Here is a 144,179-nt window from a genome sequence, read left to right on the forward strand (position 1 = left end):
TGTGTGCTGCATCCTGAGTGTGTGCGTGGATTGAGAAGGTCATCCTGCAGCTGCCAGTGATCCATTCCCCCCATCTCTGTTGGACGTTGATGTGGCTTGGTCGCCGGATGTAGAAGCTGAGCTGTGCAGATGCACCCTGGATATGGAAAAGTATCATGGGAGTTGTAACGCACATGTCCGTAGAGTGCAGGGTAGGATTAGACACGGATGTTGTATTTGACCTGGGGGATGGTCTCACTTGCCTTGAGGTGGATGCAACTGGGGATCTTCTGCATAATGCAGAGTGTGCTGCAGCATGAGACACAGATGCTGCTGAGCAGCATAGCACATGTGAGCAAGCAATCCATGATGAACACCAGCTCGTGTGCGTGTACACTGGGTGCCCTTGCTGCAGGGCCTGTAGCAGCATGCCCCATGTCAAGAAAACAATGCCACAAGTTGCACACAAAGACAAGGATCACAGGAAGGAACCATGCAAAAGGTGTATGTCAAGGAAGGAATGTCTGTTTCAACATGGCACACAGACACAATGGATGCACATGCAGCACAGTGGCCGTCGTGGAGACTGACATGCCACAATACCTACACAGCCAAGGACATCATGCACAATACAGATCATAATCCCTGACAAACAGCTTGCATCTTGATACTCTACCCATAGACCCATAGGCACTATCCCTGATAAGTATGCCAGACATACCGCATGCACAGTGGCAAGAGACCACCATTGAAAGAGATGAAGCACCTTGGAGGCAGAGGGACACCTTTATTAGTCATGTGTGTCGGAATGCAAATGCAACTCTGTGAACACATACACAGGTCATGTGGATGAACATGTGGGACCGACACTGGCACCCCCCTTTGCCCCACAGATGCTGGAAATCCATAGAACTGGCACACAAGTGACGGGTTACAGCTAAACACCTCCTGCTGCTCACGGAGAGGCTGCAATACACCATTGCGCCTCTAATGGGGAAGTCCCACACCATGTCAACCCGGAGGAACCCGTATGTTTCCGAGGGCAGTGTTACACACATTGATGGCTTCATCACAATCCACTATCCCATTACAGATGACTGTCACCAAGTGTGACTATCAATTCAGGTGAATCCAGCTCCATGTCTTGTGCTCCATGGTGATTCTACATGTATGCAAAGTAACCAAACATGAACAGGAGCAGTGCACACACATTCAAAACAAATACCACACCCAAAAAGCCGTGCTGCATCCCTTACCCTAAGGAGATTTTCAAACGTGTCCGTGCACGTAACGCTGAGTCAGCACATGTTGCTGTGTTCATGAGGAATAGCAGGACCACAACAATGCCACCAGCAGACAGCATGCGCAAGTACCTGGGGATGAGAGACACACAAGAAGTCAGCCAAAAGAAGCACATCCGCATGCATGCGCATGTACTCGACACATATAAGGATGTCAACATGCTAGGTGACAATGATGACTCTGGAAACATATTCATCTATTGCACCATCACTCGAGTGACACATCCAAACACACCTCTGACTCACGTGGCAGACATGCAGATGGACACACACATTGCAACACATGCCACACACGGCCCAATGCGTGCACACTCAGACACTGGAACTCACCACTAAGCAAAGAAGTTGCGTATGAGCCGACTCCGGATGTCCTGTTCTGACTCCTCCTCCTCCACATCACTTGCCTCGTCACAAAGCCCTTCATCCTCCACGGGTTGATGGTCCTGATCATCTGGATCCTGGATGAGTGGAACAGCTTTCTCCACTGCCATGTTGTGCAGCATGCAGCACACGAGGAAGATTTTGCAGACCTTCACCAGTGCATATGGGAGGGCGCCGCCGGTCTTGTGGAGGCAACGGAATCGGCTCTTCAGGAGGCCAAACCTCCTCTCTATCACTCGCCTGGTCCGCCCATGGGCATTGTTGTAGCGGTGCTGGGCAGCCGTGCTGGGGTTGCGGAGAGGCGTTATCAGCCATGGCATGTTGGGATAGCCAGCGTCCCCTACATGGAAACATCATGGACAAAGGTGGGTCAGGAGAAGCAGTAAGACAGGAAGATGATGTTAATTAAAGGACTGACAGAGTATACCCACCAACAATACATGCTCGTTCGTTGCGCAGCTGCAGCATCATTTCAGGCACCCTGCTACGCCTCATGATGTAGGCATCGTGTGCTGATCCTGGAAAACGAGCACAGACATGGGAAATCACCATGTTGGCAAGACACACCACAAGGGCATTAATGGAGTGGTAATGCTTGCGGTTCCTGTACGCTACCTCCTGTGCCTGTGGTGGTACCAAAGCCACATGTGTTCCATCTATGGACCCAATGACATGGGGCATCCCTCCCAGGGCATAGAACTCACGCTTGACACCTGTCAACTGCTCAGGAGTTGGGAATTTAATGAACTCATCCAGGTGATCCAACATGGCCTCTAAAAAATCATGCAGAACACGGCTGAACATTGTCTGTGACATGCCGCCAACATGAGCAATGGTATATTGAAAGGTACCCGTGGCAAAGAAATGTAGGGCTGCCATTACCTTCATCTTGGGCGTCAGTGCCGTAGGATACCTGTGTAGTGGTTGGAGGTGTGGTGCCAGCCTTGCCGTCAACTCCTCAATCAACGGTCGGGGGAAGCGGTAGCGGCGTATACAGTCATTCTCCCTCAGGTCAGCCAAGTCCGGAATTGGTCGGGGGAGAGGCGGGGCCCTGCAGTAATTTGGAAGGGACAACGAAGAGTGAGTTCAGTACAACAACAATGTCAATGTACTGAGCACATGTTCAACAGGCAATACACATATGCTACATACAGAGTCAGGTCTGTGCAATGAGCCCTGGACACGTATGCCAGGCAGGTAACACTCCTACCAAGAACAAGCTACAAAAGTGGATTGTGAAACTCCACATCCCATGCCATTAAACTAGCTGTGGGCCAGTTTAAGTGAACAGGCAGACTCATTACAGGAGTGACAGACATACACATATGTGCAGAAGAAGGATGTCGATCGCACAGACAGGTTGCGGAACACTAGAGGCACAGGTCACATGACATTGAATAAGGACAGACCACACACCTTGCCATGAAGGAGTACATGTCAAGACTGATCACACATACATTGAGAGTACGCAGTTATGTCCTAGTCTTGCAAGTCCGTGTTCAATGCATACATACACACCTTACGTCGGATTACACATGTGGGATGGTGTGCGTAACAGTGTGCCATGCACATCTACACACAGACACATGTTGGTTGCAGCAACTGAAGATGCATGTGAGGGAACACCAACAGCAAGCTTATGGGAACACATGACACACACATGACATAGTCACATTGTGCAACGCGGGTAGTCACATGTCAGCTGTAATAATCCGTGTACCTGGCATCAGGGGACAGTTGTGGGTGTCGGTGACTGTGGCATGCCAGTGGTGCATCGCTCAACAAGTCTGTACTACATGCACACATGTCAAAGGAGTGAAGGGGATGAGTGGCACTTGGTGCAACATCACACATGATATGTGTACACAGCTCATCACACATCTATTGGCTTCACACCTCAGGATTTAAGTGCCAGATCACAGCCTGACACACCTGTGCCCAACACATGTAGTACTGTACAGACAATGCCTTGATGTCCAGCCTTGGCCAAGTATGACAGCTCCATTCCTGTCTGTGTGCCGCCTGTCACCACTGTCAGGTGTGAAACGCACCGTACATACGCTCTGAGGGCGTGTGTACGTTCCCTATCACTATGGGAGTGCTTCCGTAGGCGTACGCCTTAGTAATACGGACCGTACACGCGTGTGTACGGTCCCAATCACTATGGGAGTGCTCACGTATGCGTACGCCTTAGTGATACGGACCGTACACGCGTGTGTACGGTCCCAATCACTATGGGAGTGCTCGCGTATGCGTACGCCATAGTGATACGGACCGTACACGCGTGTGTACGGTCCCAATCACTATGGGAGTGCTCGCGTATGCGTACGCCTTAGTGATACGGACTGTACACGCGTGTGTACGGTCCCAATCACTATGGGAGTACTCGCGTATGTGTACGCCATAGTGATACGGACCGTACACGCGTGTGTATGGTCCCAATCACTATGGGAGTGCTCGCGTATGTATCACTATGGCGTACGCATACGCGAGCACTCCCATAGTGATTGGGACCGTACACACGCGTGTACGGTCCGTATCACTAAGGCGTACGCATACGCGAGCACTCCCATAGTGATTAGGACCGTACACACGCGTGTACGGTCCGTATCACTAAGGCGTACGCATACGCAAGCACTACCATAGTGATTAAGACCGTACACACGCGTGTACGGTCCGTATCACTAAGGCGTACGCACACGCGAGCACTCCCATAGTGATTGGGACCGTACACACGCGTGTACGGTCCGTTTCAATGCATATGGGGTGCCCTAGGGCCGTGGAACGCACAGTACCTGTGTTTAAACATTAAAAAACATAGGGGACACATGAGGGACAAGTATAAGGGCCTAAATGCATGCTGGTTGTCATGGAGACCGAGTTTCAAGTTTGAATTTTTGCATCATGTGGCCAGCAAAAGTCGGTTGGAGACAATATACTTTGTTGCAAAGTGGCTGTTGACTTGACATCATGCTCAATTTTTAAACCATGCAAAGCCACTCACTGGGGTAGGTTTAAAGGGATTGGAGGACACGTAGGATGCAAATGTGACTGACCAATCACTCTGTACTCCTGTAAATGAAACAGGGCAGCGAGGCAGATATAAGGCAGCCAGGTCCCATGAGAGAGCACTTGCCTGCACATCCTTTCATTCCACAACACTGCTGCTGCTCGTGATTCCTCTGGCACCATGTCCAGGTCTGTGGAGAGTGCCCAGCCTTTCACCCAAGAGGAGAATGAGGCGTTGCTGGACGTCATCCTCCCACAGTACACCATGCTGTATGGTCGACCAGGGGAGCAGGTGAGTGCTGAGTCCACTAGCTTACACTGTGCCCCTTTTTAGTGACTGTGACTTCTGGCATTGTGTCCAGGTGTGACAGACATGCAATGTTCTTAATAGTGGGTCCCAGGGGGGGGAAGGGCTCATGTCTCCCATGCAGAGCATGCTGTAGTTCCTGTGTGCACTCCTCACTTGCATAGTGCTTACTGTGACGATCACTGCATGGTGCATGCCACATTCAGCCTGCCTAATCCTCCTGGGAATGTTGTTTCTACAGTCCTGGTGTGATTCTGTGGTCCCCCCAGTGTGACAGGTGGCAGTACCCACAGATGTGTTTGTTTAGTGTACCTGTGGTGAGAGTGTCCAAATGATGTGGTCGTCCCCTGGACATTGGTGTGTGTGTGTAAGTCCCCTGTCATGTGGGTGAGTGCATATGTGGAGTGTTGCACCCCAGCTGCATGAGGGATGGATATACCCTGCCCATCTGATGTGAGCAGGGAGCAGTGCTGTGTGTCTGCCGTGATGAGCCAGCCCCACACCTGTGACACCCCCAGTCTAGTGGCACATGTGCAGAGTGAGGTTTGTAGCCACAGTTGCCAATGGCAGGTGAATGTTCTGTGCCTGTGTGTGTCTGTGTACTCTGCTGAGGTTGCGTCAGTGGGCTGGGGCATGTGACTGGTTAGAGGTACTGTACAGAATCCTGGTGTAGCTTGTGATGCACAGTGTGAGCCTGCATCATTGATTGTGTCGCACCCCTCATGCCACCTGTGTACTTTCAATGCCACCTAGTGCATTTGCCCTTTCCCAGGAGGATAATGTCACTATGAGAAAGGTGCAATGAGTTGGCTGCATACTATGGCCTGTTCAAACATGCCTAATTTGTAATATGTGTGTCTCTAAGACCTTGATAAGGTGGATTAAAGTATTGTCACTTTTGCATCCTCACAGGTAGGCGTCTGTGCCAAGGGGGAGATCTGGAAGCAAGCCGTCAGTGCCGTGAGGAGGACGGAGGGTCGGAAGCGGCACCTAGCCCAGGTGAGGAAACGCTGGCAGGATATCCGGTGCTGGACGAGGAGGATCGCACGGGTCCTGTTGGGGGACTCACCTGAGAGCCATAAGAACCGTGGGCGCCGGCGTCTGACCCACATCCAGAAGCGTGTGCTGGCGGTGGTCTACCCTGACTTGGACAGGCGCGTACTGGAGAAGCAGCAGCAGGAAGGGGGTAGGTACATGTGTGTTTGTTGTGTGTCACCAGCTTTTGGAAGTGCACAGTTGCATGGATACACTGCCAGGGTTTAAATGTGCAGTGCAGATCCTGTTCCCCAAAGTAAAGCGGTGCTGTTCTTCCTCCCTTCCCCTCCTTGCCATGTGTTCCCTGGTCTGTGTGTAGTCACTCTTGCACAAGGTTATCTAGGCTGCCAGTTTATCCAAGTGGCCAATGCTTGCAGCATCATGTGTGGGGGTGGTGTGTAACAGGTTTTGGGACCTTGCCTGTGCCCTGGACAGTTCAGTCATTGTGGGGTCCATGTTAGTTGCCACTGATGCTGAGTCCCGACATAGGAGTGTGTGTTTAAAGTGTACTGCCTTACTGCATGCATGTCCAATGTTGTGCCCTCTGACATGATGTGCTTGAGTGTGAGATATGCATAGTGCAGGGATGGTGGCTTGTGTTCCAGTTATATCCATACAGGACCATGGAGTAGTGTGGCCACTACAGTCCCCTGGGGCACCTTTTCCTAGGTATCATGGGGCAGATTTATGTTTCCTGGCGCATCCTTGCTGATTTGCAGGGATGATGCGTCACGCAAGTTTACCCTTGCGCCACACATGATGCGCCGCATTTACAATGCGGCGCATCATGGCGCAGGAATAAACAGATGCGTGACGCATACGATGGCGTAAGGTTGGCGCAGTGCTTCAGTTGCGTCGCAAGCGCGACGCAACTCCAGCACTGTTCCAACCTACCCTATCCCTAACATGGTGCGTCAAGCCTTACGCCTGCTTCAAGCAGGCGCAGGGTTTTGGCGCATCAGCGTTGGGAAAGTGACTCAGCCAAATCTTATAGATTTGACTGAGTCACTTTTCAACGCCCCCCCCTCTGTTGACACGCCCACGTGAAACCTGACACAGGTTTTACGTGGCGCAGGGCTTTACATCGTGACGCATCTCCATAGATGCGTCACGATGTAAATATGGCGCAACGTGGCGCAGGGTTTACACCGCCGCTGCGTCACAAAAGTGACGCAACGGCGGCTTAAAAGTGGCGCATCTCCAATATAGATCTGCCCCCATGTGTGTCATCCAACAATGTGGACATTCTCTGTGTCTTCAGCATAGGTTGTGCTCTGTGGCATTGTACCCTGGCCTCATTTGTATTTACGTAAACTGTGCTACATGTGTCCACTGTACAGGGTGACCCAATTTTGATTGTGCATACTCACAGTGGCCAGTGCCTGTGTGTGTTGGTACGACTATCTGATGATGGTTGTTTGTCAATGATATATGTGGACAGGTGCACCAGGGGTATTTTGTGTACAATCAGGATTTATTGCAGGCCATGTGTTTTTATCCCAGAGTAAGAGGTGTAAGTACTTCCTCTGTCTCAATCACATTTTCTCAGGTAGGGGGTGGTTGGTGCGGGCAATGCCTACATGTCAAAACCTGAAGTCTCCTTGCTAGGTCTGGCCAGTGTGTGATGTTTGTCTGGACATACACTCAAGGTGCAGTGACCCAGTCATGTTGGGCATGGTTTAAAGTATTACCTTTGCAGCATGTGCCAAAAGTTAATAGACATGGTTCCTGCTCATCCCTTTTTGGCAATGCTGTGTGGTGCAGATGCTGTGCTCGATTGTCCCCAGAGCCTGGCTCCTCTGTCCAATTTGATATCAAGTTATTTGCTGTTGTGTCATGCTCTCCATAGTTTCTCAGTGGCATGGTGGGTCAACCAACTGTGTGTTGCAGGGCCTACATATGTACCTTGTATTGTAGATGTTACTCATGTTGCTTTTCAGGCTATGCACAGTGACCTATGTGGATTTGACTCATGTGACATATGTATACAGGTGTCTGATTATTTCCTGTCTCTTCTCCTTGCCCACAGCATCGTCAGGGGATTCCGAGGGAGACACTGGCACGGACCGTGAGGAGGGAGCGAGCACCAGTGCCAGCAGTGCTGTCTCGTCTGGCACATCGAGTGGCACGGAGGCCGAGGGGAGTGAGGCGGAGGACCTGTCCAGTCCCACGACCGACTATGAAGCTGACGGGTCCGAGGCTGAGCTCTCCGAGGGGGCGGAGGCTGGTCCCAAAGCTGAAAGCAGCACTCCAACTCTACCCGCCCCCTCCATTCCCATCACCGGCCTCCCACTTGCTCGTGTCCCTTCCTGCCGTGCTAGGTCACCACGTGTCTCCTTCTTGCCAGGCACCGCACCCCCTGCCCCTGTCTCCACTGCTGCCGTGAATGCCGAGTCTGTGGACATCCTGCGGCAGTTGCAGGTTGGTCAGACGGCGATGCTTAATGTCCTCCATGGCCACACCCGAGTGCTCACCCAGATGGAGGCATACATGGAGGGCATTTCAGCTGCGCAGTCTGACCAACACAACTTGCTGAGGTCCATAGACTCGACACTGACTGCAGTAGTGGGTCTCCTGCAGCGCTGCGTCCCCCCCTACCCCTGCACCATCCACACTTCCCACTCCCATGCCTGTCCCAAGCACACCCAGACGTCCCCATGCACGCACCCCACCAGACACAGGCACCACACCACCAGGGAAGGCCAAGCGCACACCTCCTGGCACGCAAACACAGGGTGAAGTAGGCACACCCACTGGGTCGGGGGGCAAACGGAAGACACGCAGCCAGAGTGGGAGTCCACATTCCTCACAACCCACACCCTCCAAATCCACTCCCCTCAGCTCTCCTGGCCAAGATTCAAACAAGGATTCCTTCATGGCCGGTCTGTCCCTGAGCCCCAGTGTGACACCACCCTGCAAGCGGTCAAAGGAGTCCCCGGTCAGGGTAGTTGAGTCCCACCTCCTGTCCACACCCTCCCCCAGTAGCGCTGCGACCCATCCCTCCGCCCCCCCCCTCCTTGGGGCCTGTGGTTCCTTCGGGTGCAGGGGAGATGCTGGGGGACCTTGCAACCGTGTGCAGCGCCATTCTCACCACCACCTTTGGCGCTGCCCCACCCCCTGTGGTGGAGTCCTCCGTCCCTGCACCCACAATGCCTACCCTTGCCCCTCCTGTCCCTGCGGTGCCTGGTCCTCCCCCCCACATGATGCCCCCCTCCCCTGTGGAAGACAAGTGTTAGACCCGGAGCTAGGGGACACGCGTCCCAATGTGTCTCCCACCTGGATTTGTACTATGGACTGCCCTATGGGCCTGGTACATATTGAACTTTGAAAAGAAAAAAATATTTTTTAATGCTGAATAAAGCAATGTTTTTTTCCTTAGAACACTACTGCTTTTCTGGTATTGCTGCTGGTGGTGCTGCTCCATAATTTGGGGTGGTGATCATGTGTTAGGTGTCTGGGAAATGTAGTAGTGTGCTGGTCATGGGGTGGACCCTGGTATCTGTGTGCCTTCACAAGGTATTTGCTAACAATCTTTGTTTGTGTAAGCTGTTATTGCATGGTGCCATTGTCCCAAGGTGTGTTTCTTCCTCTGTGGACCCTGACATCTTCCCTGCAGGGTGTTTTCAAAATGTTGTGCTGAGCTGTGTCTACATTTGCTGGGTGTGTGATGGATCCCTTCAACTTTGGCCATGCATGCTCAGCAATGTCTCCACCTGCATCATTTGTGGCATCCTTGGTGGTCACTGTACTTGTGTATAGAGTATATTGACATGACTTCATGTGTACATGTTCCCTTTTCCGCACTATGCATGTGTGTACTCCTGTTAGACGGACCGGGAGGGTCGGCCGAGGTCAGGGGGAGAGGTCTCCGGGGAGAGCCGTCTCCAGCGATCGTACAGACAAATAACTTCCCCCCCACAGACAGATGCCACACAAGGATAAGATTTAGCGTTCTTTATATGCACTTCTTAAGGTACGATGAAATGGTACAAGGAGGTCTGGACTCAGGGGTCCCCTCGATTTAAGTCTCTCAGGATAGGGAAAGGGGTAGCGGGACAGTCTGTTTACCAGTCTGGTAGTTCGGATGATATGATGATTAGCTCACAATCCTCGAGCTTGGTGGTTTAGCTGGTAGGGGCCGCGGCAGCGCCAGCAGGTCCCGGTAGAGATGGTCGGTACACGGTCCGCGGCAGCGCCAGCAGGTCCCGGTGAAGATGGTCGATGTACGGTCCGCGGCAGCGCCAGCAGGTCCCGGTGAGGATGGTCGTTACAACGGGCCGCGGCAGCGCCAGCAGGTCCCGACGAGGATGGATGTTGCAGAAGGCCGCGGCAGCGCCAGCAGGCAGGACGATAGTTCGCAAGATAGGGCTACGGCAGCGCCAGTAGTCCGTCAAGGCTGAGTTCTCTCGGTGTCTCTCGACTCCAGGATACAACTGCCTTCCTGCTCCGGAGCTGCCCCAGTTATAGGGCAGGCGCCCTTTGATGTCCGGACCCTCGCACTTGGAGGTCGGAGGGCCCGGGATGAAGGTGTTCAGACACCCAGCAGGGGGTGGAGCCAGCGCCTGGGGGAGCTGGAGGCGATCGGCACCTGGCGGGGGAGAGCCCTTGACGCTTCGTTCTCCCATTGACCTGCCAAGTGGTCCGCTCACCTCCTGGGTGGATGGTGGTGCCGGGATGTCGGGGCCGGCCAGGCCCAGGGTTAGGGTCGGGTGGAGGCCACGCGGCCTCGTGGTGCAGGGCCCAAGATGGCGGCTTGACCCGGCCGGGGGAGCCGGTGGGGGCTGGGGCCCGTGATACATGGAGGTCCGAGGGCAGGAGTTCCGTCGGGAGATGGGGTGCGGGTGCTTTTCGTGGGTCACGCCTGGCGGGCCGGGGCTTGGGCCCTGTCATGCGGGGAGGGAGCAAGCCCTTCGTGGGGCCTGTCCAACAACTCCCAGCCTCGCACACATGTGTTACGTGTTCTGCAGGGTCTTTGAGCACCTGACTGACAATTGTGGGCATTGTATCTGTGGGTACTCCACCCTTTTCTTTCCATGGGCACTGCTGGGAGTGATAGGCACCCACCCCTCCTATGTCTGGGCACTGCTGGGGGGACTCTGCGCCCACCCCTCCTATGTCTGGGTACTGCTGGGGGGACTCTACACCCACCCCTCCTATGTCTGGGCACTGCCGGGAGAACTCTGAACCCACCCCTCATATGTCTGGGCACTGCTGGGAGTGATAGGCACCCACCCCTCCTATGTCTGGGCACTGCTGGGGGGACTCTGAACCCACCCCTCATATGTCTGGGCACTGCTGGGAGTGATAGGCACCCACCCCTCCTATGTCTGGGCACTGCTGGGGGTACTCTGCACCCACCCCTCCTATGTCTGGGCACTGCTGGGAGTGATAGGCACCCACCCCTCCTATGTCTGGGCACTGCTGGGGGGACTCTGCACCCACCCCTCCAATGTCTGGGCACTGCTGGGAGAACTCTGCACCCACCCCTCATATATCTGGACACTGCTGGGAGTGATAGGCACCCACCCCTCCTATGTCTGGGCACTGCTGGGGGGACTCTGCACCGACCCCTCCTATGTCTGGGCACTGCTGGGAGTGATAGGCACCCACCCCTCCTATGTCTGTGCACTGCTGGGGGGACTCTGCACCCACCCCTCCTATGTCTGGGCACTGCTGGGAGTGATAGGCACCCACCCCTCCTATGTCTGGGCACTGCTGGGAGTGATAGGCACCCACCCCTCCTGTGTCTGGGCACTGCTGGGGGGACGCTGCACCCACCCCTCCTATGTCTGGGCACTGCTGGGGGGACTCTGCACCCACCCCTCCTATGTCTGGGCACTGCTGGGGGGGCTCTGCACCCACCCCTCCTATTTCTGTGCACTGCTGGGAGTGATAGGCACCCACCCCTCCTATGTCTGGGCACTGCTGGAGGGACTCTGAACCCACCCCTCCTATGTCTGGGCACTGCTGGGAGTGATAGGCACCCACCCCTCCTGTGTCTGGGCACTGCTGGGGGGACTCTGCACCCACCCCTCCTATGTCTGGGCACTGCTGGGGGGACTCTGCACCCACCCCTCCTATGTCTGGGCACTGCTGGGTGAACTCTGCACCCACCCCTCCTATGTCTGGGCACTGCTGGGGGGACTCTGCACCCACCCCTCCTATGTCTGGGCACTGCTGGGAGTGATAGGCACCCACCCCTCCTATGTCTGGGCACTGCTGGGGGGACTCTGCACCCACCCCTCCTATGTCTGGGCACTGCTGGGAGAACTCTGCACCCACCCCTCATATGTCTGGGCACTGCTGGGAGTGATAGGCACCCACCCCTCCTATGTCTGGGAACTGCTGGGAGTGATAGGCACCCACCCCTCCTGTGTCTGGGCACTGCTGGAGGGACTCTGCACCCACCCCTCCTATGTCTGGGCACTGCTGGGGGGACTCTGCACCCACCCCTCCTATGTCTGGGCACTGCTGGGAGAGATAGGCACCCACCCCTCCTATGTTTGGGCACTGCTGGGGGGACTCTGAACCCACCCCTCATATGTCTGGGCACTGCTGGGGGTGATAGGCACCCACCCCTCCTATGTCTGGGCACTGCTGGGGGGACTCTGCACCCACCCCTCCTATGTCTGGGCACTGCTGGGAGTGATAGGCACCCACCCCTTCTATGTCTGGGCACTGCTGGGGGGACTCTGCATCCACCCCTCCTATGTCTGGGCACTGCTGGGAGTGATAGGCACCCACCCCTCCTATGTCTGGGCACTGCTGGGGGGACTCTGCACCCACCCCTCCAATGTCTGGGCACTGCTGGGAGAACTCTGCACCAACCCCTCATATGTCTGGGCACTGCTGGGAGTGATAGGCACCCACCCCTCCTATGTCTGGGCACTGCTGGGGGGACTCTGCACCCACCCCTCCTATGTCTGGGCACTGCTGGGAGTGATAGGCACCCACCCCTCCTATGTCTGGGCACTGCTGGGGGGACTCTGTACCCACCCCTCCTATGTCTGGGCACTGCTGGGAGAACTCTGCATCCACCCCTCATATGTCTGGGCACTGCTGGGAGTGATAGGCACCCACCCCTCCTATGTCTGGGCACTGCTAAGAGTGATAGGCACCCACCTCTCCTGTGTCTGGGCACTGCTGGGGGGACTCTGCACCCACCCCTCCTATGTCTGGGCACTGCTGAGGGGACTCTGCACCCACCCCTCCTATGTCTGGGAACTGCTGGGAGTGATAGGCACCCACCCCTCCTATGTCTGGGCACTGCTGGAGGGACTCTGCACCCACCCCTCCTATGTCTGGGCACTGCTGGGAGTGATAGGCACCCACCCCTCCTATGTCTGGGCACTGCTGGGGGGACTCTGCACCCACCCCTCCTATGTCTGGGCACTGCTGGGGGGACTCTGCACCCACCCCTCCTATGTCTGGGCACTGCTGGGAGAACTCTTCACCCACCCCTCCTATGTCTGGGAACTGCTGGGGGGACTCTGCACCCAACCCTCCTATGTCTGGGCACTTCTGGGAGTGATAGGCACCCACCCCTTCTATGTCTGGGCACTGCTGGGGCGACTCTGCACCCACCCCTCCTATGTCTGGGCACTGCTGGGAGTGATAGGCACCCACCCCTCCTATGTCTGGGCACTGCTGGGGGGACTCTGCACCCACCCCTCCTATGTCTGGGTACTGCTGGGAGACGACTGCACCCACCCCTCATATGTCTGGGCACTGCTGGGAGTGATAGGCACCCACCCCTCCTATGTCTGGGCACTGCTGGGGGGACTCTGCACCCACCCCTCCTATGTCTGGGCACTGCTGGGAGTGATAGGCACCCACCCCTCCTATGTCTGGGCACTGCTGGGGGGACTCTGTACCCACCCCTCCTATGTCTGGGCACTGCTGGGAGAACTCTGCATCCACCCCTCATATGTCTGGGCACTGCTGGGAGTTATAGGCACCCACCCCTCCTATGTCTGGGCACTGCTGGGAGTGATAGACACCCACCCCTCCTGTGTCTGGGCACTGCTGGGGGGACTCTGCACCCACCCCTCCTATGTCTGGGCACTGCTGGGGAGACTCTGCACCCACCCCTCCTATGTCTGGGCACTGCTGGGAGTGATAGGCACCCACCCCTCCTATGTCTGGGCACTGCTGGGGGGACTCTGTACCCACCCCTCCTATGTCTGGGCACTGCTGGGAGAACTCTGCATCCACCCCTCATATGTCTGGGCACTGCTGGGAGTTATAGGCACCCACCCCTCCTATGTCTGGACACTGCTGGGAGTGATAGGCACCCACCCCTCCTGTGTCTGGGCACTGCTGGGGGGACTCTGCACCCACCCCTCCTATGTCTGGGCACTGCTGGGGGTGATAGGCACCCACCCCTCCTATGTCTGGGCACTGCTAGGGGGACTCTGCACCCACCCCTCCTATGTCTGGGCACTGCTGGGAGTGATAGGCACCCACCCCTTCTATGTCTGGGCACTGCCGGGGGGACTCTGCACCCACCCCTCCTATGTCTGGGCACTGCTGGGAGTGATAGACACCCACCCCTCCTATGTCTGGGCACTGCTGGGGGGACTCTGCACCCACCCCTCCTATGTATGGGCACTGCTGGGAGAACTCTGCACCCACCCCTCATATGTCTGGGCACTGCTGGGAGTGATAGGCACCCACCCCTCCTATGTCTGGGCACTGCTGGGGGGACTCTGCACCCACCCCTCCTATGTCTGGGCACTGCTGGGAGTGATAGGCACCCACCCCTCCTATGTCTGGGCACTGCTGGGGGGACTCTGTACCCCCCCTCCTATGTCTGGGCACTGCTGGGAGAACTCTGCATCCACCCCTCATATGTCTGGGCACTGCTGGGAGTGATAGGCACCCACCCCTCCTATGTCTGGGCACTGCTAAGAGTGATAGGCACCCACCCCTCCTGTGTCTGGGCACTGCTGGGGGGACTCTGCACCCACCCCTCCTATGTCTGGGCACTGCTGGGGGGACTCTGCACCCACCCCTCCTATGTCTGGGCACTGCTGGGAGTGATAGGCACCCACCCCTCCTATGTCTGGGCACTGCTGAGGGGACTCTGCACCCACCCCTCCTATGTCTGGGAACTGCTGGGAGTGATAGGCACCCACCCCTCCTATGTCTGGGCAATGCTGGAGGGACTCTGCACCCACCCCTCCTATGTCTGGGCACTGCTGGGAGTGATAGGTACCCACCCCTCCTATGCCTGGGCACTGCTGGGGGGACTCTGCACCCACCCCTCCTATGTCTGGGCACTGCTGTGGGGACTCTGCACCCACCCCTTCTATGTCTGGGCACTGCTGGGAGAACTCTTCACCCACCCCTCCTATGTCTGGGCACTGCTGGGGGGACTCTGCACCCACCCCTCCTATGTCTGGGCACTGCTGGGAGTGATAGGCACCCACCCCTTCTATGTCTGGGCACTGCTGGGGGGACTCTGCACCCACCCCTCCGATGTCTGGGCACTGCTGGGAGTGATAGGCACCCACCCCTCCTATGTCTGGGCACTGCTGGGGGGACTCTGCACCCACCCCTCCTATGTCTGGGCACTGCTGGGAGACGACTGCACCCACCCCTCATATGTCTGGGCACTGCTGGGAGTGATAGGCACCCACCCCTCCTATGTCTGGGCACTGCTGGGGGGACTCTGCACCCACCCCTCCTATGTCTGGGCACTGCTGGGAGTGATAGGCACCCACCCCTCCTATGTCTGGGCACTGCTGGGGGGACTCTGTACCCACCCCTCCTATGTCTGGGCACTGCTGGGAGAACTCTGCATCCACCCCTCATATGTCTGGGCACTGCTGGGAGTTATAGGCACCCACCCCTCCTATGTCTGGGCACTGCTGGGAGTGATAGGCACCCACCCCTCCTGTGTCTGGGCACTGCTGGGGTGACTCTGCACCCACCCCTCCTATGTATGGGCTCTGCTGGGGGGACTCTGCACCCACCCCTCCTATGTCTGGGCACTGCTGGGAGTGATAGGCACCCACCCCTCCTATGTCTGGGCACTGCTGGTGGGACTCTGCACCCACCCCTCCTATGTCTGGGAATTGCTGGGAGTGATAGGCACCCACCCCTCCTATGTCTGGGCACTGCTGGAGGGACTCTGCACCCACCCCTCCTATGTCTGGGCACTGCTGGGAGTGATAGGCACCCACCCCTCCTATGTCTGGGCACTGCTGGGGGGACTCTGCACCCACCCCTCCTATGTCTGGGCACTGCTGGGGGGACTCTGCACCCACCCCTCCTATGTCTGGGCACTGCTGGGAGAATTCTTCACCCACCCCTCCTATGTCTGGGCACTGCTGGGGGAACTCTGCACCCACCCCTCATATGTCTGGGCACTGCTGGGGGGACTCTGCACCCACCCCTCCTATGTCTGAGCACTGCTGGGAGTGATAGGCACCCACCCCTCCTATGTCTGGGCACTGCTGGGGGGACTCTGCACCCACCCCTCCTATGTCCGGGCACTGCTGGGAGTGATAGGCACCCACCCCTCCTATGTCTGGGCACTGTTGGGGGGACTCTGCACCCACCCATCCTATGTCTGGGCACTGCTGGGAGTGATAGGCACCCACCCATCCTATGTCTGGGCACTGCTGGGGGTACTCTGCACCCACCCCTCCTATGTCTGGGCACTGCCGGGAGTGATAGGCACCCACCCCTCCTATGTATGGGCACTGCTGGGGGACTCTGCACCCACCCCTCCTATGTCTGGGCACTGCTGGGGGGACACTGCACCCACCCCTCCTATGTCTGGGCACTGCTGGGACAACTCTGCACCCACCCCTCCTATGTCTGGGAACTGCTGAGGGGACTCTGCACCCACCCCTCCTATGTCTGGGCACTGCTGGGAGTGATAGGCACCCACCCCTCCTATGTCTGTGCACTGCTGGGGGGACTCTGTACCCACCCCTCCTATGTCTGGGCACTGCTGGGAGAACTCTGCATCCACCCCTCATATGTCTGGGCACTGCTGGGAGTTATAGGCACCCACCCCTCCTATGTCTGGGCACTGCTGGGAGTGATAGACACCCACCCCTCCTGTGTATGGGCACTGTTGGGGGGACTCTGCACCCACCCCTCCTATGTCTGGGCACTGCTGGGGAGACTCTGCACCCACCCCTCCTATGTCTGGGCACTGCTGGGAGTGATAGGCACCCACCCCTCCTATGTCTGGGCACTGCTGGGGGGACTCTGTACCCACCCCTCCTATGTCTGGGCACTGCTGGGAGAACTCTGCATCCACCCCTCATATGTCTGGGCACTGCTGGGAGTTATAGGCACCCACCCCTCCTATGTCTGGACACTGCTGGGAGTGATAGGCACCCACCCCTCCTGTGTCTGGGCACTGCTGGGGGGACTCTGCACCCACCCCTCCTATGTCTGGGCACTGCTGGGGGTGATAGGCACCCACCCCTCCTATGTCTGGGCACTGCTAGGGGGACTCTGCACCCACCCCTCCTATGTCTGGGCACTGCTGGGAGTGATAGGCACCCACCCCTTCTATGTCTGGGCACTGCCGGGGGGACTCTGCACCCACCCCTCCTATGTCTGGGCACTGCTGGGAGTGATAGACACCCACCCCTCCTATGTCTGGGCACTGCTGGGGGGACTCTGCACCCACCCCTCCTATGTCTGGGCACTGCTGGGAGAACTCTGCACCCACCCCTCATATGTCTGGGCACTGCTGGGAGTGATAGGCACCCACCCCTCCTATGTCTGGGCACTGCTGGGGGGACTCTGCACCCACCCCTCCTATGTCTGGGCACTGCTGGGAGTGATAGGCACCCACCCCTCCTATGTCTGGGCACTGCTGGGGGGGCTCTGTACCCCCCCTCCTATGTCTGGGCACTGCTGGGAGAACTCTGCATCCACCCCTCATATGTCTGGGCACTGCTGGGAGTGATAGGCACCCACCCCTTCTATGTCTGGGCACTGCTAAGAGTGATAGGCACCCACCCCTCCTGTGTCTGGGCACTGCTGGGGGGACTCTGCACCCACCCCTCCTATGTCTGGGCACTGCTGGGGGGACTCTGCACCCACCCCTCCTATGTCTGGGCACTGCTGGGAGTGATAGGCACCCACCCCTCCTATGTCTGGGCACTGCTGGGGGGACTCTGCACCCACCCCTCCTATGTCTGGGAACTGCTGGGAGTGATAGGCACCCACCCCTCCTATGTCTGGGCAATGCTGGAGGGACTCTGCACCCACCCCTCCTATGTCTGGGCACTGCTGGGAGTGATAGGTACCCACCCCTCCTATGCCTGGGCACTGCTGGGGGGACTCTGGACCCACCCCTCCTATGTCTGGGCACTGCTGTGGGGACTCTGCACCCACCCCTTCTATGTCTGGGCACTGCTGGGAGAACTCTTCACCCACCCGTCCTATGTCTGGGCACTGCTGGGGGGAATCTGCACCCACCCCTCCTATGTCTGGGCACTGCTGGGAGTGATAGGCACCCACCCCTTCTATGTCTGGGCACTGCTGGGGGGACTCTGCACCCACCCCTCCGATGTCTGGGCACTGCTGGGAGTGATAGGCACCCACCCCTCCTATGTCTGGGCACTGCTGGGGGGACTCTGCACCCACCCCTCCTATGTCTGGGCACTGCTGGGAGACGACTGCACCCACCCCTCATATGTCTGGGCACTGCTGGGAGTGATAGGCACCCACCCCTCCTATGTCTGGGCACTGCTGGGGGGACTCTGCACCCACCCCTCCTATGTCTGGGCACTGCTGGGAGTGATAGGCACCCACCCCTCCTATGTCTGGGCACTGCTGGGGGGACTCTGTACCCACCCCTCCTATGTCTGGGCACTGCTGGGAGAACTCTGCATCCACCCCTCATATGTCTGGGCACTGCTGAGAGTTATATGCACCCACCCCTCCTATGTCTGGGCACTGCTGGGAGTGATAGTCATCCACCCCTCCTGTGTCTGGGCACTGCTGGTGGGACTCTGCACCCACCCCTCCTATGTCTGGGCACTGCTGGGGGGACTCTGCACCCACCCCTCCTATGTCTGGGCACTGCTGGGAGTGATATGCACCCACCCCTCCTATGTCTGGGCACTGCTGGGGGGACTCTGTACCAACCCCTCCTATGTCTGGGCACTGCTGGGAGAACTCTGCATCCACCCCTCATATGTCTGGGCACTGCTGGGAGTTATAGGCACCCACCCCTCCTATGTCTGGGCACTGCTGGGAGTGATAGGCACCCACCCCTCCTGTGTCTGGGCACTGCTGGGGTGACTCTGCACCCACCCCTCCTATGTATGGGCACTGCTGGGGGGACTCTGCACCCACCCCTCCTATGTCTGGGCACTGCTGGGAGTGATAGGCACCCACCCCTCCTATGTCTGGGCACTGCTGGGGGGACTCTGCACCCACCCCTCCTATGTCTGGGAATTGCTGGGAGTGATAGGCACCCACCCCTCCTATGTCTGGGCACTGCTGGAGGGACTCTGCACCCACCCCTCCTATGTCTGGGCACTGCTGGGAGTGATAGGCACCCACCCCTCCTATGTCTGGGCACTGCTGGGGGGACTCTGCACCCACCCCTCCTATGTCTGGGCACTGCTGGGGGGACTCTGCACCCACCCCTCCTATGTCTGGGCACTGCTGGGAGAACTCTTCACCCACCCCTCCTATGTCTGGGCACTGCTGGGGGAACTCTGCACCCACCCCTCATATGTCTGGGCACTGCTGGGGGGACTCTGCACCCACCCCTCCTATGTCTGAGCACTGCTGGGAGTGATAGGCACCCACCCCTCCTATGTCTGGGCACTGCTGGGGGGACTCTGCACCCACCCCTCCTATGTCCGGGCACTGCTGGGAGTGATAGGCACCCACCCCTCCTATGTCTGGGCACTGTTGGGGGGACTCTGCACCCACCCATCCTATGTCTGGGCACTGCTGGGAGTGATAGGCACCCACCCATCCTATGTCTGGGCACTGCTGGGGGTACTCTGCACCCACCCCTCCTATGTCTGGGCACTGCCGGGAGTGATAGGCACCCACCCCTCCTATGTATGGGCACTGCTGGGGGACTCTGCACCCACCCCTCCTATGTCTGGGCACTGCTGGGGGGACACTGCACCCACCCCTCCTATGTCTGGGCACTGCTGGGACAACTCTGCACCCACCCCTCCTATGTCTGGGAACTGCTGAGGGGACTCTGCACCCACCCCTCCTATGTCTGGGCACTGCTGGGAGTGATAGGCACCCACCCCTCCTATGTCTGGGCACTGCTGGGGGGACTCTGCACCCACCCCTCCTATGTCTGGGCACTGCTGGGAGTGATAGGCACCCACCCCTCCTATGTCTGGGCACTGCTGGGCGTACTCTGCACCCACCCCTCCTATGTCTGGGCACTGCTGGGAGTGATAGGCACCCACCCCTCCTATGTCTGGGCACTGATGGGGGGACTCTGCACCCACCCCTCCTATGTCTGGGCACTGCTGGGGGGACTCTGCACCCACCCCTCCTATGTCTGGGCACTGCTGGGAGAACTCTTCACCCACCACTCCTATGTCTGGGCACTGCTGGGGGGACTCTGCACCCACCCCTCCTATGTCTGGGCACTGCTGGGAGAACTCTGCAACCACCCCTCCTATGTCTGGGCACTGCTGGGAGAGATAGGCACCCACCCCTCATATGTCTGGGCACTGCTGGGAGTGATAGGCACCCACCCCTCCTATGTCTGGGCACTGCTGGGAGTGATAGGCACCCACCCCTCCTATGTTTGGGCACTGCTGGGGGGACTCTGCACCCACCCCTCCTATGTCTGGGCACTGCTGGGGGTGATAGGCACCCACCCCTCCTATGTCTGGGCACTGTTGGGGGGACTCTGCACCCACCCATCCTATGTCTGGGCACTGCTGGGAGTGATAGGCACCCACCCATGCTATGTCTGGGCACTGCTGGGGGTACTCTGCACCCACCCCTCCTATGTCTGGGCACTGCTGGGAGTGATAGGCACCCACCCCTCCTATGTATGGGCACTGCTGGGGGACTCTGCACCCACCCCTCCTATGTCTGGGCACTGCTGGGGGGACTCTGCACCCACCCCTCCTATGTCTGGGCACTGCTGGGACAACTCCGCACCCACCCCTCCTATGTCTGGGAACTGCTGAGGGGACTCTGCACCCACCCCTCCTATGTCTGGGCACTGCTGGGAGTGATAGGCACCCACCCCTCCTATGTCTGGGCACTGCTGGGGGGACTCTGCACGCACCCCTCCTATGTCTGGGCACTGCTGGGAGTGATAGGCACCCACCCCTCCTATGTCTGGGCACTGCTGGGGGGACTCTGCACCCACCCCTCCTATGTCTGGGAACTGCTGGGAGTGATAGGCACCCACCCCTCCTATGTCTGGGCACTGCTGGAGGGACTCTGCACCCACCCCTTCTATGTCTGGGCACTGCTGGGAGTGATAGGCACCCACCCCTCCTATGTCTGGGCACTGCTGGTGGGACTCTGCACCCACCCCTCCTATGTCTGGGCACTGCTGGGGGGACTCTGCACCCACCCCTTCTATGTCTGGGCACTGCTGGGAGAACTCTTCACCCACCGCTCCTATGTCTGGGCACTGCTGGGGGAACTCTGCACCCACCCCTCATATGTCTGGGCACTGCTGGGGGGACTCTGCACCCACCCCTCCTATGTCTGGGCACTGCTGGGAGTGATAGGCACCCGCCCCTCCTATGTCTGGGCACTGCTGGGGGGACTCTGCACCCACCCCTCCTATGTCTGGGCACTGCTGGGAGTGATAGGCACCCACCCCTCCTATGTCTGGGCACTGTTGGGGGGACTCTGCACCCACCCATCCTATGTCTGGGCACTGCTGGGAGTGATAGGCACCCACCCATCCTATGTCTGGGCACTGCTGGGGGGACTCTGCACCCACCCCTCCTATGTCTGGGCACTGCCCGGAGTGATAGGCACCCACCCCTCCTATGAATGGGCACTGCTGGGGGACTCTGCACCCACCCCTCCTATGTCTGGGCACTGCTGGGGGGACACTGCACCCACCCCTCCTATGTCTGGGCACTGCTGGGACAACTCTGCACCCACCCCTCCTATGTCTGGGAACTGCTGAGGGGACTCTGCACCCACCCCTCCTATGTCTGGGCACTGCTGGGAGTGATAGGCACCCACCCCTCCTATGTCTGGGCACTGCTGGGGGGACTCTGTACCCACCCCTCCTATGTCTGGGCACTGCTGGGAGAACTCTGCATCCACCCCTCATATGTCTGGGCACTGCTGGGAGTTATAGGCACCCACCCCTCCTATGTCTGGGCACTGCTGGGAGTGATAGACACCCACCCCTCCTGTGTCTGGGCACTGCTGGGGGGACTCTGCACCCACCCCTCCTATGTCTGGGCACTGCTGGGGAGACTCTGCACCCACCCCTCCTATGTCTGGGCACTGCTGGGAGTGATAGGCACCCACCCCTCCTATGTCTGGGCACTGATGGGGGGACTCTGTACCCACCCCTCCTATGTCTGGGCACTGCTGGGAGAACTCTGCATCCACCCCTCATATGTCTGGGCACTGCTGGGAGTTATAGGCACCCACCCCTCCTATGTCTGGACACTGCTGGGAGTGATAGGCACCCACCCCTCCTGTGTCTGGGCACTGCTGGGGGGACTCTGCACCCACCCCTCCTATGTCTGGGCACTGCTGGGGGTGATAGGCACCCACCCCTCCTATGTCTGGGCACTGCTAGGGGGACTCTGCACCCACCCCTCCTATGTCTGGGCACTGCTGGGAGTGATAGGCACCCACCCCTTCTATGTCTGGGCACTGCCGGGGGGACTCTGCACCCACCCCTCCTATGTCTGGGCACTGCTGGGAGTGATAGACACCCACCCCTCCTATGTCTGGGCACTGCTGGGGGGACTCTGCACCCACCCCTCCTATGTCTGGGCACTGCTGGGAGAACTCTGCACCCACCCCTCATATGTCTGGGCACTGCTGGGAGTGATAGGCACCCACCCCTCCTATGTCTGGGCACTGCTGGGGGGACTCTGCACCCACCCCTCCTATGTCTGGGCACTGCTGGGAGTGATAGGCACCCACCCCTCCTATGTCTGGGCACTGCTGGGGGGACTCTGTACCCCCCCTCCTATGTCTGGGCACTGCTGGGAGAACTCTGCATCCACCCCTCATATGTCTGGGCACTGCTGGGAGTGATAGGCACCCACCCCTCCTATGTCTGGGCACTGCTAAGAGTGATAGGCACCCACCCCTCCTGTGTCTGGGCACTGCTGGGGGGACTCTGCACCCACCCCTCCTATGTCTGGGCACTGCTGGGGGGACTCTGCACCCACCCCTCCTATGTCTGGGCACTGCTGGGAGTGATAGGCACCCACCCCTCCTATGTCTGGGCACTGCTGAGGGGACTCTGCACCCACCCCTCCTATGTCTGGGAACTGCTGGGAGTGATAGGCACCCACCCCTCCTATGTCTGGGCAATGCTGGAGGGACTCTGCACCCACCCCTCCTATGTCTGGGCACTGCTGGGAGTGATAGGTACCCACCCCTCCTATGCATGGGCACTGCTGGGGGGACTCTGCACCCACCCCTCCTATGTCTGGGCACTGCTGTGGGGACTCTGCACCCACCCCTTCTATGTCTGGGCACTGCTGGGAGAACTCTTCACCCACCCCTCCTATGTCTGGGCACTGCTGGGGGGACTCTGCACCCACCCCTCCTATGTCTGGGCACTGCTGGGAGTGATAGGCACCCACCCCTTCTATGTCTGGGCACTGCTGGGGGGACTCTGCACCCACCCCTCCGATGTCTGGGCACTGCTGGGAGTGATAGGCACCCACCCCTCCTATGTCTGGGCACTGCTGGGGGGACTCTGCACCCACCCCTCCTATGTCTGGGCACTGCTGGGAGACGACTGCACCCACCCCTCATATGTCTGGGCACTGCTGGGAGTGATAGGCACCCACCCTTCCTATGTCTGGGCACTGCTGGGGGGACTCTGCACCCACCCCTCCTATGTCTGGGCACTGCTGGGAGTGATAGGCACCCACCCCTCCTATGTCTGGGCACTGCTGGGGGGACTCTGTACCCACCCCTCCTATGTCTGGGCACTGCTGGGAGAACTCTGCATCCACCCCTCATATGTCTGGGCACTGCTGGGAGTTATAGGCACCCACCCCTCCTATGTCTGGACACTGCTGGGAGTGATAGGCACCCACCCCTCCTGTGTCTGGGCACTGCTGGGGTGACTCTGCACCCACCCCTCCTATGTATGGGCACTGCTGGGGGGACTCTGCACCCACCCCTCCTATGTCTGGGCACTGCTGGGAGTGATAGGCACCCACCCCTCCTATGTCTGGGCACTGCTGGGGGGACTCTGCACCCACCCCTCCTATGTCTGGGAATTGCTGGGAGTGATAGGCACCCACCCCTCCTATGTCTGGGCACTGCTGGAGGGACTCTGCACCCACCCCTCCTATGTCTGGGCACTGCTGGGAGTGATAGGCACCCACCCCTCCTATGTCTGGGCACTGCTGGGGGGACTCTGCACCCACCCCTCCTATGTCTGGGCACTGCTGGGGGGACTCTGCACCCACCCCTCCTATGTCTGGGCACTGCTGGGAGAACTCTTCACCCACCCCTCCTATGTCTGGGCACTGCTGGGGGAACTCTGCACCCACCCCTCATATGTCTGGGCACTGCTGGGGGGACTCTGCACCCACCCCTCCTATGTCTGAGCACTGCTGGGAGTGATAGTCACCCACCCCTCCTATGTCTGGGCACTGCTGGGGGGACTCTGCACCCACCCCTCCTATGTCCGGGCACTGCTGGGAGTGATAGGCACCCACCCCTCCTATGTCTGGGCACTGTTGGGGGGACTCTGCACCCACCCATCCTATGTCTGGGCACTGCTGGGAGTGATAGGCACCCACCCATCCTATGTCTGGGCACTGCTGGGGGTACTCTGCACCCACCCCTCCTATGTCTGGGCACTGCCGGGAGTGATAGGCACCCACCCCTCTGTTAGAAAAGGTAGACGGACCGGGAGGGTCGGCCGGGGTCAGGGGGAGAGGTCTCCGGGGAGAGCCGTCTCCAGCGATCGTACAGACAAGTAACTTCCCCCCCCACAGACAAATACCACACACGGATAAGGTTCAATGATCTTTATAGGCACTTATGTAAGGTACGGTCAAATGGTACAAGGAGGTCTGGACTCAGGGGTCCCCTCGATTAGAGTCTCGCAAGGTAGGGAAGGGGGTAGCGGGACAGTCTATTTACCAATCAGGTAATCCGGATGAGATGGTGATGAGCTCACAATCCTCGAGCTTTGGTGGTTAGGTGGTATGGGCCGCGGCAGCGCCAGCAGGTCCCGGTGCGGATGGTCGATACAACGGGCCGCGGCAGCGCCAGCAGGTCCCAGGAAGATGAACGGTCCGCGGCAGCGCCAGCAGGTCCCGGTGAGGATGGTCGTTACAACGGGCCGCGGCAGCGCCAGCAGGTCCCAGGAAGATGCAGGTTGCAGAGGGCCGCGGCAGCGCCAGCAGGTCCCAGTGAGGATGGTCGGTACAACGGGCCGCGGCAGCGCCAGCAGGTCCCAGGAAGATGACTGTTGCAGAAGGCCGCGGCAGCGCCAGCAGGCAGGACGATGGTTCACAAGAGCGGGCTACGGCAGCGCCAGTAGTCCGTCAGGGTTGAGTTCACTCGGTGTCTCTCGACTCCAGGATACAACTGCCTTCCTGCTCCGGAGCTGCCCCAATTATAGGGCTGGTGCCCTTTGATGTCCGGACCCTCGCACTTGGAGGTCGGAGGGTCCGGGATGAAGGTGTCCAGACACCCAGCAGGGGGTGGAGCCAGTGCCCGGGGGGAGCTGGGCGCGATCGGCACCTGGCGGGGGAGAGCCCTTGACACTTCGGTCTCCCATTGACCTGTCAAGTGGTCCGCTCACCTCCTGGGTGGATCGTGGTGCCGGGATGTCGGGACCGGCCAGGCCCGGGGTTAGGGTCGAGGGGAGGCCAGGCGGCCGCGTGGTACAGGGTCCAAGATGGCGGCTTGACTCGGCCGGGAAAGCCGGTGGGGCTGGACCCCGTGATGAGTAGGGGTCCGAGGGCAGAGGGTCCGTCGGGGGACGGGGTCCAGGTGCTTGTTGCGGGGTTATGCCAGGTGGCCCGGAGTCCGGGCCTTGTCGAGCGGGGAGGGCGCGAGCCGTCTGTGAGGCCTGTCCAACATGCGTCCCCCCCAGCTGAAGGCGGGGAGAGTCACCCATCTCCTTGGGGACTCTCTTCGTCGAGGCGGAAAAAGCGGGACAGGCCATCCGCGTTGGCGTGGTCTTGGCCCGGTCGGTGCTCCACGGTGAAGTCCATTCCCTGCAGGGAAATGGACCAGCGCAAGAGTTTTGGGTTCTCCCCCCGCATCTGCATCAGCCATTGCAGGGGTCGATGGTCGGTCTGTACCCGGAAGTGGGTACCGAAGAGATAGGGCCGGAGCTTTTTCAGGGCCCACACTACTGCAAATGCTTCCCTCTCGATGGTGCTCCAACGCTGTTCTCGGGCCAGGAGACGTCGACTGATGAAGGCCACTGGCTGGTCATGACCTTCGGGGTTCAACTGAGAGAGGACGGCTCCGCTGCCGTGGTCGGAGGCGTCGGTCTGCACCACAAACTCCCGACTGTAATCGGGGGCCTGGAGCACCGGGGCGGTGCACAGGGCGGCCTTCAGCTCCTCGAAGGCCGCTTGACAGTCAGGAGTCCAATTGATCCGCTTTGGCTGGTTCTTGGAGGTGAGACCCGTGAGGGGCCCCACGATGCTGCCGTAGTCCTTCACGAACCGCCGGTAGTAGCCGGTGAGCCCCAAGAAGGCTCGGACCTCGGTCTGGGTGACGGGGGGCTGCCAGGACTGGATGGCAGCAATCTTAAGTTGTAGTGGGGCCACCAGCCCGCTCCCCACTTGGTGCCCAAGGTAGGTCACAGACCCTTGGCCAATCTGGCACTTGCCGGCCTTAATGGTGAGGCCGGCCCGCTGGAGGGCTTGTAGGACCTCTTGGAGGTGTCGGAGGTGGTCGGCCCAGTGGCGGCTGTACACAGCGATATCGTCCAGGTAGGCAGCGCTGAATTCTTCAAGCCCCGCCAAGACCTGGTTCACAAGGCGTTGGAACGTGGCGGGGGCATTCTTCATGCCAAAGGGCATGACCTTAAATTGATAGTGGCCATCGGGGGTGGAGAAGGCTGACCGTTCCTGAGCCCTGGGTGTGAGGCCGATTTGCCAGTAGCCCGCCGTTAGGTCGAAGATACTAAGGTAGCGGGCGGCCCCCAGCCGGTCGATCAGCTCGTCTGCTCGGGGGATGGGATGAGCGTCAGTCCGGGTGACAGCGTTCAAGCCCCGGTAGTCGACGCAGAATCTCAGTTCAGGTGCGGTGCCGGGGGCAGCGGCTTTGGGAACCAGTACGACCGGACTGGCCCAGGGACTGTCCGAGGGCTCGATGACCCCGATCGTGAGCATCTTGGCCACCTCCTCCTGTATGCAGGCCCGTACCCGATCTGGTACGCGGTAAGCCCGGTGCCGGACAGGGGGACTGTCCCCGGTGTCTACGTCGTGCAAACACCAGGGGGTGACCCCGGGGGTGAGGGAGAACAGGGCAGCGAACTGCAGCAGGAGGTCCCGGCAGTCCTGTCGTTGCTCCGTAGTGAGGGCGTCAGAGAGCCGGACCCCGTCCACGGAGCCGTCCTTCTCTTGGGTCTTCAGGAGATCCGGGAGGGGCTCGGAGTCTTCTTCTGTGCCACTGTCCGTAGCCATCAGGAGGCTTAGTTCGGAGCGCACAAAGTGCGGTTTGAGCCGGTTGGTGTGGAGGACCCGAAGGGGGTTCCGGGAGGTCCCCATGTCGATGAGGTAAGTGACGGGGCTTTTGCGCTCTACCACTTTGAAGGGCCCTGTCCACTTATCTTGCAGGGCACACGGTTCGGTGGGGGACATCACCCATACTTGCTGCCCCGGCTCGAATTCCACGGAGGAGGCATTGTGGTCATACCACCTCTTCATGTCCTCCTGGCTGGCCTCGAGGTTCGCCTTGGCCATCTCCCTGAAGCGCCGGGTTTGGTTTCGTAAGGCCAGGATGTATTTGAAGACGTCTGGAGGGGTCGTTAGGGGGGCCAACTCCCAGCCCTCCTTCACTAGGCTGAGGGGCCCTCGCACAGGGTGTCCGTACAGGAGTTCAAAGGGGCTAAAGCCGAGGGACTTCTGGGGTACTTCCCGGTAGGCGAAGAGGAGGCACGGGAGCAGTACATCCCACTGGCGACGGAGAGGTTCTTCCAATCCCCCAATCATCCCTTTGAGAGTGCGGTTGAACCGCTCCACTAGTCCGTTCCCTTGGGGGTGATAGGGGGTCGTGAATCTGTAGGTGACACCGCATTGTTGCCAGAGGGACTTCATGTATTTCGATATGAAGTTCGTACCTCGGTCGCTGACGACTTCTCGGGGGAAGCCTACCCGGGAGAAGATCCCCATCAGGGCCCGGCCAACCACTGGAGCGGTCACGGTCCGTAGGGGCACCGCCTCAGGATAGCGGGTGGCATGGTCCACTAGTACCAAGATGAACCTGTGTCCTTGTGCCGTGCGGGGGTCCAGCGGTCCCACAATGTCTATCCCCACCCTCTCGAACGGGGTGGTGACCACCGGGAAGGGTTGTAGAGGGGCCTTAAGCTTCCGGCCACTCTTCCCGCTGGCTTGGCATGTGGGGCACGATCGGCAGTGGTTCAGGACGTCATTCCTCATTTTTGGCCAGAAAAAGTGGGTCACCAGTCGACTGTACGTTTTATCTTGGCCCAGGTGCCCAGCCAGGGGGACATCGTGGGCTAGGTTGAGCAGAAAGTCTCGGAAGCGGAGCGGTACCACCAGAACTCGACTGGCCCCCAGCTCGGCGATTCTTTGCTCGCTGTAGAGCAGGTCGTTATCCCAGTAGACCCAGTGGGTTCCGGTGGTGTCCCCGGCGGCTTGGGTGCTGGCTTGTTGGCGGAGTCCCTCGAGGGAGGGACAGGTCTTTTGCTCCTGGCGGAACTGTTCCTGGGTGGGCCCCCCTTCTTGCCGCCACTGAGCCAGATCCGGAAGGTCCTGGGGTTGCGCGTTTTCTTCGGTGGTCTGGTCTGGGAGGTCGGGCTCGCCGTTGTCCTCTACGGGGGCAACCGGGGGCGGAGGTGCCGGCCATTCGGTTTCTTCTGATCGGGGGGCGGCACGGCCGGCCATGGATCGGGTGGTTATGCAGGCCCAGTCCGGGAGGCCCAGCATCCCCAAGTGCTCTCTTCTCTCGACGGTGGCCCACGGGGAACTCTCGAGGTCATTCCCCAGGAGGCAGTCCACGGGGGCATCGTCCCGGACCGTCACTTTCAGTAGGCCGGAGACCCCTCCCCATTCAAACGGGACGCAGGCCATCTTACACATGCTTTCAGAATTATCTGCCGAGCGGACGGGGCAGAGAATGTTCGGCAGGATCTGCTCGGGCTTCACCAGGTGACAGCGGACGGCCGTCACGCTGGCGCCGGTGTCGCGCAAGGCCTCAGCTCTCTGTCCATTAATGGTCACCCACTGACCGTATTTTCTGGTGTTGGCGGGTAGGGGAGCCCGCGGAACCATGTCTCTTCCCCCTAAGCATGCCAGGACCATGGCGGCCGGTTCCCACCCTTGCTGGTCCGGCTCACACTCCTCGGGTCCTTCCGACGACTGCTCCTCCCCCAGGGCAGCGGCAGCTACCTGGCGGGCCTTGGGCGTTTGGTTCAGCGGGCAGTTCGGATCGTTGGCGTAGTGGCCTAGTCGCTGGCACCGGTGGCACGTGACGTTGGCTCGGTACCCAGGCCGCAACGGGGGGTTGCCCCGGCCGGCCGGCGGCGGGGTGCTGGCCACGGTGGTTGCTGGTAAGGCATCTCTCCCACGCCCCTGGCCTCCTCCTCCTCCCCGAGGACGGTGCTGGCCTTGGTTGCTTCTGTTCTGGTCGTGTGGCCCTTTTCGGCCCACTCGGGTGCTTTCCCACCGGTCAGCTTCGGCGGCGAGCTGCCGGGGGTCAGTCAGCTTACTGTCGAGTAGGTGCTGCCGGAGCTCGACGAAACAGTTGTTTGACAGGTGTTCCCATACCATGAGGTTGAAGAGTTGTTCGTATGTGGTGACCTGACTTCCCTTGATCCAACCCTCGAAGGCCCGGCTGAAATAGTTCACGTATTCCACCCAAGTTGTACCCGGGATCCGGGTGCAATCCCTGAACCTCTGGCGGTACATCTCGGGTGTGAGGCCGTAGCGGGTGAGGAGGGCAGCCTTCATGTGGTCGTAGGACGACATTTGGTGATCGGGGAGCTGCAGCAGGGCATCGCGACCCTCGTTGATAAATCTCCCCCAAAGTCCGGCTCCCCAATCACTCCGGTCGATCCGGTGGGAGGTCATTGCGATCTCATAGGCCTTAAACCACTGTTGTATGTCGTCTTCTCGGACATACTCGCGGACCACATCCTTGGGGATGTGAACCTTTTTTTCAGTTGGTCCCGGGGTGTGTGGTCTTTCAGGCACCCCCAAGTCCTTATGCTGTTTGCGCAGTTCTATTTCTGCCAATTGGCGCTCGTGCTCGAGCGTTATCTTTTTCTCTTCCAGCTCTCTCTGCCTCTGTTTTTCTTCTCGTTCCTCTCGAATCCGCATATGCTCGAGGTTGAGTTTCTGTTCAGCTAACTTGAGCTCCCCATCCATCTTGAGTCGTGCCATCTCTAATTCGTGCAGTCTGACTCTGTCTCTCTCTCGTATCTCCTCCGGTGAGAGGCCCGTTCCCCGCTCCTCGGGAGTCGTGGCGTCCCTCTCTGGTGTAACGCTGTTTTGGTCGGAGGGTCTTGTGACCCCCGTTTCTGTCCACGACTCAAGGGCGCGCTTTAGATCATCCTTGGTACTCAGGCCAGTGGTAGCAATGCCAAGTTCTATGCAAAATTGTCTCAGTTCGCGGTGGTTGTATTCTTCTAGTTTCTCCATTTGGAACTTCTCGGTGGAGCTGCTATCTTTGGTCGACATCGTGCTTTGTCGTGGGGTGAGCTACTCTCTGTACGATTACGCGTTGATTCGGATCGCGCCGCTGGCCACCAATGTTAGAAAAGGTAGACGGACCGGGAGGGTCGGCCGGGGTCAGGGGGAGAGGTCTCCGGGGAGAGCCGTCTCCAGCGATCGTACAGACAAGTAACTTCCCCCCCCACAGACAAATACCACACACGGATAAGGTTCAATGATCTTTATAGGCACTTATGTAAGGTACGGTCAAATGGTACAAGGAGGTCTGGACTCAGGGGTCCCCTCGATTAGAGTCTCGCAAGGTAGGGAAGGGGGTAGCGGGACAGTCTATTTACCAATCAGGTAATCCGGATGAGATGGTGATGAGCTCACAATCCTCGAGCTTTGGTGGTTAGGTGGTATGGGCCGCGGCAGCGCCAGCAGGTCCCGGTGCGGATGGTCGATACAACGGGCCGCGGCAGCGCCAGCAGGTCCCAGGAAGATGAACGGTCCGCGGCAGCGCCAGCAGGTCCCGGTGAGGATGGTCGTTACAACGGGCCGCGGCAGCGCCAGCAGGTCCCAGGAAGATGCAGGTTGCAGAGGGCCGCGGCAGCGCCAGCAGGTCCCAGTGAGGATGGTCGGTACAACGGGCCGCGGCAGCGCCAGCAGGTCCCAGGAAGATGACTGTTGCAGAAGGCCGCGGCAGCGCCAGCAGGCAGGACGATGGTTCACAAGAGCGGGCTACGGCAGCGCCAGTAGTCCGTCAGGGTTGAGTTCACTCGGTGTCTCTCGACTCCAGGATACAACTGCCTTCCTGCTCCGGAGCTGCCCCAATTATAGGGCTGGTGCCCTTTGATGTCCGGACCCTCGCACTTGGAGGTCGGAGGGTCCGGGATGAAGGTGTCCAGACACCCAGCAGGGGGTGGAGCCAGTGCCCGGGGGGAGCTGGGCGCGATCGGCACCTGGCGGGGGAGAGCCCTTGACACTTCGGTCTCCCATTGACCTGTCAAGTGGTCCGCTCACCTCCTGGGTGGATCGTGGTGCCGGGATGTCGGGACCGGCCAGGCCCGGGGTTAGGGTCGAGGGGAGGCCAGGCGGCCGCGTGGTACAGGGTCCAAGATGGCGGCTTGACTCGGCTGGGAAAGCCGGTGGGGCTGGACCCCGTGATGAGTAGGGGTCCGAGGGCAGAGGGTCCGTCGGGGGACGGGGTCCAGGTGCTTGTTGCGGGGTTATGCCAGGTGGCCCGGAGTCCGGGCCTTGTCGAGCGGGGAGGGCGCGAGCCGTCTGTGAGGCCTGTCCAACACCCTCCTATGTATGGGCACTGCTGGGGGACTCTGCACCCACCCCTCCTATGTCTGGGCACTGCTGGGGGGACACTGCACCCACCCCTCCTATGTCTGGGCACTGCTGGGACAACTCTGCACCCACCCCTCCTATGTCTGGGAACTGCTGAGGGGATTCTGCACCCACCCCTCCTATGTCTGGGCACTGCTGGGAGTGATAGGCACCCACCCCTCCTATGTCTGGGCACTGCTGGGGGGACTCTGTACCCACCCCTCCTATGTCTGGGCACTGCTGGGAGAACTCTGCATCCACCCCTCATATGTCTGGGCACTGCTGGGAGTTATAGGCACCCACCCCTCCTATGTCTGGGCACTGCTGGGAGTGATAGACACCCACCCCTCCTGTGTCTGGGCACTGCTGGGGGGACTCTGCACCCACCCCTCCTATGTCTGGGCACTGCTGGGGAGACTCTGCACCCACCCCTCCTATGTCTGGGCACTGCTGGGAGTGATAGGCACCCACCCCTCCTATGTCTGGGCACTGCTGGGGGGACTCTGTACCCACCCCTCCTATGTCTGGGCACTGCTGGGAGAACTCTGCATCCACCCCTCATATGTCTGGGCACTGCTGGGAGTTATAGGCACCCACCCCTCCTATGTCTGGACACTGCTGGGAGTGATAGGCACCCACCCCTCCTGTGTCTGGGCACTGCTGGGGGGACTCTGCACCCACCCCTCCTATGTCTGGGCACTGCTGGGGGTGATAGGCACCCACCCTCCTATGTCTGGGCACTGCTAGGGGGACTCTGCACCCACCCCTCCTATGTCTGGGCACTGCTGGGAGTGATAGGCACCCACCCCTTCTATGTCTGGGCACTGCCGGGGGGACTCTGCACCCACCCCTCCTATGTCTGGGCACTGCTGGGAGTGATAGACACCCACCCCTCCTATGTCTGGGCACTGCTGGGGGGACTCTGCACCCACCCCTCCTATGTCTGGGCACTGCTGGGAGAACTCTGCACCCACCCCTCATATGTCTGGGCACTGCTGGGAGTGATAGGCACCCACCCCTCCTATGTCTGGGCACTGCTGGGGGGACTCTGCACCCACCCCTCCTATGTCTGGGCACTGCTGGGAGTGATAGGCACCCACCCCTCCTATGTCTGGGCACTGCTGGGGGGACTCTGTACCCCCCCTCCTATGTCTGGGCACTGCGGGGAGAACTCTGCATCCACCCCTCATATGTCTGGGCACTGCTGGGAGTGATAGGCACCCACCCCTCCTATGTCTGGGCACTGCTAAGAGTGATAGGCACCCACCCCTCCTGTGTCTGGGCACTGCTGGGGGGACTCTGCACCCACCCCTCCTATGTCTGGGCACTGCTGGGGGGACTCTGCACCCACCCCTCCTATGTCTGGGCACTGCTGGGAGTGATAGGCACCCACCCCTCCTATGTCTGGGCACTGCTGGGGGGACTCTGCACCCACCCCTCCTATGTCTGGGAACTGCTGGGAGTGATAGGCACCCACCCCTCCTATGTCTGGGCAATGCTGGAGGGACTCTGCACCCACCCCTCCTATGTCTGGGCACTGCTGGGAGTGATAGGTACCCACCCCTCCTATGCCTGGGCACTGCTGGGGGGACTCTGCACCCACCCCTCCTATGTCTGGGCACTGCTGTGGGGACTCTGCACCCACCCCTTCTATGTCTGGGCACTGCTGGGAGAACTCTTCACCCACCCCTCCTATGTCTGGGCACTGCTGGGGGGACTCTGCACCCACCCCTCCTATGTCTGGGCACTGCTGGGAGTGATAGGCACCCACCCCTTCTATGTCTGGGCACTGCTGGGGGGACTCTGCACCCACCCCTCCGATGTCTGGGCACTGCTGGGAGTGATAGGCACCCACCCCTCCTATGTCTGGGCACTGCTGGGGGGACTCTGCACCCACCCCTCCTATGTCTGGGCACTGCTGGGAGACGACTGCACCCACCCCTCATATGTCTGGGCACTGCTGGGAGTGATAGGCACCCACCCCTCCTATGTCTGGGCACTGCTGGGGGGACTCTGCACCCACCCCTCCTATGTCTGGGCACTGCTGGGAGTGATAGGCACCCACCCCTCCTATGTCTGGGCACTGCTGGGGGGACTCTGTACCCACCCCTCCTATGTCTGGGCACTGCTGGGAGAACTCTGCATCCACCCCTCATATGTCTGGGCACTGCTGGGAGTTATATGCACCCACCCCTCCTATGTCTGGGCACTGCTGGGAGTGATAGTCATCCACCCCTCCTGTGTCTGGGCACTGCTGGTGGGACTCTGCACCCACCCCTCCTATGTCTGGGCACTGCTGGGGGGACTCTGCACCCACCCCTCCTATGTCTGGGCACTGCTGGGAGTGATATGCACCCACCCCTCCTATGTCTGGGCACTGCTGGGGGGACTCTGTACCAACCCCTCCTATGTCTGGGCACTGCTGGGAGAACTCTGCATCCACCCCTCATATGTCTGGGCACTGCTGGGAGTTATAGGCACCCACCCCTCCTATGTCTGGGCACTGCTGGGAGTGATAGGCACCCACCCCTCCTGTGTCTGGGCACTGCTGGGGTGACTCTGCACCCACCCCTCCTATGTATGGGCACTGCTGGGGGGACTCTGCACCCACCCCTCCTATGTCTGGGCACTGCTGGGAGTGATAGGCACCCACCCCTCCTATGTCTGGGCACTGCTGGGGGGACTCTGCACCCACCCCTCCTATGTCTGGGAATTGCTGGGAGTGATAGGCACCCACCCCTCCTATGTCTGGGCACTGCTGGAGGGACTCTGCACCCACCCCTCCTATGTCTGGGCACTGCTGGGAGTGATAGGCACCCACCCCTCCTATGTCTGGGCACTGCTGGGGGGACTCTGCACCCACCCCTCCTATGTCTGGGCACTGCTGGGGGGACTCTGCACCCACCCCTCCTATGTCTGGGCACTGCTGGGAGAACTCTTCACCCACCTGTTGGACAGGCCACACAGAGGGCGTGCCCCCTCCCCGCACGACAGGGCCCGAGCTCCGGCCCACCGGGCATACCCCCGCGACCAGCACCTGTACGCCGTCTTCCGACGGACCCTCTGCCCTCGGACCTCTACTCATCACGGGGTCCAGCCCCACTGGCTCCCCCGGCCGGGTCAAGCCGCCATCTTGGGCCCTGCACCACGCGGCCGCATGGCCTTCCCTCGACCCTAACCCCGGACCTGGCCGGCCCCGACATCCCGGCACCACCATCCACCCAGGAGGTGAGCGGACCACTTGGCAGATCAATGGGAGAACGAAGTGTCAAGGCCTCTCCCCCGCCAGGTGCCGACCACCCCCAGCTCCCCCAGGCCCTGGCTCCACCCCCTGCTGGGTGTCTGGACACCTTCATCCCGGACCCTCCGACCTCCAAGTGCGAGGGTCCGGACATCAAAGGGCACCAGCCCTATAACTGAGGCAGCCCCGGAGCAGGAAGGCAGTTGTATCCTGGAGTCGAGAGACACCGAGTGAACTCAGCCTTGACGGTCTACTGGCGCTGCCGTAGCCCGCTCTTGTGAACCATCGCCCTGCCTGCTGGCGCTGCCGCGGCCTTCTGCACCCATCATCTTCCGGGGACCTGCTGGCGCTGCCGCGGCCCGTTGTAACGACCATCATCTTCCGGGGACCTGCTGGCGCTGCCGCGGCCCGTTGTAACGACCATCATCTTCCGGGGACCTGCTGGCGCTGCCGCGGCCCGTTGTAACGACCATCATCTTCCGGGGACCTGCTGGCGCTGCCGCGGCCCGTTGTAACGACCTTCATCTTCCGGGGACCTGCTGGCGCTGCCGCGGCCCGTTGTATCGACCATCCACACCGGGACCTGCTGGCGCTGCCGCGGCCCGTATCACCTAACCACCAAGCTCGAGGATTGTGAGCTCATCATCATCTCATCCGAACTACCTGATTGGTAAATAGACTGTCCCGCTACCCCCTTCCCTACCTTGCGAGACTCTAATCGAGGGGACCCCTGAGTCCAGACCTCCTTGTACCATTCCACCGTACCTTAACTGAGTGCTTATAAATAACCTTGAACCTTATCCGTGTGTGATATCTGTCTGTGGGGGGGAAGTTACCTGTCTGTACGATCGCTAGAGACGGCTCTCCCCGGAGACCTCTCCTCTTGACCCCGGCCGACCCTCCCGGTCCGTCTACCTTTTCTAACATTGGTGGCCAGCGGCGCGATCCGAATCAACGCGTAATCGTACAGAAAGTAGCTCACCCCACGACAAAGCACGATGTCGACCAAAGATAGCAGCTCCACCGAGAAGTTCCAAATGGAGAAATTAGAAGAATACAACCACCGCGAACTGAGACAATTTTGCATAGAACTTGGCATTGCTACCACCGGCCTGAGTACCAAGGATGATCTAAAACGCGCTCTTGAGTCATGGACAGAAACTGGGGTCGCAGGACCCTCCGACCAAAGCAGCGTCACACCAGACCAAAACGGCATCACACCAGAGGGGAACACCACGGCTCCCGAGGAGCGGGGAACGGGCCTCTCGCAGGAGGAGATACGAGAAAGAGACAGAGTCAGATTACACGAATTAGAGATGGCACGACTCAAGATGGATGGGGAACTCAAGTTAGCCGAACAGAAACTCAACCTCGAGCATATGCGACTTCGAGAGGAACGAGAAGAAAAGCAGAGACAGAGAGAGCTGGAAGAGAAAAAAATAACGCTTGAGCACGAGCGCCGACTGGCGGAAATAGAACTGCGCAAACAGAATAAGGAACTGGGGGTGCCTGAATGACCACACACCCCGGGGCCGATTGAGAAAAAAGTTCACATCCCCAAAGATGTGGTCCGCGAGTATGTCCGAGAAGACGACATACAACAGTGGTTTAAAGCCTATGAGATCGCAATGACCTCCCACCGGATCGACCGGAGTGATTGGGGAGCCGGGCTTTGGGGGAGATTTATCAACGAGGGTCGCGATGCCCTGTTGCAGCTCCCCGATCACCAAATGTCGTCCTACGACCACATGAAGGCTGCCCTCCTCACCCGCTACGGCCTCACGCCCGAGATGTACCGCCAGAGGTTCCGAGATTGCACCCGGATCCCAGGTACAACTTGGGTGGAATACGTGAACTATTTCAGCCGGGCCTTCGAGGGTTGGATCAAGGGAAGTCAGGTCACCACCTACGAACAACTCTTCAACCTGATGGTATGGGAGCACCTGTCAAACAACTGTTTCGTCGAGCTCAGGCAGCACCTACTCGACAGTAAGCTGACTGACCCCCGGCAGCTCGCCGCCGAAGCTGACAGGTGGGAAAGCACCCGAGTGGGCCGGAAAGGGCCACACGACCAGCACAGGAGCAACCAAGGCCAGCACCGTCCTCGGGGAGGAGGGGGGGGCCAGGGGCGAGGGAGAGACGCCTTACCAGCAACACCCCTGACCAGCACCCCGCCCCCGGCCGGCCGGGGCAACCCCCTGTTGCGGCCTGGGTACCGAGCCAACGTCACGTGCCACCGGTGCCAGCGACTAGGCCACTACGCCAATGATCCGAACTGCCCGCTAAACCAAACGACCAAGCCCCGCCAGGTAGCTGCCGCTGCCCTAGGGGAAGAGCCATCATCAGAGGGACCCGAGGAGTATGAGCCGGCCCAGCAAGGGTGGGAACCGGCCGCCATGGTCCTGGCATGCTTAGGGGGAAGGGACATGGTTCCGCGGGCTCCCCTACCCGCCAACACCAGAAAATACGGTCAGTGGGTGACCATTAATGGACAGAGAGCCGAGGCCTTGCGCGACACCGGCGCCAGCGTGACGGCCGTCCGCTGTCACCTGGTGAAGCCCGAGCAGATCCTACCGAACATTCTCTGCCCCGTCCGCTCGGCAGACAACTCGGAGAGCATGTGTAAGATGGCCTGCGTCCCGTTTGAATGGGGAGGGGTCTCCGGCCTACTGAAGGTGACGGTCCGGGACGATGCCCCCGTGGACTGCCTCCTGGGGAATGACCTCGAGAGTTCCCCGTGGGCCACCGTCGAGAGAAGAGAGCACTTGGGGATGCTGGGCCTCCCAGACTGGGCCTGCATAACCACCCGATCCATGGCCGCCCGTGCCTCCCCCCGATCAGAAGAAACCGAATGGCCAGCACCTCCGCCCCCGGTTGCCCCCGTAGAGGACAACGGCGAATCCGACCTCCCGGACCCGACTACCGAAGGAGACCCGCAACACCAGGACCTGCCGGAGCTGGCTCAGTGGCGGCAAGAAGGGGGGCCCACACAAGAACAGTTCCGCCAGGAACAAAAGACCTGTCCCTCCCTCGAGGGACTCCGCCAACAAGCCAGCACCCAAAACGCCGGGGACACCACCGGAACCCACTGGGTCTACTGGGACAACGACCTACTCTACAGCGAGCAAAGAATCGCCGAGCTGGGGGCCGGTCGAGTTCTGGTGGTACCACTCCGCTTCCGAGAATTTCTGCTCAACCTGGCCCACGATGTCCCCCTGGCTGGACACCTGGGCCAGGACAAAACGTACAGTCGCCTGGTGACCCACTTTTTCTGGCCGAAAATGAGGAATGACGTCCTGAACCACTGCCGATCTTGCCCCACATGCCAAGCCAGCGGGAAGAGTGGCCGGAAGCTGAAGGCCCCTCTACAGCCCTTCCCGGTGGTCACCACCCCGTTCGAGAGGGTGGGGATAGACATTGTGGGACCCCTGGACCCCCGCACGGCACAAGGACACAGGTTCATCTTGGTACTAGTGGACCATGCCACCCGCTACCCCGAGGCGGTGCCCCTACGGACAGTGACCGCTCCGGTGGTTGGCCGGGCCCTGATGGGGATCTTCTCCCGGGTAGGCTTCCCCCGAGAAGTCGTCAGCGACCGAGGCACAAATTTCATATCTAAATACATGAAGTCCCTCTGGCAGCAATGCGGGGTCACCTACAGATTCACGACCCCCTATCACCCCCAAGGGAACGGACTAGTGGAGCGTTTTAACCGCACCCTCAAAGGGATGATTGGGGGATTGGAAGAGCCTCTCCGTCGCCAGTGGGATGTACTGCTCCCGTGCCTCCTCTTCGCCTACCGGGAAGTTCCCCAGAAGTCCCTCGGTTTTAGCCCCTTCGAACTCCTATATGGGCACCCTGTGCGAGGGCCCCTCAGCCTAGTCAAGGAAGGTTGGGAGATGGCCCCCCTAACGACCCCTCCAGACGTCTTCAAATACATCCTGGCCCTGCGAAACCAGACCCGGCGTTTCAGGGAGATGGCCAAGGCGAACCTCGAGGCCAGCCAGGAGGACATGAAGAGGTGGTATGACCACAATGCCTCCTCCGTTGAATTCGAGCCTGGGCAGCAAGTATGGGTGATGTCCCCCACCGAACCATGTGCCCTGCAAGATAAGTGGACAGGGCCCTTCAAGGTGGTCGAGCGCAAAAGCCCCGTCACTTACCTCATCGACATGGGGTCTTCCCGGAACCCCCTTCGGGTCCTCCACACCAACCGGCTCAAACCACACTTTGTGCGTTCCGAACTAAGCCTCTTGATGGCTACAGACAGTGGCACAGAAGAAGACTCCGAGCCCCTCCCGGATCTCCTAAAGACTCAGGAGAAGGACGGCTCCGTGGACGGGGTCCGGCTCTCTGACGCCCTCACTTCGGAGCAACGCCAGGACTGCCGGGACCTCCTTCTGCAGTTCGCTGCCCTGTTCTCCCTCACCCCCGGGGTCACCCCCTGGTGTTTGCACGACGTAGACACCGGGGACAGTCCCCCTGTCCGGCACCGGGCCTACCGCGTACCAGATCGGGTACGGGCCTGCATACAGGAGGAAGTGGCCAAAATGCTCACGATCGGGGTCATCGAGCCCTCAGACAGTCCCTGGGCCAGCCCGGTCGTACTAGTTCCCAAGGCCGCTGCCCCCGGCGCCGCCCCTGAACTGAGATTCTGCGTCGACTACCGGGGCTTGAACGCTGTCACCCGGACCGACGCTCATCCCATTCCCCGGGCAGACGAGCTGATCGACCGGCTGGGGGCCGCCCGCTACCTTAGTATCTTCGACCTAACGGCGGGCTACTGGCAGATCGGCCTCACACCCAGGGCTCGGGAACGGTCAGCCTTCTCCACCCCCGATGGCCACTATCAGTTTAAGGTCATGCCCTTTGGCATGAAGAATGCCCCCGCCACGTTCCAACGCCTTGTGAACCAGGTCTTGCGGGGCTTGAGGAATTCAGCGCTGCCTACCTGGACGATATCGCTGTATACAGCCGCCACTGGTCCGACCACCTCCGACACCTTCAAGAGGTCCTACAAGCCCTCCAGCGGGCCGGCCTCACCATTAAGGCCGGCAAGTGCCAAATTGGCCAAGGGTCTGTGACCTACCTTGGGCACCAAGTGGGGAGCGGGCTGGTGGCCCCACTACAACTTAAGATTGCTGCCATCCAGTCCTGGCAGCCCCCCGTCACCCAGACCGAGGTCCGAGCCTTCATGGGGCTCACCGGCTACTACCGGCGGTTTGTGAAGGACTACGGCAGCATCGTGGGGCCCCTCACGGGTCTCACATCCAAGAATCAACCGAAGCGGGTCAATTGGACTCCTGATTGCCAAGCGGCCTTCGAGGAGCTGAAGGCCGCCCTGTGCACCGCCCCAGTACTCCAGGCCCCCGATTACAGTCGAGAATTTGTGGTGCAGACCGACGCCTCTGACCACGGCATCGGAGCCGTCCTCTCTCAGTTGAACCCCGAAGGTCATGACCAGCCGGTGGCCTTCATCAGTCGACGTCTCCTGGCCCGAGAACAGCGTTGGAGCACCATCGAGAGGGAGGCCTTTGCAGTAGTGTGGGCCCTCAAAAAGCTCCGACCCTATCTCTTCGGTACCCACTTCCGGGTACAAACCGACCATCGACCCCTGCAATGGTTGATGCAGATGCGGGGGGAGAACCCAAAACTCTTGCGCTGGTCCATTTCCCTGCAGGGAATGGACTTCACTGTGGAGCACCGCCCAGGCCCAGACCACGCCAACGCGGATGGCCTGTCCCGCTTTTTCCGCCTCGACGAAGAGAGTCCCCAAGGAGATGGGTGACTCTCCCCGCCTTCAGCTGGGGGGGACGCATGTTGGACAGGCCACACAGAGGGCGTGCCCCCTCCCCGCACGACAGGGCCCGAGCTCCGGCCCACCGGGCATACCCCCGCGACCAGCACCTGTACGCCGTCTTCCGACGGACCCTCTGCCCTCGGACCTCTACTCATCACGGGGTCCAGCCCCACTGGCTCCCCCGGCCGGGTCAAGCCGCCATCTTGGGCCCTGCACCACGCGGCCGCATGGCCTTCCCTCGACCCTAACCCCGGACCTGGCCGGCCCCGACATCCCGGCACCACCATCCACCCAGGAGGTGAGCGGACCACTTGGCAGATCAATGGGAGAACGAAGTGTCAAGGCCTCTCCCCCGCCAGGTGCCGACCACCCCCAGCTCCCCCAGGCCCTGGCTCCACCCCCTGCTGGGTGTCTGGACACCTTCATCCCGGACCCTCTGACCTCCAAGTGCGAGGGTCCGGACATCAAAGGGCACCAGCCCTATAACTGAGGCAGCCCCGGAGCAGGAAGGCAGTTGTATCCTGGAGTCGAGAGACACCGAGTGAACTCAGCCTTGACGGTCTACTGGCGCTGCCGTAGCCCGCTCTTGTGAACCATCGCCCTGCCTGCTGGCGCTGCCGCGGCCTTCTGCACCCATCATCTTCCAGGGACCTGCTGGCGCTGCCGCGGCCCGTTGTAACGACCATCATCTTCCGGGGACCTGCTGGCGCTGCCGCGGCCCGTTGTAACGACCATCATCTTCCGGGGACCTGCTGGCGCTGCCGCGGCCCGTTGTAACGACCATCATCTTCCGGGGACCTGCTGGCGCTGCCGCGGCCCGTTGTAACGACCATCATCTTCCGGGGACCTGCTGGTGCTGCCGCGGCCCGTTGTAACGACCTTCATCTTCCGGGGACCTGCTGGCGCTGCCGCGGCCCGTTGTATCGACCATCCACACCGGGACCTGCTGGCGCTGCCGCGGCCCGTACCACCTAACCACCAAGCTCGAGGATTGTGAGCTCATCATCATCTCATCCGAACTACCTGATTGGTAAATAGACTGTCCCGCTACCCCCTTCCCTACCTTGCGAGACTCTAATCGAGGGGACCCCTGAGTCCAGACCTCCTTGTACCATTCCACCGTACCTTAACTGAGTGCTTATAAATAACCTTGAACCTTATCCGTGTGTGATATCTGTCTGTGGGGGGGAAGTTACCTGTCTGTACGATCGCTAGAGACGGCTCTCCCCGGAGACCTCTCCTCTTGACCCCGGCCGACCCTCCCGGTCCGTCTACCTTTTCTAACACCACCCCTCCTATGTCTGGGCACTGCTGGGGGAACTCTGCACCCACCCCTCATATGTCTGGGCACTGCTGGGGGGACTCTGCACCCACCCCTCCTATGTCTGAGCACTGCTGGGAGTGATAGGCACCCACCCCTCCTATGTCTGGGCACTGCTGGGGGGACTCTGCACCCACCCCTCCTATGTCCGGGCACTGCTGGGAGTGATAGGCACCCACCCCTCCTATGTCTGGGCACTGTTGGGGGGACTCTGCACCCACCCATCCTATGTCTGGGCACTGCTGGGAGTGATAGGCACCCACCCATCCTATGTCTGGGCACTGCTGGGGGTACTCTGCACCCACCCCTCCTATGTCTGGGCACTGCCGGGAGTGATAGGCACCCACCCCTCCTATGTATGGGCACTGCTGGGGGACTCTGCACCCACCCCTCCTATGTCTGGGCACTGCTGGGGGGACACTGCACCCACCCCTCCTATGTCTGGGCACTGCTGGGACAACTCTGCACCCACCCCTCCTATGTCTGGGAACTGCTGAGGGGACTCTGCACCCACCCCTCCTATGTCTGGGCACTGCTGGGAGTGATAGGCACCCACCCCTCCTATGTCTGGGCACTGCTGGGGGGACTCTGCACCCACCCCTCCTATGTCTGGGCACTGCTGGGAGTGATAGGCACCCACCCCTCCTATGTCTGGGCACTGCTGGGCGTACTCTGCACCCACCCCTCCTATGTCTGGGCACTGCTGGGAGTGATAGGCACCCACCCCTCCTATGTCTGGGCACTGATGGGGGGACTCTGCACCCACCCCTCCTATGTCTGGGCACTGCTGGGGGGACTCTGCACCCACCCCTCCTATGTCTGGGCACTGCTGGGAGAACTCTTCACCCACCACTCCTATGTCTGGGCACTGCTGGGGGGACTCTGCACCCACCCCTCCTATGTCTGGGCACTGCTGGGAGAACTCTGCAACCACCCCTCCTATGTCTGGGCACTGCTGGGAGAGATAGGCACCCACCCTTCATATGTCTGGGCACTGCTGGGAGTGATAGGCACCCACCCCTCCTATGTCTGGGCACTGCTGGGAGTGATAGGCACCCACCCCTCCTATGTTTGGGCACTGCTGGGGGGACTCTGCACCCACCCCTCCTATGTCTGGGCACTGCTGGGGGTGATAGGCACCCACCCCTCCTATGTCTGGGCACTGTTGGGGGGACTCTGCACCCACCCATCCTATGTCTGGGCACTGCTGGGAGTGATAGGCACCCACCCATGCTATGTCTGGGCACTGCTGGGGGTACTCTGCACCCACCCCTCCTATGTCTGGGCACTGCTGGGAGTGATAGGCACCCACCCCTCCTATGTATGGGCACTGCTGGGGGACTCTGCACCCACCCCTCCTATGTCTGGGCACTGCTGGGGGGACTCTGCACCCACCCCTCCTATGTCTGGGCACTGCTGGGACAACTCCGCACCCACCCCTCCTATGTCTGGGAACTGCTGAGGGGACTCTGCACCCACCAATCCTATGTCTGGGCACTGCTGGGAGTGATAGGCACCCACCCCTCCTATGTCTGGGCACTGCTGGGGGGACTCTGCACGCACCCCTCCTATGTCTGGGCACTGCTGGGAGTGATAGGCACCCACCCCTCCTATGTCTGGGCACTGCTGGGGGGACTCTGCACCCACCCCTCCTATGTCTGGGAACTGCTGGGAGTGATAGGCACCCACCCCTCCTATGTCTGGGCACTGCTGGAGGGACTCTGCACCCACCCCTTCTATGTCTGGGCACTGCTGGGAGTGATAGGCACCCACCCCTCCTATGTCTGGGCACTGCTGGTGGGACTCTGCACCCACCCCTCCTATGTCTGGGCACTGCTGGGGGGACTCTGCACCCACCCCTTCTATGTCTGGGCACTGCTGGGAGAACTCTTCACCCACCGCTCCTATGTCTGGGCACTGCTGGGGGAACTCTGCACCCACCCCTCATATGTCTGGGCACTGCTGGGGGGACTCTGCACCCACCCCTCCTATGTCTGGGCACTGCTGGGAGTGATAGGCACCCGCCCCTCCTATGTCTGGGCACTGCTGGGGGGACTCTGCACCCACCCATCCTATGTCTGGGCACTGCTGGGAGTGATAGGCACCCACCCATCCTATGTCTGGGCACTGCTGGGGGGACTCTGCACCCACCCCTCCTATGTCTGGGCACTGCCCGGAGTGATAGGCACCCACCCCTCCTATGAATGGGCACTGCTGGGGGACTCTGCACCCACCCCTCCTATGTCTGGGCACTGCTGGGGGGACACTGCACCCACCCCTCCTATGTCTGGGCACTGCTGGGACAACTCTGCACCCACCCCTCCTATGTCTGGGAACTGCTGAGGGGACTCTGCACCCACCCCTCCTATGTCTGGGCACTGCTGGGAGTGATAGGCACCCACCCCTCCTATGTCTGGGCACTGCTGGGGGGACTCTGCACCCACCCCTCCTATGTCTGGGCACTGCTGGGAGTGATAGGCACCCACCCCTCCTATGTCTGGGCACTGCTGGGGGGACTCTGCACCCACCCCTCCTATGTCTGGGCACTGCTGGGAGTGATAGGCACTCACCCCTCCTATGTCTGGGCACTGATGGGGGGACTCTGCACCCACCCCTCCTATGTCTGGGCACTGCTGGGGGGACTCTGCACCCACCCCTCCTATGTCTGGGTACTGCTGGGAGAACTCTTCACCCACCACTCCTATGTCTGGGCACTGCTGGGGGGACTCTGCACCCACCCCTCCTATGTCTGGGCACTGCTGGGAGAACTCTGCAACCACCCCTCCTATGTCTGGGCACTGCTGGGAGAGATAGGCACCCACCCCTCATATGTCTGGGCACTGCTGGGAGTGATAGGCACCCACCCCTCCTATGTCTGGGCACTGCTGGGAGTGATAGGCACCCACCCCTCCTATGTCTGGGCAATGCTGGAGGGACTCTGCACCCACCCCTCCTATGTCTGGGCACTGCTGGGAGTGATAGGTACCCACCCCTCCTATGAATGGGCACTGCTGGGGGACTCTGCACCCACCCCTCCTATGTCTGGGCACTGCTGGGGGGACACTGCACCCACCCCTCCTATGTCTGGGCACTGCTGGGACAACTCTGCACCCACCCCTCCTATGTCTGGGAACTGCTGAGGGGACTCTGCACCCACCCCTCCTATGTCTGGGCACTGCTGGGAGTGATAGGCACCCACCCCTCCTATGTCTGGGCACTGCTGGGGGGACTCTGCACCCACCCCTCCTATGTCTGGGCACTGCTGGGAGTGATAGGCACCCACCCCTCCTATGTCTGGGCACTGCTGGGGGGACTCTGCACCCACCCCTCCTATGTCTGGGCACTGCTGGGAGTGATAGGCACTCACCCCTCCTATGTCTGGGCACTGATGGGGGGACTCTGCACCCACCCCTCCTATGTCTGGGCACTGCTGGGGGGACTCTGCACCCACCCCTCCTATGTCTGGGTACTGCTGGGAGAACTCTTCACCCACCACTCCTATGTCTGGGCACTGCTGGGGGGACTCTGCACCCACCCCTCCTATGTCTGGGCACTGCTGGGAGAACTCTGCAACCACCCCTCCTATGTCTGGGCACTGCTGGGAGAGATAGGCACCCACCCCTCATATGTCTGGGCACTGCTGGGAGTGATAGGCACCCACCCCTCCTATGTCTGGGCACTGCTGGGAGTGATAGGCACCCACCCCTCCTATGTTTGGGCACTGCTGGTGGGACTCTGCACCCACCCCTCCTATGTCTGGGCACTGCTGGGGGTGATATGCACCCACCCCTCCTATGTCTGGGCACTGTTGGGGGGACTCTGCACCCACCCATCCTATGTCTGGGCACTGCTAGGAGTGATAGGCACCCACCCATCCTATGTCTGGGCACTGCTGGGGGTACTCTGCACCCACCCCTCCTATGTCTGGGCACTTCTGGGAGTGATAGGCGCCCACCCCTCCTATGTATGGGCACTGCTGGGGGACTCTGCACCCACCCCTCCTATGTCTGGGCACTGCTGGGGGGACTCTGCACCCACCCCTCCTATGTCTGGGCACTGCTGGGACAACTCCGCACCCACCCCTCCTATGTCTGGGAACTGCTGAGGGGACTCTGCTTCCACCCCTCCTATGTCTGGGCACTGCTGGGAGTGATAGGCACCCACCCCTCCTATGTCTGGGCACTGCTGGGGGGACTCTGCACCCACCCCTCCTATGTCTGGGCACTGCTGGGAGTGATAGGCACCCACCCCTCCTATGTCTGGGCACTGCTGGGGGGACTCTGCACCCACCCCTCCTATGTCTGGGCACTGCTGGGAGTTATAGGCACCCACCCCTCCTATGTCTGGGCACTGATGGGGGGACTCTGCACCCACCCCTCCTATGTCTGGGCACTGCTGGGGGGACTCTGCACCCACCCCTCCTATGTCTGGGCACTGCTGGGAGAACTCTTCACCCACCACTCCTATGTCTGGGCACTGCTGGGGGGACTCTGCACCCACCCCTCCTATGTCTGGGCACTGCTGGGAGAGATAGGCACCCACCAAACATATGTCTGGGCACTGCTGGGAGTGATAGGCACCCACCCCTCGTATGTCTGGGCACTGCTGGGAGTGATAGGCACCCACCCCTCCTGTGTCTCGGCACTGCTGGGGGGACTCTGCATCCACCCCTCCTATGTCTGGGCACTGCTGGGGGGACTCTGCACCCACCCCTCCTATGTCTGGGCACTGCTGGGAGTGATAGGCACCCACCCCTCCTATGTCTGGGCACTGCTGGGGGACTCTGCACCCACCCCTCCTATGTCTTGGCACTGCTGGGAGTGATAGGCACCCACCCATCCTGTCTGGGCACTGCAGGGGGGACTCTGCACCCACCCCTCCTATGTCTGGGCACTGCTGGGAGTGATAGGCACCCACCCCTCCTATGTCTGGGCACTGCTGGGGAGACTCTGCACCCATCCCTCCTATGTCTGGGCACTGCTGGGGGGACTCTGCAACCACCCCTCCTATGTCTGGGCACTGCTGGGACAACTCTGCACCCACCCCTCCTATGTCTGGGAACTGCTGAGGGGACTCTGCACCCACCCCTCCTATGTCTGGGCACTGCTGGGGGGACTCTGCACCCACTCCTCCTATGTCTGGGTACTGCTGGGAGTGATAGGCACCCACCCCTCCAATGTCTGGGCACTGATGGGGGGACTCTGCACCCACCCCTCCTATGTCTGGGCACTGCTGGGGGGACTCTGCACCCACCCCTCCTATGTCTGTGCACTGCTGGGAGAACTCTTCACCCACCACTCCTATGTCTGGGCACTGCTGGGGGGACTCTGCACCCACCCCTCCTATGTCTGGGCACTGCTGGGAGAACTCTGCAACCACCCCTCCTATGTCTGGGCACTGCTGGGAGAGATAGGCACCCACCAATCATATGTCTGGGCACTGCTGGGAGTGATAGGCACCCACCCCTCGTATGTCTGGGCACTGCTGGGAGTGATAGGCACCCACCCCTCCTGTGTCTCGGCACTGCTGGGGGGACTCTGCATCCACCCCTCCTATGTCTGGGCACTGCTGGGGGGACTCTGCACCCACCCCTCCTATGTCTGGGCACTGCTGGGAGTGATAGGCACCCACCCCTCCTATGTCTGGGCACTGCTGGGGGACTCTGCACCCACCCCTCCTATGTCTTGGCACTGCTGGGAGTGATAGGCACCCACCCATCCTGTCTGGGCACTGCAGGGGTGACTCTGCACCCACCCCTCCTATGTCTGGGCACTGCTGGGAGTGATAGGCACCCACCCCTCCTATGTCTGGGCACTGCTGGGGGGACTCTGCACCCATCCCTCCTATGTCTGGGCACTGCTGGGGGGACTCTGCAACCACCCCTCCTATGTCTGGGCACTGCTGGGACAACTCTGCACCCACCCCTCCTATGTCTGGGAACTGCTGAGGGGACTCTGCACCCACCCCTCCTATGTCTGGGCACTGCTGGGGGGACTCTGCACCCACCCCTCCTATGTCTGGGCACTGCTGGGGGGACTCTGCACCCACCCCTCCTATGTCTGGGCACTGCTGGGAGAACTCTGCACCCACCCCTCCTATGTCTGGGCACTGCTGGGGGGACTCTGCACCCACCCCTCCTATGTCTGGGCACTGCTGGGAGAACTCTGCACCCACCACTCCTATGTCTGGGCACTGCTGGGGGGACTCTGCACCCACCCCTCCTATGTCTGGGCACTGCTATGAGTGATCGGCACTCACCCCTCCTATGTCTGGGCACTGCTGGGGGGACTCTGCACCCACCCCTCCTATGTCTGGGAACTGCTGGGAGGGATAGGCACCCACCCCTCCTATGTCTGGGCACTGCTGGAGGGACTCTGCACCCACCCCTCCTATGTCTGGGCACTGCTGGGAGTGATAGGCACCCACCCCTCCTATGTCTGGGCACTGCTGGGAGAACTCTGCACCCACCCCTCCTATGTCTGGGCACTGCTGGGAGAACTCTGCACCCACCCCTCCTATGTCTGGGCACTGCTGGGAGTGATAGGCACCCACCCCTCCTATGTCTGGGCACTGCTGGGAGTGATAGGCACCCACCCCTTCTGTGTCTGGGCACTGCTGGGTGGACTCTGCACCCACCCCTCCTATGTCTGGGCACTACTGGGGGTACTCTGCACCCACCCCTCCTATGTCTGGGCACTGCTGGGAGTGATAGGCACCCACCCCTCCTATGTCTGGGCACTGCTGGGGGGACTCTGCACCCACCCCTCATATGTCTGGGCACTGCTGGGAGTGATAGGCACCCACCCCTCCTATGTCTGGGCACAGCTGGGAGTGATAGGCACCCACCCCTCCCATGTCTGGCCATGTACGCTCCATACATACACGGGTGGGGGTACGCTCCGAACATACACTGGTGGGGTGTGGTTATGCTCCATACATACACGGGTGGGGGTATGCTCCGAACATACACTGGTGGGGTGTGGGTACGCTCCATACATACACGGGTGGGGGTACGCTCCGAACATACACTGGTAGGGTGTGGGTACGCTCCATACATACACAGGTGGGGGTACGCTCCGAACATACACTGGTGGGGTGTGGGTACGCTCCATACATACACGGGTGGGGGTACGCTCCGAACATACACTGGTGGGGTGTGGGTACGCTCCATACATACACAGGTGGGGGTACGCTCCGAACATACACTGGTGGGGTGTGGGTACGCTCCATACATACACAGGTGGGGGTATGCTCCGAACATACACTGGTGGGGTGTGGGTACGCTACATACACACACGGGTGGGGGTACGCTTCGTACATACCCATACCCACGCTCTGCAGGCGTGGGTACGGCCCGTACCCATGCCTTTGGAACGTGGGTACTGGCCGTACCAGCATTGTTGGGGTGATGTAGGGGTACGTACCGTACCCAGGCCTTCAGAGCGTGGGTACGAGCCGTACCACGCGTACCCCTACATCACCCCAACAATGCTGGTACGGCCCGTACCCAGGGCTTTAGAACGTGGGTACGGCCGTACCACCATTGTTGGGGTGACATAGGGGTGGGTGTGGTACGACCCGTACCCACGCTCTTAAGGCGTGGGTACAGTACGTACCAGAATTGTTGTGTTGCCGGTTCGCGTCATCACCCACTTCCGTTGTGGCGGACGCAGGCGTTGCTGGACACGCCCCCACCCCCTCGAAGTGACCAGGCCCTGGGTGTCAGGTATATCCAGGGCATGTATGATTTGTGACTTGGGTGGGGGTTATGTGTCCTGCCCCTGCCCCCCCCCTTTGCCCCTGGGTGTTGTTCTGACCTTCTGCGGCGTCTGCGTCGGTTCCTGTAGAGCAGGTGGACTGCTATGAGGGCCGGGATGACACGTAGGTTCGGGTCCATGGCTTTCAGTCGCGTACAGGTGCTCCTTGTGCGCGTCGTCCTGATTTCCCAGCAGTTTTTGGCTGCCGGAAAATATAATCCGTGCGGGGTGACGTCGGTACGGATCGTACTTCCTGGTTCGCGAAACGCAGCCTGCATGCGTTCCGACGTCACGTCGGCGCTTTCCCGGATCACATTTGTATGTATTTTTTCGTCGGTCGGTGTTTTGTACGATTCGTACAGAAATAGGGTTCGTACCCGCTTTCTCCAGAACTCTGCACCCACCCCTCCTATGTCTGGGCACTGCTGGGAGAACTCTGCACCCACCCCTCCTATGTCTGGGCACTGCTGGGGGGACTCTGCACCCACCCTTCCTATGTCTGGGCACTGCTGGGAGAACTCTGCACCCACCCCTCCTATGTCTGGGTACTGCTGGGAGAACTCTGCACCCACCCCTCATATGTCTGGGCACTGCTGGGAGTGATAGGCACCCACCCCTCCTATGTCTTGGCACAGCTGGGAGTGATAGGCACCCACCCCTCCCATGTCTGGCCATGTACGCTCCATACATACACGGGTGGGGGTACGCTCCGAACATACACTGGTGGGGTGTGGGTACGCTCCATACATACACGGGTGGGGGTACGCTCCGAACATACACTGGTGGGGTGTGGGTACGCTCCATACATACACGGGTGGGGGTACGCTCCGAACATACACTGTTGGGGTGTGGGTATGCTCCATACATACACGGGTGGGGGTACGCTCCGAACATACACTGGTGGGGTGTGGGTACGCTCCATGCATACACGGGTGGGGGTACGCTCCGAACATACAGTGGTGGGGTGTGGGTACGCTCCATACATACACGGGTGGGGGTACTCTCTGAACATACACTGGTGGGGTGTGGGTACGCTCCATACATACACGGGTGGGGGTATGGTCCGAACATACACTGGTGGGGTGTGGGTACGCTACATACATACACGGGTGGGGGTACGCTTCGTACATACCCGTACCCACGCTCTGCAGGCGTGGGTACGGCCCATACCCATGCCTTTGGAACGTGGGTACTGGCCGTACCAGCATTGTTGGGGTGATGTAGGGGTACGTACCGTACCCAGGCCTTCAGAGCGTGGGTACGAGCCGTACCACGCGTACCCCTACATCACCCCAACAATGCTGGTACGGCCCGTACCCAGGCCTTTAGAACGTGGGTACGGGCCGTACCGCCATTATTGGGGTGACGTAGGGGTGGGCATGGTACGACCCGTACCCACGCTCTTAAGGCGTGGGTACGGTACGTACCAGAATTGTTGTGTTGCCGGTTCGCGTCATCACCCACTTCCGTTGTGGCGGACGCAGGCCTTGCTGGACACGCCCCCACCCCCTCGTAGTGACCAGGCCCTGGGTGTCAGGTATGTTCAGGGCATGTATGATTTGTGACTTGGGTGGGGGTTCTGTGTCCTGCCCCTGCCCCCCCCTTTGACCCTGGGTGTTGTTCTGACCTTCTGCGGCGTCTGCGTCGGTTCCTGTAGAGCAGGTGGACTGCTATGAGGGCCGGGATGACACGTAGGTTCGGGTCTGTTGGACCCGGCCTCATAGAATGGCCCTCCGTGCACCCGCACCACCGAAACCTGGTACCTGTAGCCCGAACAACCGGCCCAGCCGGTCCTTCCTACCAGAACACCCGCACCCGGCCCGGACATCCTCGTCCATGGCCTCTCTCCTTTCGGCCACCCCGGGCCCGCATGCCCACTTCATGCGTCAAGATGGCCGCCCGGCCCCAGCGCGACCCTGACCTGGAGGCGCCACTCCGGCTGGAGGACACCGCACTTCCAGGGGATGAGAGAGGGAGGAGCAGTTTCTATCGCACCTCTGAACTCCCCTGGGACGATGGGTTTCGATCGGCCCTCCGGCCGCCCTGCGGGCTGGCTCCGTGCCTGCTGGGTGTCTGGGACTCCTCCCGACCCGGCCCTGAAAGAGATCAAAAGACAATAGCAGGAAACCCCGACAAGCGGCCCCCAGGTGACAAGACCCCTGCCTGCACAGACTCCGGACATCAAAGAGGGGTCGACCTATAACAAGGGGTGCTCTGAGACTGTCCGGCAGATTCGACGCTGGAACAACGAAAGCCTGCTGAGTGACTCGCGGCTCCTGGAAGATCGTAACACCTCCGAACTTGTGCCTAAGCCTGCTGAGTGACTCGCGGCTTCTGGAAGATCGTAACACCTCCGAACTTGTGCCTAAGCCTGCTGAGTGACTCGCGGCTCCTGGAAGATCGTAACACCTCCGAACTTGTGCCTAAGCCTGCTGAGTGACTCGCGGCTCCTGGAAGATCGTAACATCTCCGAACTTGTGCCTAAGCCTGCTGAGTGACTCGCGGCTCCTGGAAGATCGTCACACCTCCGAACTTGTACCTGAGCCCGCTGAGTGACTCGCGGCTCCTTGAAGATCGCACACCTCCGAACTGGCACCTGAGCCCGCTGAGTGACTCGCGGCTCCCCCAGACTCTCACGGTCCCGCCGGACCCCGACTACGACCACGTATCCCCCAGCTCGAGGATTGTGAGCTGTGCGCCGGATACGTCCCTGCTGGAACTTTTGCCAAAGACTGTCCCGCTACCCCCTACCTTTCCGAGACTCTTGAGCCCGCGCTCACATTGTACATATTTTGCCGTGATAACCTACTTGATAAAGATTGTTTTCTGAGAATACCCAGTGTGGTTACTCTGTGTCGTGTGGTGCCAGAAGTACGATCCTAGCCGCGAGATTCCTCCTCCTGGGGAATCTCCCGCCAGTGCCCGGCTACGATACTACGAGGGTGGGTCTCAGGGTAGTCAGGACCCCCTTCCGGGCTCCTCTGAGGTCGCCGTCTAACATTGGTGGCAAGCGACGGGATTCGGGCCCATCACCTAGAGATCGTACCGTGAACAACGGACGCACTACCGACAAGGATGGCAGAAGGAAGCGCCATGAGCCCCGCAGAAACCAACACCAACAGGGTGTTCCAGGTGGAGCATCTAGAAGAATATACACACAAGGAGCTGAAGCAATTTTGCAAAGAACTTAAAATCGCTACCACTGGTCTCAACACGAAGGAAGACTTGCAGAAAGCACTGAAAACTTGGGTGGAGACCGGGGCCTCCCGCCTGGAAGGCACGGGGGAGCGCCCCGACGAAACCGAGCCTCCCCAAAGTGAAAGCGGCAGCAATCATGTGCGAGGCGGCATACCAGACGGGGGCTTATCCCCAGAAGAACTCGCGGACAGAGAGAGAAGCCGCAATCATGAACTAGAGCTGGCCAAACTCAAAATTGAGGGCGAATTGAAGTTAGCGGAAAAAAAGCTAGCAGTAGAACAAATGCGTGTACAAGGCGAACTGGAGGAGAAAAAGCTCCAACGGGAGCACGAAGGAAGGAAGCTCCAACTGGAGCACGAACGCAGCTTAAAGGAACTCGAGCTCAAGGCCCGAAACGAGGAAGGGAGGCCCCCAGGAAACCGAGAGACGGCCTCCCCAGCGGAACAGAAGGTCCACATCCCGAAGGATGTGGTCAAGGAATATTATAAAAACGATGACATTCAGCAATGGTTTCGGGCCTACGAGGTCGCCATGACCTCCCATCGGATCCCGGAGAAGGACTGGGGGGCGGGGTTGTGGGGGCGGTTTCTGAGCGAAGGAAGGGACACCCTGCTCGACCTACCCCTCTCCCTGCAGACCTCCTACAGCCACATGAAAGAGGCTCTACTCACAAGATACGGCCTCACCCCAGAAATTTACCGTCAACGGTTCCGGGACTGCAGGAAGATCCCGGGCACCACATGGGTGGAATATGTAAACTTTTTCAGTCGGGCCTTCGATGGGTGGATCAAGGGCAGCAAAGTCACCAGCCTCGCCGAACTCACTGATCTCATGTTGTGGGAACATCTAGCTGCGAACTGCTTCATAGAACTACGTCAGCATCTGCTGGACAGCAAGCTCACAGATCCCCGGAAGCTGGCTGTGGAGGCCGATCGCTGGACCAACACCCGGGTCTCCCGGGGCATGGTAGGAGAGTACCCCCGAACCAGTCAGGGACCACCCCGCCAGAGAGGAGGAGGGAACCAGGGAGGGCCGAGAGAGTCCCAGCCTAGCCCCCCGAAGACACCACCTCCACCTTTCCCGGCACCCCCTCCACCAGTGACCGGACCCCCTGGGAAACGGGGACACCGGGTGACCGTCACATGTTTCCGCTGCCAGAAACCCGGGCACTACGCCAATGACCCAGAGTGCCCCATGGCCACCCAAGCCCCCCCGACGAGACAGATAGCCAACGTAGCCCTGGGTGAGGGGATGGAGGAAGCCGAAGAGTGGGAACCCGCAGCGATGGCCCTAGTATCCCTGGGAGATAGGGAGATGATCCCTGGTAGCCTCCTCCCCTCCAACACCCAGAAGTATGGGCAGCTTGTCAAAATCAATGGCCACCAGGTAGAGGCCCTGCGAGACACCGGGGCCAGTATCACCGGTGTCCTCAAGCACCTAGTCCCCGAAGAGCAGATCCTCCCCAACGTCTTTTGCCCTGTAATATCCGCAGACAATAGAGAGAGTATGTGCCAGGTAGCCCTGGTGCCATTTGAGTGGGGAGGGGTGATAGGCAAACTCAAGGTGGCCGTAAGAACCTCCCAGCCGGTCGACTGCCTTTTAGGGAACGACCTAGAGAGTTCCCCATGGAAGCACGTAGAGCGTAAGGCCCACCTGGGAATGATGGGACTCCCCGAGTGGGTGTGCGCCACCACCCGATCTATGTCCGCCCGACTCACTCCCCAGAGGGAAGTCGAGAGCACCCCGATCGAAGAGACCAGAACAGTCCCCGCCGAGGGTCCTTCCGTCCCCCCATCAGAAGGGTCCGTCGCTAGCGATGAACCCGCACCATCCGACCCCGCCCCGGTCCCTGAGTTAGGGGATCTACCCGAGTTGGCCCAATGGCGCCACGAGGGCGGACCCACCCGGGAAGAGTTTTGCAGGGAGCAAGCCACTTGTCCTTCCCTGGTCGGGCTGCGGCGCCAAGCCGAGAGCCAAGCCGCAGGTGACCAGACCGGGACGCACCGAATTTATTGGGAGAATAGCATCCTGTACAGTGAGCAGAAGTCGGTGGAGCTGGGATCCGGACGGGTACTGGTGGTACCCCTCCGCTTCCGAGATTTCCTCCTGGGTTTAGCCCACGACGTCCCCCTCGCCGGCCACCTGGGACAGGACAAGACGTACAACCGTCTTGTGACCCATTTTTATTGGCCTAAGATGAGAGCAGCGGTAGAGGCCCATTGCAAGTCCTGCCCCACGTGCCAGGCTAGTGGAAAGAGTGGAGGGAAACTCAAGGCTCCCCTCCAACCATTCCCGGTCGTCAGTACCCCCTTCGAACGAGTCGGGATCGACATCGTGGGGCCACTGGACCCCCCCACCTCCCAAGGCCACCGTTTTATCTTGGTCCTAGTGGACCACGCCACCCGCTATCCGGAGGCTATCCCCCTGCGCACCATTACGGCCCCTGTGGTGGGCCGGGCCCTGATGGGGATCTTTTCCAGGGTGGGGTTTCCCCGCGAGGTCGTGAGCGATCGCGGCACTAATTTCATCTCAAGGTATATGACGTCCCTGTGGCAACAATGTGGGGTGTCCTATAAGTTCACCACCCCGTATCACCCCCAAGGAAACGGCTTAGTAGAAAGGTTTAATAGGACTTTGAAAGGGATGATCGCTGGCCTAGAAGAACCCCTCCGGCGTAAGTGGGACGTCCTGCTCCCTTGCCTATTGTTCGCATATCGAGAGGTCCCCCAGAAGTCCCTAGGATTCAGCCCGTTTGAGTTACTCTATGGGCACCCCGTCCGAGGTCCCCTCAGTTTGGTTAAAGAAGAGTGGGAGACAGCACCCCAGACCACCCCCCGAGATGTGTTCCAATACGTCCTGGCCCTCCGGAACCAGACCAGGAAGTTCCGAGAACTGGCCGAGGCCAACCTGGAGGCGAGTCAAGAAGAGATGAAACGCTGGTACGACCAGAATGCCACTCTGGTCGAGTTCCAGCCGGGCCAGCAAGTGTGGGTCATGGCCCCCGTGAAGCCTGGCGCCCTCCAGGACCGATGGACTGGGCCTTACAAGGTGGTTGAGCGGAAGAGTCCAGTTACATACTTGGTGGACGTCCAGTCGCCTCGGGATCCCCTCCGGGTCCTGCACGTGAACCGCCTCAAGCCTCACTTCGTGCGGACAGAACTAAGCCTCCTGCTGGCCACCGATGACGGGGCCGAAGATGAGTCGGATCCCCTCCCGGACCTCCTGTGTGTCAAGGAGCAGGATGGCTCCGTGGAGGGAGTGAACCTCTCCCCAGCCCTCACTGCCCAGCAACAAGCGGACTGCCGCCAGCTCCTCAGACAATTTGCCGACCTCTTCTCTCTGACCCCCCGGGTCACCAACTGGTGTGTTCATGACGTGGACACCGGGGACAGCCCGCCGGTGAGACACCGAGCCTACCGGGTTCCTGACCGGGTCCGGTCCTGCATTCAAGATGAAGTCTCGAAGATGCTGACCCTGGGGGTGATTGAACCCTCTGACAGCCCCTAGGCCAGCCCCGTGGTCCTGGTCCCGAAGGCAGCGGCCCCCGGTGTCGCCCCCGAGCTCCGATTCTGCGTGGATTACCGGGGGCTCAATGACGTTACCCGAGCCGATGCCCACCCATTCCACGAGCCGACGAACTCATTGACCGACTAGGGGCAGCCCGGTTCCTCAGCACCTTCGACCTCACCTGCGGATACTGGCAGATTGCGCTCACCGAAGGGGCCAAGGAGCGGTCCGCTTTCTCCACCCCCGACGGGCACTACCGCTTCCGCGTAATGCCCTTCGGGATGAAAAATGCCCCGGCCACTTTCCAGCGACTAGTGAATAGAGTCCTGGCCGGGTTGGAACAGTTCAGCGCGGCATATCTCGACGATATCGCCGTCTTCAGTTCAGAGTGGAGTGAGCACCTCCAGCACCTCCGGAGGGTGCTAACCGCCCTGCGCCAGGCAGGCCTCACAGTAAAAGCCAGCAAGTGCCAGATCGGGCAAGGCTCCGTGGTCTACCTGGGGCACCAGGTCGGGAGCGGCCAAGTCGCCCCTCTACAGCCAAAGATCGACGCCATCCTGGCCTGGGAACCACCCGTCACCCAGACGGAGGTCCGAGCCTTCCTGGGACTCACAGGCTACTACCGACGATTCATCCGGGGGTATGGCAGCCTTGTCGGCCCTCTCACCGAACTCACATCTAAAAAACAGCCAAAGAAGGTGCAGTGGACGGCTGCCTGCCAGGAGGCTTTCGATGCTCTAAAAAAGGCCATGTGCACTGCTCCCGTCCTCCAGGCTCCCGACTATGCCAAGGAGTTCATAGTCCAGACCGATGCCTCCGAACATGGCATTGGGGCCGTCCTGTCCCAAGTGAATGACCAAGGCCTAGACCAGCCCGTCGCCTTCCTCAGTCGGCGGCTGCTGCCCCGAGAGCAGAGGTGGAGCACCATAGAGCGCGAAGCCTTTGCCGTGGTCTGGGCACTCAAAAAGCTATGACCCTACCTGTTCGGCACGCATTTCAGAGTCCAAACTGACCATCGGCCCTTGCGATGGCTCATGCAGATGCGAGGAGAAAACCCCAAGCTACTGCGGTGGTCAATCTCCCTACAGGGGATGGATTTCACCGTAGAACACCGCCCTGGTACGGACCACGCCAACGCTGACGGCCTCTCCCGGTTCTTCCGCCTCAGCGAAGAGAACCCCCCAAGTTGATGGGCAGTTCTCTCCGGCTTTCAGCTGGGGGGGACGCGTGTTGGACCCGGCCTCATAGAATGGCCCTCCGTGCACCCGCACCACCGAAACCTGGTACCTGTAGCCCGAACAACCGGCCCAGCCGGTCCTTCCTACCAGAACACCCGCACCCGGCCCGGACATCCTCGTCCATGGCCTCTCTCCTTTCGGCCACCCCGGGCCCGCATGCCCACTTCATGCGTCAAGATGGCCGCCCGGCCCCAGCGCGACCCTGACCTGGAGGCGCCACTCCGGCTGGAGGACACCGCACTTCCAGGGGATGAGAGAGGGAGGAGCAGTTTCTATCGCACCTCTGAACTCCCCTGGGACGATGGGTTTCGATCGGCCCTCCGGCCGCCCTGCGGGCTGGCTCCGTGCCTGCTGGGTGTCTGGGACTCCTCCCGACCCGGCCCTGAAAGAGATCAAAAGACAATAGCAGGAAACCCCGACAAGCGGCCCCCAGGTGACAAGACCCCTGCCTGCACAGACTCCGGACATCAAAGAGGGGTCGACCTATAACAAGGGGTGCTCTGAGACTGTCCGGCAGATTCGACGCTGGAACAACGAAAGCCTGCTGAGTGACTCGCGGCTCCTGGAAGATCGTAACACCTCCGAACTTGTGCCTAAGCCTGCTGAGTGACTCGCGGCTTCTGGAAGATCGTAACACCTCCGAACTTGTGCCTAAGCCTGCTGAGTGACTCGCGGCTCCTGGAAGATCGTAACACCTCCGAACTTGTGCCTAAGCCTGCTGAGTGACTCGCGGCTCCTGGAAGATCGTAACATCTCCGAACTTGTGCCTAAGCCTGCTGAGTGACTCGCGGCTCCTGGAAGATCGTCACACCTCCGAACTTGTACCTGAGCCCGCTGAGTGACTCGCGGCTCCTTGAAGATCGCACACCTCCGAACTGGCACCTGAGCCCGCTGAGTGACTCGCGGCTCCCCCAGACTCTCACGGTCCCGCCGGACCCCGACTACGACCACGTATCCCCCAGCTCGAGGATTGTGAGCTGTGCGCCGGATACGTCCCTGCTGGAACTTTTGCCAAAGACTGTCCCGCTACCCCCTACCTTTCCGAGACTCTTGAGCCCGCGCTCACATTGTACATATTTTGCCGTGATAACCTACTTGATAAAGATTGTTTTCTGAGAATACCCAGTGTGGTTACTCTGTGTCGTGTGGTGCCAGAAGTACGATCCTAGCCGCGAGATTCCTCCTCCTGGGGAATCTCCCGCCAGTGCCCGGCTACGATACTACGAGGGTGGGTCTCAGGGTAGTCAGGACCCCCTTCCGGGCTCCTCTGAGGTCGCCGTCTAACAGGGTCCATGGCTTTCAGTCGCGTACAGGTGCTCCTTGTGCGCGTCGTCCTGATTTCCCGGCAGTTTTTGGCTGCCGGAAAATATAATCCGTGCGGGGTGACGTCGGTACGGATCGTACTTCCTGGTTCGTGAAACGCAGCCTGCATGCGTTCCGACGTCACGTCGGCGCTTTCCCGGATCACATTTGTATGTATTTTTTCGTCGGTCGGTGTTTTCCGTACGATTCGTACGGAAATAGGGTTCGTACCCGCTTTCTCCAGGATCGGAATCGGCACCAAAGTGTTTGGACAGTACGATGAAGATAATGTTGAAGGTTTAGGGCCAACATGATGTGCTATTTGAAGATTGAGATTGGCTACATCCTTCAGGCTACCAATTTTTGAAATGTAAACCTTGAGAAAAGAAATCATATCAGAACCTTCTGCGCCCTTTGAAATTCAGGAGATGTGTAGATGTTTGCGTCTATTAAGGTTTTCCAAGTCTTCAGTATTTTGGTTAAGAGGAGAAATTTCCTTGGACATCATCTCGACCTTATCAGTCATATCTTGGATGTCACTAATTCATTTTTCTACCTCAGGCGCCATAGGATCCAGGCTTGACCATTTTTCTTCAATCCGCTGAAATGTAAGTTTGTTTCAATAACAAACAGCTTTAAATGCTTCATTTTCTCCATTAAGTTTTCTAGTGTTAGAGGTAAGAGTGTCTTCATCGGAGAGGTAGGATCCTTCTTTTGCCTCTTATTTTTTATACTATTAGAACCTTTGCAGTGAAGTGGTATGGTCATCCTCTGTCCTTTTTCATATTTTGCTGGGATCTCCATTCTGAATCCGGACATCTCCGCACATGTAACTATACATTTTTGTAGTAATTGGGAGTGACAGAGGGAAGTTGCTGTAAAATGGGGAATACTTATGACTAAGTAGAAAGGATTTAGGGAGGAATAAGGAGGTGTTTAGGAAGGGTTAGGGAGGAGTTTAGGATGGAACAAACAACCACACTCAAATGAGTACCTCCTTAAATATTCGCAAACTGCTCTTCTATATTTACTACAGTTAAAAAGGAGAAAATGTTTCATAAATATACTCCAGCTCAGGGCTGGAGGAAATCCAGCACTTGACATGGCCAATCACTGGCACTTCAATACCCTCTGTTGGACAGGCCTCACAGACGGTTTGCTCCCTCCCCGCACGACAGGGCCCGAGCTCCGGTCCACCTGGCATATCCCCGCGAAAAGCACCTGTACCCCGTCTCCCGACGGATCTTCTGCCCTCGGACCCCTCCTCATCACGGGGTCCAGCCCCACCGGCTTCCCCGGCCGGGTCAAGCCGCCATCTTGGGCCCTGCACCACGCGGCCGTGTGGCCTCACCTCGACCCTAACCCCGGGCCTGGCCGGCCCCAACATCCCGGCACCACCATCCACCCAGGAGGTGAGCGGACCACTTGGCAGGTCAATGGGAGAACGAAGTGTCAAGGGCTCTCCCCCGCCAGGTGCCGATCGCCCCAGCTCCCCCAAGCACTGGCTCCACCCCCTGCTGGGTGTCTGGACACCTTCATCCCGGACCCTCCGACCTCCAAGTGCGAGGGTCCGGACATCAAAGGGCACCAGCCCTATAACTGAGGCAGCTCCAGAGCAGGAAGGCAGTTGTATCCTGGAGTCGAGAGACACCGAGTGAACTCAACCTTGACGGTCTACTGGCGCTGCCGTAGCCGCTCTTGTGAACCATCGTCCTGCCTGCTGGCGCTGCCGCGGCCCTCTGCAACCTTCATCCTCACCTGGGACCTGCTGGCGCTGCCGCGGCCCGTTGTAACGACCATCCTCACCGGGACCTGCTGGCGCTGCCGCGGACCGAACATCGACCATCTTCCTGGGACCTGCTGGCGCTGCCGCGGCCCGTTGTAACGACCATCCTCACCGGGACCTGCTGGCGCTGCCGCGGACCGTACACCTTCCTGGGACCTGCTGGCGCTGCCGCAGCCCGTTGTAACGACCATCCTCACCGGGACCTGCTGGCGCTGCCGCGGACCGTGCATCTTCCGGGGACCTGCTGACGCTGCCGCGGCCCGTTGTATCGACCATCCTCACCGGGACCTGCTGGCGCTGCCGCGGACCGTACCACCTAACCACCCAAGCTCGAGGATTGTGAGCTCATCATCATCTCATCCGAACTACCTGATTGGTAAATAGACTGTCCCGCTACCCCCTTCCCTACCTTGCGAGACTCTAATCGAGGGGACCCCTGAGTCCAGACCTCCTTGTACCATTCAACCGTACCTTAAATAAGTGCTTATAAAGAACACTGAACCTTATCCGTGTGTGATATCTGTCTGTGGGGGGGAAGTTACTTGTCTGTACGATCGCTGGAGACGGCTCTCCCCGGAGACCTCTCCTCCTGACCCCGGCGGACCCTCCCGGTCCGTCTACCTTTTCTAACATTGGTGGCCAGCGGCGCGATCCGAATCAACGCGTAATCGTACAGAGAGTAGCCCACCCCACGACATAAGCACGATGTCGACCAAAGATAGCAGCTCCACCGAGAAGTTCCAAATGGAGAAATTAGAAGAATACAACCACCGCGAACTGAGACAATTTTGCATAGAACTTGGCATTGCTACCACCGGCCTGAGTACCAAGGATGACCTAAAGCGCGCTCTTGAGTCATGGACAGAAACTGGGGTCGCAGGACCCTCCGACCAAAGCACCGTCATACCAGACCAAAACAGCATCACACCAGAGGGGAACGCCACGGCTCCCAAGGAGCGGGGAACGGGCCTCTCGCAGGAGGAGATCCGAGAAAGAGACAGAGTCAGATTACACGAGTTGGAGATGGCACGACTCAAGATGGATGGGGAACTCAAGTTAGCTGAACAGAAACTCAACCTCGAGCACATGCGGCTTCGAGAGGAACGAGAAGAGAAGCAGAGACAGAGAGAGCTGGAAGAGAAAAAAATAACGCTCGAGCACGAGCGCCGACTAGCGGAAATAGAACTGCGCAAACAGAATAAGGAACTGGGGGTGCCTGAGCGACCACACACCCCGGGGCCAATTGAGAAAAAAGTTCATATCCCCAAGGATGTTGTCCGCGAGTATGTCCGAGAAGACGACATACAACAGTGGTTTAAAGCCTATGAGATCGCAATGACCTCCCACCGGATCGACCGGAGTGATTGGGGAGCCGGACTTTGGGGGAGATTTATCAACGAGGGTCGCGATGCCCTGCTGCAGCTCCCCGATCACCAAATGTCGTCCTACGACCACATGAAGGCTGCCCTCCTCACCCGCTACGGCCTCACGCCCGAGATGTACCGCCAGAGGTTCAGAGATTGCACCCGGATCCCAGGTACAACTTGGGTAGAATACGTGAACTATTTCAGCCGGGCCTTCGAGGGTTGGATCAAGGGAAGTCAGGTCACCACCTACGAACAACTCTTCAACCTTATGGTATGGGAGCACCTGTCAAACAACTGTTTCGTCGAGCTCAGGCAGCACCTACTCGACAGTAAGCTGACTGACCCCCGGCAGCTCGCCACCGAAGCTGACCGGTGGGAAAGCACCCGAGTGGGCCGGAAAGGGCCACACGACCAGAACAGAAGCAACCAAGGCCAGCACCGTCCTCGGGGAGGAGGAGGGGGCCAGGGGCGAGGGAGAGACGCCTTGCCAGCAACACCCGTGGCCAGCACCCCGCCCCCGGCCGGCCGGGGCAACCCCCCGTTGCGGCCTGGGTACCGAGCCAACGTCACGTGCCACCGGTGCCAGCGACTAGGCCACTACGCCAATGACCCGAGCTGCCCGCTAAACCAAACACCCAAGCCCCGCCAGGTAGCTGCCGCTGCCCTAGGGGAAGAGCCATCATCGGAGGGGCCCGAAGAGTATGAGCCGGCCCAGCAAGGGTGGGAACCGGCCGCCATGGTCCTGGCATGCTTAGGGGGAAGAGACATGATCCCGCGGGCTCCCCTACCCGCCAACAACAGAAAATACGGTCAGTGGGTGACCATTAATGGACAGAGAGCCGAGGCCTTGCGTGACACCAGCGCCAGCGTGACGGCCGTCCGCTGTCACCTGGTGAAGCCCGAGCAGATCCTGCCGAACATTCTCTGCCCCGTCCGCTCGGCAGATAACTCTGAGAGTATGTGTAAGATGGCCTGCGTCCCGTTTGAATGGGGAGGGGTCTCCGGCCTACTGAAGGTGACGGTCCGGGACGATTCCCCAGTGGACTGCCTCCTGGGGAATGACCTCGAGAGTTCCCCGTGGGCCACCGTCGAGAGGAGAGAGCACCTGGGGATGCTGGGCCTCCCGGACTGGGCCTGCATAACCACCCGATCCATGGCCGCCCGTGCCGCCCCCCGATCAGAAGAAACCGAATGGCCAGCACCTCCGCCCCCGGTTGCCCCCGTAGAGGACAATGGCGAGTCCGACCTCCCGGACCCGACTACCGAAGAGGACGCGCAACACCAGGACCTTCCGGATCTGGCTCAGTGGCGTCAAGAAGGGGGGCCCACCCAAGAACAGTTCCGCCAGGAACAAAAGACCTGTCCCTCCCTCGAGGGACTCCGCCAACAAGCCAGCACCCAAAACGCCGGGGACACCACCGGAACTCACTGGGTCTACTGGGATAACGACCTGCTCTACAGCGAGCAAAGAATCGCCGAGCTGGGGGCCGGTCGAGTTCTGGTGGTACCGCTCCGCTTCCGAGACTTTCTGCTCAACCTGGCCCACGATGTCCCCCTGGCTGGACACCTGGGCCAGGACAAAACGTACAGTCGCCTGGTGACCCACTTTTTCTGGCCGAAAATGAGGAATGACGTCCAGAACCACTGCCGATCTTGCCCCACATGCCAAGCCAGCGGGAAGAGTGGTCGGAAGCTGAAGGCCCCTCTGCAACCCTTCCCTGTGGTCACCACCCCGTTCGAGAGGGTGGGGATAGACATTGTGGGGCCTCTGGACCCCCGCACGGCACAAGGACACAGGTTCATCTTGGTACTAGTGGACCATGCCACCCGCTACCCTGAGGCGGTGCCCCTACGGACAGTGACAGCTCCGGTGGTTGGCCGGGCCCTGATGGGGATCTTCTCCCGGGTAGGCTTCCCCCGAGAAGTCGTCAGCGACCGAGGTACGAATTTCATATCCAAATACATGAAGTCCCTCTGGCAACAATGCGGGGTCACCTACAGATTCACGACCCCCTATCACCCCCAAGGGAACGGACTAGTGGAGCGGTTTAACCGCACTCTCAAGGGGATGATTGGGGGATTGGAAGAGCCCCTCCGTCGCCAGTGGGATGTACTGCTCCCGTGCCTCCTCTTCGCCTACCGGGAAGTTCCCCAAAAGTCCCTCGGGTTTAGCCCCTTCGAACTCCTGTACGGGCACCCTGTGCGAGGGCCCCTCAGCCTAGTCAAGGAAGGTTGGGAGATGGCCCCCCTAACGACCCCTCCAGACGTCTTCAAATACATCCTGGCCTTACGAAACCAGACCCGGCGCTTCAGGGAGATGGCCAAGGCGAACCTCGAGGCCAGCCAGGAGGACATGAAGAGGTGGTATGATCACAATGCCTCCTCCATTGAATTCGAGCCTGGGCAGCAAGTATGGGTGATGTCCCCCACCGAACCATGTGCCCTGCAGGATAAGTGGACGGGGCCCTTCAAGGTGGTCGAGCGCAAAAGCCCCGTCACTTACCTCATCGACATGGGGTCCTCCCGGAATCCCCTTCGGGTCCTCCACACCAACCGGCTCAAACCACACTTTGTGCGCTCAGAACTAAGCCTCTTGATGGCTACAGACAGTGGTGCAGAAGAAGACTCCGAGCCCCTCCCGGATCTCCTGAAGACTCAGGAGAAGGACGGCTCCGTGGACGGGGTCCGGCTCTCTGACGCCCTCACTTCGGAGCAACGCCAGGACTGCCGGGACCTCCTGCTGCAGTTCGCTGCCCTGTTCTCCCTCACCCCCGGGGTCACCCCTTGGTGTTTGCACGACGTAGACACCGGGGACAGTCCCCCTGTCCGGCACCGGGCCTACCGCGTACCAGATCGGGTACGGGCCTGCATACAGGAGGAAGTGGCCAAGATGCTTACGATCGGAGTCATCGAGCCCTCGGACAGTCCCTGGGCCAGTCCGGTTGTATTAGTTCCCAAGGCCGCTGCCCCCGGCACCGCACCTGAACTGAGATTCTGCGTCGACTACCGGGGCTTGAACGCTGTCACCCGGACCGACGCTCATCCCATCCCCCGAGCAGACGAACTGATCGACCGGCTGGGGGCCGCCCGCTACCTTAGTATCTTCGACCTAACGGCGGGCTACTGGCAGATCGGCCTCACACCCAGGGCTCAGGAGCGATCAGCCTCCTCTACCCCCGATGGCCACTATCAATTCAAGGTCATGCCCTTTGGCATGAAGAATGCCCCCGCCACGTTCCAACGCCTTGTGAACCAGGTCTTGGCGGGGCTCGAAGAGTTCAGCGCTGCCTACCTGGACGATATCGCTGTGTACAGCCGCCACTGGTCCGACCACCTCCGTCACCTCCAAGAGGTCCTACAAGCCCTCCAGCGGGCCGGCCTCACCATTAAGGCCGGCAAGTGTCAAATTGGCCAAGGGTCTGTGACCTACCTTGGACACCAAGTGGGAAGCGGGCTGGTGGCCCCACTACAACTTAAGATTGCTGCCATCCAGTCCTGGCAGCCCCCCGTCACCCAGACCGAGGTCCGAGCCTTCTTGGGGCTCACCGGCTACTACCGGCGGTTCGTGAAGGACTACGGCAGCATCGTGGGGCCCCTCACGGGTCTCACATCCAAGAACCAACCGAAGCGGGTCAACTGGACTCCTGATTGTCAAGCGGCCTTCGAGAAGCTGAAGTTCGCCCTGTGCACCGCCCCTGTGCTCCAGGCCCCCGATTACAGTCGGGAATTTGTGGTGCAGACCGACGCCTCCGACCACGGCATCGGAGCCGTCCTCTCTCAGTTGAACCCCGAAGGTCACGACCAGCCGGTGGCCTTCATCAGTCGACGTCTCCTGGCCCGAGAACAGCGTTGGAGCACCATCGAGAGGGAGGCATTTGCAGTAGTGTGGGCCCTCAAAAAGCTCCGACCCTATCTCTTCGGTACCCACTTCCGGGTACAAACCGACCATCGACCCCTGCAATGGCTGATGCAGAGGCGGGGGGAGAACCCAAAACTCTTGCGCTGGTCCATTTCCCTGCAGGGAATGGACTTCACCGTGGAGCACCGACCAGGCCAAGACCACGCCAACGCGGATGGCCTGTCCCGCTTTTTCCGCCTCGACGAAGAGAGTCCCCAAGGAGATGGGTGACTCTCCCCGCCTTCAGCTGGGGGGGACGCATGTTGGACAGGCCTCACAGACGGTTTGCTCCCTCCCCGCACGACAGGGCCCGAGCTCCGGCCCACCTGGCATATCCCCGCGAAAAGCACCTGTACCCCGTCTCCCGACGGATCTTCTGCCCTCGGACCCCTCCTCATCACGGGGTCCAGCCCCACCGGCTTCCCCGGCCGGGTCAAGCCGCCATCTTGGGCCCTGCACCACGCGGCCGCGTGGCCTCACCTCGACCCTAACCCCGGGCCTGGCCGGCCCCGACATCCCGGCACCACCATCCACCCAGGAGGTGAGCGGACCACTTGGCAGGTCAATGGGAGAACGAAGTGTCAAGGGCTCTCCCCCGCCAGGTGCCGATCGCCCCAGCTCCCCCAAGCACTGGCTCCACCCCCTGCTGGGTGTCTGGACACCTTCATCCCGGACCCTCCGACCTCCAAGTGCGAGGGTCCGGACATCAAAGGGCACCAGCCCTATAACTGAGGCAGCTCCAGAGCAGGAAGGCAGTTGTATCCTGGAGTCGAGAGACACCGAGTGAACTCAACCTTGACGGTCTACTGGCGCTGCCGTAGCCGCTCTTGTGAACCATCGTCCTCCCTGCTGGCGCTGCCGCGACCCTCTGCAACCTTCATCCTCACCTGGGACCTGCTGGCGCTGCCGCGGCCCGTTGTAACGACCATCCTCACCGGGACCTGCTGGCGCTGCCGCGGACCGAACATCGACCATCTTCCTGGGACCTGCTGGCGCTGCCGCGGCCCGTTGTAACGACCATCCTCACCGGGACCTGCTGGCGCTGCCGCGGACCGTACACCTTCCTGGGACCTGCTGGCGCTGCCGCGGCCCGTTGTAACGACCATCCTCACCGGGACCTGCTGGCGCTGCCGCGGACCGTGCATCTTCCGGGGACCTGCTGGCGCTGCCGCGGCCCGTTGTATCGACCATCCTCACCGGGACCTGCTGGCGCTGCCGCGGACCGTACCACCTAACCACCCAAGCTCGAGGATTGTGAGCTCATCATCATCTCATCCGAACTACCTGATTGGTAAATAGACTGTCCCGCTACCCCCTTCCCTACCTTGCGAGACTCTAATCGAGGGAACCCCTGAGTCCAGACCTCCTTGTACCATTCAACCGTACCTTAAATAAGTGCTTATAAAGAACACTGAACCTTATCCGTGTGTGATATCTGTCTGTGGGGGGGAAGTTACTTGTCTGTACGATCGCTGGAGACGGCTCTCCCCGGAGACCTCTCCTCCTGACCCCGGCCGACCCTCCCGGTCCGTCTACCTTTTCTAACACCCTCCAGTAGCAAAATTAGGGACCCCGCAGGAACTTATGTTCAAATATACTAAAATATTTGAAATATTTAAAAAAATAAATGCATGTTATATAAGGTTAACAAATTGTCTATAAATAAAACATAATGATAATGTTATTTTAAAATATTTAGATAACCTTTTTCAAATTAAAAATGTATATAACTACATTTATTTCAATTAAGTCTATATATTCATCTAACAATTATTAATATGTTATCAAGAAATATATATATATTTGTATATTAGAGATGGGTAGCTCTATTAAATTTCAACATCAAAAAAATATTGGTCTTTTAAATGAATATATTCAAAATACTATTTTTTTATTTTAAAATTAGATTTACAATGCTGTTATTAATTACATTGTTCTACATTAAATAAATACAAGTTTAATAAAGTGTTAGTGGCCTATTCACAAAGTTAAGCTTACACCAGTAAATCTACTCTTAAAGCTCTTACAGTTTCAAGCAACCTTACAACTTTTGACTATTCATCATTTACAATTGTAAAAAAGTGTAGATTTAAATGTCTCTACCTAGTAAAACAGGAGGTGGAGCTAAAGTTACGAGTTCAAAGTCATTTCAGCTAAAGCAGGAGTGGTAGTCCCTCACAATATTTCCTATGCAGTTTTATTTTTAGGTCTCGCCTGAGACAGCGCTTTAGCGCTGCTCTCGCGAGAGCTTTTGTAAAAGGGGGATCTGGAAGTGCAAACAGTGCTTTTCAGGCCTCCAAATACAGTGCATGTGCGCTGGGCGCGCGCACCATTTGGCAGCCTGAAAAGCACTGCCTGATCACTTCTCGGCCCCTTTGATGTCCTCAGTGAGCCATGCCACCACTGAGGACATCAAAGTGCACACCATTTGCCACCCCCTTCCTGCTTGTTATTGTTTCCTTTGATCCCTATCTTTCCCTTTCTCAATCTCACCCTCTCCCTGCCTTTTACAACTGCGGCCCCACCACTGTGCCCGCCCCCACTCCCCCCTCCCACTCCCTCCTCGTCAACTTCAGTGCGTGCTTGTCTTCTCTTTTAGCAGCCTCTGCTCCCTGACACTATGCTTGCCTGGTTTTTATTTTTTCATTAAGATGTGCGCCACTTGGTTCTTAATATGAACAAAAACACAGCTCGTCACCGAACACACTTACACGTGTGCATTAGTAATTTACCATTAACGTTTGATAATTTGGGTTTGATAAAACATGTGTCCAGTGCAAAGAAAGTCACAGTCACTACATTTTCAGTTTTAGAGTCCTGTGTCGTATTTGCTTTCTGCACATTTTCTGTGGCACCACTGGGAAAGTCAGCTGTAATATATCACATTTGTGCACCGGCAGCGGACTGAAACTTCCCTATATGAACGTGAGGGAACGCTGCTGGAAACCCCCACCTGCATTCAAAGGATGCCAGCAGACAAACAACGCCTCGAAACCTGCCAGCAAGAACCGCTTCACAGTTAAGCCTACACTGCTTCTCGCATGATTGACTATCAAGGAAGGCCCTTAACTGGCACAGGATATCTCCAGGGAATAACTTACATTATTATGCTTGTTTAGACAAGTTTCCTTTCCCTGCAGTGTTTGTAGGGGCCTTGAGTAAATGTTCAGGACGTAAGCAGCTAAGACAATAAAAGCGACGCCCCCTCCAATTTCCTTCCAGGCCGACCTGTGCTTTCTTCATCCGGACATTTCACCTCAGGGGGGGGGGGGGGGGGGGCAAGGAGGTTTGTTTTACAAACCAGAGGCTTCTGTGATGATAGTAGGTCTCCTTAATTGTTCACTTTGTAAACCCAGCAGTCCTCCTGGGGAGATCAAAGCGGCCTTCGGATAAAGGGACCCCCCCCTTGGGCCATCTGATAATGAGGAGTCCGGAGCCGCCCTCCTGGGGGCGCAGGAGCGTGCGCGCCGACACCTTGCTATCTAGCTGGTCCGCCAGGGTCCCTTGCGACCCCCCCCCCCTCTCTGGGACATCAAACACCGGCCCCGCAGCGCCAGCCCCATTCAGATGCAAATGTCACCTCATCATCAAAGAGGGGAGAATCCAGGAATGGCATCCGGTGCTCTTCCGGAGAGGTCACAGGGCCCAGGCGTGCCTCTGCCCCGGGCCACGTGGTGACCTGTCTAAAGCACTTTCTCCAGAGGAAACAGCGACATGTCTCAGCTGGAGTACAAGTGACATCGTCATCACTGGTCTGGCCCATGCCTGCCTGTCTCCCGCAGGGCGCTCAAGAGAGACACAGGTGGCTTCCCGCTCCCACCCGAATTCAAGTCTCTGCATCTAGTATGGTAATACCCAGGGCCACATAGACAATGAGTCACTGCCTGCATAATTATCGATTTACCACACTTGTCAGACACTGCACTCTCGCTATGCAGTGTAGGCATTTTAACATCCTGTTTTTTTTTATTTTAAGCTCAAAAAATGTTACGAAATAAAACTAAATGGGTAACAAGCACAAGGGTTTAGCACTTAACCATTTGTAGAACTCCAGGACCATTATTACCCCATGCGTGCACACGCTTTTTAATCGTCAACAAAGGCAACCTTGGAATAAAGGTGATTCAGGTGCCTTCAGTTGATTTTATTTCTACACCTTTCAGTCCAATCTGCACGCCGCACACTGCTGCATGCCTCACACTGCTGCACGCCGCACACTGCTGCACTCCGCACACTGCTGCACGCCGCACACTGCTGCACGCCGCACACTGCGGCACGCCGCACACTGCTGCACGCCGCACGCTGCTACACGCTGCACACTGCTGCACGCTGCACACTGCTGCATGCCACACACTGCTGCATGCCACACACTGCTGCACGCCACACACTGCTGCATGCCGCTGCACGCCGCACACTGCTGCACGCCGCACACTGCTGCACGCCGCACACTGCTGCACGCCGCACACTGCTACACGAAACACTGCTGCACGCCACACACTGCTGCACGGCACACACTGCTGCATGCCGCACACTGCTGCACGCCACACACTGCTGCGCACTGCTGCATTACTCACTGCTGCATGCTGCACAACACTGCTGCACACAGCACACTGCTGCACACAGCACACTGCTGCACGCAGCACACTGCTGCATGCCGCACACTGCTGCATACCGCTGCTCGCCACACAGTGCTGCATGCCTCACACTGCTACACGAAACACTGCTGCACTCCACACACTGCTGCACTCCACACACTGCTGCACGCCACACACTGCTGCACGCCACACACTTGTGGTAAATAAATTCTTTACCGGACTGAATTTCATACTGGATCTTTAAACAAAATAGCTCAGAATAATAAGAGGCAGAATCCGTGGTATAAGAGGTTTCTGAATGGGCTTTATTCCAAAATGGCCGACTCGAGTGGCGGCCTTCAGGTTCCGTCACCAAGAAGGTTCAGGAAGTGAAGTACGATATTTTATTGACAGGAAATTGCTTTTATAGAACATACATTACAATGAAACGAATGTAGAAGGCGTAACAATTGATAAGAGAAACGACATAGTAAATACGTAATCGAAACTGGGCGTAATAAGGCATAAAAAGAAACATGATTGGTTAGGATTATCATACATAGGTGGATCTATAAGATAATACTTGGCATAGATGCGCGCGCAGCAGTATGACGTGTAATTGACGTGCAACTAGGGGGTGAAGGGGACTTGACATTTAACTCTACATGTGGAGACGAAAAGTCTGGGGGGTCAAGTCAACCTAATCCCAAATCATATCTAACATCCTATGTTTAAAGAACTATGTTATCCACAAGGAAGGACTCTCGGACAGAATCTATTCTATACTGACTGTGTGCGTGCACAAACGCCTAAGTGTCTATATGAGATGTGAGAGGCAGAAAACTTTCCATGGCAACTGGGCTATGAATTACTTGCATGAGGACAGGGAGGCAAAGCCCTTTGCTCGAGAGCTAAAGGAAATGTTTACCTAAATCACTAGACAGGAATGCATCGGCTGAAGAGCAAAGTAGATAATTCGAAGGTGAAATACAGCTTCTTGGCAGGCAGGCAAAACTGGCCGAGGCAGGCACCGTTAGCTGCACAGGAAATAGGACAAAGTTCATGGATACAGATGCGAGCTCAAGCTGAAGCTTGTCAGAGACAGAGAGCAGGGAAAGGCTTTGAGGACAGAATCGGGCCTACTTCGCCTGAACTGTAAAAATGGAGTAACTGAGCCATATAAAGTCGGTGGCCTTTCATACTTAGGAATCGAATATCCAGCCCATTAATGGCGGATCTGACAGAGAACATGTTGATGGTGGACGCACATGTGTTTGCGTCTTCGAAACTGGAACTGGAGGGAACATACATGTGTTTGTAACATGCATATAGAACCGTTGGGGTCCAAGATAGGGGACATAACTGATCAGGAAAATCCACATTTCCACATTCCCTCCTTGTCCCCTACTTGCCCGTCAAGAAACATCAATCTTCATTAATCCATCGATTTGCTCATGGAGCATCATTTCTTCTTCTTTCTTCTTCCGGGATTTTGAACGAAAACCTTGATGTGGAATACACGATGTGGCACACAAACCACAAATCGCTGGTCCACATTGCAGGCATAAGCAGCAACTGAATAGTATAAGAAGTCCAATACCTAGGAAGGATAGAACTCTCCATCCCCAGGCTGATATCACACTCCAAAACCACCCGGACCAAGTCCAAGTGCCTGGATTCTCGTGTATCTGGCTCACAATCTTATGAAGGCGGGTTATAGCTTTATATACAGATGGCGAATTTTCTGGTATGAATACGCAGCAGCTGGATCCGATGACCCTACAAGCTCCGCCCCTATCGGCCAAGATGACGTCAAGGACAAGTCGATTTTGAAGAACAACAATTCTCATCACTGATTGTTCCTCTGTCAGATTGCCTAGGGCGGCTATAGTCTCATTCACTACGGCTTCAAGAGTCTTAGTTAGTCTACGTATCAGCTTACTATTGGAAATTGTACCTATATATGGAAAAATACCTTTATTAAAATCTACATACTTGTCCCATGCCGTCTCAGTATAATCGACAACTGGGAGATCTCTTCGCTCTCTATTGTGTACTAAATGAGCATTTCGATAATAATCAGGAGGAGCTAGGAAAACAGGTGGCAGAAGGAATGCTATGTAACAGGTACCATCCCAGTCTGGTGGTAGACCCATATAGGCAGTCTGACCACATATGAAGTAGGAGTGGCGTGAAGCTCTAAATGAAGATTTGCCTTCATCACTAAATTCTACTGTAATGGTGCATTTGCTATGGCCCATATGTATGGAACCAACTTTTCGTATACATAATTCACCTTTAACTGGAAATACTGACATGGTGGGTAAAATTAGCTCAACTTCGGATTCGACATTCAGAATCATGAGATTAGGTGTAAAATTACCTAATCTGTATACTTCGTTTTCTAGATCTGTTCCTGTTCTACTAGGGTGACCCTCCTTGTCAGGGTGACAGACTTTGTATAACACTATATTCAGATTTCCCCATATCCAATGGTGTTGATAAACTGCTGTGTCTGAATCTATGGAATTCAATAAACTAAACCATGCTCCACAGGTGCCATTATATGTGAACGGATGTGGAAAGAAAGGCAGAACTCCTTTGTTGTTCTGATAGGGAGGGAGTCGACCACACACCCAACAATTAGTGGCATTACTAGTCTGATGAGAATGATGTAACATACTAATGAAAGTGTTATTACGCAGCGCAAGTCTATAGGACAACTCATGTGGGGGTAGATCACTAAAAGAATGTTCATCAGTTATATTGAAAGCACGTTTAGAAACAGGATAATACATATGCAACAATATACTTGCAGTAACTATTATAAAACTCAAGAAAAACAAAATTAATAAAGTCACAATACAGTGGCTACGCAGTAATTTACAGTATGCATGTCGTTTCAATATGGTTCTGGACTGTACATGATTCAGACCTAAGGGATACATGTCGGGACAGATTCAACCGCTTCACCTTGGAGAGGACTTAAACAATCAAATCGTCCGACGGTTTGGGTCTGGACCTGAGTTTCAGTTTATAGAGTTCGGTGCTACTGGCCTCAGCCAAAGGTAGCTTTGAGTCAATGGGGGAAGACACACGGGGAGGACTGTTTATGTCAGGAGGAAGTCCATGAAGTTTCTTGATATGGCTGGAATGAACCCAGCCTTTTCTCCCTTCGATCTTCACGGCTGTTCTGGTTGTCAGCAGGACCAACTTAGGAATTTTCCACCTGGGCTCCAGTTGAGTCTTCCGATCAAAATTCCTGACGAGAACGAAATCGCCGGGAATTACGTCATGGGGTTTCACCTCAGTGTTGTCGGGAAAAGCTGCGACTACCTGTGAACGACAAGATTGTAGTGCAGACATCAAGGAAGCCAGGTAATCTGTCAGCATATTACAGTCAACATCAGTTATTTTACGGGGTATAGGCGTCCCCCACATATTCGGTGGTCTACCAAAGATCACCTCATAAGGGGATAGCCCTGTTCGAGAGTGTGCTACCATTCTTATGTAAAATAGCGCAACTGGTAAGGCTACTATCCAGTCCACACCTTTTTCCTGACATATTTTAGACAATCTGATTTTCAAAAGTTGATTATGTCGTTCCACGAGACCTGCTGCCTCGGGGTGTCGGACACAATGGAATTTCCACTGATATCCTAGCAAGAGTGAAACATGTTTCATTAATTCGGATGAGAAAGGCTGACCGTTATCTGAATATACAACACGTGGTAAACCGTACCGTGGGAAGAATTCTCGAACTAGCTGCTTGGCAGTAGTCGGGGCAGTGTAATCTGATACGGGGTACGCCTCTGTCCAACGGGAGAGAGCACAGACAACTACGAGAACATATTTGAATCCTCGACATCGTTCCATCTGAATATAATCCATCTGGAGGACTTCAAAAGGATGGTCAGGAGGCTGAAATCCACCCTGCTCTACGGGAACACTCTTTCCTGGATTAAACTGACAACATATCATACAGGTACAAACTTTTTGTTTAGCTGCTGCTCGTAAATGTTTGTTGAACCAAATGTGCTGAATGCTGTCTAACATAGCTTTCTCTCCTAAATGTGCTGGACTGTGAATTGTAGCTATAACTGCTTGGACCATGGAATCAGGAAGAAACCACACAGATTTCTCCTTCGTCATCCATCCTTGATCTGTCTGGATCCCTCCTAGTTCAGTCCATTTCTTTATTTCTTCTGCTGTGGCATGTGTCTGTATGTCAATTACGTCAAGTGTGGGATCCTTAATCGTCATACACTGTGTTGGTGTCTGAACTATTGGCTTTGTCATGTCAGATGTACGAGTCTGAGCAGTCTGTTTAGCTGTTCTGTCAGCTAAATCATTGCCTTGAGAAATGATATCAGTAACCTTCGTGTGTGCTTTACATTTCATAATCGATATTGCAGTCGGTAAATGAATTGCGTCTAACAAAGCATGAATGAGGGACCCGTGCTGAATATGGGTTCCATGAGAAGTTAAATAACCCCTCTCTCGCCAAAGCACCCCGAAGTCATGTACGACTCCGAATGCATAACGTGAATCAGTATATATGTTGACTTTCTTGTCTGTGGCTTGAATACAGGCTTGTGTTAGAGCAATAAGCTCTGCTGCTTGGGCTGACAAAGTATCTATACAGTTTGTTTCAATAACTTCAGTGTCTGTTGTGACTGCGTACGCGGCAACTAAATTTCCTGTACTTGTTCTCATGCATGAACCGTCTACATACAATGTCAGGTCTGGATCTAACAATGGAACGTCTGTTAAGTCTTGTCTGGGTTTAGTCTTTATCTCAATAACTTCAACACAATCATGAGCTAGTGGGTCTGTTCCAATTACGGGTAAAAGTGTAGCAGGATTCAATGTATTACAACGTCTGATTTCTATGTGTGGCTGAAACAATGTCAGTTCATAACCAGTAAGTCTTGCTATGGTCAAGTGTTGTGTTTGCGTTCGATTCACAAGAACCTCTACTGCATGTGGTACTTGTACTGTCAATGGATGTCCTAATACTATGGCATCGCTTTGTCTGATTGCTAAAGCTGTTGCTGCTACTGATTTCAGACACGCAGGCAAAGCCTGAGCTACGGGATCTAATGTACTGGAGAAATAAGCACATGGCTTACATGATCCTGCTTGTTCCTGAGTGAGTACTGACAAGGCAGTACCTGCACGTTCTGTAACAAAGAGTGTAAAATGTTTGCTGTAACATGGTGTCGCTAGAACAGGTGCTTGACATAGAGCTTTCTTTAAGCTCTCAAAAGCTAGTGTGTGTTCCTGAGTCCAAGGGAGGACAGTCGACGTGGCTGCCTCCTGTGTTGTCAACTGAATGAGTGGTTTCGCTAGAAATGCATATTGAGGGATCCACTGCCTACAGTATGAAGTGAGGCCTATGAAAGCCCGTACTTCCTTTTGTGTCTTGGGTATTGGCATGTTTGCAATTAACTGAATGCGGTCAGGTGTAAGCTGCCTTCCCTCCTTGGACAACGAGTGACCAAGATAGATAACTCGCTGGACACAGAATTGCAGCTTAGAAGGAGACACCTTGTGCCCCTTGTCGGCTAGAAAATGTAAAACTGTCAGTGATGCTTTTTCACATTCGGGTTCGCTTCGTGCGGTGATCAGCAGATCATCGACGTATTGAAGCAGTGCCGTGTTAACTGGCATGTGGATGCTGTCAAGTTCTCGTTTCAGTGCTTGGCTATAGATGCTGGGACTTTCTGTAAATCCTTGAGGAGCGCGTGTGAATTTAAAGCTTCGTCCATTCAAACTAAATCCGAATAGATATTGGCTTTCCGGATCTATTGGAACGCTGAAAAAAGCATTCTTGAGATCAATTACAGTAAAGAATGTAGCTTGAGAATCAATAGCTGTCAGTAATGACGAGATATCGGGGACCACAGGAAATTGTGGCACAATGCACTTGTTTAATTCGCGCAAATCAATAACTAATCGATATACTGGTGGGGCCATAGGATCAGTTCGTTTAAGAATCGGAATTATCGGTGAATTACATACATTGGAGTCTGTTTCCACAACCACTCCTTGGGCAACAAGTTCGTCAATGATTTTCAGTAAAGCCGCTACAGCATCTTGTGGTAACTTGTATTGTCGCATTCGTGGCAATACCACTCCTGCCTTTAATGTGACTCGATATGGTGTAATGTTCATGCAACCAACATCAGTAGGGCCTTGTGCCCATAGATGCGCTGGTAAAGTCTGTAGTCGGGAATCCATGTCTCTGGATACATAATGACCTTTAAAATCACGTAAAAACAATCTTACTCCTTCCGGAGAACAACAGATAATAGCCCCTAGGGCTTTCAATGTCTTTATTCCTAACAAGTTTTCTGGACATGATTTGGTAAGCAATAAATCAGTAGTTCGTGTCAAGGGACCAATCGTAAGCGGAAGTGGCTGTGATACTTCATTAACAATAGGCTTTCCTGAGAAACCAAGGGAAACATTTTGAGAGCCTGAGAGGGGTGCCCCTGGAACTTCACTACGTTTTATGGTTGTTCGACTTGCCCCTGTATCGAGTAAAAATTTTCTGTCTTGACCTAATAATTCACTATGTACATAAGGTCCTTCTTGATCTACTGGAATCTCAATAAGGGGTAAGTCAACTTCCCTCTCTAGGCTGGTTCATGCATAACGGTGGTACTCAGGGTATTCATACTGTGCGGTCTAGTACAATTGTCGTGAAGTTATTTGTGTGGCAGCAGTAGGCAACGGTGGTGCAGCTGGCACAAACTGTATGGGCTGCTGTGAGGCTGGCATAGACTGTTGCTGAGCTGGCATGGACTGTTGCTGAACTGGCATGGACTGTCCATGCTGCATAGCTCCTTGTTCATTCTGATCCTGTCTAACTAATCGTGGTCTCTCTTTTGCAATACCTGTGGCTATATTACGTTTCAGGACTTGACAATCGTGTACATAATGGCCTAGTTGTTTACAGTAATTGCAGGTTCCTTTTACAGGAACTGCAGAATCTCCAGAATGTGTCACACCCTTTTTGTGACCATCCGCTGGTACTGTCTGAGAAACTAGCATTTTCATTTTAGTATCCTTCATGCGTCTATGCTCGTGTTCTTGTTCATCCCTAATTCTATTGTGATGATACTGTAACATTTGTAGCATTTGTGACGGAGTGTTACTTTGCCAGGTACTCTCGAATTTCAATATTCTATTCTTCACTGGAGGCAATGCATTTTCCACCAATTTTGTCACAAATAAATGTGGATATGAGTCACTACTTGCTTTTATACCACTGTTTATACCAAAACATTTTTCAAATCGGGCATAATAATCACTTGTGTCTTCATCTTGCTTTTGTTTGCAGGCTGTGATTGCACCCCAATCTTCCTTTTTCGTAGTTAATAAACGTGGCAGTACCTGTACTAGTAAACCTGGTAATGCTTTAACTTTATCCCCGAGTCCTGAACCTGCAGTTCGGGCTTTCTCTTCTGTTTCTAATGCTGTCCAATCTATCTTTTGGTCTCCCACTTCCCACTCTTTTTCTTTCAGTTTTTCATAAATGCCAGCAGGCATTAGCACCTTTAATATCGTCATAATATCAGGATAGGTGTATTCTCCCATTAGTAACATGTCTTTAATTTCTCGGTGGAAACCCGCTGGGTCTTTGTCATGACTCGGTACTACTTTCTTCATTTCTAACAATTCGATTTTTGTTATGGGTGTGTATACAAATACACGATGAAAATTATTGTCTTCACCCTTTATTGGGTGCACTTCTCGCAAGGGATTCTGTCTATCCATGTAGTACGGTGTTCCTTCTTTGTTGGGGATCGAGAAAGGATCTGGACTTACAAAAAGAACGTACTGTTTACGTGACATTAGTATTTCTTTAATTAACTTGTTACTAGAACCTCTCCATCTATCCGCAAGTAGTTCAGTTAATATATCAGGTAAGGGACCAGGATCAGCATGTTGGCTCTTATATAATATAAGAAGTTGCTGAATCATATAGATCCCAGCTAAACGTTGTTCATCTGGACTGAGGTTCAAAAACGTGTGTGCGACTGTCACATCACCATATTTACCGGGGCTGTCCATCCAATGAACAGCTGACCTTGCTAATTCTTGTTCGTCCATAGAATCGAGGAGGTGGTAACCCCTTCGTTCCCGGAGTATTTTATCTGCGGCTTGAAACAAACGTTCGGGAGACTTCATATTTATTATAGGTGTCGGATAGGTTCTGCTATTGTTTGGACATACAGAATGTATCGGATCAGAAAAACATCTGGCATTATTACAGGACCTTCCTCTGCCTACATAAGCTATGGTGTCTGACTGTCTCACTGAATCTCCTGATTCTGACACTTCATCTTGCTCGAACTCGTCCGTTTCCAATCTCTCTGCATGTATGTGTTCTACTTCTTTCCTAATTTTTCGGCACATGGCTACTATACTTCCTTGTTTATCATGTTTTCCATCGGATATATTCTGACTCCATTTAGTAAGAGTTTGCATTATTTCCGGGTCTACCCCCGGTCGGTCTTGATTTCTGATCACACAATTTACAAAAAAACGTAACAATTCTCCCTGTATCTCTACTTTCTGATATTCCATAGCTCTGTTAATACATTCAGGATCTTTTCCTGTTTGGACAAAATGATATATGCTATCTAAATGCATAGCCATTCCTGGTAGCCTCCCTAAGAACGTTGCAGCTCGTCTAACACGTAACGATGCCAGGACCATTTCGTCCTCTTTACCGGGCACTGGATCATATCTACAATCTATCATAAGATCCCTAAGCGTACGGGTATTTATAAGTTTGGGCGTACGTGCATGTACTGATTCTTGGAAAGAAAATTTACTCACTCTGGGTGGCGTGAAATGAAGGCTAGTAGCACCTCCAGTAGCCCCCTCTGAGGTGTCAGACGTGAAAGGATTCGTTGAACGTGCTACAGCCACTACAGGTGTAGACACGGCTGTAGAATCAGTTGCGGGGACAGACGCGGAAGCAGATGTGCTTGCCGAAGCTTGTGTCGTGACTTGTGTCGGAGCTTGCTGTGGCACAGTGACAGAAACTTGATCTTGACGTTGAACCCCCCCAGCAGACGGTCTATGCGGTGCGGGGTTAGCATATTCGGGAACTGCATCATCTAAATATGAGGAAAGAAAAATATCTTCTGTGGTTCTAGGATGTCCTTTAGGATGTACCTTTATTGGAAACAATGGGGGTGGCAAGTCTTTTGGCATGGCCGCAGTGGCTTTAGGCAATCCTTCGGCCAGAAGGGGATACATCCCTTTTATAAGGGCATTTCTTTGTCTCTCTGTTTGTTCTGCTTGTACTCGTGTACCTTCTTCAATCAACTGACTCTCTCGAACCTTATTTGCACTTTCTTTACTTCTCTCTTCCTGTCTTAGCGCTTTTTCGGTGCGCCTATGCGATTCTTTACGCCATAATTCAACAGCGTCTTTCTGTGACTGTCTAGCTTTCCTCTTCCACAACTCTTCTTCTACTTTCATGATACATTCTGCGTCCCAGGTCCCAGCTACGGGCCATCTCTGATTTTCTGGTAACTCTTTGGTGTAGTCCACCCATAGATCTAGGAATAATATGGCGTCTAAGCCATGCTTGTGATACATGAAGTGCCCTGGAGTGTCCCTAGGAGGAATAGGAACTGCCTCTTCAAGCACCCCTTTTCTAGTAGTGATCTGTCTTAACTTCGAAAAGAGCGGCATATTGACAACTAATCTGGTACTTACTCTTGAACACAACTGATCTGATACTTAATCTTGAACACACTTAGTACAAAAAACACAATAATGAACAATGCACAATGGACAATCATTCATACCACAATATGCAGGACATTTTTAACACGTTAGAAATTAAACACTAAACATTTTGCCCCTTAAAATTGACCAACAATGATGATAGTCTGCATAACTAATCACCAAGCAGAATTCTTGACAATAACTAGATACTTCGGAATACTTGATATACGGCTAAACCGTACATATACACTGCTAAACAGTGCAGACCGGATTTGTGTACCCAAATCCGTCTTGACCGGCACAACCTATGTGCGCGTCAACACGCCTCCCCGGCGATGGTACTCACCGAGTAGCTCACAACGAAAAGGCCTCGGAGAATGGACTGGACTCGATTTCGGACATCGGACCCTCTGGACATCGGGACTTCGAAAACCTGGTGGGCCTCTGTATACCTCGGATCTTGCTCTCTCAGCTAGGCTCTGGTCGGGATACTTCGCGCTTCTCACCGCCTCGTCTGGGTTGATCGCAGCCTCAGTCGCCCCCGCTTGACCGGAGGGAGCTACAGGAAATCCTGCTGGTACGCGTTATGGTCCGTCCAGCTGTGGCAGGAGACCGGGCCTGCAACGCACCGCCGGCGCGTGAGATGAGAAAGTGTCCCTGTTCGGGCGCCATTATGTGGTAAATAAATTCTTTACCGGACTGAATTTCATACTGGATCTTTAAACAAAATAGCTCAGAATAATAAGAGGCAGAATCCGTGGTATAAGAGGTTTCTGAATGGGCTTTATTCCAAAATGGCCGACTCGAGTGGCGGCCTTCAGGTTCCGTCACCAAGAAGGTTCAGGAAGTGAAGTACGATATTTTATTGACAGGAAATTGCTTTTATAGAACATACATTACAATGAAACGAATGTAGAAGGCGTAACAATTGATAAGAGAAACGACATAGTAAATACGTAATCGAAACTGGGCGTAATAAGGCATAAAAAGAAACATGATTGGTTAGGATTATCATACATAGGTGGATCTATAAGATAATACTTGGCATAGATGCGCGCGCAGCAGCATGACGTGTAATTGACGTGCAACTAGGGGGTGAAGGGGACTTGACATTTAACTCTACATGTGGAGACGAAAAGTCTGGGGGGTCAAGTCAACCTAATCCCAAATCATATCTAACATCCTATGTTTAAAGAACTATGTTATCCACAAGGAAGGACTCTCGGACAGAATCTATTCTATACTGACTGTGTGCGTGCACAAACGCCTAAGTGTCTATATGAGATGTGAGAGGCAGAAAACTTTCCATGGCAACTGGGCTATGAATTACTTGCATGAGGACAGGGAGGCAAAGCCCTTTGCTCGAGAGCTAAAGGAAATGTTTACCTAAATCACTAGACAGGAATGCATCGGCTGAAGAGCAAAGTAGATAATTCGAAGGTGAAATACAGCTTCTTGGCAGGCAGGCAAAACTGGCCGAGGCAGGCACCGTTAGCTGCACAGGAAATAGGACAAAGTTCATGGATACAGATGCGAGCTCAAGCTGAAGCTTGTCAGAGACAGAGAGCAGGGAAAGGCTTTGAGGACAGAATCGGGCCTACTTCGCCTGAACTGTAAAAATGGAGTAACTGAGCCATATAAAGTCGGTGGCCTTTCATACTTAGGAATCGAATATCCAGCCCATTAATGGCGGATCTGACAGAGAACATGTTGATGGTGGACGCACATGTGTTTGCGTCTTCGAAACTGGAACTGGAGGGAACATACATGTGTTTGTAACATGCATATAGAACCGTTGGGGTCCAAGATAGGGGACATAACTGATCAGGAAAATCCACATTTCCACATTCCCTCCTTGTCCCCTACTTGCCCGTCAAGAAACATCAATCTTCATTAATCCATCGATTTGCTCATGGAGCATCATTTCTTCTTCTTTCTTCTTCCGGGATTTTGAACGAAAACCTTGATGTGGAATACACGATGTGGCACACAAACCACAAATCGCTGGTCCACATTGCAGGCATAAGCAGCAACTGAATAGTATAAGAAGTCCAATACCTAGGAAGGATAGAACTCTCCATCCCCAGGCTGATATCACACTCCAAAACCACCCGGACCAAGTCCAAGTGCCTGGATTCTCGTGTATCTGGCTCACAATCTTATGAAGGCGGGTTATAGCTTTATATACAGATGGCGAATTTTCTGGTATGAATACGCAGCAGCTGGATCCGATGACCCTACAAGCTCCGCCCCTATCGGCCAAGATGACGTCAAGGACAAGTCGATTTTGAAGAACAACAATTCTCATCACTGATTGTTCCTCTGTCAGATTGCCTAGGGCGGCTATAGTCTCATTCACTACGGCTTCAAGAGTCTTAGTTAGTCTACGTATCAGCTTACTATTGGAAATTGTACCTATATATGGAAAAATACCTTTATTAAAATCTACATACTTGTCCCATGCCGTCTCAGTATAATCGACAACTGGGAGATCTCTTCGCTCTCTATTGTGTACTAAATGAGCATTTCGATAATAATCAGGAGGAGCTAGGAAAACAGGTGGCAGAAGGAATGCTATGTAACAGGTACCATCCCAGTCTGGTGGTAGACCCATATAGGCAGTCTGACCACATATGAAGTAGGAGTGGCGTGAAGCTCTAAATGAAGATTTGCCTTCATCACTAAATTCTACTGTAATGGTGCATTTGCTATGGCCCATATGTATGGAACCAACTTTTCGTATACATAATTCACCTTTAACTGGAAATACTGACATGGTGGGTAAAATTAGCTCAACTTCGGATTCGACATTCAGAATCATGAGATTAGGTGTAAAATTACCTAATCTGTATACTTCGTTTTCTAGATCTGTTCCTGTTCTACTAGGGTGACCCTCCTTGTCAGGGTGACAGACTTTGTATAACACTATATTCAGATTTCCCCATATCCAATGGTGTTGATAAACTGCTGTGTCTGAATCTATGGAATTCAATAAACTAAACCATGCTCCACAGGTGCCATTATATGTGAACGGATGTGGAAAGAAAGGCAGAACTCCTTTGTTGTTCTGATAGGGAGGGAGTCGACCACACACCCAACAATTAGTGGCATTACTAGTCTGATGAGAATGATGTAACATACTAATGAAAGTGTTATTACGCAGCGCAAGTCTATAGGACAACTCATGTGGGGGTAGATCACTAAAAGAATGTTCATCAGTTATATTGAAAGCACGTTTAGAAACAGGATAATACATATGCAACAATATACTTGCAGTAACTATTATAAAACTCAAGAAAAACAAAATTAATAAAGTCACAATACAGTGGCTACGCAGTAATTTACAGTATGCATGTCGTTTCAATATGGTTCTGGACTGTACATGATTCAGACCTAAGGGATACATGTCGGGACAGATTCAACCGCTTCACCTTGGAGAGGACTTAAACAATCAAATCGTCCGACGGTTTGGGTCTGGACCTGAGTTTCAGTTTATAGAGTTCGGTGCTACTGGCCTCAGCCAAAGGTAGCTTTGAGTCAATGGGGGAAGACACACGGGGAGGACTGTTTATGTCAGGAGGAAGTCCATGAAGTTTCTTGATATGGCTGGAATGAACCCAGCCTTTTCTCCCTTCGATCTTCACGGCTGTTCTGGTTGTCAGCAGGACCAACTTAGGAATTTTCCACCTGGGCTCCAGTTGAGTCTTCCGATCAAAATTCCTGACGAGAACGAAATCGCCGGGAATTACGTCATGGGGTTTCACCTCAGTGTTGTCGGGAAAAGCTGCGACTACCTGTGAACGACAAGATTGTAGTGCAGACATCAAGGAAGCCAGGTAATCTGTCAGCATATTACAGTCAACATCAGTTATTTTACGGGGTATAGGCGTCCCCCACATATTCGGTGGTCTACCAAAGATCACCTCATAAGGGGATAGCCCTGTTCGAGAGTGTGCTACCATTCTTATGTAAAATAGCGCAACTGGTAAGGCTACTATCCAGTCCACACCTTTTTCCTGACATATTTTAGACAATCTGATTTTCAAAAGTTGATTATGTCGTTCCACGAGACCTGCTGCCTCGGGGTGTCGGACACAATGGAATTTCCACTGATATCCTAGCAAGAGTGAAACATGTTTCATTAATTCGGATGAGAAAGGCTGACCGTTATCTGAATATACAACACGTGGTAAACCGTACCGTGGGAAGAATTCTCGAACTAGCTGCTTGGCAGTAGTCGGGGCAGTGTAATCTGATACGGGGTACGCCTCTGTCCAACGGGAGAGAGCACAGACAACTACGAGAACATATTTGAATCCTCGACATCGTTCCATCTGAATATAATCCATCTGGAGGACTTCAAAAGGATGGTCAGGAGGCTGAAATCCACCCTGCTCTACGGGAACACTCTTTCCTGGATTAAACTGACAACATATCATACAGGTACAAACTTTTTGTTTAGCTGCTGCTCGTAAATGTTTGTTGAACCAAATGTGCTGAATGCTGTCTAACATAGCTTTCTCTCCTAAATGTGCTGGACTGTGAATTGTAGCTATAACTGCTTGGACCATGGAATCAGGAAGAAACCACACAGATTTCTCCTTCGTCATCCATCCTTGATCTGTCTGGATCCCTCCTAGTTCAGTCCATTTCTTTATTTCTTCTGCTGTGGCATGTGTCTGTATGTCAATTACGTCAAGTGTGGGATCCTTAATCGTCATACACTGTGTTGGTGTCTGAACTATTGGCTTTGTCATGTCAGATGTACGAGTCTGAGCAGTCTGTTTAGCTGTTCTGTCAGCTAAATCATTGCCTTGAGAAATGATATCAGTAACCTTCGTGTGTGCTTTACATTTCATAATCGATATTGCAGTCGGTAAATGAATTGCGTCTAACAAAGCATGAATGAGGGACCCGTGCTGAATATGGGTTCCATGAGAAGTTAAATAACCCCTCTCTCGCCAAAGCACCCCGAAGTCATGTACGACTCCGAATGCATAACGTGAATCAGTATATATGTTGACTTTCTTGTCTGTGGCTTGAATACAGGCTTGTGTTAGAGCAATAAGCTCTGCTGCTTGGGCTGACAAAGTATCTATACAGTTTGTTTCAATAACTTCAGTGTCTGTTGTGACTGCGTACGCGGCAACTAAATTTCCTGTACTTGTTCTCATGCATGAACCGTCTACATACAATGTCAGGTCTGGATCTAACAATGGAACGTCTGTTAAGTCTTGTCTGGGTTTAGTCTTTATCTCAATAACTTCAACACAATCATGAGCTAGTGGGTCTGTTCCAATTACGGGTAAAAGTGTAGCAGGATTCAATGTATTACAACGTCTGATTTCTATGTGTGGCTGAAACAATGTCAGTTCATAACCAGTAAGTCTTGCTATGGTCAAGTGTTGTGTTTGCGTTCGATTCACAAGAACCTCTACTGCATGTGGTACTTGTACTGTCAATGGATGTCCTAATACTATGGCATCGCTTTGTCTGATTGCTAAAGCTGTTGCTGCTACTGATTTCAGACACGCAGGCAAAGCCTGAGCTACGGGATCTAATGTACTGGAGAAATAAGCACATGGCTTACATGATCCTGCTTGTTCCTGAGTGAGTACTGACAAGGCAGTACCTGCACGTTCTGTAACAAAGAGTGTAAAATGTTTGCTGTAACATGGTGTCGCTAGAACAGGTGCTTGACATAGAGCTTTCTTTAAGCTCTCAAAAGCTAGTGTGTGTTCCTGAGTCCAAGGGAGGACAGTCGACGTGGCTGCCTCCTGTGTTGTCAACTGAATGAGTGGTTTCGCTAGAAATGCATATTGAGGGATCCACTGCCTACAGTATGAAGTGAGGCCTATGAAAGCCCGTACTTCCTTTTGTGTCTTGGGTATTGGCATGTTTGCAATTAACTGAATGCGGTCAGGTGTAAGCTGCCTTCCCTCCTTGGACAACGAGTGACCAAGATAGATAACTCGCTGGACACAGAATTGCAGCTTAGAAGGAGACACCTTGTGCCCCTTGTCGGCTAGAAAATGTAAAACTGTCAGTGATGCTTTTTCACATTCGGGTTCGCTTCGTGCGGTGATCAGCAGATCATCGACGTATTGAAGCAGTGCCGTGTTAACTGGCATGTGGATGCTGTCAAGTTCTCGTTTCAGTGCTTGGCTATAGATGCTGGGACTTTCTGTAAATCCTTGAGGAGCGCGTGTGAATTTAAAGCTTCGTCCATTCAAACTAAATCCGAATAGATATTGGCTTTCCGGATCTATTGGAACGCTGAAAAAAGCATTCTTGAGATCAATTACAGTAAAGAATGTAGCTTGAGAATCAATAGCTGTCAGTAATGACGAGATATCGGGGACCACAGGAAATTGTGGCACAATGCACTTGTTTAATTCGCGCAAATCAATAACTAATCGATATACTGGTGGGGCCATAGGATCAGTTCGTTTAAGAATCGGAATTATCGGTGAATTACATACATTGGAGTCTGTTTCCACAACCACTCCTTGGGCAACAAGTTCGTCAATGATTTTCAGTAAAGCCGCTACAGCATCTTGTGGTAACTTGTATTGTCGCATTCGTGGCAATACCACTCCTGCCTTTAATGTGACTCGATATGGTGTAATGTTCATGCAACCAACATCAGTAGGGCCTTGTGCCCATAGATGCGCTGGTAAAGTCTGTAGTCGGGAATCCATGTCTCTGGATACATAATGACCTTTAAAATCACGTAAAAACAATCTTACTCCTTCCGGAGAACAACAGATAATAGCCCCTAGGGCTTTCAATGTCTTTATTCCTAACAAGTTTTCTGGACATGATTTGGTAAGCAATAAATCAGTAGTTCGTGTCAAGGGACCAATCGTAAGCGGAAGTGGCTGTGATACTTCATTAACAATAGGCTTTCCTGAGAAACCAAGGGAAACATTTTGAGAGCCTGAGAGGGGTGCCCCTGGAACTTCACTACGTTTTATGGTTGTTCGACTTGCCCCTGTATCGAGTAAAAATTTTCTGTCTTGACCTAATAATTCACTATGTACATAAGGTCCTTCTTGATCTACTGGAATCTCAATAAGGGGTAAGTCAACTTCCCTCTCTAGGCTGGTTCATGCATAACGGTGGTACTCAGGGTATTCATACTGTGCGGTCTAGTACAATTGTCGTGAAGTTATTTGTGTGGCAGCAGTAGGCAACGGTGGTGCAGCTGGCACAAACTGTATGGGCTGCTGTGAGGCTGGCATAGACTGTTGCTGAGCTGGCATGGACTGTTGCTGAACTGGCATGGACTGTCCATGCTGCATAGCTCCTTGTTCATTCTGATCCTGTCTAACTAATCGTGGTCTCTCTTTTGCAATACCTGTGGCTATATTACGTTTCAGGACTTGACAATCGTGTACATAATGGCCTAGTTGTTTACAGTAATTGCAGGTTCCTTTTACAGGAACTGCAGAATCTCCAGAATGTGTCACACCCTTTTTGTGACCATCCGCTGGTACTGTCTGAGAAACTAGCATTTTCATTTTAGTATCCTTCATGCGTCTATGCTCGTGTTCTTGTTCATCCCTAATTCTATTGTGATGATACTGTAACATTTGTAGCATTTGTGACGGAGTGTTACTTTGCCAGGTACTCTCGAATATCAATATTCTATTCTTCACTGGAGGCAATGCATTTTCCACCAATTTTGTCACAAATAAATGTGGATATGAGTCACTACTTGCTTTTATACCACTGTTTATACCAAAACATTTTTCAAATCGGGCATAATAATCACTTGTGTCTTCATCTTGCTTTTGTTTGCAGGCTGTGATTGCACCCCAATCTTCCTTTTTCGTAGTTAATAAACGTGGCAGTACCTGTACTAGTAAACCTGGTAATGCTTTAACTTTATCCCCGAGTCCTGAACCTGCAGTTCGGGCTTTCTCTTCTGTTTCTAATGCTGTCCAATCTATCTTTTGGTCTCCCACTTCCCACTCTTTTTCTTTCAGTTTTTCATAAATGCCAGCAGGCATTAGCACCTTTAATATCGTCATAATATCAGGATAGGTGTATTCTCCCATTAGTAACATGTCTTTAATTTCTCGGTGGAAACCCGCTGGGTCTTTGTCATGACTCGGTACTACTTTCTTCATTTCTAACAATTCGATTTTTGTTATGGGTGTGTATACAAATACACGATGAAAATTATTGTCTTCACCCTTTATTGGGTGCACTTCTCGCAAGGGATTCTGTCTATCCATGTAGTACGGTGTTCCTTCTTTGTTGGGGATCGAGAAAGGATCTGGACTTACAAAAAGAACGTACTGTTTACGTGACATTAGTATTTCTTTAATTAACTTGTTACTAGAACCTCTCCATCTATCCGCAAGTAGTTCAGTTAATATATCAGGTAAGGGACCAGGATCAGCATGTTGGCTCTTATATAATATAAGAAGTTGCTGAATCATATAGATCCCAGCTAAACGTTGTTCATCTGGACTGAGGTTCAAAAACGTGTGTGCGACTGTCACATCACCATATTTACCGGGGCTGTCCATCCAATGAACAGCTGACCTTGCTAATTCTTGTTCGTCCATAGAATCGAGGAGGTGGTAACCCCTTCGTTCCCGGAGTATTTTATCTGCGGCTTGAAACAAACGTTCGGGAGACTTCATATTTATTATAGGTGTCGGATAGGTTCTGCTATTGTTTGGACATACAGAATGTATCGGATCAGAAAAACATCTGGCATTATTACAGGACCTTCCTCTGCCTACATAAGCTATGGTGTCTGACTGTCTCACTGAATCTCCTGATTCTGACACTTCATCTTGCTCGAACTCGTCCGTTTCCAATCTCTCTGCATGTATGTGTTCTACTTCTTTCCTAATTTTTCGGCACATGGCTACTATACTTCCTTGTTTATCATGTTTTCCATCGGATATATTCTGACTCCATTTAGTAAGAGTTTGCATTATTTCCGGGTCTACCCCCGGTCGGTCTTGATTTCTGATCACACAATTTACAAAAAAACGTAACAATTCTCCCTGTATCTCTACTTTCTGATATTCCATAGCTCTGTTAATACATTCAGGATCTTTTCCTGTTTGGACAAAATGATATATGCTATCTAAATGCATAGCCATTCCTGGTAGCCTCCCTAAGAACGTTGCAGCTCGTCTAACACGTAACGATGCCAGGACCATTTCGTCCTCTTTACCGGGCACTGGATCATATCTACAATCTATCATAAGATCCCTAAGCGTACGGGTATTTATAAGTTTGGGCGTACGTGCATGTACTGATTCTTGGAAAGAAAATTTACTCACTCTGGGTGGCGTGAAATGAAGGCTAGTAGCACCTCCAGTAGCCCCCTCTGAGGTGTCAGACGTGAAAGGATTCGTTGAACGTGCTACAGCCACTACAGGTGTAGACACGGCTGTAGAATCAGTTGCGGGGACAGACGCGGAAGCAGATGTGCTTGCCGAAGCTTGTGTCGTGACTTGTGTCGGAGCTTGCTGTGGCACAGTGACAGAAACTTGATCTTGACGTTGAACCCCCCCAGCAGACGGTCTATGCGGTGCGGGGTTAGCATATTCGGGAACTGCATCATCTAAATATGAGGAAAGAAAAATATCTTCTGCGGTTCTAGGATGTCCTTTAGGATGTACCTTTATTGGAAACAATGGGGGTGGCAAGTCTTTTGGCATGGCCGCAGTGGCTTTAGGCAATCCTTCGGCCAGAAGGGGATACATCCCTTTTATAAGGGCATTTCTTTGTCTCTCTGTTTGTTCTGCTTGTACTCGTGTACCTTCTTCAATCAACTGACTCTCTCGAACCTTATTTGCACTTTCTTTACTTCTCTCTTCCTGTCTTAGCGCTTTTTCGGTGCGCCTATGCGATTCTTTACGCCATAATTCAACAGCGTCTTTCTGTGACTGTCTAGCTTTCCTCTTCCACAACTCTTCTTCTACTTTCATGATACATTCTGCGTCCCAGGTCCCAGCTACGGGCCATCTCTGATTTTCTGGTAACTCTTTGGTGTAGTCCACCCATAGATCTAGGAATAATATGGCGTCTAAGCCATGCTTGTGATACATGAAGTGCCCTGGAGTGTCCCTAGGAGGAATAGGAACTGCCTCTTCAAGCACCCCTTTTCTAGTAGTGATCTGTCTTAACTTCGAAAAGAGCGGCATATTGACAACTAATCTGGTACTTACTCTTGAACACAACTGATCTGATACTTAATCTTGAACACACTTAGTACAAAAAACACAATAATGAACAATGCACAATGGACAATCATTCATACCACAATATGCAGGACATTTTTAACACGTTAGAAATTAAACACTAAACATTTTGCCCCTTAAAATTGACCAACAATGATGATAGTCTGCATAACTAATCACCAAGCAGAATTCTTGACAATAACTAGATACTTCGGAATACTTTATATACGGCTAAACCGTACATATACACTGCTAAACAGTGCAGACCGGATTTGTGTACCCAAATCCGTCTTGACCGGCACAACCTATGTGCGCGTCAACACGCCTCCCCGGCGATGGTACTCACCGAGTAGCTCACAACGAAAAGGCCTCGGAGAATGGACTGGACTCGATTTCGGACATCGGACCCTCTGGACATCGGGACTTCGAAAACCTGGTGGGCCTCTGTATACCTCGGATCTTGCTCTCTCAGCTAGGCTCTGGTCGGGATACTTCGCGCTTCTCACCGCCTCGTCTGGGTTGATCGCAGCCTCAGTCGCCCCCGCTTGACCGGAGGGAGCTACAGGAAATCCTGCTGGTACGCGTTATGGTCCGTCCAGCTGTGGCAGGAGACCGGGCCTGCAACGCACCGCCGGCGCGTGAGATGAGAAAGTGTCCCTGTTCGGGCGCCATTATGTGGTAAATAAATTCTTTACCGGACTGAATTTCATACTGGATCTTTAAACAAAATAGCTCAGAATAATAAGAGGCAGAATCCGTGGTATAAGAGGTTTCTGAATGGGCTTTATTCCAAAATGGCCGACTCGAGTGGCGGCCTTCAGGTTCCGTCACCAAGAAGGTTCAGGAAGTGAAGTACGATATTTTATTGACAGGAAATTGCTTTTATAGAACATACATTACAATGAAACGAATGTAGAAGGCGTAACAATTGATAAGAGAAACGACATAGTAAATACGTAATCGAAACTGGGCGTAATAAGGCATAAAAAGAAACATGATTGGTTAGGATTATCATACATAGGTGGATCTATAAGATAATACTTGGCATAGATGCGCGCGCAGCAGCATGACGTGTAATTGACGTGCAACTAGGGGGTGAAGGGGACTTGACATTTAACTCTACATGTGGAGACGAAAAGTCTGGGGGGTCAAGTCAACCTAATCCCAAATCATATCTAACATCCTATGTTTAAAGAACTATGTTATCCACAAGGAAGGACTCTCGGACAGAATCTATTCTATACTGACTGTGTGCGTGCACAAACGCCTAAGTGTCTATATGAGATGTGAGAGGCAGAAAACTTTCCATGGCAACTGGGCTATGAATTACTTGCATGAGGACAGGGAGGCAAAGCCCTTTGCTCGAGAGCTAAAGGAAATGTTTACCTAAATCACTAGACAGGAATGCATCGGCTGAAGAGCAAAGTAGATAATTCGAAGGTGAAATACAGCTTCTTGGCAGGCAGGCGAAACTGGCCGAGGCAGGCACCGTTAGCTGCACAGGAAATAGGACAAAGTTCATGGATACAGATGCGAGCTCAAGCTGAAGCTTGTCAGAGACAGAGAGCAGGGAAAGGCTTTGAGGACAGAATCGGGCCTACTTCGCCTGAACTGTAAAAATGGAGTAACTGAGCCATATAAAGTCGGTGGCCTTTCATACTTAGGAATCGAATATCCAGCCCATTAATGGCGGATCTGACAGAGAACATGTTGATGGTGGACGCACATGTGTTTGCGTCTTCGAAACTGGAACTGGAGGGAACATACATGTGTTTGTAACATGCATATAGAACCGTTGGGGTCCAAGATAGGGGACATAACTGATCAGGAAAATCCACATTTCCACATTCCCTCCTTGTCCCCTACTTGCCCGTCAAGAAACATCAATCTTCATTAATCCATCGATTTGCTCATGGAGCATCATTTCTTCTTCTTTCTTCTTCCGGGATTTTGAACGAAAACCTTGATGTGGAATACACGATGTGGCACACAAACCACAAATCGCTGGTCCACATTGCAGGCATAAGCAGCAACTGAATAGTATAAGAAGTCCAATACCTAGGAAGGATAGAACTCTCCATCCCCAGGCTGATATCACACTCCAAAACCACCCGGACCAAGTCCAAGTGCCTGGATTCTCGTGTATCTGGCTCACAATCTTATGAAGGCGGGTTATAGCTTTATATACAGATGGCGAATTTTCTGGTATGAATACGCAGCAGCTGGATCCGATGACCCTACAAGCTCCGCCCCTATCGGCCAAGATGACGTCAAGGACAAGTCGATTTTGAAGAACAACAATTCTCATCACTGATTGTTCCTCTGTCAGATTGCCTAGGGCGGCTATAGTCTCATTCACTACGGCTTCAAGAGTCTTAGTTAGTCTACGTATCAGCTTACTATTGGAAATTGTACCTATATATGGAAAAATACCTTTATTAAAATCTACATACTTGTCCCATGCCGTCTCAGTATAATCGACAACTGGGAGATCTCTTCGCTCTCTATTGTGTACTAAATGAGCATTTCGATAATAATCAGGAGGAGCTAGGAAAACAGGTGGCAGAAGGAATGCTATGTAACAGGTACCATCCCAGTCTGGTGGTAGACCCATATAGGCAGTCTGACCACATATGAAGTAGGAGTGGCGTGAAGCTCTAAATGAAGATTTGCCTTCATCACTAAATTCTACTGTAATGGTGCATTTGCTATGGCCCATATGTATGGAACCAACTTTTCGTATACATAATTCACCTTTAACTGGAAATACTGACATGGTGGGTAAAATTAGCTCAACTTCGGATTCGACATTCAGAATCATGAGATTAGGTGTAAAATTACCTAATCTGTATACTTCGTTTTCTAGATCTGTTCCTGTTCTACTAGGGTGACCCTCCTTGTCAGGGTGACAGACTTTGTATAACACTATATTCAGATTTCCCCATATCCAATGGTGTTGATAAACTGCTGTGTCTGAATCTATGGAATTCAATAAACTAAACCATGCTCCACAGGTGCCATTATATGTGAACGGATGTGGAAAGAAAGGCAGAACTCCTTTGTTGTTCTGATAGGGAGGGAGTCGACCACACACCCAACAATTAGTGGCATTACTAGTCTGATGAGAATGATGTAACATACTAATGAAAGTGTTATTACGCAGCGCAAGTCTATAGGACAACTCATGTGGGGGTAGATCACTAAAAGAATGTTCATCAGTTATATTGAAAGCACGTTTAGAAACAGGATAATACATATGCAACAATATACTTGCAGTAACTATTATAAAACTCAAGAAAAACAAAATTAATAAAGTCACAATACAGTGGCTACGCAGTAATTTACAGTATGCATGTCGTTTCAATATGGTTCTGGACTGTACATGATTCAGACCTAAGGGATACATGTCGGGACAGATTCAACCGCTTCACCTTGGAGAGGACTTAAACAATCAAATCGTCCGACGGTTTGGGTCTGGACCTGAGTTTCAGTTTATAGAGTTCGGTGCTACTGGCCTCAGCCAAAGGTAGCTTTGAGTCAATGGGGGAAGACACACGGGGAGGACTGTTTATGTCAGGAGGAAGTCCATGAAGTTTCTTGATATGGCTGGAATGAACCCAGCCTTTTCTCCCTTCGATCTTCACGGCTGTTCTGGTTGTCAGCAGGACCAACTTAGGAATTTTCCACCTGGGCTCCAGTTGAGTCTTCCGATCAAAATTCCTGACGAGAACGAAATCGCCGGGAATTACGTCATGGGGTTTCACCTCAGTGTTGTCGGGAAAAGCTGCGACTACCTGTGAACGACAAGATTGTAGTGCAGACATCAAGGAAGCCAGGTAATCTGTCAGCATATTACAGTCAACATCAGTTATTTTACGGGGTATAGGCGTCCCCCACATATTCGGTGGTCTACCAAAGATCACCTCATAAGGGGATAGCCCTGTTCGAGAGTGTGCTACCATTCTTATGTAAAATAGCGCAACTGGTAAGGCTACTATCCAGTCCACACCTTTTTCCTGACATATTTCAGACAATCTGATTTTCAAAAGTTGATTATGTCGTTCCACGAGACCTGCTGCCTCGGGGTGTCGGACACAATGGAATTTCCACTGATATCCTAGCAAGAGTGAAACATGTTTCATTAATTCGGATGAGAAAGGCTGACCGTTATCTGAATATACAACACGTGGTAAACCGTACCGTGGGAAGAATTCTCGAACTAGCTGCTTGGCAGTAGTCGGGGCAGTGTAATCTGATACGGGGTACGCCTCTGTCCAACGGGAGAGAGCACAGACAACTACGAGAACATATTTGAATCCTCGACATCGTTCCATCTGAATATAATCCATCTGGAGGACTTCAAAAGGATGGTCAGGAGGCTGAAATCCACCCTGCTCTACGGGAACACTCTTTCCTGGATTAAACTGACAACATATCATACAGGTACAAACTTTTTGTTTAGCTGCTGCTCGTAAATGTTTGTTGAACCAAATGTGCTGAATGCTGTCTAACATAGCTTTCTCTCCTAAATGTGCTGGACTGTGAATTGTAGCTATAACTGCTTGGACCATGGAATCAGGAAGAAACCACACAGATTTCTCCTTCGTCATCCATCCTTGATCTGTCTGGATCCCTCCTAGTTCAGTCCATTTCTTTATTTCTTCTGCTGTGGCATGTGTCTGTATGTCAATTACGTCAAGTGTGGGATCCTTAATCGTCATACACTGTGTTGGTGTCTGAACTATTGGCTTTGTCATGTCAGATGTACGAGTCTGAGCAGTCTGTTTAGCTGTTCTGTCAGCTAAATCATTGCCTTGAGAAATGATATCAGTAACCTTCGTGTGTGCTTTACATTTCATAATCGATATTGCAGTCGGTAAATGAATTGCGTCTAACAAAGCATGAATGAGGGACCCGTGCTGAATATGGGTTCCATGAGAAGTTAAATAACCCCTCTCTCGCCAAAGCACCCCGAAGTCATGTACGACTCCGAATGCATAACGTGAATCAGTATATATGTTGACTTTCTTGTCTGTGGCTTGAATACAGGCTTGTGTTAGAGCAATAAGCTCTGCTGCTTGGGCTGACAAAGTATCTATACAGTTTGTTTCAATAACTTCAGTGTCTGTTGTGACTGCGTACGCGGCAACTAAATTTCCTGTACTTGTTCTCATGCATGAACCGTCTACATACAATGTCAGGTCTGGATCTAACAATGGAACGTCTGTTAAGTCTTGTCTGGGTTTAGTCTTTATCTCAATAACTTCAACACAATCATGAGCTAGTGGGTCTGTTCCAATTACGGGTAAAAGTGTAGCAGGATTCAATGTATTACAACGTCTGATTTCTATGTGTGGCTGAAACAATGTCAGTTCATAACCAGTAAGTCTTGCTATGGTCAAGTGTTGTGTTTGCGTTCGATTCACAAGAACCTCTACTGCATGTGGTACTTGTACTGTCAATGGATGTCCTAATACTATGGCATCGCTTTGTCTGATTGCTAAAGCTGTTGCTGCTACTGATTTCAGACACGCAGGCAAAGCCTGAGCTACGGGATCTAATGTACTGGAGAAATAAGCACATGGCTTACATGATCCTGCTTGTTCCTGAGTGAGTACTGACAAGGCAGTACCTGCACGTTCTGTAACAAAGAGTGTAAAATGTTTGCTGTAACATGGTGTCGCTAGAACAGGTGCTTGACATAGAGCTTTCTTTAAGCTCTCAAAAGCTAGTGTGTGTTCCTGAGTCCAAGGGAGGACAGTCGACGTGGCTGCCTCCTGTGTTGTCAACTGAATGAGTGGTTTCGCTAGAAATGCATATTGAGGGATCCACTGCCTACAGTATGAAGTGAGGCCTATGAAAGCCCGTACTTCCTTTTGTGTCTTGGGTATTGGCATGTTTGCAATTAACTGAATGCGGTCAGGTGTAAGCTGCCTTCCCTCCTTGGACAACGAGTGACCAAGATAGATAACTCGCTGGACACAGAATTGCAGCTTAGAAGGAGACACCTTGTGCCCCTTGTCGGCTAGAAAATGTAAAACTGTCAGTGATGCTTTTTCACATTCGGGTTCGCTTCGTGCGGTGATCAGCAGATCATCGACGTATTGAAGCAGTGCCGTGTTAACTGGCATGTGGATGCTGTCAAGTTCTCGTTTCAGTGCTTGGCTATAGATGCTGGGACTTTCTGTAAATCCTTGAGGAGCGCGTGTGAATTTAAAGCTTCGTCCATTCAAACTAAATCCGAATAGATATTGGCTTTCCGGATCTATTGGAACGCTGAAAAAAGCATTCTTGAGATCAATTACAGTAAAGAATGTAGCTTGAGAATCAATAGCTGTCAGTAATGACGAGATATCGGGGACCACAGGAAATTGTGGCACAATGCACTTGTTTAATTCGCGCAAATCAATAACTAATCGATATACTGGTGGGGCCATAGGATCAGTTCGTTTAAGAATCGGAATTATCGGTGAATTACATACATTGGAGTCTGTTTCCACAACCACTCCTTGGGCAACAAGTTCGTCAATGATTTTCAGTAAAGCCGCTACAGCATCTTGTGGTAACTTGTATTGTCGCATTCGTGGCAATACCACTCCTGCCTTTAATGTGACTCGATATGGTGTAATGTTCATGCAACCAACATCAGTAGGGCCTTGTGCCCATAGATGCGCTGGTAAAGTCTGTAGTCGGGAATCCATGTCTCTGGATACATAATGACCTTTAAAATCACGTAAAAACAATCTTACTCCTTCCGGAGAACAACAGATAATAGCCCCTAGGGCTTTCAATGTCTTTATTCCTAACAAGTTTTCTGGACATGATTTGGTAAGCAATAAATCAGTAGTTCGTGTCAAGGGACCAATCGTAAGCGGAAGTGGCTGTGATACTTCATTAACAATAGGCTTTCCTGAGAAACCAAGGGAAACATTTTGAGAGCCTGAGAGGGGTGCCCCTGGAACTTCACTACGTTTTATGGTTGTTCGACTTGCCCCTGTATCGAGTAAAAATTTTCTGTCTTGACCTAATAATTCACTATGTACATAAGGTCCTTCTTGATCTACTGGAATCTCAATAAGGGGTAAGTCAACTTCCCTCTCTAGGCTGGTTCATGCATAACGTTGGTACTCAGGGTATTCATACTGTGCGGTCTGGTACAATTGTCGTGAAGTTATTTGTGTGGCAGCAGTAGGCAACGGTGGTGCAGCTGGCACAAACTGTATGGGCTGCTGTGAGGCTGGCATAGACTGTTGCTGAGCTGGCATGGACTGTTGCTGAACTGGCATGGACTGTCCATGCTGCATAGCTCCTTGTTCATTCTGATCCTGTCTAACTAATCGTGGTCTCTCTTTTGCAATACCTGTGGCTATATTACGTTTCAGGACTTGACAATCGTGTACATAATGGCCTAGTTGTTTACAGTAATTGCAGGTTCCTTTTACAGGAACTGCAGAATCTCCAGAATGTGTCACACCCTTTTTGTGACCATCCGCTGGTACTGTCTGAGAAACTAGCATTTTCATTTTAGTATCCTTCATGCGTCTATGCTCGTGTTCTTGTTCATCCCTAATTCTATTGTGATGATACTGTAACATTTGTAGCATTTGTGACGGAGTGTTACTTTGCCAGGTACTCTCGAATTTCAATATTCTATTCTTCACTGGAGGCAATGCATTTTCCACCAATTTTGTCACAAATAAATGTGGATATGAGTCACTACTTGCTTTTATACCACTGTTTATACCAAAACATTTTTCAAATCAGGCATAATAATCACTTGTGTCTTCATCTTGCTTTTGTTTGCAGGCTGTGATTGCACCCCAATCTTCCTTTTTCGTAGTTAATAAACGTGGCAGTACCTGTACTAGTAAACCTGGTAATGCTTTAACTTTATCCCCGAGTCCTGAACCTGCAGTTCGGGCTTTCTCTTCTGTTTCTAATGCTGTCCAATCTATCTTTTGGTCTCCCACTTCCCACTCTTTTTCTTTCAGTTTTTCATAAATGCCAGCAGGCATTAGCACCTTTAATATCGTCATAATATCAGGATAGGTGTATTCTCCCATTAGTAACATGTCTTTAATTTCTCGGTGGAAACCCGCTGGGTCTTTGTCATGACTCGGTACTACTTTCTTCATTTCTAACAATTCGATTTTTGTTATGGGTGTGTATACAAATACACGATGAAAATTATTGTCTTCACCCTTTATTGGGTGCACTTCTCGCAAGGGATTCTGTCTATCCATGTAGTACGGTGTTCCTTCTTTGTTGGGGATCGAGAAAGGATCTGGACTTACAAAAAGAACGTACTGTTTACGTGACATTAGTATTTCTTTAATTAACTTGTTACTAGAACCTCTCCATCTATCCGCAAGTAGTTCAGTTAATATATCAGGTAAGGGACCAGGATCAGCATGTTGGCTCTTATATAATATAAGAAGTTGCTGAATCATATAGATCCCAGCTAAACGTTGTTCATCTGGACTGAGGTTCAAAAACGTGTGTGCGACTGTCACATCACCATATTTACCGGGGCTGTCCATCCAATGAACAGCTGACCTTGCTAATTCTTGTTCGTCCATAGAATCGAGGAGGTGGTAACCCCTTCGTTCCCGGAGTATTTTATCTGCGGCTTGAAACAAACGTTCGGGAGACTTCATATTTATTATAGGTGTCGGATAGGTTCTGCTATTGTTTGGACATACAGAATGTATCGGATCAGAAAAACATCTGGCATTATTACAGGACCTTCCTCTGCCTACATAAGCTATGGTGTCTGACTGTCTCACTGAATCTCCTGATTCTGACACTTCATCTTGCTCGAACTCGTCCGTTTCCAATCTCTCTGCATGTATGTGTTCTACTTCTTTCCTAATTTTTCGGCACATGGCTACTATACTTCCTTGTTTATCATGTTTTCCATCGGATATATTCTGACTCCATTTAGTAAGAGTTTGCATTATTTCCGGGTCTACCCCCGGTCGGTCTTGATTTCTGATCACACAATTTACAAAAAAACGTAACAATTCTCCCTGTATCTCTACTTTCTGATATTCCATAGCTCTGTTAATACATTCAGGATCTTTTCCTGTTTGGACAAAATGATATATGCTATCTAAATGCATAGCCATTCCTGGTAGCCTCCCTAAGAACGTTGCAGCTCGTCTAACACGTAACGATGCCAGGACCATTTCGTCCTCTTTACCGGGCACTGGATCATATCTACAATCTATCATAAGATCCCTAAGCGTACGGGTATTTATAAGTTTGGGCGTACGTGCATGTACTGATTCTTGGAAAGAAAATTTACTCACTCTGGGTGGCGTGAAATGAAGGCTAGTAGCACCTCCAGTAGCCCCCTCTGAGGTGTCAGACGTGAAAGGATTCGTTGAACGTGCTACAGCCACTACAGGTGTAGACACGGCTGTAGAATCAGTTGCGGGGACAGACGCGGAAGCAGATGTGCTTGCCGAAGCTTGTGTCGTGACTTGTGTCGGAGCTTGCTGTGGCACAGTGACAGAAACTTGATCTTGACGTTGAACCCCCCCAGCAGACGGTCTATGCGGTGCGGGGTTAGCATATTCGGGAACTGCATCATCTAAATATGAGGAAAGAAAAATATCTTCTGCGGTTCTAGGATGTCCTTTAGGATGTACCTTTATTGGAAACAATGGGGGTGGCAAGTCTTTTGGCATGGCCGCAGTGGCTTTAGGCAATCCTTCGGCCAGAAGGGGATACATCCCTTTTATAAGGGCATTTCTTTGTCTCTCTGTTTGTTCTGCTTGTACTCGTGTACCTTCTTCAATCAACTGACTCTCTCGAACCTTATTTGCACTTTCTTTACTTCTCTCTTCCTGTCTTAGCGCTTTTTCGGTGCGCCTATGCGATTCTTTACGCCATAATTCAACAGCGTCTTTCTGTGACTGTCTAGCTTTCCTCTTCCACAACTCTTCTTCTACTTTCATGATACATTCTGCGTCCCAGGTCCCAGCTACGGGCCATCTCTGATTTTCTGGTAACTCTTTGGTGTAGTCCACCCATAGATCTAGGAATAATATGGCGTCTAAGCCATGCTTGTGATACATGAAGTGCCCTGGAGTGTCCCTAGGAGGAATAGGAACTGCCTCTTCAAGCACCCCTTTTCTAGTAGTGATCTGTCTTAACTTCGAAAAGAGCGGCATATTGACAACTAATCTGGTACTTACTCTTGAACACAACTGATCTGATACTTAATCTTGAACACACTTAGTACAAAAAACACAATAATGAACAATGCACAATGGACAATCATTCATACCACAATATGCAGGACATTTTTAACACGTTAGAAATTAAACACTAAACATTTTGCCCCTTAAAATTGACCAACAATGATGATAGTCTGCATAACTAATCACCAAGCAGAATTCTTGACAATAACTAGATACTTCGGAATACTTGATATACGGCTAAACCGTACATATACACTGCTAAACAGTGCAGACCGGATTTGTGTACCCAAATCCGTCTTGACCGGCACAACCTATGTGCGCGTCAACACGCCTCCCCGGCGATGGTACTCACCGAGTAGCTCACAACGAAAAGGCCTCGGAGAATGGACTGGACTCGATTTCGGACATCGGACCCTCTGGACATCGGGACTTCGAAAACCTGGTGGGCCTCTGTATACCTCGGATCTTGCTCTCTCAGCTAGGCTCTGGTCGGGATACTTCGCGCTTCTCACCGCCTCGTCTGGGTTGATCGCAGCCTCAGTCGCCCCCGCTTGACCGGAGGGAGCTACAGGAAATCCTGCTGGTACGCGTTATGGTCCGTCCAGCTGTGGCAGGAGACCGGGCCTGCAACGCACCGCCGGCGCGTGAGATGAGAAAGTGTCCCTGTTCGGGCGCCATTATGTGGTAAATAAATTCTTTACCGGACTGAATTTCATACTGGATCTTTAAACAAAATAGCTCAGAATAATAAGAGGCAGAATCCGTGGTATAAGAGGTTTCTGAATGGGCTTTATTCCAAAATGGCCGACTCGAGTGGCGGCCTTCAGGTTCCGTCACCAAGAAGGTTCAGGAAGTGAAGTAAGATATTTTATTGACAGGAAATTGCTTTTATAGAACATACATTACAATGAAACGAATGTAGAAGGCGTAACAATTGATAAGAGAAACGACATAGTAAATACGTAATCGAAACTGGGCGTAATAAGGCATAAAAAGAAACATGATTGGTTAGGATTATCATACATAGGTGGATCTATAAGATAATACTTGGCATAGATGCGCGCGCAGCAGCATGACGTGTAATTGACGTGCAACTAGGGGGTGAAGGGGACTTGACATTTAACTCTACATGTGGAGACGAAAAGTCTGGGGGGTCAAGTCAACCTAATCCCAAATCATATCTAACATCCTATGTTTAAAGAACTATGTTATCCACAAGGAAGGACTCTCGGACAGAATCTATTCTATACTGACTGTGTGCGTGCACAAACGCCTAAGTGTCTATATGAGATGTGAGAGGCAGAAAACTTTCCATGGCAACTGGGCTATGAATTACTTGCATGAGGACAGGGAGGCAAAGCCCTTTGCTCGAGAGCTAAAGGAAATGTTTACCTAAATCACTAGACAGGAATGCATCGGCTGAAGAGCAAAGTAGATAATTCGAAGGTGAAATACAGCTTCTTGGCAGGCAGGCGAAACTGGCCGAGGCAGGCACCGTTAGCTGCACAGGAAATAGGACAAAGTTCATGGATACAGATGCGAGCTCAAGCTGAAGCTTGTCAGAGACAGAGAGCAGGGAAAGGCTTTGAGGACAGAATCGGGCCTACTTCGCCTGAACTGTAAAAATGGAGTAACTGAGCCATATAAAGTCGGTGGCCTTTCATACTTAGGAATCGAATATCCAGCCCATTAATGGCGGATCTGACAGAGAACATGTTGATGGTGGACGCACATGTGTTTGCGTCTTCGAAACTGGAACTGGAGGGAACATACATGTGTTTGTAACATGCATATAGAACCGTTGGGGTCCAAGATAGGGGACATAACTGATCAGGAAAATCCACATTTCCACACACTGCTGCACGCCACACACTGCTGCATGCCATACTGCTGCACGCCACACACTTCTGCACGCCACACACTGCTGCACGCCACACACTGCTGCACGCCGCACACTGCTGCACTCCGCACACTGCTGCACGCCGCACACTGCTACACGAAACACTGCTGCACGCCACACTGCTGCACGCCACACACTGCTGCACGCCACACACTGCTGCACGCCGCACAATGCTACACAAAACACTGCTGCACGCCACACACTGCTGCACGCCGCACACTGCTGCACGCCACACACTGCTGCACACTGCTGCATTACACACTGCTGCATGCTGCACGACACTGCTGCACGCCACACACTGCTGCATGCTGCACGACACTGCTGCCCGCCACACACTGCTGCACGCTGCACACTGCTGCACGCCGCTGCACGCCGCTGCACGCCACACAGTTCTGCATGCCTCACACTGCTACACGAAACACTGCTGCACGCCACACACTGCTGCACGCCGCACACTGCTGCATGCCACACACTGCTGCACGCTGCTGCACGCTGCACACTGCTACACGCCACACACTGCTGCATGCCACACACTGCTGCACGCACACACTGCTGCATGCCGCTGCACGCCACACACTGCTGCACGCCGCACACTGCTGCACGCCGCACACTGCTGCACGCCACACACTGCTGCACGCCACACACTGCTGCACGCCGCACACTGCTGCATGCCGCACAATGCTACATGAAACACTGCTGCACGCCACACACTGCTGCACGCCGCACACTGCTGCACGCCACACACTGTTGCACACTGCTGCATTACTCACTGCTGCATGCTGCACGACACTGCTGCATGCAGCACACTGCTGCACGCAGCACACTGCTGCACGCAGCACACTGCTGCATGCCGCACACTGCTGCACGCCACACAGCGCTGCATGCCTCACACTGCTACACGAAACACTGCTACACGAAACACTGCTGCACGCCACACACTGCTGCACGCCACACACTGCTGCTCGCCACACACTGCTGCACGCCACACACTGCTGCACGCCATACTGCTGCACGCCACACACTGCTGCACGCCACACACTGCTGCACGCCACACACTGCTGCACGCCACACACTGCTGCACTCCGCTCACTGCTGCACTCCGCTCACTGCTGCACGCCGCACACTGCTGCACGCCGCACACTGCTACACGAAACACTGCTGCATGCCACACTGCTGCACGCCACACACTGCTGCACGCCACACACTGCTGCACGCCGCACAATGCTACACAAAACACTGCTGCATGCATTACACTGCTGCACGCCACACACTGCTGCACACCGCACACTGCTGCATGCCACACACTGCTGCACACTGCTGCATTACACACTGCTGCATGCTGCACAACACTGCTGCACACCACACACTGCTGCACGCTGCACACTGCTGCACGCCGCTGCACGCCACACAGTGCTGCACGCCACACAGTGCTGCACGCCGCACACTGCTGCACGCCGCACACTGCTACACGAAACACTGCTGCATGCCACACTGCTGCACGCCACACACTGCTGCACGCCACACACTGCTGCACGCCGCACAATGCTACACAAAACACTGCTGCACGCATTACACTGCTGCACGCCACACACTGCTGCACACCGCACACTGCTGCATGCCACACACTGCTGCACATTGCTGCATTACACACTGCAGCACGACACTGCTGCATGCCACACACTGCTGCACACTGCTGCACGCCGCTGCACGCCACACAGTGCTGCATGCCTCACACTGCTACACGAAACACTGCTGCACGCCACACACTGCTGCACGCCGCACACTGCTGCACGCCACACACTGCTGCACGCCGCACACTGCTGCACGCCGCACACTGCTGCACGCCGCACACTGCTGCACGCCGCACACTGCTGCATGCCGCACACTGCTGCACGCCACACACTGCTGCACTCCACACACTGCTTTTATGCGAGTTTATGCTACTGACATTGTAAATGACAATGGCTTTTTTTGTTTTAAAACCAAAACATATATAAAAGGCATTTTAATTTTATAATGCCAATAGCTCAAACTCTTATAAATGCGAGACCTATTGCATTGCAAATGCTTGTTTAACCCTGTCACCATTACGCTTTTCTATTCATGTATCAGTGGGTGGGCATGTGGGCGCTGGACTTACTGAAGTTCAAAACTGAAGTATATTTACAACTGTTTTGGGTCATTTTTAAATGTTTCAAGCAATGCTTCTTTTGGCATCATAAACCCGGCTCCTGACAGAGTCCTCTGAGCCCTGCTCCCAACCCATCCTTCCATGATTCCCAGCAGGACCTCAATGGGGTCTAGTTGAATTGGTCTGTCTAATTTATCCTAAAATACTTTGTGTCTCTCCCCTCAGTATCTCTGAATAAGGGGACATTCCCAAATTCTGCAGTAGAAGGTGTCCACTGACTCCGGGCACCTAACACAAAGGGAGCAGCTCACCAGACCCATTCTCCAAACACTCTCAGGCTGTAATAGATCCTTTGTAAAGTGTTATTTCAATCTCCTGAGGCGGAAGCCGGGAGACCGCCGATTATTTTAAAAATTGTCACTTTGTTTACTCTGTTCACCACGTAAAACTGCATTTTTAAAGCGCACTCACCCGGCAAGCATCCCAGCAGCGGGCTAGAGTCACGCACAAACAGCGACCCCTTCGCTGCAACGAAGATAGCCAGGAAATCACTCTTCGCCGCCATTCCCGGCGAGGAAGCGAGGCCACGCCCACCTGAGGCCACGCCCACTCCCACAGCATAAATACGCTGCTGTCAGCGCTAAGCTACCAGAACCCTTTCAATCTCCTGAGGCGGAAGCCGGGAGACCGCCGATTATTTTAAAAATTGTCACTTTGTTTACTCTGTGTCACCACGTAAAACTGCATTTTTAAAGCGCACTCACCCGGCAAGCATCCCAGCAGCGGGCTAGAGTCACGCACAAACAGCGACCCCTTCGCTGCAACGAAGATAGCCAGGAAATCACTCTTCGCCGCCATTCCCGGCGAGGAAGCGAGGCCACGCCCACCTGAGGCCACGCCCACTCCCACAGCATAAATACGCTGCTGTCAGCGCTAAGCTACCAGAACCCTTTCAATCTCCTGAGGCGGAAGCCGGGAGACCGCCGATTATTTTAAAAATTGTCACTTTGTTTACTCTGTGTCACCATGTAAAACTGCATTTTTAAAGCGCACTCACCCGGCAAGCATCCCAGCAGCGGGCTAGAGTCACGCACAAACAGCGACCCCTTCGCTGCAACGAAGATAGCCAGGAAATCACTCTTCGCCGCCATTCCCGGCGAGGAAGCGAGGCCACGCCCACCTGAGGCCACGCCCACTCCCACAGCATAAATACGCTGCTGTCAGCGCTAAGCTACCAGAACCCTTTCAATCTCCTGAGGCGGAAGCCGGGAGACCGCCGATTATTTTAAAAATTGTCACTTTGTTTACTCTGTGTCACCACGTAAAACTGCATTTTTAAAGCGCACTCACCCGGCAAGCATCCCAGCAGCGGGCTAGAGTCACGCACAAACAGCGACCCCTTCGCTGCAACGAAGATAGCCAGGAAATCACTCTTCGCCGCCATTCCCGGCGAGGAAGCGAGGCCACGCCCACCTGAGGCCACACCCACCCGCCCCTTTTTTTACCTATAAGGATGTGCAATCACCGGACGCGCAGCGGACGGGCGCAGCGGGCGCGCCGTCAGCGCGCCGAAGGCGCGCCTAAGGCAAGCCCGTCTGGGCCCGTCCGGCCCCAGACGGCCCTAGGCCCCGTTACTCTGCCGGGTGGCCCTCAGGACCGAGTGACGTATACAGCAGATACATTGCGCTCCCTTCGACCTAAGAACATCCTTACCTGCTACCACACGCTCACCGCAGGTAATGCTTTCTCGTTCTGTCCTCGATGCAATCCGACTCCCCCCCTGAAATCTACCACACTCCCTTTGAAATTGGGACTTCTTAACTGCCGTTCCCTCCCCAAACATGCTACCGAAGTAAACCTTTTGATTCAGAATCAGGATCTTGACCTACTGTTCTTAACGGAAACATGGCTATCAGATAACACCGACCCTGACGTCGTCGTGGCCCTACCCACTGGATACTTCTGCCAAGCCTTAAATAGACCTAAAGGGAGAGGAGGCGGGGTAGCTATAATTCACAGGGAACAATTTACCTGTAGGATGGCTAACGCTGGTATCGAGGACTGTGAGAGCGGCCAATTCTCCATCCAAATCTCCTCATCCCTTTCCCTGGCAGGGCTATTGATCTATCGCCCCCCAGAGCCCCAGGCAATTTTATCAATTCCATATTCGACTCTGTATCACAATTAGCTTCCTCCACCTCCAACTTCCATATACTAGGTGACCTGAATTTCCACTTCCTAGACCCCATGGATCGAGTAGCCTCGGGCATTAGACACGACTTAACATCTTTAAAGATACATCTAGTGAATAACGAGCCTACCCATGAGAAGGGCCATCTATTGGACCCTATCCTCACCAATATAGCAGCGGTGACCACCAACCTACCTGTGACCCTACCATGGACGGACCATTTTCTGGTCCCTTTTTCCTGGGAAATCCCCAAACCTACTCTCCTAACCCCTAAAACCCAGGTTACCGACCGACAATGGCGCAAATTGTCACCGGAGAAATGGGCTGCTTCTCTTGCAGACTCCATTCCCGAGCTCTCCTTTGACCCCAACACGGCTGACAAACAATTTTGTGATTGGATCACTTCGTCCCTTGATACGATGCTTCCGAAAACCACCACCCTTAAACAGCCCAAGAGAATTTCCCCCGCTCTATGGTATACTCCAGAGCTTAAAGCTCTGCGCCAAGAGTGCAAAAAAACCGAACGCGCTTGGAGACGTGAAAAATCAGGAACCAATAAAAACACCTACTCTATCTCTCTTCTAAGCTACAAAATCGCTATTCGCAAAACCAAAAGCGCGTTTTATCAGGAGAGAATAGAAAAAGCGGGATGCTCCAGTAAGGAAGCATACGCCATCCTTAAAGAGCTCTCAAAACCCCCAGAACAAGGACTGGGACCTCCTTCCGACCCTAAAGCAGACCAGGAGAAATGCCAAAAATTGGCTAATTTCTTCCATGACAAAATCCGACTTATTTTGGACTCAATTCCTCCCTCGAGCCCAGGGGAAGAAATTGTTTTCCAATACACGACATCGTCCACTTGTCTGTCCACATGGGGCCAGGTCACAATAGACGAAGTGAGAAATACGTTCAACTCCATGAAGAGCGGCTCCCCTAGGGACCCTGCTCCTCTTCGGATCCTTAAGGAGGTAGCCCCCACTATCATCCCCTCCCTTACTCATTTGATTAATACCTCACTCCAACAAGGAGTCGTACCCTCGAGCTGGAAGAAAGCTGTGGTAAAAGCCCTACTGAAGAAACCTTCTCTCGATCCTGAGAACCTGGCGAACTACAGGCCCATTTCCCTACTCCCAGGAGTCAGCAAGATCGCGGAAAAATTAGTCAACAGGAAACTCTCGCAGTTTCTAGAGGCCAATAACAAACTAAAAAGTTCCCAGACGGGCTTCCGACCAGGGCAGGGCACGGACATCGCCCTCCTGGCAGCGGTAGAGGAGGCCAGAGCGCTACTGGATGGGGGAGGATCAGTGGCAGTGATCCTCCTCGACCTTAGCGCGGCGTTCGATACCGTTGACCATCAACTCCTTATCGAAAGATTGGCAAGAGTTGGAGTGGAAGGTACAGCCCTATCCTGGCTGTCATCTTTCCTGGCCCAACGGTCCTATCAGATTTGGGAGAAGAACGCCCGCTCCTCCGAAATGCCCCTCCAATGTGGTGTGCCTCAGGGCTCTTCCCTGAGCCCCACATTATTTAATATCTATATGTCCACATTGGAGGAGGTTATCATCCCATTCGGAGTGAGCGTCGTCAGCTATGCTGACGACACACAATTAGTGGTGTCTTTGTCCCATCCCAAACAACAGAAAGCTGATCTCTTTAACTGCCTTACGCAGGTTCATCGTTGGATGAATAGATCAGCCTTAAAACTTAACGGGACAAAAACGGAGGTCCTTATACTTGGCCCGAAAGGAACCTCACTCCCCCTGGATAGTTGGCCAGCCTGTCTAGGTCCTCTCCCTGATCCAAAAACAGAGGTGAAAAGCTTGGGAGTATGGATCGACTCCGATCTCTAATTTATTCCGCAAGCAAAGAAGGTAGCAGGGACCTGCTTCGGTCTTCTAAAATCTTTGAGGAAAGTCCTGCCCCTTCTTCCCCCTAAATCCCAAAAACTGGTAATCCAAGGTCTCATAATATCGAGACTAGATTACAGTAACGTGATTTATCTGGGCGCTCCCGAAGCGACCCTTAATAAATTGCAGAGAATTCAGAACACTGCTGCCCGGATCATCACAAACACCCCGGCCAGATCATCTGCTAAACTCCTCCATTGGCTCCCCATAAGGGAGAGAGTCAAATTTAAGGCCCTGTGTCTGGTCCACAAAACGTTGCATAACCAAGGCCCCCCAATCCTCAGCAATTTTGTCACCCCTTACATTACCACTAGATCCCTCCGTTCTAACGCAGAAAACCTCATCAATACCCCGAGATTCAGGAAAGCCCGATCAGGAGGAAGACGCTTCTCGGTACAAGCTGCCCGTCTTTGGAATTCACTCCCCCATGACTTACGTCTTGAACCACAATATCTGCGCTTCAGGAAGCTGCTAAAAACACATCTCTTTCCCTAGCTTCCATGCCCCCCCCCTGTTTTGATTTCCCACCCTTCCTCTCTTTTGCTCTTAGCTCCCGGTCCTCAGATTTGTTGAATCAGGGTTGTTAGCGCTGGGATACCTCCGGGTGACTATGCGCTTTATAAAATAAATAATAATAATAATAATAATAATAATAATAATAATAATAAGTCGTAGGTTGGTTGAATAACGCAGTGACCAATTATAATATGTGAGTCCAGAGGGGTCACCTTTTTCATCTCTGTGTTTGGATGTGCTTATTGCTAAGCTGGTGTATTTGGCAAAGTCCAGCTATCCTCAAATATGTGGTCTAATGGGGCAATAGAGGCCTCTGTTGTTCTCATTCAGGTTTTACATCACTGGGCTCCATATTTTGTTCAAGTTGCGTGCCTTCCCTTTGAGCTTGTATGATAATTTCTCACATGCAAGTAAGTACCAGATGGTGCTGGTGACCCGTAGGCTCATTATCATTTCTTTGACTGCTAGAAACAAGTGGGAAATATGCTTCCCTTTGGTAGAGCACAGTGAATATGCGGGTCTGCAGGGGTGCCTAAGATTATTGTTGTTGGAATATTGGTCAACATTTTCCTGAATTTTCAATATGAGACATCGTATATCACCCCAAAATTCTTGAACTGTAGGGAAAGCACAAAGAATATGAGGTATTGTGCCCTCCTCCCTGCAAAGCCTCCAGCAGCATGCGGGCCATGTTGCTGGGCATTTGATCTGTGGTAGAAGGAGAGATGTTGGGAGTCCACAAGCTGTGTGCCAGTGCAATGAATCCGAGCCAATGAAAGCTGTCGCACTCAGCAGAGGGGTGCTGGGGCTAAGGCCGCGGGGCAGTGTGGTGAGTCCACTTTGGAGAGAGATGGCATAGTCTGAAGAAAGGGGTGATGCAGGCCTGTTGCTCAATTTTTCTAGTATTAAAGGGCATGAAGGGGGTGTTCCCTCATGTTTGGAAGTGCTGTCAATTCTAGGCAGCGAGGGACCTGAGCGAGTATGGCGGTGGAAAGCTTTACTTGGCTTGGCACTGCTGGGGGACTCTGCACCCACCCCTCCTATGTCTGGGCACTGCTGGGAGTGATAGGCACCCATCCCTCCTATGTCTGGGCACTGTTGGGGGGACTCTGCACCCACCCCTCCTATGTGACTTTCTGTGAACAGCTTTATGGAGCGCAGTTTGGTGATGGAGGTGTGGGCAATGGAGCAGTTGCAAGGACTAGTGCATATGGGCGTGATAATTTTGAATTCGGAATGGAATAGCCTCTTTTGGATTACGATGATGAGGACCTGGAAGAGGTCAAATTATGGGACTCAGAGAGTAAGGAGACGGATTTGTGGTAGGTGCCTCATGAGTTGCGTCATGGGTGCACGGTATTTAATGTTGGAGTAGGAGTTAGTGTTTGAAGGTGAAGCAAAGCTTGAAGAGCAAACAGAGATGTTCCTGCAGATCGGACAGCAGGCTTTGGGACAGGCCACAACCTAAGCAATGTAAAGAAGGTGTGCTTCTACATTAAAAGGTTTGTCAGTCAGTGGTGCTAGGTACCGGAGTAGGCACGGATGGCACGAGGTGCGCCTCGTGAAGAGTAAGTATGTGCAGCACCGGGGGACAAGTGCAGAAGCTGGTGACAAACAGAGGAAGAAATCAGGGAAAGCAGTGGGATCATGCATATGGGTGCGACTAGTGAAGGGTTAGTACGTTCAGGATCATGGTATAGATTCAAAGGCTAGTGACAACCAGGGGAGAAAGCAGAAAACAGAAGGATTGGGATTGGGCCATGCTTGTGGATCTAGTGAAGGACGAACAAGGCGTTGAAAAAGTAAGAAAATTAAACGTAAATAACAGGGGGATTACAAAACCGCATGGGGCGCATCTCATGGCATGTGATAAGGAACGTATCTGGAAAGCGGAGTATATGGTGATGTTCAAGCTGGTACATAGTGAGGTCAGGGCTAAGTAAGGGTCAAAAGAGGAGCAGTATGAGCTGTCCAAGCCACCATGAGTGCTGGTTAACATAGAAAATTGGACAGCAGTTTAGCGTATATTGCAAAAAGTTCCCTGAGTGATATGTAGCTTTGTTTAAATCCCTGGGTATAGTGTGGAAGACCCAGATAACAAAGGCTGTGCTTGGGTGAGGTACGATAAAGAATTTAGGAACCGGGTGGAGTTTGGGAACAGTTAGACAATTAGCTGTTTTTCCAAACCTAGACCCCCACACCGCCGTCTCAGTGACTTATACAGCAAGTAGGTGGCTGGTGATTTATAAGCCCTTTCATGGCCATCCCACTAGATGAGGGTTGGAGGTTCACGGTTGAGGGCAAGCGACAAACACAGGAGCATATTGGGTCTACAACAAAGGCATGTGTAATAGGGAGTACTGCCGTTTTAGGAATGAATGCTCAAAATGCAAAGGGAGGCATCCAGTCTTCCAATGCACGCCATCACTGGGATCAGAAGCACTGAGAGGACACAAATGTCAGTAGAAACACAACAGTGAGAGGTGCAGAGGGCAGGCAAGATAGAACAACTTGGGAAAAGGCTTGTACACCAGTTAAGATTAACTGTTTGCAATATTGGTTGTCCAGGAGTGCTACTCTGGGAGACGCGGCATTATTGTTGGAATGTTTAGAAAATGGTTTCAAGTTGGGCTATGAAAGTCCACAAGAGCACTGCTGAGCTTAGACTTTGCGTTCCATCCATGGGCATAAGAAGCTGGTTTGCCATAACCTATTGAAAGAAGTTGTAGAAGGTAAGATGCCAGGGCCTTTTGTAGATTGCTCGTTGCCTAACGTGATCATATCCCCTAATGGAGGTTGTCTCTAAATAGATGCCAGGGGAATTTAGACAGATACAGGATCTTTCCTTGGCCAAAGAGTCAATCCAAAAATTATTTTATCCCTGAAAAGATTAGCATAATGGCTTATGCCTCGGTGGGATTTGGCTATTGCACTGATCAAAAGATTTGGGCTAAGTGCCCTGATGGCAAAATGCAATATTAATTCAGCTATCAGTTTGCTGTCTGTTCAGCCGGATGATTTTGAGTTGCTTGGAATCCACTTTGCCTGTTGTATATTAGTTGACAAAGCATTGCCAATGAGCTGTTCCGTTTCTTGTTCGTTGTTTGAAGCATTTAGTACATTTTTACAGAACTTCAAACGGTTACTAGTTCAGACACTATGAAACATTTCTTATATGATTTTTCAATGTGAGTTCCCCAGAGTACATGGAGTGTGCAGACTTACTGACAACGTTTCGGGATTTGATGCAAGACTTGGCGGTCCCTATGGCTCCAGAGAAGACAGTTGGATCAGTGAAAGTTTTTACCTTTCTAGGTGTGGAGCTGGATTCCATGAGAATGGAATTGTGGCTGCCCTCAGAGAAAAAAGAGAAGGTGATGGACTTGGTAATTAAGATGCTTGCTTGAGGGTAAGATGCAGGTCAAGGAGATTTAGGTTTTACTTGGGCATCTAAATCTTGCTTGCAGAGCTGTCAGTGTAGGCTGTATATTTTTTAGGAGATTGGGATTGGGACGTCTCTTCAGTTGAAAGTAGGAGTGAAAGCGGACATGAGGATTTGGCAGACCTTTTTGAATGAGTTCAACTGGGTCCAGATGGCAAGGATGGGGGTAGTCGCCTTTGGACATTTGGGATTTGGGGCTTTCTGACTAGAGCATTGGTGTGCACAATCCTGGCTGGAGAAATGGAAAGGAGGTGGCTGCAGCATTGCATGGGGAGCTATGGATGGCACCATATGAGTGGTTGAGTTTAGGTCATTCATATTCAAGGGTCATACCCCGCAGGAAAGTAACAGTCATCATTTGTGGGTCACATGATTCTCACTCATGCTGATGGTGCTATGGTAGAACACCATGCAAGCCTTGGCGTGACCTCCTACATAATGCTGAGAGTAAGTCTGCGTAAAGCACACCATAAGTACCCACTGCCCCAAGCCAGAGTTCCTTGTGTATAGTAGTGGGTTTTCACATGCAACACTCATGCAGTTTGACACTGAGACAGGTAATGAGATTCACATGGACCTGGCACACTCCAAAACTTGACAGACATCCCCAGTAGAGCCAGAACAAGGATCTATCAATTGATGTAACCTTGGCGCATCTGTTTTCATGTGTCCTGCATGCTGTTTCTCTCATTGGTCATGTAGAACTATTCCAAGAATGGTTTATGTGCAGGGAAGTGTTCAGAGAGCCCACTATATCATTTTGTGGTACACAAATATTGGCAGTGTTGGCTTGTGTGGGCCATGCACATTCCAATTGCACATACTCTTTACCATCATGCGGATCACAAGGCCAGCTTGTCTAGCCACAACTAGTCAGGTGTAGTACAATCATGAAAATGTTTGCCATTGGGACTCATCACAATATGTATTTAGGTTGTGTGGTTACTTTAAGTTTTCTGGTCGCATTTTCCAGACATGAAGTTCATCCACCATTTTCTAGCCACATTGGAACACCGTATATTGGGATGCATTGGTGCATGGTACCTTGTCTGTATCGATATTGCTTTGTGTGATTTCTCGTACTCAATTGTTCTGTATTCTGAAAATGGGTGTTGTATTTTTACATTCACACTCAGACTGTACTGATAAGAGTTAAGCCATCATTTGTATCTGAGTATGATATACCAACATGGTGGACTACATCACTGCTTCTCCCATTAGCATCTTAGCCTAGTGGGGCAAGTGTGGCTACATTTTCACTAGGTAGACACTGTTGCACTGGCCAAGTATAGTATGTAGCATTTGAATGTGTGATATGAGGTAACCTAATGGATTTCATATGTGGATGCCGTTTTTGATGTGGCATATGTAGACTGTAGGTTTGGGCCTGTTTTCACATGCAGATACTATGTGGATGACTTCACAATCATCATACTATGACTTACCTCTACTATCATCCACAAATATGAGGTAGTACAAATTACTAGCTGTAGGAGACACACACACAGAGCCATAGCACAATATCTACTTTACCATACCATGTTAATTATGATTGAAAATGGAGGACTATTTGCTACTGGTAGTTGCAATGCACACCATTTTGTTTGAACCAGAAGTTGTCCTATGCTGTTTGTTACACACACATAGCTATGTGCATTTGCTGTGTGTAGCAGGTATGATGTGAATGTTTTGATGTTTACTGTTAATATGAAATCAGAGCTCATATATTTATTTGCATAAATATGTACACAGTTACATGTAGTAATCATTTTGTAACATGATGTAAGTCACTAAAGCATCAGTGAATAGATTGAGAAAGATGTGGTCCCTTTGCCAAGTTGCCTATTACTTTGATTTGGCGCCTCATCTTCCTCATCCTCATTGTTCGGCAGTTTCTGCTTCTCATTGGCATCAGCTCATTATTTGTCCGCACACAAATACTGTGTAAAATTGAGGAAATTAGCGTGATTTTTTTTACCATTGGTGGTGATCAATCGGCCCCTAGACATATCCAGACTCCTGAAGCAGGATTTCAGTACGCCGAATGTCCGTACTACTATGAAGTGGGCCCTGCTTATTGCATGATTAAGTGGCCCCCACATTACACTGGAGAAGAAAGGTGAGGTCACACATGTGAACCACCTAAAACCTTTTGTGGGCAGTGCTGACATGAGCTTGCTCATTTCCACCGGTCAGAGACAGGAGGAAGAGAGTGACCCTCTCTCTCTGATCTCTTCTCACCAGACCCTGTTGATAGATGAGTAGAAGGAATAGTCTTGGCAGACACTTTCACTAGTCAACAGTAAGCTGATTGTATACATGTTCTAAATAGGTTTTCTAGCCTCTTTTCTCTAATTCCCAGTCAAACCACCTGGTGTACCCATGAAATGGACATAGCTAACAGCCTGCCTGTGAAGAGCGGAATTTTAAACAACCTGACCATGTCAGCGATTGCATCAGGACAGACGTCCAAAACTGCTGGAACGGGGGTCATTGATCTTTCGTATAGCCCTTGGGCTATTTTTCTAAAACTGGTGTGGTGTCCTTTTGTAGTGCTTTCACTGTATTAATGTCTGTTATGTGCAAATGCTTTACATATTGCCTCTCACTAAGCCTGACTGCTCGTGCCAAGCTATCAAGGGGGTGAGCAGAGGTTATTTTAGAAACGCAAACCCATTACCCTGAGTAAAAGGAAGGGTGCCTATTTGGACAAATGTGCACACCATTGCCAACTAGAGACCCAATTTCTAACAGCTCCCTTCCTGCTTTTACCTCATTTTACCCAGACACATTAGTGATGAGTCGAGGCTGCAGGAAGGCTGTCATCTGTGTAAAGGTGGGTGACTACAACATGCATCCTGGACAGGGCCTCATGAGATGACCTTGTGATTACTCACACCTGCACCCTCACAGCTGGCCTGAAAGCACTATAAAGCACTTTGAACTCCTAAATAAACACCAATCAGGTTTCAGAGCAGGTCACAGCACAGAATCAGCCATGACACACATTATTGATGATGCGTTACAAATCCTTGACCAGAACGGCTCGTGCCTACTCATCCTGCTAGACCTTTCCTCAGCCTTTGATACGGTCAAACACCAGAAACTAATTGATCTCCTGGAGCATAGAATGGGTCTGTCAGGCACGGTGTTAAACTGGTTTACCTCCTTCCTCCATAAACGTCCACAAAAATTAAAGGTCAACAACACGTTCTCCAATTCCTCACCTGTAACACTAGGGGTTCCGCAAGGGTCCTCACTTTCGCCGACCCTATTTAACTTGTTCATGGAGCCTCTCACTGAAATTCTGCAGGCATCTAACATACAATTCCATATGTACGCGGACGATACACAACTATATCTCAAGATCAACTCCCTAGAAGACATTAATATGCTTAACTCCACACTCAGAAACACCCAATCTTGGTTATCAGAAAATCATCTCAAACTGAACGCGCTAAAAACAGAATTCCTCCTCATAGCACCACCGGTTAAAGTCCCTTTAATGCACGACCTGATCAAACAGATTACCGCTTTCAACGTTCCATCGTGGACTCAGCAAAATCCTTGGGAATTACCCTTGACAGCACCCTTATGATGCAAAAACACATCAGTAACGCTACAAAGGGAGCTAATTACATTGAGGAAGCTGAAACCCTTCCTGCCATGCGAGGACTTCAAAGTGGCAGTACAAGCCCTAGTTATTCCTCATGTGGAGTACGGAAGTGTTTCCTTATGTGGCCACCCAAAAGCTGCTACAGCCCCACTAAGAGCGACTATCAACGCGGCAGCTAGACTCATCACTGGCTCGAAAAGAAATTCTCACATCTCCCCTGACCTAAAATCCCTGAATTGGCTACCATTTGAAGCTAGAATCCATCTAAAAGTTGCGTGCATGACTCATAAAGCCCTACATCATAACACTCCCACCTACTTAGTGCAGAAACTGACAATCTCTGGTGGTCTAAGGTCCTCTAGGAATGCTGAAAAACTTCTACTGAAACCACAAAGGTTCAACAAGAAGAAAACTCATAAACGGTCCTTCTCAGGGATGGCGCCCAAAATCTGGAACTCTCTTCCCCCTGAAACCAGACTGAATGCCTCTGCCGCTTCGTTCAAAAAAGAAGTTAACCCGTTGCTCATGGTAAAATTTACATGAGTACCATCTAGTCAGGCCCGAGTTCTTTAGAGCCTGTTATATAACACATTACCATGATTATTCCTCCTATGATCTCTTGCACGAAATGTTGTTATTATGATGGTGACCTGCACATTATTGTTTGTCTAAACTTACAGTTGTTTGTTATGTAAAGCGCTCTGATATCCGCGAGGATCTTGTTCGCGCTCTATAAGACTTTCTAAATAAAATAAATAAATAAATAAATAAAGCACAGTGCTTCATCCCCGCAGCGCATGAAGAATGCCATCTGTGTAAAGGCGGGGACTGCAGCAACCATTCTGCACAGGGCCCCAGGAGGTGGACCCTGTGATTGCTCACAACTGCATCCTGACTCTGCCCCTGAATGCGCTGTGATGGTTGGAGCTTCCTGGAGCACGAAGATCTCTGAGGAAGAAAGCCAACAAGCCTTGGCAACAGCAAGTCGACACGATGCACAAGGGTTCTGTTCAGACAAGGGATACTGGCCTCAAACTTGGTTAGAAGACAGTGAAGACAGTGCAGGTCTTGAGGGAGTTTCAGATCCACCACCTGTGTTGCTGCGCCGTTCGGAGTCCTTGGGGGCCCAGGACCAGCAGACCGGTCAGCTTTGCGGTGCCTGCAGATGCATGGAAGTGACTCCTTCACATCAAGGTGTATTTGTTCAGGTGTCTTGGATGTCCACAGGCCTTAGAAGGTTCCTGTTTGAAGCACAGGCACAGACGTTGAAGTAGCCTAGCAGCAGGAGTCTTCCCAGTTGCAGTCTTGGTGCCCAGAGCCCAGAAAAGTCCAGAGTGCCCAGACAGTCGAAGATGAAGTGGTGTCTGATCTGAATATTGTCCCACGAAAAATCTTGGGATTCACCCACAGGTAAGCCCTTAAGTACCCTATGAAAAAGGTTGGGGTGATTCAGGGATCCCTGCCAGACAAGGGGTCGGACAATGAGGCTGATACTCCGATGTCCTTTGTCCAGTTTGGCACCAGATCGGGAGCCAATGGTTCCCTGAACCTGTTTGAACTGGAGTATGCAAAGAGGGCACCAAATGTGCCCTTCCAGCAGTCTCAGTGGTGCTGACAAGCGCCCCCACCCTGCCCCAATACAATAAACCCTATTTGGGATGGTCCCACCTCCTGTGCCAAGATGTCTAGTGTTTCCCCTTCTCCTGCATGAGCTTGGCTCAGCAGCAGGAGGACAGAAACATGTCTCTGGTCTGCAGCAGCCCTAGCTTGCTGTCCGGTTCTGGAAGACTGGTACTGGGAGCACTGAGGGCATCCAGGAGAAGCTCTACATTGCATGGAGTCATACCTCCCACACCGCTTGTGGTGTGGGGTTTTGATTCCAACATGTTTAATACCCAATACAACAGGGTTTGTTACAGCCAGTTTAGAGATGGTCATCGCGTAATGACGAATGGCCACTCTATATGTCGTAATGGCTGATGCCCTTACAACCCAGGAGAATGGACTCTGAAGGTTGTAGGAGTGTCTTACTCATGCAGGGACACCATAATACTTAGAACCGAGAACCCTGCCTTCAGGATTAAAAGGCCTGCTTTAGGGGTGACTTATAGGTTTTAGGTGCAATGACCACAGATATAAGCAAACGTATATCTATTGTAAGTTGGGCTAGCACGAGCTTACACATTCTGAAATGGCAGGCCTACAGACACAGATTGAGTGGTCTACCTTGGTTGGCATAGTACATGCTTCAGCCCATGGGAGACCCCTGGTGTACCTATGCCCTGGATTCCTTGGTACCATATACTAGGGACTTATAAGGTTACACCAGTAGCCAATCTGGGGTGTACATAAGTACTTACCATGCCAATTTAGGGAAGAAAGCATAGAGACAGGGGTCATTATCAGCAGGATCCTAGTCTGATTACTCAGAAACAGAATAACAGCAGGTAAGAGCAGATCCTAGTTTCCTACAGGGATATTCTTTGTCAAGTTGTCTTTGTTCTCAGGGCTCTTGTGGGCATGTTTATTCTTTTATATTGTGAGTAGGTGGGTAAAGTTGGTGATTTTTCTAATTACAGGCCTTGTGGCCTGACTTGATAAATAACCCCTGCCTAAGTTTCATTAAACTGTGTTAAACAGCTTTTGGCCCTCTTTTTTTGTTACGCTCACCCATTCAGCACCTGTAAAATCTATTACCGTCCATACTGGGTTGGGCAACTAGAACCTTGCATTCTGTGTTTTGCAATATAGTATAGCGTGCGGTCCCTCTTTAATTCACGTCGAAACCTATTCAATTTTAGTGGCACAACTTTGTCCAAAGCATGTGGAAGAGAAAGGCGAGTGCTGCAAAACACGTCACCCCAGAGTACTGTAAAATGTATCAGTATCGAGGGGTTCACTCCCGTGTAGTCTCTGTAGTATCGAAAGAGATTGAGTTGGCCGAAAGAAGGCTTTTCCTATCAAAGGAGTACATTCCCTCATCTGAGTCACATGCCCTTAGTCCAACGCACTTCACTTTAGTTTCAGCCATGTGATCCTCACCAATTGTGAGCATGGGTGATGTTGCTCGTGACGAGGAGCAGGGGGTTTCTCCCCAGTTACGGAGGGAGGACACCCATGAGGGAGGCTACCGGGTGGCCAATATTCAGCCAAGCCCCATTTCTAGCCCCAGTAGCAAGCAGAGGCGACGCATGGTCGCCCCAAAGAGAAAGGGGTGTTTAGTGTCTGTGGGGGTATAGGCAGAGCCCTCATTTGAGTACCCAGTGTTAACCTCCTTTCAGGGAGCAAATGGTGACGTGAACTCTAATTATGATTCCATCATTTCGCGTTTAAAGATTGAAGAACGTGTGGCACAGTTATTGGTGCTGGTAAAACGATTAGTAATCTTGCACAAGGGCAAAAATCATATAGTTGGGGTGGGAATTACTAGCACCAACAGCAGTGTCAATAGAAATAGTAAGGTGAATTGACCTCAACCCCAGAGTGCACCAGCAATCTACCTAAGACAGTCCCTCCATCCACACATTCAGTTAGGAGCCCCATAGCTGCCCTGCATGCTACTCTATCAACCCAGCGCATTTGGATGATTCATGCGTCAAACACCCCCCTACAGCGTTCCAGCCTTTGATCACCCGGCCAAGCAAGGTGATCGACTCCCCCCCCCAGGGTCAACCCCATACGTGATAGTCCTTGGGAATGCACCACCACATCATAAACCTGCACTAGAAACATCTGAGGAACTAGGGAACAAGGCGGTTCACTGGTTTAAGTTGAACACCAGTAATGGCACAGAAAGGTATACTTCAATCATCATGGTTAGGAGGGTTGATTGGCTTGGCCCAGGTACCAAGCGGTGGTTGGGAGACTGTGTAATAGTTACCTTAAACATCCCTACTACAGTAGCATGTGTCCTGACATCTCTGGGTCCACCCAATCCAGCCAGATTAACTGGTATCCAGGCATACCCTGTGGGCTATTTTTATGGGCCAGAGATTTTGTGCCAGCTCCTGTGGACTCCCGAATGAGGCAGACGAACCAGTAGTGGCCGTCTCAGCCTGGCCCTGTTGTCATTATTGACTTTGGGAAACAGGTTCGTCCCCCTGAGCGACACTGAATAATGCGATTGACTCACTGTCTCAGAAGCTACCTCCTGTTTAGATGTAAAACCAGCACCCCCCTGGGTATAGAGCAAATGTGCCCCACAGAGAGACCCCATGATCTTGCCTGCCCCTCAGTGTACTTATTCTTTGAACCCAATGAGTAGAGACAGGAGGCTTTCAATGAAAGTATTGAGCTGGAATACCGCAGGTCTACAATCTTAAATACTTCTCACAGTCCTTGATAAGTGGCTGCATTATAGTTATTAGGTCTGGACGGAGTTTGCAGAGTTCTGCTGAACAATTCTGCAGCGAGCAACAGAGTGCAGTAAGTCACGCTGTTCGAGCTAATTTGTCTGCGCTGGGAGTCGTTCCTGTGCTGTAAAATCAGTGTAATTAACACAACGCGCGGTGCGAGAGGGCACTGCTTCTCTTTGCTGCCCGAGTAGATATTCTATTCCCTGAACGCGAGCAGCAGATTTCTCAACAGAAGCTGTATCGACCTGCCGCCTCTGCCTGCATTCAGGAGTCTCACCGGGAGCTGCTGTAGAATAGGATTTCTCTAGCTCAGGCTCACCAACTTTACATTGGCGAGCCATGAGACAGGAAAAACTCCACTCCATGCAGCTTCGGAGAGTTTTTCTGAAGTCCTCAAAGAGAGGACAAAGCTCTGCACACTCCGCTCGTCAAGCATAATTCATCACCCACCCCTAATAATGATGCCATCGGAATCCTGGGCCATTGGCACCATAATGCTCGACGGGTACTCCTGCTTTTATACACCAGCGATTCCATCCTGTAAGAGCTGTGCCTCACGGTCTTTAACCACTTTGATAAATCTTTTAGTAGGAGGCAACGCTGAAGCCTTAAACACTACAGGTAATAACTTCCAGGCTGTGCGTTATGGAGGGAATCCTCTGTTGTATTTTGTCAATTTTTACAACAATAATTACTTAAACTGCCCAAACCGCAGGTTCCCAGAACTGTTTAGCTTTATTGATTCAATTGTGGAGTCAGTAACAGGTGAGGGGCAACTACTCTATTTGTGCTTGGCAGGTGACTTCAATTCCAAACTATTTTGCCTGGATCGAAGCAACCGGAAGTTGCCTGCTGAGGGGCTGGACCAGAGGGCCAAAGAATTAGAGCCTTTCTACCATCCCTTGACCTGCAGGAAGCTCTCGAGGTGGCAGGTGACGGTGAAGCCGGTTTGCCTACTTTCAGGGGAAGGAACTGTCACTCTATGATAGATTATATTTTGTATCTGCCAATTTATCTGAGAAGGTGGTTTCAGGGACTAATCTAGGAATTTAATTTGGTGATCATTACCCTTTTGAAATTGATTTGATTATGACACCAAGAGTGGGCCCTAAAAGCCAACCAGAACTGCATAATTTGAAGGTATCCACAGACGATTTGAAAGTCAGTTGGAGATTTCTAAACCCCACACAAAGGTTGGCTGAAATTAGTCAGAAGAATCTGCATTCAATTTTAGGTTGGCTATCTGACGATGGTCACAACAGGTAGGAGAGCATAGTATGTTCATTTACAGCTCTCTCTCTTCAGGTATCAAAATGTATCTCTATAAGCTGATAAAGCCATCAAAGGATGCTTTCCCAATTCCAAGATGGTTTGATCATGAGTGTTTAATTTCTACCCAAGCTCTTCGGAAGGCCCTGACTGCCTGCCCCAGGGATCCCACTGCGGTGAACACTCTATTTTAAAGGTATAAGATAGTAACTAATAGGAGGAAGGTGGAGGTGATTACCAAGAGGTGGATTAGCTTGCGGAACACAGCAGCTACCAAGAATAGCAAATCTTTTTGGGATTCCGTCTCAGCTTTGACATCAGTCAACAGAACGTGGACGCCGGATAACTGCCACATCAGCAGTGAGGCATGAGAGGCACATTTTTCCCAAAGTCATCCCACAGGGAATCTGCCACATGGCCAAGCAAGACAGCAGAGGCAAATCCTGCTGGATGTGGGCCTACATGAAGGTTTAATTGCAATGCAGCAAAGCGAAGGGGGAAAGACACCTGGTCCAGATGGTTACCCATCGACCTAATAAAGTGTGACACCAGTTTATGGGGCCGCTCCCATTGACTAATGTTTACAATCATTTAAATTGTGCATCCTTACCAGACTCATGTGCCTCATCAACAATAGTACCAATATTCAAGAAGGGTGATCGATCTTCACTCAGTTGCTATCACACAATTCCCCCCATAGACATACCAGCCAAAATATTCCGAAGGGTCCTATATAATAAGATTATTGAGTGGCTGCAAGACAATAAAATCTTGGATCCATGCCAATACATATTTTGAAAACACACTGGAACACAAGAGCAGTGCATGAATCTAAGCTTAATTCTGGGTAAATATTCCAATGACAAAACATACCCCTATGTATTCACGCTTCATGAACCTCACCCTGGCATTTGACTGCGTAAATCGGTAAAAGCTATTGCAAATTTTATTGGAGATGGGGATGGAGGAGCCACTTGTACACCTTTTTGCATCCATGCATACAAATTCAAAAGCTACAGTGATGTTTGGAAAGAGTGGAGAGCTTACAAGGGAGATTCTTATTGGGTGAGGGGTGCAACATGGTGCGTGCTGGGTCCTTGACTGTTCATTCTATACATAAATAAGCTTGGAACCCATTTAAAAGCATGTGCATTTTGGTGACGATTCCAATCCTGTAAAACCCGGGTACGAATCGTCGTACAGAGCGTATTCTCTGTACGACTTGTACCTGGGAAATCCACCGTACAATCCAGCAAGTACGATTCGTACAGAAATACCATTTCCGTACGAATCGTACAAACACAGTACGGCTAAAAAATAACAACGATTCTGATCCGGGAAAGCACGTACGCGACGTCCGTACGGAGTCAGGCAGTGTTTTACGGACCAGTAAGTACGATTCGTCCCTCCGTCACTCCGCACGGCTTCTTTTTTACGGCAGCCAAACATTCCCGGGAAATTGAGTCCAACGCGAATACGGAGCCCCGGTACGCGACGGACAGCCATGGACCCCATCCTACTTGTCATCCCGCCTACGACCTGGTGCACCAAAACCGCCGCGCACGCCACAGAAGGTCAGAACAACACCCAGGGGAAAGGGGAGGCGAGGGGCAGGAAACATAACCCCTACCCAAATTAAAACCTACAATATTCAGGACATACATTACCTCCAGGGTCTGGTCACTTCGGGGGGCGTGTCCAACAATCCCTGTGTCCCGCAACAACGGAAGTGGACGTGGACGCGTACCCCTACGGCAACACTAGATTATTGATACGCACCATACTCACACATTCATAGCGTGGGTACGGTCCGTATCACTATTGTAGTGGGGCCGTTGGAGTATGTGTGGTACGGACCGTACACACACTCTCAGAGCATGTTTACGGTCCGTACCACTATAGTAGTGGTGCCGTAGGAGTACGCGTGGTACGGACCGTACACACGCTCTCAGAGCAGGTGTACGGTCCGTATCACGCATACCCCTACGGCACCAGTACAATAGTGATACGCACCATACCCACACATCCATAGCACGGGTACGGTCCGTATCACTATTGTAGTGGTGACGTAGGAGTATGCATGGTACGGACCGTACACACACTCTCAGAGCGTGTGTACGGTCCGTATCACTATTGGATTGGGGCCGTAAGGGTACGAATGGTACGGGCCGTACACACCCTCTGAATTCGGGGGTATGGTCCGTATCACACTGTAACGTCCTGGCTTTCTCGGGGTTGGGACAAACAGACAACGGACCAGAGAAAGGGAGGTTAAGGATGATTTAATAAACAGATAAACAACTACAGACAACAAAGAATACCAGTACTGGAATCACCAGTTAAAGTACGATACCCATTCACAGCTCTTCTAACCGTCCTCCGCATGCACACCGGTCCCGGTATGCTCCAACAGAGGGCACAGTGCTAAGCAGTGGCCGACAATGCCACTCGACCGCTGTGAAGGGTAGTTCCAAGGTTGTGGAATCTACGGGGGGGCACGTGGGAGTCACCCGGCCGGGCTCTCTACCACCTGGGAACAGCCGCTCTACCAGTTTCCCCCAGAGTACTGCCACAACACAAAGACGCTGGGAACACCTCCTAGTGTGCGTCTCTTGTATCCGGGTTTAAGTGATGATACCCAAGGTGGTGCAGAGAATGGATGGGAGCAGCCGCTCTACCTATCCCAGTTCTCCTACTTGTGTCGATGGCTAAGATGCGGAAACACCTCCTGGATAGCGTCTTAGCTCTAAGCGTGTGTTTACCCAAGTAACGAGGGTTGGGAGCTTCGGCTCGCACCAACCTCGATTTCTCCAAATTGTCAGGCCGTTGGGAGCTTCGGCTCTACCAACGGTACTTGTGCCCAATGACGTTGAATACGGCTCTCAGAACGGGACAGGACACGGGCAGGAAGCACACGCCAGCACCTCTCCTCCGCTCCTTAGAATGTTCCTTCCGCCGCTCCACTCTCCAACGGGTCCGTGTACCTCAACCAGGTACTCCGGCAAAGATCAGAATATCCGACGCCGAGTTCCAGTGATCTTCTCCTTAAGTAGTACTCTCGGCGTTGTATAACCATGACTCTTGAGTTGCATAACATGAAAACTAGGCGTTACCCTTGGTGTTATGTAACCAGAACTCTTGAGTTGCATAACATGAAAACTAGGCGTTACTCTTGGTGTTATGCAACCAGAACTCTTGAGTTGCATAGCATGACAACTAGGCGTTACCCTTGGTGTTATGTAACCAGAACTCTTGAGTTGCATAAGGCAATTGTTGCCGGAGGGCATTCTGGGAGTTGTAGTCCGCTCTCCTCCAAGCGCACCAGGTTCACGGAAGTGGCATCGTGGGAGGGAATCCATGTGCGGGAGGGGATTCCTGACAGTACATCCCCCTCCTATCAGCGCCCCCCATCAGGACCAGCACAGGAAGGATATCGACAAAGGAACGACGATACCAGACGAGGAGCGTGAACCCCCGCCGCAGGTTCCCATGACTGCTCCTCGGGTCCGTACCCCTTCCATGCCACCAGATACCATAGTTTGCCCCTGCGCCACTTGGAATCCAAGATACCAGCCACCTCGTACTCCACCTCCGAATCCACAGTCACCGACACCGGCTTACGAGGCCTCACCGCGTTCGCGGGTTTCAAGAGGGAAACGTGGAACACGGGATGGATCCACAGGGACTGGGTCATGCACACTTTCACGTTCACCGGGCTGATGCATCGAAGGATCCTATATGGGCCCATGAAGCGGGGATGGAACACGCTACTTTTCTTGAATCTCATGTGCCGTGTAGAGACCCAGACGTAATCTCCAGGTTTGTAGACCGGTCCAGGCCTTCTCCTCCTATCAGAAAAGGCTTTATACGTGGCTTTAGCCCCCTCCAGGGCAACTCGAGAACTCATCAAGGCCTCCTTGATGCGGGCCACCCTCTTGGCTGTTGTCGGCAATCTGTCTTCCCTGACCGGGTGCAGAAACGGCAAGAACCGGGGATGATGGCCGTAGTTACTATAAAAAGGGGAGGCCTTGGTGGAACAATGTGTGGCGTTGTTGTATGCGATTTCCGCGATCCAAAGTAGGTCCACCCACTCATCCTTCCCTTGCTCTACAAAACAACGTAGATATTGTTTGAGTGACTGGTTCAGGCGCTCCGTCTGGCCGTCCGTCTGCGGGTGATAACTCGTGGACATGGCAGACTTGACGTGTAATGCCGAACACCAAGTTTTCCAGAAGTGCGACGTGAACTGAGACCCCCTGTCCGACACGATCACGTTGGGTAGGCCATGTAGTCTCACTACATTCTTCAATAACAACGACGCCATCTCTTCTGCCGAAGGTACCTGTTTGCAAGCGAGGAAGTGCCCCATCTTCGTGAGATAGTCCACCACCACCAGTATGGCCGTCTTTCCTTGATCCTTTGGTAGCCCAACAATGAAGTCTAAGGATATGTTTTCCCAGGGTTTGGTCGGTGTAGGAAAGGGTTGGAGGAGTCCTTGCGATCTTCTGTGGTCCGATTTCATGGATGCGCAAACGGTACATGATGAACACCAATTCCGGACGTCTGTTCTCATGGCAGGCCACCAGAACTGCCATCCTAGGCTCGCTACCGTCTTTTTGACACCCAGATGGCCGGCACAGGGAGACACGTGGCACCAGGTGAAGGCCTGTTTTCGAAGCCTAGGGGTGGGTAACAACATACATCGTCCTTTCACCGGAATCCCATCCTTCATCTGCCACTCCTTGTGACTGTGAAGCCACCTCCGCCACATGAAGGTATGGGTCCCCTTCTGGACCCCCCTGAGGAACGTCTGTGGTTGAATCACCCCTATCACAACTCCTGGAGGGATGATGGAATGTTCGGCAACCGGCTGCGGATCCCTGGCATTCGATAGCCTCGAAAGCGCGTCCGCTTTCCTGTTCTCCGTACCGGGTCGGTATGTGATGTGGAAATTGAACCCGGAGAAAAAGATCATCCAGTCATTTGACGGGGAGATAAATGCCGCGCCGCTGTCAGAAACTGGAGGTTTCTGTGGTCCGTATACACTGTAACCACGTGTCTGGCCCCCATTAACAAATGCCTCCACTCAGCAAATGCGTCCTTTATTGCGAGTAGTTCCTTCTCCGCAATATGGTAATTGCGTTCCGCGTCGTTCAATTTACGAGACATGTACGCCACAGAATGGAGCAAACCCGACACCTCATTCCTCTGAGATAGAATGGCACCCAGCGCCACATCAGAGACGTCCGCTTCTACCACATAGGGTAATTCCGGATTCGAGTGAGCTAGCACCGGGGCAGTGCTGAAGGCCTTCTTGAGGGCCACAAATGCTTTTTGTGCTTCCGGTCCCCACACGAACTCCTGAGACTTCCTTAGTAGCCAGAAAACCCCTCAATAAAACGCCTATAAAAGTTGGCGAAGCCTATGAAGCTCTGGACTTCCTTTACTCCTCGGGGCACCGGCCACTCCTCCACCGCTCTGATCTTGCGTTCCGCCATCTCCTGTCCGTTGGGGCTCAGCATCAACCCAAGGAATTCCACTGATGTGACGTGGAAGTCACATTTGCTGAGTTTGCAGTATAGCATGTTTTCCCTCAGTTTTTTGAGAACCGCGGATACGTGCTGTACGTGTTCTTCCTCTGAGTTGGAGTAGATGAGTATGTCGTCTATATAAACGACCACGTAGATATCCAATACCTCCCGGAACACCTCATTGAGGAAGTATTGGAAGGCGGCAGGGGCATTGCATAGTCCGAACGGCATGACGAGGTACTCAAAGAGCCCGAACCTGGTCTTAAAGGCGGTTTTCCATTCCTCGCCGTCCCTCATGCGCACTAGATGGTATGCCCCCTTGAGATCAAGCTTTGTGTATATTTGGGCCTTTTTTACCTGTTCCAGGAGAACGCTTATGAGAGGCAGGGGGTACCGGTTTTTTATGGTTATCGCGTTCAAGGCCCTAAAGTCCACGCAGGCCCTCAATTCGCCATTCGCTTTCGAGATGAAAAAGAGAGGCGATGCGGCAAGGGATTTCGACGGCCTGATGAACCCCAGCCCTAGTAACTTATCCAAATATCCCCGTAGATGTACATTTTCGGGTTCTGTGAGCGCATACAGTCCGCCGCTGGGAACGCTAGCCCCCAGAACCAGGTCGATTTGGCAGTCGAACGGTCTATGTGGAGGGAGCACCTCTGCTCGGATTTCATCGAAGACGTCCCCAAAACTGTGATACACTCTGGGCAGCTTTACGGCCTTTTCTGCTGCCGTGGCGACCGTGTGCCCTTCGCCTACCTCACCTACATGGCGGTCCTGCAGCATGTCGCACCATTGTTCACAAAACGGGGAAGCCTTCTCAATGTGATGCGTAGGCCAATCCACCGTTGGGTTATGTTTTTGGAGCCAGGGTAGACCCAATATGACCCCGTACTGCGGGGCTCTGATTATGCTAAAATCAATACGTTCGTTATGCAGTTTTCCGAACCTCACCGGTACTTCTCCTGTGTGCTGTCCGATAGGTCCGGTCACCAGACTTCTCCCATCCACTGCATACACCTCCTCTGGTATCTGTTTGGGAAGGAGAGTGAGACCCAGTCTCCGTGCTTCATTGTAGTCCATGAACATGCCCGTGGCTCCTGAATCAATCATGGCTACCACAGGTATCCACTGGTCCTGCACTCCTACGTGTAAGGTAATAAACAAATGTCTTCGCCCTTCTTGATTCGGGCTCAACATGGAAGGGATGTGGGTGTGACTCCAAGATGCCCCTTCACTAGACCCGGAGTCCCTCAGTTTTCCGCCGGTGCGTCCACCACTGCTGTCACCGTTTCGTTCACTCGGTATCGTGAGGTCTTTGGCTTGGCTGGACACTCGCGTACATAGTGCCCCTTTTTTCCGCAGTAAAGGCAAAGGCCTTGTTTGCGGCGTGATTCTTTTTCAGTGGCTGTAAGGCTCGCCCTTATAGCTCCTATGTCTATGGGTTCTGTCCTGGTAGAGAAGTTGGTCTCAGGGCCACCCATCGAAACATACGATGGCAGCGCTTTCCCTTTCCTCTTGTGATCGCCCTTTCTTTCATTCAATCTATGATCCAGCCGTAGCACCAGGTTGATCAAGCCCTCACATGTCTTGGGTTGGGGGTCGATTTGTGCTACCACATTTTTGAGCTCTTCGCTCAAGCCCTGGTGAAACAGCGCGGTTTGTTTGGCTATGGGCCACTTGGTTTCGGCCACTAACCGTCGAAAAGCATTAAGGTACTGCACCAGATCATTGTTGCCTTGCCTCAGCTCCAACATCTCTCGATCGGCAGTATACGAGTCCGCCCTTCGATCAAACACCTTCAAGAATTCCTCGCGGAAGGCTCCCCAATCACACAGGATAGGGTCGTCCCTGCTCACCAGTGGGATTGCCCATTGCGCCGCGTTCCCAGCAAGATACAAGATCAGAAAGGCCACTCTGGCTTGGCTGGTCGGAAAGGCCTTTGGTTTGCAGGACAGATGCAGTGCTACTTGAGTGAGGAATACCTGCACTGTGTTGGGGTCTCTGCTGTTCCTCTCTGGTGTCGCCAAAGGAATGGCTACGGGCATCTCTACCACAACCGCAGGAGCCGTGGCCGTGTGAGAGGCACCCGCCTGTAGCGGATCGTTCTGCAGAGCGTCCAGTCTAGCCTTAACGTCTGCTGTTTCCTTTCTGGAAGCGGTGAGCTCGATTTGCATCGTGGCTAAGACGGCCAACACATCCTCAATCGTGGCCATGTCGTTCGCCCAACCAGGAGATAGTTATGGAAGAGGTCGGATATTATGTAACGTCCCGGCTTTCTCGGGGTTGGGACAAACAGACAACGGAGCAGAGAAAGGGAGGTTAAGGATGATTTAATAAACAGATAAACAACTACAGACAACAAAGAATACCGGTACTGGAATCACCAGTTAAAGTACGATACCCATTCACAGCTCTTCTAACCGTCCTCCGCATGCACACCGGTTCCGGTATGCTCCAACAGAGGGCACAGTGCTAAGCAGTGGCCGACAATGCCACTCGACCGCTGTGAAGGGTAGTTCCAAGGTTGTGGAATCTATGGGGGGGGGCTGGAAACACCTCCTAGTGTGCGTCTCTTGTATCCGGGTTTAAGTGATGATACCCAAGGTGGTGCAGAGAATGGATGGGAGCAGCCGCTCTACCTATCCCAGTTCTCCTACGAGTGTCGATGGCTAAGACGCGGAAACACCTCCTGGATAGCATCTTAGCTCTAAGCGTGTGTTTACCCAAGTAACGAGGGTTGGGAGCTTCGGCTCGCACCAACCTCGATTTCTCCAAATTGTCAGGCCGTTGGGAGCTTCGGCTCTACCAACGGTACTTGTGCCCAATGACGTTGAATACGGCTCTCAGAACGGGACAGGACACGGGCAGGAAGCACACGCCAGCACCTCTCCTCCGCTCCTTAGAATGTTCCGTCCGCCGCTCCACTCTCCAACGGGTCCGTGTACCTCAACCAGGTACTCCGGCAAAGATCAGAATATCCGACGCCGAATCCCAGTGATCTTCTCCTTAAGTAGTACTCTCGGCGTTGTATAACCATGACTCTTGAGTTGCATAACATGAAATCTAAGCGTTACCCTTGGTGTTATGTAACCAGAACTCTTGAGTTGCATAACATGAAAACTAGGCGTTACCCTTGGTGTTATGCAACCAGAACTCTTGAGTTGCATAACATGAAAACTAGGCGTTACCCTTGGTGTTATGTAACCAGAACTCTTGAGTTGCATAAGGCAATTGTTGCCGGAGGGCATTCTGGGAGTTGTAGTCCGCTCTCCTCCAAGCGCACCAGGTTCACGGAAGTGGCATCGTGGGAGGGAATCCATGTACGGGAGGGGATTCCTGACACACATGTACCCCTACGGCACCAGTACACTTGTGATACAAGACGTGCACACTCCACGAATGTTGTTGAATGGCCTGGTGCAGCATATCACCATTATATTGGTGTGTGTGGAGGCCAAGGAGAGCAGTGTACAGCACCAAGGGGGTGGGTGTGTGGGTGTGTGGCTGCATAGGATTCCGAGCAGTGGACAGAGACATGGGGGTGGGTGCACATCAATACCAGCAGTGGACAGACATATATGGGTGGGTGCAGAGGACTCCCAGGAGTGGACAGACATATGGGGGTGGGTGCAGAGGACTCACAGCAGTGGACAGACATATGGGGGTGGGTGCAGAGGACTTCCAGCAGTGGACTGCAATATGAGGGGTGGGTGCAGAGGACTCCCAGCAGTGGACTGCATTATGAGGGGTGGGTGCAGAGGACTGCCAGCAGTGGACAGACATATGGGGGTGGGTGCAGAGGACTCCCAGCAGTGGACAGACATATAGGGGTGGGTGCAGAGGACTCCCAGCAGTGGACTGCAATTTGAGGGGTGGGTGCAGAGGACTCCCTGCAGTGGACAGACATATGGGGGTCGGTGCATAGGACTCCCAGCAGTGGACTGCAATATGAGGGGTGGGTGCAGAGGACTACAAGCAGAGTGGACAGATATTTGTGGGTGGGTGCAGAGGACTCCCAGCAGTGGACTGCAATATGAGGGGTGGGTGCAGAGGACTCCCAGCAGTTGACTGCAATATGAGGGGTGGGTGCAGAGGACTACCAGCAGTGGACAGACATATGAGGGGTGGGTGCAAAGGACTCCCAGCAGTGGACAGACATATGTGGGTCGGCGCAGAGGACTCCCAGCAGTGGACTGCAAAATGAGGGGTGGGTGCAGAGGACTACCAGCAGTGGACAGACATATGTGGGTGGGTGCAGAGGACTTCCAGCAGTGGACTGCAATATGAGGGGTGGGTGAAGAGGACTACCAGCGGTGGACTGCAATATGAGGGGTGGGTGCAGAGGACTCCCAACAGTGGACTGCAAAATGAGGGGTGGGGGCAGGGGACTACCAGCAGTGGACAGACATATGAGGGGTGGGTGCAGAGGACTACCAGCAATGGACTGCAATATGAGGGGTGGGTGCAGAGGACTCCCAGCAGTGGACAGACAGATGGGGTGGGTGCAGAGGACTCCCAGCAGTGGACAGACATATGGGGGTGGGTGCAGAGGACTCCCAGTAGTGGACTGCAATATGAGGGGTGGGTGCAGAGGACTCCCAGCAGTGGACTGCAATATGAGGGGTGGGTGCAGAGGACTCCCAGCAGTGGACAGACAGATGCGGGTGGGTGCAGAGGACTCCCAGCAGTGGTCATAGACATGGGGGTGTGTACATCATTATCAGATGCCCACGACTCCATGGGTGTTAGAAATGAGGGGGCTCTGGTTGACGCAGGTGTGAACCCACAACAAGCAGGGACCCTTTACTTCTTGTCAGGGCGAAGGATGACTCCCCAGAATAACCCCTGCTCACCCTCTAGGTGCGTGGCGCGAGCAGTCTAGGCTAAGTCTCAGGCGTACACGGTTAAGCAAATGCAATTACCCATACAGTAAACCCCCTGCATGCACCACAAATGGACACCAATCCGGTAGTATATAAAAATAAGCTTTTATGTAGTTTCAGCAGAGTTAAATACAAGGCCCAGTAACGTTGAACTGATGGGGCCACAATTCTTAGGAATACGATAAAGTTCTCTTTGTACGGAAAGTTCCTTAGGCGGGCACAAGGTGACTGTAGGCCTCAGCACACTCCGGCTGAAGCGGCGACCGGGAAGCCCACGGCAGATGACCGGGAAATCAGAACGTTGCGGACCCTGGATCCGATGTGAGTTCTGGGTCGGAGTTGTAAGTACAGTACCTTGTCTCTTGACGCAAAGGTGGGTGCGGGATTTCAGCGGCTCTTCGGCAGAAGAGCGAGGCGGCGTCCGGGGCTCCCACACTTCACGATGGGTGTCTGATCTTCAGGCTCACGACCAGAGCGGGTGTTGCAGGTGGCGGGTGAACAAAGCGGGGCAGCCGGGCGCACCGATGCGTCCGGGCCGTCCGAGGCTTGGAGATGCTCACAAACGCCGGTTCCGGCGGGAGGGTGAAGGTGCGCAGCGAGCCTCCAGCGAGCGAGGTGACAGGGCAGCCCAACACAGCGTAGGGGGAGCGGCTCCGATCGAGCGAGGCTCTTCCCAAGTCGGGGGCGGCTAAGCAGTCCTGGTCACGGCTCAGGGAGGGACTGCGGCACGAGGGTCACAGCTCCGGCGAGGGAAAGGACACCACAGTCCAGCAGCAGGCGAGTGAAGATCAGGTAGAGCCCAATGGTCCTGGGGCTCAGTTCAGGGGGCAAGCTCAGTTCCAAGCCCTTGGAGATCGTTTTGGAAAAGCACAAGTCTTGAAAGTAGAATAAAGCAAAGTCTTCAGCAACAGTTTCTCTTCTCCCCTTTGGCAGCGAGGTCACCACTGCAGGCCAATCCCCCAGGATAGGGACAGTCTTCCTCCTACAGCTTTCCCGGTGCCTCCTCCTCAGGCAGAGATTCTTCTTGGTCAAAAGCGGATCTAGTTTCTTAGGAGCAGGGCTCCTCCATTTATACCACAAATCTTTTGTTCTCCCCGGCCAGGGGGGCCCTTGCCTAGTTCAGTCCGGTTTCTGAGCACTTTGTTTACGTGATGCAGGCTTCTTCTTTCAGAGTGCAGGGCAGAGTCATCAGACGCTCCACAGGGGGTGGAGCCAGCCTCGAGGTAGCGGAGCACTGGCCTATTCAGAACCTAGGAGCACTCCTCCCACCCATCTACCTGTCGATCGTCCTATTCATACCAGGCTACCTAGCCCTGCCCATCTGGGTTCCCCCAGCCCTGTCACTCACACCAGCCAGACATCAGATACACATCACGCAGAGGCGGCTGAAATGGTTAGGCAAGCAAAGGCCAACTTTCTAAAAGTGACATTTGCAAACCCGGAATATTAAAATAAACCTTGCGAAAAGATGTACCTTAGCATTCCGAGTTCAGGCATACTAAACTCGATCTCCTACCATGTTCCCTGGGTCGGTTAGGATCATAGGGTGTAATAATCCAGGCCGCCCATACTGGCCTATGAGAACAGGGTAGCCTTACAGTAGAGAACAACAAAAAATGGCGGTCGGTCACTACCAGGACATGCCACGCATCTAGGCTTGTCCTACCTCAGGCTCACAACGCACCCTGCCCGTGGGCCTACCAGAGGGGTGACTAACATGCAGCTAAGGGAAGGGTTTGGGGACCGGCAAGTGTGGGCACTTGTCGGTCGGCGTGTCAGTACCAGACTGCACGCAGGTTCTGCTGTGGCAGACCTCAGGCATCTTTTACCGGCCGCTTCTGTGGGTGGCACAACCCGTGCTGCAAGCCCACCAGCGGTGTTTGCATTTACATGCCCTGGCGCTCCTGGCGCACTTTACTGGGGTCTGATAGTAAATCAAACAATCCAATCATGGAATCCAACCAACACATACAATTTACAAAGGGAGCACTCGCACCGTGACACCGGTTGGCAGTGGCACAGCGCGCTGAGCGGCCAACACCATAAAATCACATGAGGCACAGCGACAAAAAGAGGAAGGGAGACTCACGCCAAGGTGCCAGGTCTAACACGTGTCCCCTCCAGCTGAAAGGTGGGGAGAACTACCCTACCCCAGGGAGTTCCTCACCACTAAGGCGGAAAAATCTGGACAGACCGTCAGCATTGGCGTGATCTGTACCAGGGCGATGTTCCACCGTGAAATCCATCCCCTGTAGGGAAATGGACCACCTCAAGAGCTTTGGATTCTCACCCCTCATATGCATCAACCATCTGAGGGGCCTGTGGTCCGTCTGAACCCGGAAGTGAGACCCAAACAAGTAGGGTCTTAGCTTCTTCAGCGCCCAGACCACAGCAAATGCCTCACGCTCAATAGCACTCCATCTCTGTTCCCGTGGAAGTAACCTCCTGCTAATAAAGGCTACGGGTTGATCTAGGCCCTCCTCATTAATCTGTGAAAGAACAGCCCCCACACCATGCTCTGAAGCGTCTGTCTGAACGATAAACTCTTTGGAGAAGTTGGGAGCCAAGAGCACGGGCGCCGTGCACATAGCAGTTTTCAAGGCCTCAAAAGCTCTCTGACAGGTGTCAGTCCAGATCACCTTCCTGGGCTGCTTCTTCGAAGTCAGCGCTGTCAAGGGGGCAACCATGTTGCCATACCCCTTGACAAACCTCCTGTAGTACCCGGTGAGACCTAGGAAGGCTCTCACCTCCGTCTGGGTTTTGGGCGCCTCCCAATTCAGGATGGTTTCTATCTTGGGCTGAAGGGGTGCCACCTGGCCACTCCCAACTTGGTGTCCCAAGTACACCACGGAACCCTGCCCGATCTGGCACTTACTCGCCTTGATCGTGAGGCCTGCCTTCCGCAGCGCCATCAACACTTCCCAGAGGTGTCGCAAGTGTTCCTCCCACGTGGAGCTGAACACGGCGATGTCATCCAGGTAGGCTGCACTGAACGAATCCAGCCCAGCCAACACCTGGTTGACCAATCTCTGGAAGGTGGCAGGGGCATTCTTCATCCCAAATGGCATAACCCGGAACTGGTAGTGCCCATCTGGGGTGGAAAATGCTGACCTCTCTTTGGCCCCCTCGGTCAAGGCGATCTGCCAATACCCAGACGTTAGATCAAACGTGCTGAGGTAGTTGGCAGCCCCTAGCCGATCGATGAGCTCATCAGCTCTGGGGATGGGGTGTGCGTCAGTCCTAGTGACTGAATTGAGTCCTCTGTAGTCCACACAGAACCGGAGTTCGGGTGTGGCTCCCGGCGCGGCAGCCTTTGGGACCAAGACCACGGGGCTGGCCCAAGGACTGCTAGAAGACTCAATGACCCCGAGTGCAAACATCTTGGAGACCTCCTCCTTGATGCATGTCCTCACCCTGTCAGTCACCCTGTAGGCCTTGTGCCGTACAGGAGGGCTATCCCCAGTGTCCACATCATGGACGCACCAATCAGTGATACCAGGGACCAGGGAAAACAGGTCAGAAAATTGTCCCAGCAACTGGCGACAATCATTCTGTTGCTCAGGGGTCAGGGTGGAAGAGAGGATGACACCATCCACTGACCCATCTTGCTCCTTGGCTGACAGGAGGTCCGGAAGAGGTTCTGTCTCCTCTTCCATCCCCGCATCTGTTGCCAAGAGCATGCCCACTTGGGACCTCTCCAAGTGGGGCTTGAGGCGGTTGACATGTAGGACCCGTAAGGGGTTCCTGGGAGTCTTCAGGTCCACCACGTAGGTAACAGGACTCTTTCGCTCCACCACCTCAAAGGGACCGGTCCACTTATCCTGGAGCGCACACGGCTCCACGGGGGCCAAGACCCATACTTTCTGCCCAGGCTGAAGCTCTACCAGAGTGGCATTCTGGTCGTACCACCGCTTCATCTCCTCCTGGCTGGCTTCCAGATTTGCCTCAGCAAGTTGCCTGAAACGCCTAGTCTGATTCCTGAAGGCCAGCATGTAGCTATATACATTCTGGGGAGGTTTCCTGGGAGATTGCTCCCAGCCTTCCTTGACCAGACTTAGAGGTCCTCTGACGGGGTGACCATACAGAAGCTCAAAGGGACTGAATCCCAGAGACTTCTGTGGCACCTCACGGTAAGCGAAGAGAAGGCATGGTAAGAGGACGTCCCACTTGCGCCTCATGGGTCCTTCTAGGCCCATTATCATGCCTTTGAGGGTTCGGTTGAATCTCTCAACCAACCCGTTTCCTTGGGGGTGGTAAGGTGTGGTGAACTTGTAGGTTACACCACACTCTTGCCAAAGAGATTTCATGTACTTGGACATGAAATTGGTACCTCGGTCAGACACCACCTCTAGAGGGAATCCCACTCGGGAGAAAATTCCCATCAGTGCACGTCCCACCACGGGGGCCGTCACTGTCCTCAGAGGAATGGCTTCCGGGTACCGGGTGGCATGGTCCACCAGGACCAGGATGAACCTATTGCCCATCGCTGTCTTGGGGTCCAGTGGCCCTACAATGTCAATCCCCACTTGCTGGAATGGAGTACCGACCACAGGGAATGGCTGGAGTGGAGCCTTCTGCTTCCTTCCACTCTTTCCACTTGCCTGGCAAGTCTGGCATGTCCTGCAGTGAGTATCCGAACTCCTGCGCATTTGAGGCCAATAAAAGTGGGTGACAAGCCTTTCAAAGGTCTTGTCCTGCCCCAAATGCCCTGCCAATGGCACATCGTGAGCCAGCCCCAGTAGGAAGGCTCTGAAGTCCTGGGGTACCACCAGCGCACGGGCTGACCCAGGCTCAGCAACCTTAGGCTCTGTATACAGGAGGTCGTTCTCCCAGTAAATGAAATGCGATCCTGACTGATCACCTGCGGCCTGGGCTGCAGCCTGCTGCCGCATACCTACGAGAGAAGGGCACTCCTTCTGTGCCTTACAATAGTCCTCCCTGGTGGGACCCCCTTCCTGCTGCCAATGGTTCAGCTCCGGCAGGTCTCCCAGTTCAGCTATTTGCTCCCCTGTAGGCTCCAGGGCATCCCCCTCAAGGTCTGCTTCCTCCTGGACCGTGGGAACTTCAGGGGCCGGCTTCCCACGCCCCTTGCCCCTTCTCTCTGAGGCCAGCTCCTGGGCCTCCCTCTCAGGCTCCAGGACCTCTCGAGTACCTTTACTGGCTGCCATGGACCGTGTGGTCACACACGCCCAATCCGGCATACCCAACATCTCCAGGTGAGCACTCCGCTCCACCTGAGCCCAAGGTGAGCTCTCCAAATCGTTCCCTAACAAACAGTCTACAGGCATGGCGGGCCTCACAGCTACCTGAAGAGTACCAGAGACCCCCCCCCACTCGAAGGTAACCTGAGCCACCTTGCAGTGCCTCTCTGTGTTGTCAGCGGCAACAACGGGATAGAATGCATTGGGGACCACCTGCTCCTGAGACACCAGGTGACACCTGACAGCTGTCACACTGGCTCCTGTATCTCTAAGAGCTTCCACCCTATGGCCATTTATGGTCACCCACTGCCTGTACTTCTTAGTGTTCTCAGGCAGCTGGGTTGGAGGGACCACTTCACGGTCTCCTAGCGAGACCAGGGACATCTCTGCGGGACCCCACCCACCTTGGACATCCCTCTCCTCCCCCAAGGCTACACTAGTCACCTGCCGGGGTGGAGCACCAGTGGGTGCTGGTTTACCAAACATCGGACACTTAACATCAGAGGCAAAATGCCCAAAATTGTTACACCTGTAACATCTTACGGGCCCCTTCTGAACAGGAGGACCTGTCGGGGCCCCGGTCGGTTTCTGGGGCGGGGGAGGCTGAGAACCCTTCCCTTGGTTCCCTTGGGGATTATTTTGGGGCCCTTTTTGGAACTGCTTCTGTTTACCCCTGTCCCCCCCACTCTTCTGCTGGGGACCCTGCCCACCTTTGGCGGAATCTCCCACGGTACCCTTGTGGACCCTGGTACTGACCCAGCGGTCCGCCTCCTCAGCAAGCTTCCTCGGGTTAGTCAGCTTACTATCGATCAGGTGCTGGCGTAGCTCAGGAAAACAATTACTGGACAAGTGCTCCCATGCCATTAGATCAAGAAGCCCTTGTTAATCATTCACCTTACTACCCTTCACCCAACCATCCAGCGCTCTGCAAAAGAAAGTCACATACTCCACATACGTACTATTGGGAATCTTAGTGCAACCCCTGAACCTCTGTCTATATAACTCAGGGGTCAACCCATACCTAGTCATCAATGCTTCCTTCATATGGGGATAAGAATTACGAACATCAACAGGTAAGTCTAGCAGTGTGTCCCGCCCCTCACTCAGGAACCTTCCCCACAACCCCGCTCCCCAATCTTTCTCAGGGACCCGGTGGGAAGACATGGCTACCTCGTAGGCTCTGAACCACTGCCCGATGTCGTCATTCCTGAAGAACTCCTTCACTACATCCTTAGGAATATAAACTCTTGGTTCCGCCGATCCTGGCGGTGTGCTGCCACCAGAGGGATTAAGCTCCAAACTTTTGGCTTTCAGCTCCAGCTCCCTCAGCTTCATGTCATGCTCTAATTGTAGTTTCTTTTCTTCCATGGCTAATCTTTGTTTTTCCATATCCATCTGCCCATGAAGTTTCGCCATTTCCACCTCGTGTGCCCGGGTTGCTGCCCTGTCCGCCAACTCCTCTGGCGACAGGCATCTGCCGAACTCATGGACACTTTCTGGTGGAACCACTTCCACCTGATTCTCTGGTGCCTTTGACTCATACCAGGCCCTCAGCGCCTTCACAAATTGAGCCTTGTTTTTTAATCCAGTTTGGGCGATCCTGAACTTGGAGCACAAACCTTTCAAGTCTTCATTGGTACGATCCAGAAGTGCGCCTTCTTCCCAATCTACGTCTTCAAATCCAGAGATTATGGAAGCCGCCCTTCCGGCGGAGTGTGAACCAGGCATGGCTTTAACAACGGAGATACTTGGCAAAACAAAAACAAATGCTAGCCTTGTGGCTGTGTTACTGGTCTGCTCTTACTACGTGGCGATCAGTGATTCACTATACGCAAACCACAAATGCAAATCCGTAAATCCTCACCGCTGCCACCAATGTTAGAAATGAGGGGGCTCTGGTTGACGCAGGTGTAAACCCACAACAAGCAGGGACCCTTTACTTCTTGTCAGGGCGAAGGATGACTCCCCAGAATAACCCCTGCTCACCCTCTAGGTGCGTGGCGCGAGCAGTCTAGGCTAAGTCTCAGGCGTACACGGTTAAGCAAATGCAATTACCCATACAGTAAACCCCCTGCATGCACCACAAATGGACACCAATCCGGTAGTATATAAAAATAAGCTTTTATGTAGTTTCAGCAGAGTTAAATACAAGGCCCAGTAACGTTGAACTGATGGGGCCACAATTCTTAGGAATACGATAAAGTTCTCTTTGTACGGAAAGTTCCTTAGGCGGGCACAAGGTGACTGTAGGCCTCAGCACACTCCGGCTGAAGCGGCGACCGGGAAGCCCACGGCAGATGACCGGGAAATCAGAACGTTGCGGACCCTGGATCCGATGTGAGTTCTGGGTCGGAGTTGTAAGTACAGTACCTTGTCTCTTGACGCAAAGGTGGGTGCGGGATTTCAGCGGCTCTTCGGCAGAAGAGCGAGGCGGCGTCCGGGGCTCCCACACTTCACGATGGGTGTCTGATCTTCAGGCTCACGACCAGAGCGGGTGTTGCAGGTGGCGGGTGAACAAAGCGGGGCAGCCGGGCGCACCGATGCGTCCGGGCCGTCCGAGGCTTGGAGATGCTCACAAACGCCGGTTCCGGCGGGAGGGTGAAGGTGCGCAGCGAGCCTCCAGCGAGCGAGGTGACAGGGCAGCCCAACACAGCGTAGGGGGAGCGGCTCCGATCGAGCGAGGCTCTTCCCAAGGCGGGGGCGGCTAAGCAGTCCTGGTCACGGCTCAGGGAGGGACTGCGGCACGAGGGTCACAGCTCCGGCGAGGGAAAGGACACCACAGTCCAGCAGCAGGCGAGTGAAGATCAGGTAGAGCCCAATGGTCCTGGGGCTCAGTTCAGGGGGCAAGCTCAGTTCCAAGCCCTTGGAGATCGTTTTGGAAAAGCACAAGTCTTGAAAGTAGAATAAAGCAAAGTCTTCAGCAACAGTTTCTCTTCTCCCCTTTGGCAGCGAGGTCACCACTGCAGGCCAATCCCCCAGGATAGGGACAGTCTTCCTCCTACAGCTTTCCCGGTGCCTCCTCCTCAGGCAGAGATTCTTCTTGGTCAAAAGCGGATCTAGTTTCTTAGGAGCAGGGCTCCTCCATTTATACCACAAATCTTTTGTTCTCCCCGGCCAGGGGGGCCCTTGCCTAGTTCAGTCCGGTTTCTGAGCACTTTGTTTACGTGATGCAGGCTTCTTCTTTCAGAGTGCAGGGCAGAGTCATCAGACGCTCCACAGGGGGTGGAGCCAGCCTCGAGGTAGCGGAGCACTGGCCTATTCAGAACCTAGGAGCACTCCTCCCACCCATCTACCTGTCGATCGTCCTATTCATACCAGGCTACCTAGCCCTGCCCATCTGGGTTCCCCCAGCCCTGTCACTCACACCAGCCAGACATCAGATACACATCACGCAGAGGCGGCTGAAATGGTTAGGCAAGCAAAGGCCAACTTTCTAAAAGTGACATTTGCAAACCCGGAATATTAAAATAAACCTTGCGAAAAGATGTACCTTAGCATTCCGAGTTCAGGCATACTAAACTCGATCTCCTACCATGTTCCCTGGGTCGGTTAGGATCATAGGGTGTAATAATCCAGGCCGCCCATACTGGCCTATGAGAACAGGGTAGCCTTACAGTAGAGAACAACAAAAAATGGCGGTCGGTCACTACCAGGACATGCCACGCATCTAGGCTTGTCCTACCTCAGGCTCACAACGCACCCTGCCCGTGGGCCTACCAGTGGGGTGACTAACATGCAGCTAAGGGAAGGTTTTGGGGACCGGCAAGTGTGGGCACTTGTCGGTCGGCGTGTCAGTACCAGACTGCACGCAGGTTCTGCTGTGGCAGACCTCAGGCATCTTTTACCGGCCGCTTCTGTGGGTGGCACAACCCGTGCTGCAAGCCCACCAGCGGTGTTTGCATTTACATGCCCTGGCGCTCCTGGCGCACTTTACTGGGGTCTGATAGTAAATCAAACAATCCAATCATGGAATCCAACCAACACATACAATTTACAAAGGGAGCACTCGCACCGTGACACCGGTTGGCAGTGGCACAGCGCGCTGAGCGGCCAACACCATAAAATCACATGAGGCACAGCGACAAAAAGAGGAAGGGAGACTCACGCCAAGGTGCCAGGTCTAACAATGGGTGTATGTACGCATCCCTGAGTTTTGACTATGATGATAGTGCCATAACAACACATCACTGACAGCAGTGTCCCACTCCCAGGAGGATGGCTGTCTTTTCCCCACTGCATGACACACCACATGTGGGTGTGAGGACAAATGACACATGCATACCCACCCCTGGTGGATGCAGCACAATACACACACTGAGATCATGCCACAAGACTGTATAGTCATGTCACTGCCTACTAAAGTAGGAGAGCCAAAGGGAACACATATTGTCACGCACATCCCAGGAATGATAGGAATGTACAGGTGCTGGGCCAGCCACTAAGATATCGTCTCTCCTGGAAGGATTAGGGTGGAGTTCCCACAGATACAATGCCCACAATTGTGAGTCAGTTGCCCAAATCCCCTGCAGAACAAGTACCATATGTGTGCTAGACCTGGATTACAAGCATGCATAGTGCTGAAAAGGGAGAATTTCTCCTTGAAAGAATTTCAACATACTCAATACACAAGTACAGTGACTAGCAAGGATGGCACAGATGATGCAGCCGGAGACATTGCTGAGCAGGCATGGCCATAGTTGAAGGGATCCGTCACCAACAAAGGAAATGTAGACACAGGTCAGCACAACAATTGTGCAACTCTTTGCAGGGAAGATGTCAGGTGCAACAGAGGAAGGAACACTCCTTGGGACAATGTCTCAAAACCATAATAACCCACACGACCAATGATTCTTGGCAGAGACATTGTGATGGCACGCAGATACCATGGTCAACCTCATCACCATCAGACTCTAACATTTCTCAGAACAATAACACATTACGACAACACCAACTCCTGGAGCCTCAGCACCAACATCAATACCTGAAATGCAATAGTGTTCAAATGAAAAATAAAATGCTTTATTCAGCATTAAACAAAAAGAAGAAATAACACTATATACAAAGGCCAATGGCCAGTCCATTATAGAAGTCCTTGGGGGGACACATGGGCACACGTCTCCCCTAGCTTGCCTGCACACTGGAACCCTCAGGTTCGTCGACCTGGGGGGCATCATGTGGGGAAGGACCAGGCACCGCTGGGACAGGAGGGGGAAGGATAGGTGGGGTGGGTGCAGGGGTGGACGTGTCCACCACAGGGGGTGGGGCAGCGCCAAAGGTGGTGGTTAGCTCGGCGCTGCACACTTCTGCAAGGGCGTCCAGAGTAACCCCTGCACCGGAAGAAACCCCAGGGACAACGGAGGGGAGGGCGGAGGGATGGGGTGCAGCGCTCCTGGGGGAGGGGGTGTACATGGGGGTGGACTCAACTACCCTGCCCATGGACTTCCTTGACCGCTTGCGGGGTGGTGTCACAGTGGGGGCAGGGGAGCCAAGGGGAGTGCTGGTCGAGGGACTAGGTTGTGAGGCATGCGTATTCAGACTGTGGCTGCGTGTATGGCTTTGTGCCCCGGACCAAGTGGGTGTGCCTATATCCCCCTGAGTGTGCGTGCCAGGATGTGTGCGCTTGCCCTTAGTTGGTGGTGTGCTGGCTGTGTCTGGTGTGGTGCGTGCGTGGGAAGGTCTGTGTGTGCATGGGACAGGT

The sequence above is a fragment of the Triturus cristatus genome, chromosome 4_1, assembly GCF_964204655.1.
Source record: "Triturus cristatus chromosome 4_1, aTriCri1.1, whole genome shotgun sequence".
Classification (NCBI taxonomy): Eukaryota; Metazoa; Chordata; class Amphibia; order Caudata; family Salamandridae; genus Triturus; species Triturus cristatus.